The following is a 121,498-nucleotide window of genomic DNA, read 5'->3' on the forward strand; positions in this document are numbered from 1 at the left end:
AAGCGCGCTGGTTTTCTACAAAACTCGTAATAATTGTGGAAGATTTGCTAGAAAACCCTCTGGTTTACCCGTACTGACTTGCAAAAGCTTTGGTATAGAGTTAATCCGAACCTCCCTCTGATAAAAGACAAACCATTGAAAATTAAAATATCCAGAAAATTTCAAAAAATGTTATCTGCTGAGCGGATTCAATCTAAAAACCATAAATCCAGTAGAAGCTGACTGGAAAAGAAAATGAAAACTGCTTGTCGGTGCGATCTTTCAATTATTGAAGATTGTAAAGAAAGGTACAAATTTTTTAATGTTAAGTGCAAGATACATATTTTATAAGATTACAGATTTTATAAGAATCGATGGAAATCCTCCAAGGTTCACAGAGCCCTATGTAATAAATATGTTTGATGTAATAGTAAGATAATAAACATTTAGACGGGTTGGATGTCGGAAATGTGATTGCACAATAAAACACATAACTAGTCTCTGTGAGAAAAGTAGAAAGGTAATACATGCAATCTTTTTTTACCAGTATTATCGTGCATTTACAGTTACACTTCACATAAATGGTAGGTTAGGTAAAGAAAATAGCGTCAATTGCTTAGAGATAAGCAATAATCATTTGACCGTGACTTCATACTTCATTAGCTGTCACTTTAAATTAAAAAACTTTTAATTTTAAAATAACTTTTTTTAAGTTCCTATTCTGGAAAGAAAGAATTTAAAGGACCAAAGATCCAAGATAGGGCCGAAAGGAAGTTGGGGGTTAGGTAATGTGAACCATTTCCTCAAATGAGTTACATCAAGCTATTCAAATCGTAATCAGCTTTCTCTTACTGATCTGCCAAACAATTCTCAATCGGTAGAAAGAGCTGTAAAATTCACATCTGAAGCCTCTAAAAAGATTTATGGAAGTGTGAAGAGACTCATTTTGGCTAAAAACCAGAGCAGAACTGAAAACAAAAGAAATGCGACTAAGTCAGAATATTATATACGTTCTTCAGAGTAATTTTGCAGAACTACAGAATTCATTTGCAGAACTATTTTACAGAACGTTCTTCAGAGTAATTTTGCAAACCTTTATGTTACAAATATTGAAGTTGACAAACATTTCTTGTATAACTTATAGTTAATAAATGTGAGTTCAAAGTAATCTTTCAGGATAAAAGACATTCCTCAATAATTGTGTTAAAAACATCCAGCTTGGTGTTTCTTTCATTATAAGGACTACAAAAAAGTTTTTGTATTCTAGTAAGGAATGTTAGAAATAGCTAAAGATAAAGATATGATTCGGAAGAAAATATGTTTTTAACCAAAAATCCTTAAAGTTGCGGTGTTAAATATCTCACTCCCTGCGTATGGTAAAATGCCCCTGCGTTTGGTAAAATGCCTTAATTACTTTTAAACGCCACCAATTTCAAAGAGCTTTCTGTGAACAATCGAAACTTGAAAATTTTTTTAAGGATTTTACAAAATATTTAATTTATCTAAATATTTGCCAAAACACACAAATAGTTGAATACTTTCAAGTGATTTCCCAAAAAAAAAAAAAGCTAAAATGTTTCCATCTGTCTGGACGCTTGGTCAACCTTTCATCATGAGTACTTGGGCATGTTGGCACACTTCATTTCAGACAAATGAGAGCGGATTAAAATCTGCCAACTATGTTCTAAGTTTGATGAAAAACATACTGCTTTAAACATTTTTCAAAGACTTGAGAATGTTGTGAAAGAGTGGGCCCTAAAAGACAAGATCACAGTCTGTTTAAGAGACAATGCAGCAAATATAAAATCAGCTTTCAAAGAGCCACAGTGTGTTTGCAAATCTGTTGGGTGTCTAAATCATTCTCTTCAACTTTTTTAAAAAATAACTTTTTTCACTCCAGATTGTTGTAAGCTTGATAGAAAAATGACGAAGGCTTTGCACTCAAGCTTCTTATTCAAACTCCTTCTTTTTTAAAGAAATTTAAATGACCAATTTTAACGGGCTCGGGCTCAAAAATGATGTCTCAACACGCTTGAATTCAACTTATTACATGTTTGAAAGAATTTTCTACTTAAAATCTAAGGGTCTGCGTATCGTTTCATTTCCATATCGTTATCATACCGATATGATATCGGAAAAAAAAAGTGTCATCGGAATGCTTACGACGTCATAAAAATTTTAACCGTTGTTATAGAAAGTTTAAGTCTCGGTACATACCGGAACTCTCGTCATTCCGATGATTTTTTTTTCTGATATTATATCGGAATGATAAAGATATGGAAATGAGGCGATACGCAGACCCTTATTAAAATCTACAATTGCTACCACACTGCTAATCCGTACTTCAAGCGGCATTGAGCACACTGTACAGGATTGGAACCTGTATGAAAAGCTGGTAAACATCTTAGCGATTTTCGAAGAAGCCACCAAATTACTCTCTGAAAAGGTACTTGTATCAGTGCATGTATTCAAATTGTGACAACTATTATGAAGCCATTTGAAGTTCCCTCTGATGACGAAGAAGTGATGGGCATGAAAAATGCTTTAGAGAAAGCAATAGAGGTACGTTTTTTTTGACTTAGAAACCATTGATCGTTTTGCAAAAGCAACACTTCTTGATCCCAGATTCAAACAGGCACTTCTTTATATCCCAAGAAACCTTTCAAGCTGCTAAAAAACAAGTTTTCTTTTGAATTAGTTTGAATTTGATACAAAATGAAACTATTCCTGTGATGAAAATTACGTCTATTGAGAACATTGGGTTTTCTTCAATGATTTAAAATATCATTGCACAGTCACAAAGTACAAGGTTCAAAAATCCAACTTCCAAATTGGCAAAGGAAGTTTTAAACGAGTATTTTAGAAAGCCCAACATCTTCATGCTGTTTAGAGTTTTTGAAAGAGTATGAAGAGAAAGCAACATTAAAAGCAAAGTTTGGTTTGGCAAAAGTAGCAAAGAGATTCCTTACATCACCACCAACATCCGCAGAAGTTGAAAGGTTGTTTTCAACTGCTGGAGACATTCTTTCAAATGAAAGAAACAGACTTTTGCCAGAAATTTTAATTCTTTTAAAAGTAGAGAAACTTTTAAAAAAAAATATTTCAATTATTAACTTTAATTATTGAAATGTCTTGACACATAGTTTTTATCAAACTATGTCACATGGTGATTTCTTAGGTGTAAAATAGTTTTCTTTTGCTTTAACTCGGTGATCGTGAAAGTTTCAGGGATTTTTAATATTCTTTTTCAAATTTCGGTTGTTTTTCTTATAAAATATTGGAATGAGCTAATCTGCTTAACTGGGGATTCCGGGAGAAGAGCTTGATTCTGATGAGAAGGAATTTCTACCTTTAAAGGAAACTCTTCGTAGTATCGATTATTGGTACTGTATGTAAAGAACAAATCAGTAGAGTTATCCAAGAAAGATGTAACGAACTGTATAAATCCTTGAAATGTGTATCTTGATCTGGATCCGGATACTTAATTGAGCACCTGGTTCCTCCACCTGATTTTCATTTGTTCGTTGGCTTTGTTTCAACTACTCAAGTTTTTCAACATTTTGTTTGAGTTATTTCTGGCCCATCCAGGGTAGAGGATGGGCCAGAAATAACTCAAACAAAATGTTGAAAAACTTGAGTTGTTTTAAAATAAATGTGTTAGAATCATCTACATTTTTTATTCAAATTGATTCCAAAAGTGTCTCAATATGGAAAAAAAAATGTTGTTTTTCTAGCTTTTTATAATCTGGTTTCAAAGAAACAATAAAGAATCTAAAGAATTTATGTGAGAATGTACTTCGAGATGGAGAGCTTAAGAAAACGTTATTGTAGTTTGGTGAAGTCATTACATAGAAATAAACGATAAGAAAAGGTTGTAGTATATCATCAAATTGATGATGAAGATAAAAGATACGTGAATTGAAATAAAAATAAAACTAATGTAAAACTTATAAACATTGTATTTGTTTATGGCTAAAAAAATCCTAATTTACTAAACTTTCCGCTAATTTTCATGCACAAAAGATGCGAGTAAGTTGTTTTCTAGCTGGAAACGCTACATTAAACGATTTGACTTAACGGGTGATGTGGAAGTTATCGGACAAATCCTAATTTCATTATTTGAGCATAATAATTAGTTTTTGTGGTTTTATGCGTAGGCATAAACGTTCTATAAAATACAAACTTTATTATTTGAAACACAATTATTTAAAATGAGGTTAAATGCAGCTGAACGAGAATCTTTTCGAAAGCGACTAAAAATGTTTTTTGTAAATAAACCTAATATAAAAAAATAATCGTAAATCATTTTGAAAAGGATGGATTTGCTCAAAGTACAATATATGATAACCTAAAAAGACTTGAAACTGTTCAATCGTTTTCTGATAGAAAGCACCCTGGTCGTCCGACATCCTGAACTAGAGAAAAGGAAGCCGAATTAACGAGACTTGTCAACAATCGAAAAGGGGTCAGTCAGAGAAAAATAGATATTAAATTCGGTGTAAATCAATCGACAATTGGTCGTCAGTTAAAAAAAATGAATATTAAATATAGAAAACGTGAAAAGACTCCAAAATACACTATAGAACAACAAATAAAGGCAAAGAAAAGAAGCAGGAAACTAGTTAACCAACTCTATAACACAAAATCGCTTCTAGTCATCGATGACGAAAAATACTTTTGTTTTGCAGGGGACAACATGCCTGGAAATTCTGGATACTACACAAACAACAAAAAGACATGCCCAGAAAGTGTTCGTTTTATAGGAAAAGAGAAATTTCCAAAAAAATTATTAATGTGGATAGCCATATCTGACCGTGGTATGTCCGAGCCATTGTTTTGCACTTCCAAGGCTGTAGCGATCAATTCATCTATCTATATTAATGAATGTTTAGAAAAACGACTTCTTCCATTTATTCACAAGTATTATGGAGACTTTAACTATTTATTTTGGCCAGATTTTGCAAGTTCCGATTATTCTAAAGATTATCTAAATTGGATGGACCAATATGTCTATTACGTTGATAAAGAATCCAATCCCCCAAATGTGCCTCAAGCACGACCAATTGAAAATTTTTGGGGACATTTGGCACAGAAGGTTTACGAGGGAGATTGGCAAGCTTCAACAGAGCAAGTTTTGATTGATCGCATTAAACTAAAACTACAAGAAATTGATTTAAAGTTTTTACAGTCGCATATGAAAGGCGTCAGAGCAAAATTGAGATCAATTGCAGATGGTGGTATTTTTTCATATAAAAAATAATATATTTTTATTAAAAGATAAATGCTTTATTTAAAAAAAATATAATAGTAGTTTGTTTTTTTATTTATAAATAAGTTATTGACGTTTTTATTTTGTCCGATAACATCCGCATCACCCGTTAATTTGCAAATCACTTATAATCACAGACGACAAGCCAAAACTTTCGTTACTTCTCACTTTAATCGGGAAAACACTTAGTAAATTTATGAAAACATTATACCTCAAAATACGCTAACCACATACCAGTAAGTTGTTGAAGCTTTCAATGAACACTTTAAACCTCAAGGTGACTTGAACTATGAAATTTTTACGTTTCGCAAAATGGCTCAACGTACAGATGAAACCACACAACAATTTTTCGTTAAATTACACGAAAAAGCCCTTAAATGCGGGTTTGCTGATAAGGATAAAGGAAATAAATAACAAATTGAGCTTAGTACAAACATTTCAAAACTACAGAAATACAGTTTCCAAACCCCTTAAAAACTTTACAAGGTTTGTTAACTATGGTAAAAGTATTCGAGTTGATGGACAATCAAATAGAAGAATTAGAGAAAGAAACGATAAAACAAAACGAAGTAAATGCAGTAACGAAAACAAAATTTTCACTAACCAGTAAAGCAATGTTCAAAACACCACGAGATAGAAAAGAGACCGAAGAAAAGAATTTCTTACCGATGCGGGGAAGCGAATTTTGCAACAGCCGGTAACGAACAAAATACAACTGCAGCGAGGGAAAAAAAACCAAAGAAACGAACAAATTTATACGAAACCACTAGATATAGTTTACAAAGACATCAATCAACCCGAAAAAACTCATTCAGAGTTAAACCAAGGAAACTTGTCCTCTGCAAACACTAAAAAGATAATTAAGGACGCAGTCGAAAGCTTCGAGTTGACGATTAACATAAAAAGTATACCAATAACCGTTCAAATAGATACCGGAACTTCTCTCAATATCCTAAACTTTAAAATATTTGAAAAGATAAACAATTTTCTTAAAAGACCTACATAAAACTAAAACGCAAATTATTACGAAGGCCCAACTAATTTCACGGCAAAAAAAAAAAAAAAAAAAAACACAAAAACACAAAAAGCCCATTAAAAAATGCCATTCTTATTAAGAGTTCTTAATAAGATAGTGGCTTTTTTTTCTCTTTTGGTTGAGTGCCGCGACGTTGAAATTTGGCGGTTCCATTGGCTCACAGTGCGCCGCTATTTTATTCTTATCAAACAGCAAACTCTCGGGATTGGCCTTTCGTTCGGGTTCACAAACGTGAAAATATAATGAATTCTATTTCTATAAAAATATTATCAAAAGGAATCATAGCCAATATATCAAATATTACTTTATAAAAACTTTTTCTAAAATTCCTTCATATGAAAGGCAAAACATTTTTAACAAGCTTAAAATATTTTAAAAACCATGAGATCATTTTAAGAGCCTTGTGAATTTTAACAAACTTATTGCTAAAAAGTTTTTTTTTTATATTAAAAAATAAAAAGACCTAAATACGATCAAAGACTTTTACCGCTCTCTTTGTTTTATAGCTTGCTGGAAATGAGATGAGCTTTTGAACCAATATCGACACCTTCTACTACCTCCTTCCACCAGTTGGGACGCATTTGTGATTCAGGAGTCACCATCACGTCATACAAATTTTTTAAAGGCTGCAAGAAAAATACCGAATGCTCTCAAAACAATAACATTTAAATATTAGCATTTAAAAAGACCTTTCAAAAAAATAGTAACAAAAAAAATTAAATACGAGCGAGAACAATTAAATACCTGCAAATTGCTATGTCCGATAGGAGAATTCAAAACCCAATCTGGAGGAGCAAGCGCGTCAACCAATGACAGTGCACATGGTTTTATCTGACACAAGAGAGGTACTTAAATGCTTATATTTATGGATAACCAGACATCAACTCATGCATAAACATCGTCACTTTGTTATCGGATCTTTTTTTAAAAACCTTATTTTCTTTATCTTTCGGGAAAAACTTAATGTTTTTTGTTGATTAAATAAAAAAAAAAAAAATGGTACCAATGAGCAGTAGTGCAATACACCTTCCCTGATCAACTCTGCATGCTTAGGATCACTCAAGTAGCCGCCTGAAAAAAGTTTGGAAAATAGTTTTATTACTAGTGTTCCACCGGTACCGGTGGAACGCTAGTAATAAAGCTATTTTCTCCTGGCAAATATCACCGCGGTGATATTTGCCAGGGGAAATCTTAAGGTGGTAGGCCTATGAAAAATAGAGATTTTTGATCAAAAATTGAAAAAATAGGTAATATATTGTATTTATGTAAAAATTTATCCTCTATCTTCTGATATATAACTTGTTTAGGTTTGATCAAACTAAAAGGGTTTAAAATAACTTATATTATCAGCTAGTTTGTTTATTTACCTTAGCAACGCCATAGCAACGAAAGATTAAAACCTTTATTTTACCCAAATTTGATGGTCAAAATGACAAATCTTGTGAAGCTTCTTTTTCCAATTTAATATAGATCTGCGCTGTTTTTGGTCATGCTTTAAAATCACATTTTCTTATAATAATTGTCGTATTGAACTGTATATTGGTTGTGGAATAAAATCATTATTTATGAATTTTTCAACTCTTGATTTAAATCAAACAAGTTGTACTGGTGTATAATTGTAATGTCTTCTGGAAAAAGCAACAAGCAAAATTTTTCACGAAAAAGAAAGAAAAATCCTCCTTTAAACAAATATTCAAGAATAAATCTTTCAAATATTTCATCAGAAAAAGTTTCATCTTGCATAAGTAAAAAGAGGCTAATTTGATTTATCATGAATACCTCGGGGACGGTGATACTTCCTCTTTTAAAGAAGTTGAAGAATCTAACCCATATAAAAGTTATAATATTCAACCAATAAAATTAGAATGCATTGGGCATGTGCAGAAGCGACTTGGTACACGCTTGCGAAAAATTGTACATAAGTATAAAGGAACAAATAAACCCCTACATGGAAAAGGAAATTTGACTAATAGTGCAATTAACTCAATGCAGAATTATTATGGTATTGCAATTAGAAATAACACTAACAGCATTTATGCAATGAAAAAAGCAATAGGAGCAGTTTTGTGGCACAGTACAAATTTTAGTGATAATAGCATTCGTCATTCTATGTGTCCTAGGGATGAATATTCATGGTGCAAGTGGCAACTAGATAAGCTTAAAGGTACAAGTACTCACACAAACAAAATTAACTTGCCTATCTTTATTCATAATATAATAAAACCTATTTTTAAAGATTTATCTGATGACGATTTGCTAAGTAAATGTTTACATGGTCAAACCCAAAATTCAAATGAAGCATTTCATTCAATTTTATGGACTCGATGTCCTAAAAACATTTTTGTAAGTAGAAGAACATTTGAACTTTGTATAAACTCTGCAATAGTTCATTATAATGACGGTGGAGATGGGGTAAAATCTGTTTTAAGTCACTTCGGATTGTTAGGATCATTGACTATTCCAAAACTGATTTTAAAGGACCAAAAGCGAATTGTAAACAAGCGTCGTAAATCAACTTCAATATGCAAAAGGCAAAGAAAAAAACTTAGATCTCTTCATAAAGGATACTTAGATACTGAAAAAACTGATTCATATAGCACTGGTAGCTTTTAAGGAGTGTTTTTAGACGTAATTTTTTGATTTTAAATTTTTGACTCGATTTTTCTCATTTTGAGATTTTTAGTTTTTTTTTAAATTTTAAAACATGATATCTCCAGTTTAAAGTAAGCAATTAAGCTGAAATTTTCAAGATATGTTCTTCATACATGTAGAATTCATTTGTCATAAGATTTTTAAAATTTCTTTTTTTGGGGCGCTACAATGTGGTTTTATCTGCCAGAGCTTTTTTATAAAAATATATATTCAAGTTTAAAAGTCAATATAATCTGAACTAGGAAGGCAAATTTAAAAATCCTATGACAAATGAATTTTATACATATGTAGAACTACCATACCAAATTTGAAGTTTTGATTTATTGTCGTTTTTGAGAAATTGTGTTTTGAAGTTTTCGTTTTTTTCACACTTTTTAATATAATTTCGAGGCAAGCGAGGCACTTTTTTATATATTTTATTGATTTTATGTTTAATTTCATAATTATTGTTAACAACTGATTAGTTTTATTGTAAATATATCTTTAATACTTGAAAAAATTTTTTCATAGGCCTACCACCTTAACACTATCTTAATAAAATCTACCTTGAAAAAGAGTGGGTAGGTTTTTCTCTATAACCCATAGGCCATACAACATATACACATTCTTTAAAGGCTCTCTAAACTCTAGCGGGCAACTCACAGCGAACGCTTTTGCACTTCCAAATATACTTATTGCATATCTCTATAATTAATGCAACATCATGCAATAAATATACAAATAGTACTAGATGCAAAATATTCAAGCATTTAATTAATTTAAATCAATAATAAAGAATAAACATCGAGTATTATACAGTATTGTGAAAAATTTAAGAACCACCAAAAAAACAAAACATAATTTATTTTTATTTTTAAATTTTTATTTAACCGAATATATTTTTCTGGTAAAAAAAATAATAATAATAAATTTTTGAAAATAGACAAACAAGATAAAAAGTAATAATAATGATAAAAATTAAAAAAATGTATTTAAAGTTTTATAGGTAATTTTTATTTAAAAAAAAAATTGTGAAAAAGTTAAGAACCACAGAACAAAAAACGGTAGTTTTTACCTAATACCGTGCAATTCTACCAAGAATTTTTAAGCACTCATTAATACGACTAGGCATACGATTTGGGATTGAGTCTATTAAATTCTCTAAAATATGTTTGGAAACATTTCCAAGTATTGCTGATAAAATGTTGCGCAACTCCTCAAGGCTCCTTGGTGCTTTCTTGGGAATCTCTTTATCAAGCCAACTCCAAAAATATTCAATGCAATTTAAATCTGGGCTATTTGGTGGCCAAGTTAGACGCTCAATATTTTTGCTTTCCAACCATTCAGAGACAATTTTAGCCCTGTGACATGGTGCATTACCTTGCTGAAAATTGAACGGAACGCTTTGCTCAAGTGCATCAATTGACGGTAACAAGTTGTTTCTTTAAAATATCGACGTAATAAATAGAGTTGAGTCGACCATCAAATAATTTAAACACAGGGGAAAGGTGCCTATGATGGCATAGCGCCTATGATGGCATACTGGTCATATTTCCATAAATATTGGTTTTGGTGTATAAGTGATTAGACCAACACGTGTATATTAGTAATTCATTACTTCTGGTGAAAATTCGTCCTTCTGTCGTAAATAATGGTTTTGTAATCAACAAACATAAATTTTCGCATGTGGTGTTGTAGTTTTAATGCTCTCATATATTTAGGATTACGATTTTATTATACATCATACAGAAGTGAAATTTTCATGCATTTCATCTGCAGGATTTGTACATTTATTAGAATACTTATTTTAATGCTATGTGTAGAATAAGGTAGACACAGCTTGTTTTAATAAATACGGTGACTCTATCCTATGATGGCATACCGAGGAGTTACCATCATAGGAAAGTCTTCAAAATGAGTTGAAAAAAATGCCTGAAATAAATCTTAATGCGCATAAAAAGGTGATCAGGCTAAGAACAAAAATGAAATACAAGAGTTTGAGAAACCAACACATTTGGAAATGAGATCTCCCCCATCAGAAGCTTCCATATGCATTGGATCTTTAGCACCCTTCTAAAATTGAATTGAAAACGTGGAAAAAGTGGACCTCTGAACACCGGATATCCAAGAATTAAAAGATAAGGCAAAAGAAAAAGATAACAAAGAAAAAGGAAAAATTTGTTAGAAAATTTTAAAAAGAAAGACAACTGTTGAAGAAAAATACTGCAGTGAGGAGATTAAAAGAAGTAATAAAAAAATGGATTTCGAACCTGATACAGCATTTTTGTATTGTTATGAACTTTATTCGCTGTCTTGCTCTAAAGAACCATGGATTTGTTGTCAAAAATGCAGATCTTGGTGTCATTGTTTATGTGCAAGCATAAAGAGAAGTAGAAAAAAAATTAAATGTGAACTATGCTTATAGACCAAATATTTATTTTTGATTTTGTTTTTTTGATAAGTTGTGTTTCCATTAATAAAAAACAAAAAAAATTTTTGTTTGTCTATTTTCTTTAAAGTGTGCCATCATAGGAGCAGTTAGTTGCCTATGATGGCATACTTGTATTTTTTTTTTTAATGGTATAAACTTATAAAAAAGCAAAATAGTAAAAATTCTGAGGTTCATTATTATTCTGCATGCTAGAGGGAATACACCCATGTCAAAAATTATTTTTTAATCTTTCAGGTAATGACTCAGAGAAACGTTAAAGTTAAGTATGCCATCATAGGCACCTTTCCCCTACCGAAACCATAATATATCATGCACCACCATATTCCAACCAACCCGCTACCTTGTTTTATTCTTTGAACTATACAATCGAGATCATACTTTTCTGAAGGCTGCCTGCGAATCAAAATTCGGTTTTTTCGGTTATCAACCTCAATATTCATCTCATCAATGAACATTATTGTCCTCCATATTTGTTTAGACCATTCTTTGACGCTTTGGCAAAATTCTTTTCGCTTTTTTAAATGTTGTTTGGTAAGTCGCGGTTTTAGAACAGCTTTTTTCTATAGCATATTGTTAGCTAATAATTTCCTACGCACAAGTGATGCCGATGCTTGACGTCCATTTGAAAGCTTCCATTCCCTTCTTAATTCATGAGACGGCATGGTTCGATTTTTCTTTGCCAACCTGATTAAAAGGCGATTATAATTGGGTGTCGTCAAACGCGGTCTTCCAGAACGATGGCGATCAACGTAAGATTTATTCTCTTTGAGTTTTGATGATTGTTAGCACCGAACTATGTGATCACTTTATTATTCTTCCAATTTTACAAGCGGATTTACCTTCCTGGTGAAAATCTACCACTTTTACACGATCTTCATAGGTAATAGCTTTTCTGCTCATTTTTTCAAAAAAAAAGAATTTTTTGTTTGAAATTAAATTTTTTTATTGGTTTTTTTGGTAATGACTTAGGTCATTAATAGAATATTTAAACAAACAAGGTAAAAATAAATTTAAAAAGATAGTTTTAAAAAAATGTTTCTGACGCATTTAGCACAAAAAATTCTTTGTGGTTCTTAGTTTTTTCAAAAAAAAAATATTTAAAAAAAATTAACACATAATATTTAATCCTTATTTTTATAGGTTCTTTAAACTCATTTTCAAAAAAAAAAAAAAAAAATTTTCTTATTTAATGTTTGAAAAAAAAGACTATTTTATTATCTTTAGAATAAAAATTAATTAAATTTATTTGAAAAAAACATTTTTTCTTATTTAGTGGTTCTTAACTTTTTCACAATACTGTATAAAGATGTGCAGAATATAACTATGGCAAAAATTTAAACGTACCTCGATGAATGCTATTGCAAGTGACCTACAGTAATAGACTTGTGAGTTGTTTTTAGCAGTAAACTCGTCCTTTTAACAAAACAAAACAAAAAACATATTTTCTCATAGTTTAAAAAAACGTTCTTCTTAACTTTAATTTTAAAAAAAGTCTCTGTTTTACAACTTGAACAACAAACTCACTTTGCTCACTGAAAGCTGGGCTTCAAGTCTGCAAGCACTCTGCTCCACAAGATAACTAACTAACCAATCAAATGTGTCTTCCACATCTTAATAAAGCAATCATTTTATGAAAACACACAAAATTACATGGCAGGACTAAACTTGAACAAAAATGATTTTGGATTGTAAAAAAAGTTTATTGATTTTGCAAAAACTATTAAGAATATTCTGAAACATGTTTGAACCAAAAATAAATTCTCTATTGTTAACTTAAGAAGTTGGTTTCCATGACGTAAACTTGATTTAAGTTCTATAGCAGTTGATAATTTCAGTGCTTTTGTTCATTCATAGTCAACTTTTGAAAAAAAATATACAAATTGACCTAAAAATTACAAATCAATGTTTGGCTTCAATGTTTGTTACTTGAATGAATAAATGTTACTTTTATCAATTGAAAAAACTTTACGTATATTCTGTTTTCATGACGCATTTTACGAAAAATTTCAAGATTTTTTTCTTTCACTTACTTTTTTACTTTTTACTTTTACTTTTTAAATAAATCCATTTATAGATCTTTGTATCCCAACTTTTCTTAAACTACTGCATGAGGATATTGAGCCATAGCCATACATTGGGTTGAAGTCATAAATTGGGTTTAAAGGTAAACTTGTAAATTTGGTTAAATTTCTTCATTTGAGGTCTTGAAGAAACACATCAAGCCCATGACTTTTTACTGCTTTTATTAGTCCATGAAAGCCAACAGACACTTCACACCATGAAGCCATTGTTTTTATGCTTCTTTATGATTATGGTGGCCAGTTTTTATGATTATGAGGTCTTTACTAACAACTGACAGGGTAAACATTCAAATATGATTTCATGCTGTAGTTGCTAAGTGATCATTAAAACCACCTAAACACTTTTGACGGTTAAATGACAGTAGCTTCAGATTTGCCAAGGTAACCTTGATGCCTGATACAAATTGTATGATTGTGCTAGGATTTTGGTAAGACAATCCTAATGTCCAGTTTGTTACTTTTAACTTCTGACAAGTTGTTTTAAAGTATTTTATTTTGCTTTCAAATAGAAAAAAACTTAGCAAAGTTTTACTTCATGTTGGTATTAACCAAATTTATTGTAAATAAATTCTCTTCCTATAATGCTGAGATAATATCAAAATAAAACAAAAACTACTTCATAGAAGTACAAATTATTAGTAAAACGTTAAACAAATGGTCCTTTGATATCTGCCATAACATGGTTCAATTCAAATAAAAGTTTGTCTTTTTCTATTCAAATATGATTACGATTGGAGAGAGTTTAAGGGCAGGCCTAAAATATGTAGATAATTAATTACTTTATCTAATTTGACTTTTAAGTTGCAGCCTTATTTGGAAAAATACTCTAATTACCTTTAGGAGTGATATCATGTAGAGATTTGAATGAACTTCTGTTTTGAAGTATTTTATGGTGGTTGTTCAAAAAATTTATACTGCCACAAGGTGATTTCACTTCTGAACCTAAATAATGACGGAAGATTTTAAAAACATGTCTACACAGAGGAAATGAAGGAAAATGATAGCTGGCTTATATAGAAGAACATGACACAAGAACATGACAGAAGAACATGACAGAAGAACATAATGAATATCATGAATATTTTATAATAAAAACCAGTAGACTTACCCATTTTTATATCTTTGTAGACATTAAGGAGGTAATTGCTTGTTTGCATTAAAATGCAGTTGTTATCTCCTTCATATGTAGTATTAGGGTCATTTTGATCACGTAAAATACCAAGGCGATTAACTAAAAAAAAGAACTAAAACATGAACAGTAAAAAAGTAATGACTATAATAGTTTTTGCTGAGGTTTCACAAATTAATAATCCACTATAATAGAAGCTGTTGTGGTTTTACTCATTTATTTTTAAATTATCAACATGTGATAACTAAAAATTTGCACAAAGTTTGTGTAAATATAAAAAAACAAAGTAAAAATTTCATGAAATTGCAATCACTTCTATTTTGTTGCAAATTTAATTCTTTAAATGTATTATTAAAAAATAATTTATCTAGGAATAATTGAAAAAATGAAAAAAAAAAGCTTATAATGAAGACTCCCTTAGAAAAAAAGTGTATGCATTTTTGGATTTGCATCCGGATGACAACAAAAACTTTATTGTAAATCATTTTCAAATATAGAACATACCAAAATCTACTACTTATAATATACTTAAAAGAAAGGGGAACAATATAGGACTAGAAAGAAAAGTCAGAAGTGGTCGCAAAGCAATAAAGATGCCTGCAAAAAAGATAAAGCGCCTTAAAAAATGGATTGATCAAAAGGATAATATTTCACAGCGTGGTCTTGCAAAACGATTTCATGTATCACAACTGTACATATGCAAAATTATTCACCAAAAAACTAGCATTTGTTATCGTAAGAAAACTAAAACACCAAAAAGAACACCGGCTCAAAAAGCAGCTGTTTGTTCAAAGTGCTGCAGGTTGGTTTCAATTTTTCGGAAAAAAATTGTTATTATTGACAGTGAATCATATTTTTATTTGAGCAACACTAATATTTCTGGAAATGCTGGATTTTACTCTTTTGACATAAATGCAGCATCAAATGATGTATGGTTAAAAAGAAAAGACAAATTTGAGCCAAAATTACTTGTTTGGATTGCACTCTCTACAAAGGGAATCTCTCAGAAGTATATTGTATATTTCAAAATTTTTTGTTATTATACTTTTTAAATTGTTAAAAAAGATGACTCCATTAAAAAGTTATACCATTTCTAATTTTGTCCAGATTTTTAGTTATCACATGTTATAAGATTTTTATCGAATATTAACTATGATTAGAATTTTTAGTCTTTTTTAAGTATGAATGAAATGGATGAAGGCTTTTGTTGGATGCTGCCTTTAAAGCATCAAGAAGAATGTTCATTCAAGAATATCTACTCTGGACAGCTTCCTGTGAACTTGATTCACAATCTAATTAGAGTTAGTTTCTAAATTAGAGGTGGCAGAGATCTACCTTTTACTAGACAGTGGGGAGGATCAAGTTGCAACTATGGATTTTTGGTCAAGGAGGTCAGAGCAATACAAGTCGTGACAAGGGTGGCCTAGGAAGTTTATTAAATGGTCAGATGTTAGAAACATTTCAGCAGCAGCAAAATTTATTGAGTGCTTTTATGACAATGCAATCACAACATGGTTTGATGCAACAGAGAGGTGGTGGAAGATTTAGTAATCAAAATAATTAAAATAAAACATTAGAGGTCCAAGATCATTGCCCTAGTGATAAAAGAAGAAATGATGGTACTGGTGGTTCATTATTCAATAAGAAATCCAAAAAGCAATATTTTCAAATAAAGAAAGATAATCAACTTGCTAGAGAAGATACTCTAATGGATGCTATTGAAGAATTGCGACAGCATAAAGATAATATAGAGAAATGTGACTGTAAAGATGTGGTAAAGCTCACGGTTTCCTTGTTCACTGGCAAGGGCTACTCTTGCAAAACAAATGGGTCTCTGGTAAGTTATAAGCAGACATTTCAAAGTCATAGTACAGGAAAAGCACTTTTTATGAAAGTAATAGAAGCTTGTACTGCAAAGACATATCAAAAAACCAAATACTTTCTTGCTATTGACCTAGCACCAGATGACTGGTATGAGAAATGTGAAAAAGCTAGAACTATTTTGTTGCTGCAAGCATATTTAATTATGAGAGCTAAAAAGGGTAATGCTAGTTGTACCATTGATGAACTAAATTGATTGATTTTTTTTTAAAAAAAAAATGCAGCATTGTTTCAAAACAGTCAATTTTATCATTTAAATAAATGAAATGACTTAAGTGAAAATCAAATCTGCAATAAACAATCTGATAATTCAAATTATTTTTAGACTTTGCTTGGCTTAATGCAATAAAATATGGAATAAGCAAAAGTGAAGATGTGGCATATATCATACACATACAATGTTGGTTGATATTTGTTGTCCCTAAAGCTACCAAACGAATAAGAAATATGGATGTCTGCAGATTAAACAGAAATACTTCAAGATCAAAGAATACAAACTTATAAAGCATTAGTCAACACTTTGTCATGAACATGACAACAATGCTTAGAAAATAGTAATTATTACATAGCCAAGACATAAAAAAGGTTGGACCACTTTTCATTATTTTCTTTCCTAGTTAACTCCAGCAACTTTGTTTGTACTAAATGGTGTAAGAAGATGGCTGCAACTATCTTCGAAAAAAATATAGCTTTAGCATCAAGATAAATGAAATGTCTGACTTTGCCCCATAATACCCTATAGTTCTGATCTGACTTTCTACTGCTTTAAATAGTTTTCTGCTTTAATGCATTTTTAATATGACTTTGTTTAAAATTCCTTTGCTTGTTATTATTATCTGAACTTGTTATTATTATTTGAACTTGTTATTATTATCTGAACTAATATTGTGCTTTAGAAATTATAAACTTTTATATAATACATAATAATAATATTATAAACAATAACCAGTAATAAGATTTTAAAAAATCCAAACAATAAAAAAAGCAAACAAACCAGCAAGATATCCATGTCCACCACAAGCTTCTCGAGCTTCTTGTATGCCTTGCTGAGCTAACCACGATGTCACAGGTTTAGAAGAGCATGACAACGCATGAATTTCTTTTATAATAGCAACCTTTAAGATTTTGTTGAAGATGAAATGTCAAAAAACTTTTCACAATCATAACAATCTTGTAAAAGGCATAAACTTTAAAAGCAAACAATCTCATGAACATTCAACATATAATTGATCAAACATTTACCTCATAATCAGCATCTGCTTTGATGTTTGATGAATCCCCAAGTAATTTTAGGTTATATTCTGTAAGTAACCATAAGCTAAATGATTTCCAAACAAAAGTTGATGCAAGATATGGGAACAGACGCCATTGCTTAAAAAAACAAAAACAGCTAATAAAATACAACAAGAAAAAAAGATAAATTTCAAACTTGAAATATGAAAAATAATAATTTAAGAATTGTTTATTTTAAAACAGTGTTTTGACATAAATTAATTTATTTAAATAAATTTTCAAGTTGTTATTTTATTTACTGTAAACATTACTTTAAAAGATCAAATACATTTCTGAATATATAACAGAAATTTTGGAAAACAAATGTAGAGAACAATAAGCAGTCATTATAGACTTAACTAAGGCCTCCAATATTGAGGCTCTGCAACTCTATTGAATAATAAAAATTTGAGCTAACTTATTGGTTATACTGTTCACCACCACTTAGCAGGATTTCCACTGCCTGTTTTTTATTTGAATCTAAATAATTTGACTTACATATCATTTTCAACGTAATTTTGGTATGAGCTATATTATTACTACTATTATGTAATTGTACCTTTCAGTTACTATGTACCTAATCTTCTCTTTTTATTGAACCTTCTCTCTCATTTTATTATATTTTCATGATTTTAGTGTGGGGAAAAAAAGATTTCTTCAGTGAATCAGTTTTTTGTCTTATATATATCTATATCTATATCTATATTGACTTTGGGTAACTAATGGTAACTTGGAGTTCAAAAAAACAAAAAGAGAATAAACATCAACTAAAAAAAAACACTCTCTTTACTTCTTTTTATTCTTTTACAATTACAAACTGAAACTTTTTTTTATTTTAAAATTTACAACAAAATTTAATTTTTAGTTAAATTGAATCCCACATTCTTAAAATATTACAATTGTGAACAGGTTGTAATCAAAAAGCATTTTATTTTATTATTTTTACTTACCTATATGTAAATTTTATTATATCATACATAAACTGTAAACTATGTAAATATTTATTGAAATAAACTCTACATGCTGTTCAATGTCCTTACAAAAAAACAATGAATGAATAACTCTAGAAGTCTTGAATAGAAAATTGAATTGTGCTGGCAGAGGAATCTCTACAGCACAAGCAACTTATAGTTTCATAGTTTTTTCATATTTTCATAGAATTGATAAATTTTCTATTTGAAAAGTTGACATATCATGCATTTGGTGGATTTAATTATTCATTTTTATATTTAAACCACGTCATCTATTATTTGGCTTATAGGAAATTGCAAATTTTAATCGTTTATATCAACTTTAAACATATTTACAATGGTGTAAGGATATTGGTCACCTACAAAGTGATGCAAAGCTGTTGCATTATGTGGAGAAGGTTATTCATACATGGAAATTGCCAAAAAGTTGGGAAATGGAGCAACAAAATCTGGAGTGAGGAAGGTGTGAAAAAGGTTTAAGGCAGTCAATACCTTCAAAAATATGCCAAAAAATGGAAAAATTAAGAAGACAACTGCCAACGATGACAGGATGATAATGAGGCTTGCACTTAAGAACTGAAGAGCAACTTCAGCTGAAATTAAAAATGATTTAGAGGCTGCTGGAGTTTCAGTTAGTTCAAGAACAATTCGCCGAAGGCTTTTTTAAAATGGTTTAAAAGCAAGAGAACTCAGAAAAAAACCATATTTAAACAAAAAACAACAAAAGAATTGTTTGATTTGGGCAAAAGAACACAAGGAGTGGACAAAGGAAGACTGGGCAAGAGTTATTTGGAGTGATGAAAGCAAAATTTCCATTTTTGGAAGTGATGGAATCAATTATGTGAGAAGATGGCCCGGTGAAGATCTTTTACCTGAGTGCACATTGGTTACAATGAAGCATCCCATAAGTGTAATGGTGTGGGGATGCATGACCAGAGATGTTGTGGGTCGTATCCACATTATGGATGATATTTTAAACGCCAAAAAATACCAAGAAAACATATTAGAAGCCAAATTACTTCCATCGATTGACGATTTATTTGAGGGCAAAACAGAAACCTGTGTTTTCCAGCAGGACAGTGCTACATGCCACACCGCAAAAACTGTCAAAAACTGTCAGCACTGAAGATTTGGGCAATTTAGTGGACTCAATGCCTCGTAGGTTTGCTGCAGTAATAAAGAATAATGGATATCCAACAAAATATAAGTTTTTTTTTATAAGCCATTTTTTTAATAACATCTTTTGTAAGCTGTAAAACATAAATTTACCATAGTTTGCCCCTTTGTCATTAAATTGTTATATTTTTATATTAAAATTGTGAACTTTAATCAAAATTTTAGTTTTTTTTAATCTAAACACATCAAAAAATAATAATCAATATAGAAAACCACATAAATTTGGTTATTTTCTTTTAAAAAACACTCTAAAGTGAAGTTTTCATATATTTTGAAGGGGTGTCCATTCTATGACCACTAGTGTATTTAAAGAATTTCTGGATGTTATAACTATTATATAATCACCTTTAGTAAATAACAGAAGATGTTTCATGTTAAAAGTAAATCCAACCTAAAATATGTGTTTATAAATGATACTTTTGTAAAACTGATTGTTTAAAAAAGTTATATTTTATAAATATACTATTTTTAAAATTTTTTATAAATATCAAATAAAACTATAAAATATAAAACTTGGTTAAATAATATCAAAACTACAGTGACTCCACTTTAATCAAAGTTGAGAGTTTATACTATTAAACTCACAGTTGATTTCTTTTTACCACATTTAGGTTGAGAGTTTATACCTGTGGTCTTTATTTATATTGGAAAGAAATTAAATGGAAAAATATTTAGATAGATTTAATGTCTATTTTTTTAATTTATTGCCTGTATAAGGTTTACTAGTAATTCCCTATTTCTCTAGTTATTTTTTTTTAATAGTTTTTTTTCAAATAAAAGTAAAAAACTAAACAAATACATTATATTAAAAAATAAAAGAATTGGAACGTTTTGCCATAAAAGTATAAAAAGCAATCTTTTAAATAAAAGCTTTCTGGGTTCAAAACAATGTTTTGCTGCTTTTAACATGGCTTCCTACTGATCTCTTCATTCAAATTCTGTAGTAAAGAGTTAATTCAAAAAAAAAAAAAATTAGAAAAAAGAAAAACTATTGCTATTTTACTTGCATTTGGTATTCAATAACTGGTAATTCCTCACTCTCATCTGTAGGTCCAAACTGTTTGCGACATGCAGAATAACGCACAGCTATTGTCATGGCATTTATTAAATTGCAAATGACAAGTCTTGTAACACCGATTCGGCCACTAGGAAGAGAAGCCAAGACAGCTTTAAAGTGCTTACTTTTATCTTCAAAAGAGCTGATGTATTTTCCTTCAACTGAAACTCCTCCCAGTTTGCTAAACAATGCTGTACTTGGAACTCGTACGTTGTTCAGTAACAAGTAGCTTAAAAAGATAAGAAATCTTTCAACCTATAAATCATAAAATGTAAAACATTTTAACATCATCCTTGTTAAAGTAGTTCTAATAAGAACTAAGAGAGTTTTCTTAGGTGTTTTTGTTGCACTACTTTTACACATCTAACACACTTGTTATTTAGCTTACATTCAACCTAGTAACTTATATTACAATGGTGCTATCATATGGAGAACTTCAAGATATTACCGTAAGACCGAATTATTTTCTTTGCTTCCACAGTTTTCATCATTGATTTTAGATTTTTCATTTTTAAATACTTCATGTTTAATCTTAATTATATTTTCAAACTTTTGCCAAAATTCACAAATCATGGTCAAGAAATTTGTAATAAAATACAGTTATAATATTTGGGCATAATGTTTAACTTGGAAAAAAACTTGCAGAGGCACTTATTTTAATATTTCTGGTTAAGTCCAGTCTTCTTTCTTCTTAGATTCAGTCTTATGTAAAACCCTCCGAGAATGTTTATAATTATACAAAAGCCTTGTAACTAAGCAACTTTGGACAAGAGAAAATCTACTTGTAGTCATGTTAATAATCATGTAAAGTGTTGTAATTGTAACTTACTTAACTAAAAAAACTGAAACTAAATTTAGTCCACTAACTTTTTAGTCTAACTAAATTTAGTCAACTAACTTTTTAATCTAACTAAAATTAGTTGACTAACTTTTTAGTCTAAATAAAATTAGTCGACTAAGAATTTAATCTAACTAAAATTGCTTGACAAACTTTTTAGTCTAACTAAAAGTAGTCGACTACATTTTTAGTATAACTAAAGTTAGTCGACTGACATTTTAGCGTAACTAATATTAGTCAACTAACTTTGTAGTCTAACTGCATTTAGTCAACTAACTTTTTAGTCTAACTAAGTTTAGTTGACTAAATTTTTGTGAAAAAAATATTGTTTCTGTTATCCAAAAAATACCACTTTAACATCTTGTTATGCGTTTGTTGTGAAGTGGTTTGAGCGCCATGTTTTTAATTGCAAATTGCTGTAAGTTACAATTTTTATCTGCAGGCCATCTATTTCAAGGTTTGATTTTCAGAGTTTTTCAGGTTTTTGGAGAAATGTTTGCAACATAGACACTTGGAATTTTTTAATAAAACTTATCTAATTAGTCCCTCGCTTTTATTAAGTATTTGTTTTAAATTTTAATAAAATACATAATTTATTTCATTCTATACTCATAAAAATACAGATATTTACAATGACAACAATAAGATTGAAACAGTTAGGCAACTAATGCTTTTTACTATTTCTATATTGTGTAATTGAATATATATTTTGTTCAACTCTCAATTTTGTTATTCTTTTAAAAATTATTGTTAAAATGCTAATAACTAATCATGTTTTCTGTATAAAATATCAGCTGTTTTTGACAAAGTTGTTCTGCTAGCAAACCAGCTTATATTTAATTCAATAAAAGAAAATTTGGGCCGATATTAGGTATTTTTATTACCTAATTGTCACAAATAATATTAATTATTTTAAATTTCATAAAGCAATAAATTTTGATGAATGTCTTTAAATTGATTTAATTGCCATAATTCATATTATGTTCATATAATTTCATGATACAGGTTATTCAGTTTTTTTTAGCACTAAATCTTGTTTTAGTCAACTAATTTTAGTTAGACTAAAAAGTTAGTTGAATAAATTTAGCTATACTAAAAAGTTAGTCGACTAATTTTAGTTACACTAAACGGTTAGTCAACTATTTTTAGTTACGCTAAAAGTTAGTTGACTAAATTTAGTTGACTATCTAAATTTAGTTAGTCAACTACATTTTAGTTAGACTAAAACAAACCTTTAATTTTAGTTAGACTAAAACTAACCTTAACTCTCACCCTTAGTAATAAGTATGTATATAATGTAAAGTATATAATCATATAAAATAATGTACCCATTACTGAGCCCACTTACTATTACCAACATACCCATTACTGAGTCCATTTAGACCATGTTTTAAGCCCATGTCTCCAACTGTAATCCCAGGTAAAGGTTCCAGGTTGAGATCTCTAACTTGCACTATAAAAGGGTGCAGTCCATGTTTAACTCCATCTGAGGTGCAAAGCTGTGCAAAAACAATGGCATGTGTTGCAATATTCCCAAGGTTGCCAGACCAACATTTTATATCTTGGAATGTTGGTGAGTTTAACACAAATTCCTATTAAAAAAACAGTTCATTAACACTTACATATTGTTACATATTGTGGTGTTCTTTATAGTTGTTTAAAAGCCAGTCAGCTTTGTGGTCAGTAGAACTTTGTTTAATGAAAAACTTTAATAATGCAAATAACAAAAAAATAAACTAATACCATCAATTAGATAGTGTTTTTAATTGAATCTTTTTAAACAGTTATTGTTTTTTTAATTCTTACCTCATAACAAAATTAATAAAAGCAGTTCTGATTGTTAAAACATGCTTTATCTTAAAGAAATTGTCAATTTTCAAAGTTCTAATATATTACTTTACAAACACAAATCAAAAAACAACCTAAAAACCCGCTAAGGAGCAAAACTCATTGTTCACAGTAAATCATTCTAAACTTACTTTTGTACTTGGATCATATGTAGCTGTTAGGCGCATTCCTTTTGTGTTAGTTCCATGAGCTAGTTCAGTCAGCGCAAATGACCCTATTATCTAAAAGAAAATAATCAATTATAATCGCTTTTCTTTTCTGAAAATAAACAATAAACATTGCATATACAAACTATACTTTTAAAGTAGACAAAACTTTTATATTATAAAAACCTGCATTTGTTTAGATTTATTAGCAAGCTCCAAAACATCTGCATTCTCTGATCCATTGCTTATTGTCATAGAAAACAACTAAAAACATAAGTTGTTTTTCTTAACAGTAACCACAATAAGTTGATTAAAATCTTATGAACCTAAACTATTACTAATTTACTCAACTCATACCCTCTTTATTGCATCTATATAAAATACAAATGGCATAGTCAAAAAAAGAAAAAGCTTGGCCAGTTTCGGCTATTTTGCAAAGTTTTTTTCAATATACTGAAAAACATTTGAACAAGACTGTGCAGACAGAATGCAATAAAAACAAAAATTGTCTCATTAAGTTTGCTTCAAAATCTGATACTACATATTCAGAAAAAATATCTAAAGGCTAAGTTGACATGAAAAATCTAAGTAGAGCATTGCATTAATTCAAATGTTTAAAAGATAAAGGAATTTATAGACCAATATTCTGTTTACTTGGCTTTGTTATTTACACATGTTGTATAATCTTTTTAAGAAGACTTGTGGACATGCAAATAACCATTTTTATGCAATTTAAATGTAACAGGGATTTTTGTTGAATATTTGATAATTTTTTAAAAAATATTTAAAAAATGCTAAAAAATGCATTTAGTAAAGATTTTCAATATATTACATAACACTAAACATACCAATTGGTTAATGAAGTAAATTTGTCCAAATGTATAGTCTAAATGAGAACAAGCATCACTGTAGGCTGCATCACAAATGAAAGAATTGCTTAACTTTTTTTCATTCTCAATGAACAGGTATTCTGAAAAAGCATAAGCACGTTTAACAGATAGATGTCGATATTCAGACACAGGCATTCCAAGGTAATCATTCCAGGTTTTGCCTGTGTTAAACAATACATTTTTTTCAAGAGTCTTGTAATACTTCTCCAAGTATGATGCATAATGTTCTCCTGTTATGTATAAGTTCAATTTACAACTGTCAATTGTCAGGCAGTGACTCATCTTATTCTTAAGAACCAACAAAAATTCAGGTATTATACAATTTTAAAATGTTGTAAAAAAATTTCTAGTCATGAAGCTTGCGATTACTTGAATTATGTTTTCATTAATACTTTCAGAGAATATTATAAAATACAGGTCATTGCAAATAGTGATTTACAAGTAAAACTTAATGAACCTAAAATAATAAAGAATCTACAAAAATAAAATTAAAAACTGATAAACTAATTTCATACAATAAAAAGTGACTTTAAAAAGAGTTAAAAATGAGCAAGGCACAATCAATAGATAATGCAAATCACTTTGATTACATTCAAGCTGCTACATGATGTTATAGAGATTGGAACCAATACAGAGGAACAAGTTTATTTCCTGAAAACAGGTTAAAAATTGTATAAGGCAAATCTTTTTGTTTAGAAAAATAGACATCTGTGGTTTAAAGAAAAAATCATAACAATCATTATTTGGTTAAAGTTTTGCGCAATTACGCAAAATTTAGAAATTGTAGCAGATTTCTTTTTATAAGAAACTTTGCATAATTTACTCAAAAATTCTGCGTAACTTTGTTAATAAGATTGCGGATTACAAAATTTTTTTTGCATACCAAAAATCCCGTTTTTTGCCGTAAATTACGCATTTTTCAGGTTTAAAAGATTGGGCCCAGCTTCATATGATTGGGCCTTGGACGGCACTGATCGAATTCTCGTAAAAGATCAAACACTTTCAAAGATTTGAACAGATATCATTATCAGCGTACAATTTTTCGACGGTAATAAGTTTTAAGGCTTCGTTTTACGTTTTGATCCAAGGACTGAAGAACAGATGTGGTGATAGGGAGAGGGAGGAGAAAAGTACTTAGCCCTTCAATGTGTTAAAGGGAAGTAAAGTTATTGACCAAAATTAAAGTTTTCGTGTCCTGAGCACGAAAAAAAGACTGGAGCTTCTTTGCACATTCTTTAAAAAAGTCTCCAGTCATTCAACTTCTTAGCTGATTTCGATATCAGGATGGATGGAAGATGGTACCGAGCAAGGAAGTTATTGATGATATTTAAAACAGGGTTGGAGTTTTAGATTTGCCAATAACAAACATGGGATTCTCCAATTAAAGAATAGAGTTTTAAAAAAAAAAATTTTTTTTCCAAGCTTTTAATTGTGTTGGCTTAGGATAACATGCTTTGCAGCGTATATGAGGGACCTAACTTTTATCCTTGTCACCAAGTTTGATGCCTAAGTATTTTTAATATGCAGCTTTAAATTTCTTGGTGTTGTTTAATGGAGTTCTGCAGCTCAAAGAAACTAAATCAACTAAGGCTAATGAAGGTCGATTGACTAATTTACTAATGATATAATTAGTTTCTCGAATCTAAACTCATGGGAGTATTTTTTTTTAAATTTTCAAAATAACTCGGAATAAATGAAAGGTAATTTTTTTTCGCAAATTCATTAAAAAACATTCTCTTTTTTCAATTTGTTTAAAATTTCTGAGGATATAACGATATAGTTGTATTGATTTCTCGATATTTTATCTCTGAAGATAGCTTATAAATTATATTGACCATTTCTCGTATTCTCTGAGATGCATCGCTTTTCTTTCAGATATTCTTTCATCTATAAAAATCTTTTTTTAGGCAGTAAAATATATGCTCTTGTCTAACGCTGGGTCTTATGTTAATAACCTTATTAAAGAACAAAACGAGTCTATATTTGAACAACATTACTTGATATCATGATAAAGCGTTTAAAAAATTTTGAACAAAACATATCAGGAATATAATCAACTGCTCTGATAACAACATATTGCAAAATAAATTGCACAAAACATTGCAAAATTTATTGCAGAACATATTGCATCAAGTTTTTACATTTTTACCACCACTTTCTTAGTTCATCTGTGACTCTTCAAACTTCTTTTTTTAATTATTTTCATTTCGTCGCTATTTCCAAACAAGTCATTTTTAGAAATTATAAACGAATCTGAATAAGTTTTAAACGTATCGTTGCTATCATCGGAATTCATTGAAATCTAAAGTCAAAGAACATAATCATGTAGTGTGCGTTATAAATTGAAAAATGATCAGAATCATGGAAGCTTCATAAATATTTCATTTTAGAATCATAGAAATTACTAAAACTATATTAATTGGGTTATACAAGATGAACAACACTGCAATTATGCTGAAAAAAACCCTCATTTTTCAGGTATGTTTGTAGGAATTAGTGAAATAGATTCATCAGTGATCCGAAATTGATTTATCAGTGATTCAAAATTATTCATCAGTGATGCGGATAGAGATTTTAGAAAAGATTGTACTATTTAAAACCGGAATAATGCATTCTTTCTATCTCATGTCATGCTACCTATTCTATAGTTGCATCTATAATTTTAATCTTATTCAAAAATTGATTTCATCCTGGTGATGAGTAATGTAAAATCATTAGAATCGGATTTTTTATGTCATAAAGATGTTTATATAAAATTATATAAAATTATATAAAATTATATAAAATTATTTAAAATTATATAAAATTATATAAAATTACATAAAATTATATAAAATTGTATAAAATTATATAAAATTATATAAAATTATATAAAATTATAAATTACATAAATTTATATATATTTATATAAAATACTTTACATATTTATAACTATTTGTAGGGGAGAGGGGAACAGCTTTGAACATTTTTTAAACTTTTTTTTTTATAAATCAATATTTTATTTATTCTAATCATTTTTTTTCTACTAAATACTCAAAACAATGATTAAGGAATAAAACTGCAGTGTTTAAATAAATTTTGAGCTAAAAATTAAGTCAGAATTCTTATTTCTATAGCATTCGTGAAAATGTTCAAAACTGCCCCAACCAGAAGCAGCTTTGAATGCAGCTGGGACAGTTTTGAATTTTCTCTGGCAAATCGAAATAACGAGTCGTTAAACAATTTTTTTCATAAACAGAGCATTGATTTATTTTTAAATTTCATTAAGTTTAAGTTTCTAATAGTAAAAATCAGTTTCTAATAGTAAAAATCTTATAATCAGTCAAAAGAGTTTGCAATCTGGAAAACAGCGTTATTAACATCTTCCTATATGACTTCTGTCACTCTCTTTTTTTTTATATAATTTCAAACCATTTTTACTATTAAACAATCAAAATTCAGGCCGTAATAACTAAACAATAAAGTGTGAAAAGTTTGAACAAAGATTCAAAGGTGTCCCTTTTATTTTATTTAAAACTGCCCCAACAGAAGTTTATATAAAATAAACGATGATTTTGCCTACCAAAATTATCTCAATTATTGACATTTTCTGCTTAATTCTTAATGTTATCCTATCTTATAAATGATATTAAGCATCTCACTAGTTAGAAACGTTGTCAGGAAAATTTTAAAACTTAAATCGAAAATGTTTACGATTTGTCCTCAAAAACAAAAAAATCATTTATTTTTTCCAGTTTATGCCAAATGCCAGGATATGTAGGTGACAGCTACGAGGGTAAATATATCTCCACAAAATATTTAGTTTTATTAAATTTAAATACAAAAACGCTTCAAAAATGCATGTTTTCAAAGCTGCCGTCGTTCAAAGCTGCCCCCATCTCTCCTAACATTTATTTGATACTTGTAAAGTTGGAAATCGTCGCGTTAAAATTCATCCCACCATTTTGAATGTTAGTAAATGCTTTCAAATTGTGAACCAAATTATTTACCAATATCTATAACTCCCTCTCTCTCACAATACTATTTTGATTTTTAGAAGTTGCAACATTAATTTTGGGCAACATTAATTTTCCTAATATTCGGGTATATTTTTAATGATTCATGTAAATTTACTAAAACTTTCATAAATATTGCATCCAAATATTTTTCATTTGTGAAAGTTTTAGTTTTAATGTGCAAAAGAAAATAATAAGAGATAATCCGGGACTTAAAATGGAAATCGTAACAGAATTTTGGGACATATGGAGTTTATAGCTTTAATCCAAAATAAGTTTTAATCCATTACTTTTAACAAGAGAGAGGTTTAAAATAAAAAGTATCTTTATTTGTATAATGGATGTAAGATGAAGTGTATAATAATAAAAATACAGTAGCGCTTACAATTAGGAAATATCCCACAAGATAAATACATAGAACAATTCCGATCACCATGACAATAGTTTCCTCACTGAATCTGGTTGCTTTAAAGTTCTTCAATTCCACTAATCGTATCTATCATTGGATGGACAAAGTTTATCATTAGTTATAATAATTAGAATGACCGGAGAGATTCGCACATGCGCTTTTTAGTTGCAAGGAGATATAACTAATTATTATAATAATTATTATTCGGAGCGTCTTAAAAGAAAGTAACGTTAGAAAAATTATTTATTTATGTTCACCTTAAATTCTCCAATAGATTTTATATCTTTTAAGCTATTGTATAACTTTTTTGTAGCTTGCGAATCAACATTGTCCTCTTGAAGTTTAAATTTGATGTACACATAAAGATTCGCCGTCTCGTTTTTTAAATTCGAGATAGAATTACATGTGCTCTCAACGTTGTCAAAGACTATATATGAAAATTCAATTGAAGTCAAGTTTGCAAATTGAGTTTTGAATAATTCTTTGTCAGGACAGAATTTCAACCAAGTACTTTCTAACGTAATGGATACGTGCACTTTATCTGAATTGATTGCCGTTACTAAAGAAATTAATAATCTTCATCGTCGATACGAAACCAATCTAATAATTAAATATTCATAAAATGAACTGCTGTACAGGAAATACTAACCAAACTTGATTAGAACAAATGTGCTAACAAAAGATGCCCAAATCATGGCAGAATATTATGAAAGTTGTTAATAAAATGTCCATCATTCGAATAACATTTTAAAAATCTAAATAGAAAACTTTCCTGTTGAATATTTGCTCAATACGGGAATATAAGCTAATGGTGGTTTCTATCTGCTAAGGTTTGAAAGACAGGAGACATTTTTAAGTTTTAATCATTAACATAAAAAATATTTATATTTATTTGCAACGTCATCATCAGTAATAAATTCAAATTTAAATCACTTTATTTTATATAAACAATATTTCTGAAACTAAACTCTGGAGCAAGATTTTTTTATTAAATTCTGATAATTCGTACGGCTAAGAGCAAACTGTGATAATTCGACTTCAGCTTAAATCTATTTCAATATAAACACTACATCTGATTTATTATTTGCTAAACTTTTCTTCGGATAAAAAACAGGAGAAATTCATGTTTTTTTGCAATCAACAAATATGTATTTTCGAATAAGAACTCTTTCTTTAATAACTATTTCGGATAAAGATGGGCAATAGCCAGTGGTATGTTTGCTCACTTAAAATTGAAAATTAACAAATAATCTACTTCAATAACCCGAGTGAGTGATGGTGCCAAAATATAAATATTTAGCGTAATTCAGTTTTGAACATTTTTTAAGCTTTGCTTTAATTGACAATCGCTGAACGAAATTCTAATAGAGAAATAGTTTTGAATATTTGTGGTAATGTATAAAACGTTTCCTACACATCGATTGACATGTATCCTGATGCCATATTTTGCCATTCATTTAATTTGTTCAATTAAGTAACCTTCATTTGTATGACCCCTCCCACCGATTTTTCTGTGTCCTCAAAAATCCATAGCCTGTTTGTCAATAAAAGTATTGTTTCGATAAGAATTTTTAGAACTTCCCTATTCTTGTGAACTTTTAAAGGATTTTTTTTTGTAGTAAGTATTAGTGATCAATCCGGTCTAGTGATCTTAGTTGGTGCAAGAATCAAAATGATGTTATGATCATCAGTTTTTTTATACCATCGTTCTTACTTGTGTCAGTCCAATTGATCAGAACAAAATTTTTCGAAGCGATTATATTCAATTTTATTCTAATATATATATATATATATTTTTTTTCGTTTCTAAATTAAAAAAAAAATTGAACTTCGAAGTTTAATTCAATTTCTTTACTTTTTTTGATTTGATTTTTTGACGTTGTAATATGGCGATTATAAAATTCATTCGACGCAGTTTATTTAAAACATACTGCAGATAAGTTTATAACTTCGCTGATTTTTCAAACCAAAAAAAAAAAAACTATAGGAAACTCCTTCCCTACGCCAGAAAGGATAAAAATCCTTTTTGTATAGTTCCAAATGTAAATATATACCAGTTCCAAATTTATCACGCTAGCTCTCACACAAGCTATATCATTTAAAAGAACGAAAATTCCCAGCAGGCACACGAAGTTATTTCAATGTCGATATATGGTAGATTTTAGGGTTTCGAAGTGGTTTTAACGTTATTGTAACGTAAAATTGCACATGCGCAATGATAATTACAAGCTTTTTTATGTTATGAAAGATGTCTAAGAGATAAAGAAAAATTGACATCTGGAATATATTTTGCAAGCACATCTTGTAAAGTATGAGTCTGAGCTTACAAAATATGTTGCTATCACAGACTGCATAAACACTAGTTTAGCATCTTCAGCTTCTTTGGGTATAACACCAAAGGGTGCATCAATAAAGCATAGAATCAATTCAAACAGTTAGACTGTGACTAGTGTATATAAAGTAGTTTCAAAAAGCAGTGGCAGTTTTTTTTTATTGCTTTATTTTTATCTTTTTTAAAACCTCTTTCTCGAGAGAATTTTTCTTGCAAAGGCTGTGTTCATAGCACGATGTCAAATATTGTTTAAAATTGTTTTTTGAAGATGACTTCCTTGACTTCCCCATCTCTTTAAAATATTAAAAAAACATTTATTACAAATAGGATAAAGAAAAAAAAAGAATTATTCAAACCGAAGGAAATTCCAAAAAATACTCAAAAAAGTAGCAATTTTTAACAAATCACAATGTTTCTTTTAATGCATAGTTGTTGTCATACCAACTATTAGAATACTAAACTACGTCAAATTCTAGCGCCAGAAATCGAAAAATCGAAATAAAGTTTGTCTTCTTGAATTAAACTTTGATTCTCATGGCTCATTCCATTGTGAAGAGAAGAATGTGGAAATATGTTGAAATAAATGCGGGTAGAGCGAAAAGCTCTACTAAAAAAAAGCTGTGCAAATTAGCTAGCAACAGGGTTGAACCTTCAGCATCTGAACTTAATGCTACTCAGTTTTCTGAGGATAAAGTGTCCTGTCTTTCTTTTGCAGCCTTTTCTACGCGAGTTGCGAGTGAGCAACCTAGTTGCTCCACTCAAATCGTAGACATTTTGGGGGTAAATACCAAGATGAAGATGTGTAATACGGACGTCGTCGTGAAAAAACAACAAGTCAAAGAACCTAAGTGAGTTGAATCTATAAAACTAGTTCATTTCAATTTTTCATTACTGAGCTCATATAAATGTAACAAATCTGCAGATTCTGAATACTTTTAAACGCTTTTTCTCTTGCCTTACTAATGAGCAACGAAGGTATTTTTGGTAAATTTTCTACTTTAACAAATGTTTCTGAACACTCAGATGCACTTGGAAGGTAAAAGTTTGTAAATTAAAGAAATACTTGACGAGTGTGAAGAATCGTCACAAAGTAACTGACGTAAACATCTTGGGACTGCCCAAAGACCGTTGAGTGTCTTTTAGCTTGACTCTCAAGACCAAACTCTTTTGTTCAAGGTGAAAATACTTTTTTTTATCTACATACCAAACTCTTAGTTAATTCTGTGCTGATTATTCTTTTGAGAATGCAGTAGCTCCATATTTCCGTATAGCATGTCTGTGAAAATGTTGTCATAGCAAACAACGATAGTACAATGCTGACCCCATGTGATTTGACACAAATAATAAATCAACGATACATCGTGCTAATAAAATTTATAAGCATATCGCTATTTTTTAATGTTAGTGAGTTTCAACTCCTCAACGAAGCTGCAAAAAAAAAAAAAGAAAAAGAAAAATGAGACAGCAAAAAGATGTCAATCGATATAAAGGGAAAACGTTCGAAAGCACACAGAAATGTCAACCAACTAATTTGAACAACTTTTAGTTGATTTCTTTTATCTCTCTTTTGTAACCGTCTGAGCTTGTATATTAGAACCTGTAATTTACAATCTTTTCTTTCGTAGGATCGATGGCAAAATTCTTATAAAATACTAGAAGTGAACAGTAGAACGTGACTTTCTTTTATGAAGTTTATCATCATCGCGTATTAAACACTCTTTTGTAACCGTCTGAGTTTGTATATAAGACCAGTAATTTTTATCTTTTTTTTCGTAGGATGGCAAAAAAAAACTCTTATTAAAGATATTGGACGAGGAGCATCAACTTCTGAAAACGGCCGATAAAAATTAGTTAAAATCAAAAATTTTTTGACATTTTTGCAAAGGTAAGCTTGGTCACCTGTAGAAATAATTTTGATGTAATTGAAATCCTTTGCTGCTTTAAAATCAACTTTTGCCAGTGTATAAACGTAGTCTTATTTTACACAGCGCAATACAATCTAATTCGATGAATGCCTTTTAAAATAGGAACTGCAGAATGTTCAGTTGGTAAGTTAGAACAGAAGTTAAAAAGAAAAATGGAAATGTGTAAATGTAAGATGTGCAAAGCATCTAGATAAGTTATTAATTTTTCTGTAGAAAAGAAATCTATTACGCACGGAATAAAGGCCGCAATGCACAAAGCTTCAACCCACTGAACTCAAAATATAGCTGGATAGCGTATTCTATTGCTTTTTTTTTTTCAAAAAATGTTGAAGCCAAATTCGCCTCCCAAGATAGCGGCGATCGGAGCTCTTAGCGGTGACCAATACATTCTAAAGGCTTTACAGAAATATGGAAGAAAATAGTTGAGCAGAGTTTTAAAAGAAAAACTAGACTTTGAAATAAATTTTTAAAAAGTGTAAAGAAATGAAATGATTTTAAACAAAGTTAGACAATTAAAGAAATTATTAACTTAGATATTAAAATTTAAAATATTTGATATACTTTTTAAGTGCAATTTATAATTAAATTAATATTTATGTATAATTAATGTACTCTTTATTTCTTATTTACCCAATTCAGTGTGCTAAAAGGTTGATAACATAAATGCATGGTAAGCGGCAGTGATGTCTACTTACAATTATGACAAATTTTATATTTTTAGTTTTTGTAACAAGATACCAGATATGTACATGCTGCATGAACTATTAGTTGAGTACTGTGAGTACACACAACTCAGGGGTTCCTTCTAGGATTGCAAAAATATGTCTATCACCTGGGTAAAGAACAAACTGCCAAACTAACTGGAGATATGTTTAGGAAGCAATTACCGTAACTTATCCTTTTTAAAAAGCAATGAAAAATATTTCTATTATATGATATGATATACAACAAGCATCTATATATAAAAACTCTATACAACAAAATAACTCTAGTAGGAGCCTCTTAGTTGTGTGTACTCACAGCGCTCAGCTAATAGTTCATTCAGCATTTATAACTTTAAAAAATATCTTATCTTAAAAAGAAACTCGCCTCCCTATCATGCAGTTGTGTTATAAAACTTCTAGCACGCAGCATTGGGTAGTTACTGAATTGTACATAATTTATATAACAAATACTAATTATTTGAAATTTGAGATTTCTGCACAAACAAAACAAATACTTTTTCTTCACCGCTATTACTTCTTCACTACTTAGTTTTACTGGGAATTTTATAAAAATTGTTTTTTTATTTGAAACTTCAGATATAAAACTTGATTATCATCAGTTTTTTAATTTTCGTATAACCGTTTGTTAATTACGCCGCTATCTTGGGAGGCCAAAATTGGTTTATAAAGTTTCCCGTATAACGCTATCCAGTTATATTTTGAGATCAGTGGCTTTAACGTTATGTAAAGTTTTATTCTAAAACTCACGGCCAAGGTATGTAAACAAAACGAATGCTTCGAAAATGCATTTTATGCTGAAAATTAATGCTTGAGTATGATATTATAGCTGCTTCAGGGAATTTGCAAAACTTTTTATATAAATAAAGGCTATAATATGGGCGTTGAAAAGTCTCTGGTAAGAAATTTGATTGCTCCTTCATTGAAGTTAGCCTGATAACAATCTTCAACAATTATGAATTAGATAGTGAACTTCAATGAGGATTATAAATTAAATAAATTATTTGTAATAAAAGAGTCAAACATCTTTTGAAATTTTCAGTGATATTTGAGTGCATCTAGACAAAATGAGACTGAAGTTTTAGCTAAGTAGCTTTTAAAGCCATTTGTGTGTGTGTGTGTATATATATATATATATATATATATATATATATATATATATATATATATATATATATATATATATATATATATATAAACAAAGTTTGAGTTTGGAAATTAAAGCTTACTTATTTTAAACTTTACAAAATTTTTACAAATTGTTTTTTTCTAACTAAAAATGTGTCATTGGCAATTTTTAAAAATGATGCCTTCAGATACTTAAACAAAATTATAATATTGATTATTTTCAATTTTTAAAATAAATTTAGGTGTTTTAATTTTATTTTAGACTGCAAAGGATCCATGTTATACTGCAAAGCCACTCTATGATGTAGCTACTCTGTTTATTGCAAATCAACTACCTTTTTATAGTGGTTTTATTGAAAATATCCCAGGATCACTTATTGTAGATATATATGAAAAGGTATAAAATGATGTTGCATTGAAAATCAAATTGATTGGCCTTGTTATTTGCCATGTATTAACTTTTGTTTATATGCAAACATGCATAGTTTAAAAGTAAATTTAGAGTTTATTGCAATAAATTTAAGAATACAATTTTCACATACCTATTTAATAAATTTGAACCTATAGTATAGCCTTTGTTGTAAAAGTGTTATAAACTGTGCTTTTATCATTAAACTTGTCATTTTATGTAGCAAAATTCTGCATAGTTTTTTCTCCATTACCATTTCAGTTAGTCACTTAGTTTAATACCAAAAAAAAAGTAATTTCTGGCTGTATACCTATATACAGCTAGTTGTAGAGATAACAAAGGGGCAAACGGAGCCATCACCCTTGCTGGCTCACAGCAGTTATAAAGTGTGACCTTTGCTAAAAGCAGAATATAACTTTAATCCACTTTGACCTAACTGAAATTTTCCACTCTGTCCCTAGTCTAATTTTTTTTTTCACATTCTATAAATTATGAACTTTTTTTATTTCACATAAATTAAACTTGTGATATTATGTGGAAGTTGAGTGAACTATATTGATTAAGTAACCAACAGAGAATTCAAATTCTTAAACAAAATACTTGTTTTTCTTACTTTAGAAAGTCCAAAAGAAAACAGATTTTTGATCACAAAACAAAAAATGAATAGAATCACAATAATGAGTCTAATGGAAAATCTGGCAATCATAAACATACAAGTGTTTTTACATATCTCTATTCAAATTTTTAATTGCTAATATTTTCTACTTTGCCTCACAGTTCCACATTGCTCCACTCTCCTCTATTTTGTGTTTAAGTATATTTCTCTGTATATCACAAGTTTAAATATAAACTGTGTATCTAAATAAACTTTTATTGTATTTACTAATATAAATATGGAAATTTTAATGTTAATTGTTTTTACTGATGTTACTTAATCAGCAACTTATCTATCGATTTTTATGAAGATTTTTTGTGAACCTCATTTAATTAGGTTTAGTATATAAGTGAATTTATTAGTAAACACTGAACTTTTTTATTACAGGCTTACGATTTATGCTTGACAGAAAATTTACATGTGCAATTTTCTGACTTGCGACGTTTTGAAAAGATTATTAAAGATACAGAGAACTGGTATTTATTTTAGTTTAATATATTTTTAGTAATTTAAACAATTCCATCAGGATTTCCTTAGCTTAAAGAAAAATCTATTTTTTTTAACTTTAAAAGTTTGCTTTTTCTTTGTTAATTTTTTCATGCTTTTCAAATCATTTCTTGTTTGCTAAGTTAGTTTTTAAATTATTTTTTTTATCAATGTGTTAAGGAAAACAGTCCATAAGTGTTTGCAAGTGGTGTTAATTAAAGATAGAGATTTTGGAATATTTCTTGCTACACAAAAAGCTGCTGAGTTTGGTTGTGCAAGAGAATCTTTACAAGTTCTTGAGTTTACTTACAAGGCTTTACAGTTAGGTTAGTTATTTCCTAATAATGATTTCTCAACCACTTTACAATTAAAAGAATAATTTTTTTTCAATCAAATATTACAATCTTTAGAGATACTTTAACCTTTTACATATGAGCTTTAACTTTAAAAATTACTCTCTTTCAAATTATTTTTAAAACCTAATATTCTGAGAAATATAATTTTAAAAAAAAATTTTTTTTTTTTTTTGAAATATAAATGACATATTGGTATCAGCAAATTATTAATCTTGTAAATTATATAATTTGAATTTAGTATTTTTTGTAGATCCAAAAATAACTTTTAAACAAATGGATAACTCTAAACATTTTATTTTTTAATAATTTATCTTTTTATTTTTTATTTTTACTACCAAATAGAGATTATTGATAACCAGATGTTGCAGTAAAATTTGTACAACTATAAAAAACATGAAAATAACATTAGGTATAAAAGAAAAATGAAAGATTATGAATAAACATATATTATATTGGTATTACATAACCAATATGATGCTCAACAAATTATTAATGATGCAATGTTTTATACAATGCAGCAAGCATTAAATTTGTGCATATTTTGCTGAAACACTTGTTATCATTAATCTTTTTACTAAAAGTTTGTCTTATTTTCTACAGGTTTTTTAAAGGAATAAGCTCTTCTGTGTTAAATTAAAAAATTAAACATGATCTGCGATTAACATTTATTAGGAATTATCCTATTTAAAAACCAATGAAAAATATTTTTATTTTATATATATATATTTTTATTGTATATATATATAATAGAATTGTATATTTTTATTGTATATATATATTTATTGTATATATATTTATTGTGTGTACATATATATATATTGTGTGTGTATATATATATATATATATATATATATATATATATATATATATATATATATATATATATATATATATATATATATATATATATATATATATATATATATATATATATATATATAACAAGCATCTATATATAAGAACTCTATACAACCAAATAACTCTAGAAGGAACCTCTGAGTTGTGTATACTACAGACACATTTAATAGCAGTAAAAAAAATTTTTTTTTTATGCTTGCTAGTCCATTTATTATTATTTTTTTTTTCATTTTTAACAGGATCATTTTTCTTGGAGCATGGTTTATATGACTGCTCAAAGATTGTGTATCAGAGCATTGATATTGTTGATTTAAATGGAAATATTGATCATAATGTTCTTTCTATTGCATTTGAAGTTGCTTTACGGTACAATTTTAAATTTAATTTTTGTATTGTAAACAAAATTCTGAAAATCACAAATTCATTTATTTTGATAGTTTATGCTCTATTGTTAGTTATAAAACTTCACACTTAAGTACTCTGGGTTAAGAATTCGTTTTTAATTGTACTTTTTTACTAATTATATGCTGTTAAATTGCACTTTATAGTCACATAAGATGGGATGGGCTGACTTTGGTCCATATTGTTTCTTTGATTTAGCTTCATAGATATCAGAATATCTTTTATGCTTCTGGTGTTTTTCAGATGGTAATGAAATGTTTTAAAGCCAAACATTGAAACAACTATTGTCCATGTAGGCCTAGTGTGTTCTACCTTTTAAAGCATAAAAGCATGTACAATGTTGAAAGTAATTTTATAGAGGCAATTCTTATTGGCTCCTCGATTTTTAGGTGAATTCAATTTTTTAGTTTATGATATTTTAAGGTGAAATATTAACACTTGGTTTAAGGTGAAATATTAACACTTGGTTTAAGGTGAAATATTAACACTTGGTTTAAGGTGAAATATTAACACTTGGTTGCAAACAAAAAAAATTTTGTTCCATAATATCTCAGATAGTAATAGTTCTTTTTCACAAAGAGGGGATTTATTATTTAAGCATCTAGAAATAATTCTCAATTTTTAGATCATATCTTTGTGGTTTTTGTGTAAGTCTAAATTTCAGCTTCATTATTCAGCACAAATTCCAACACTGCAGGCTTAGTATCATCATTGTTATTCTCTTCATGCTCATTGTCATTCAGTTCTTCCACTGGATCATTTTCCATTTCTTTTCTTGTAATGAACATCACGGGCTGCCATATGATAGATATGTGCGAAAATAGTTATGCAAGCAGGTCACATCACCACCCAATTTTTTCATGACTGCACCTTATGTAGTTGAAGTGTAACAATTTTAATATTAGGGCCATCTTTGTTTAGCCTTTTTCTTAATAGCTTTGTCAGAGGGAATTGACCCTTTGATGGTAATCATTCCAAGGTTAATGATCTTTTTTACCCATGCAAATTCAAATTGAGAAATTTTAAAGTTTTTGATGAAGTGTATTCATGTCATGTCAAAGATAATGAGATTTTTGATGTCATTTTTTTGTCTTGAAATACCTCTTTAAATTGTTTCATAACCATATCTTGAATATCTTATGGTCTTTTGGAATTTCTTATCTTTATGTGGGAAATCCATCACGTATTCAATCACTTTATAACAAAATGTAAAATGTTATTCCATCACAAGCAACAAGTTTAGCAATAACCTCCCCTAAAGTTGCTTTTTTAGCTTGGAGAAAGTCCAATTTTAGTTGTTTCTCATTGGGGTTTTGTAAATACAACAACTTTGTTTACTTTTATTTTCTACTGTTTTTTATTCAATTCTTTTACAACTTTTATACAGAAACAAAAAATTCTCGAGGGCGTAATTATGTACAAAAATAGCGTACGACTTGACTAAGTTATTAGTCAAGTCATAAAATGTAAATACGACAACTACAAAAATAGCGTATGACTTGACTCATAACTTACAATTAACAACAATTAACTTTAATGACAAGAATTTTATAAACGTAATAATAAAGTTTCATAACGATCAGCTATTATCACAGGTTTTAAGCGCAATTTAGCAAACAGAACACTAAGCTTTATGTATTTCCTTTAAAAGGTATTTGAAGGAAACACAAGAAGCCTAGTGTTCAATAGTAGCAATATTGAATTGATTGTGGCTCAAAAATGTTTCATGAATGAAATTGTGAACTACATTGTGAAACACAGTCATGTACTCAATATACAGTCAAATTTCCATATTGAAAAAATTAGAGTTTTAGCAAAATTATGAATTTGGTTTTGGTAATTCATTTTTAGTCTTGTTTACCAGAGGGTCAACCCATAGTCTGAAATTACATTAGGTCTCAGCTTTAATGAAAATCATATTTCATCAGGAGGTTTTCACTATATCACAGTAAATATTCTGTGCACTTTAAATATATGCTAAATAATTACTTTTCTCATTAGAATTGGTCATGTTTTGACATTGAATTGTAATTACAACGATGCAAATTCTGCCATTTTGAATGCTTCAATTTTATTGTCTTATATGCAAAATTCCAATATGAAGCCTAATTGTGCCTTCTACTACACCTTGTGTAGCATGTACATGTTTTCATTGTCACAGTATGATAAGGTAACATTTTACTTTAGGCATTGCTTTTGGAAAATATTTTGTGTAAATGCATTTTTAAAAAAACTATTTTATTAGCTCAAATAATCAGTTGTTCATAAGCTTTAATAGATTTTCATATTGTGTTTAATATCATATTTATTTCTACTTAGGCATACAATTTAGCTCTTCAAGCAGTCCAAGAATTAAATGACAGTTTGGCACCTAAAGTAAGTATTTTGTTTAGTAGTGTCTTGTCTTGCAGCATGAAACAAGAAAAAACAAGGCGAAAATAATTTTTGAACAAATATTGCAAGGCATACTGAGATGAGATAGACCTTTACTTTAGTATTTAAATTACAAAGTTTTTTTTTTTTTTTTAAAAACAAATTTTAGCAAGACAAAACAAGACAATGTATAACAAGACAATCTATTGCTGTTTCTACTCTTATTTTATGCATTCTAGCAATTCTAATGAGTTACAATCATTTGTTTAAAACAAATTTTAAAAGATTTATTTGGTTTTTTTATAGATAATCATTGACACATTAAGACAGGCATGCAAAGCTTGCATTATTAAAAGGTTATTCTGTGAAGCAAGAGTGTATACCTTAGAAGCTTTGAAACTGGCAAGGTTCATATAGTTAATCATTTTTCTTATGAATGTGTCTCAGGATATGCACAAAAACATCTGACTGGTGGTTTGGTATTGATTCCAATAGACATTTGTTTTGATTATTGTCAATTTTAGACCGTGATTTAACAATGGCTTTTTTAAAATCTTCTTTATTTGTAAATGATCTATCACCTATTTTTTTTTTATCTAATAAAGTCAATAAATGCTTTATTGGATTTAAATCAGGGCTTTGCATTGGCCATTCTAAAAGATTTTTGTCATTTTCATCAAAAAAGTTTGAGTTTTTTTTAGCAATATGTTTTGGATTAATGTCCTGTTGGAACACAAAAATGTTTCCTAATCTAAGTTTTTTAACTCGAAGTTTAAAATTTTGGTCCAATATATCAATATACAAATTAGCATTTAAGTTTTCATCAATAAATTCTAATTTGCCAACACCATGCCATGCCATGCAACCCTAAACCATATTTCTACTACCATGTTTAACTGTTCCTCTCATGCAACTCAAATGAAAAGCTTCTCTCTTTCACAGAACTCTTTGTGCTCCATTTGATTTTTTTAAGTTAAACTTGGATTCATCTGATCTTTCAAAAGAACTTTCAAATATATACTGTACATTTAAATGCATATATGTATATATAAGTTAATACATATACATGTATGCAGATTTTTTTACTTCCTAAAACTGTCTTTAATGTTGTAGGTATTGGTTTGGATTACGCCACTTAAAATATGCTGATTGTCTTTCCGATTTTGCTTTTTATTTACTTAGCATTGATTATGTAGGATTATCAGTAAAATATTATGAGGTGAGTTGACCAAAGTAATGGTGCTCCTCAAACAAATAGATTCTGCCTATTTAAACAACATATTATTCAATTATTAAGATAATCACAGATTATACTTATTATTAGTTACTTTATACTATTTTCTTAATCTTTAGTAAAGCTATAGTTGTCTTTATTTAGCAATTAAATTATTATATATTAACATTTATGTATAGTAATCTATAATGTAATAATTAATGTAATTTAGTTAAATCACTTACTAATTTATATACAATTATGCTTATTAAGTTTTCTAAAAAAAAGATTTTCATTTTCTTTAGATGGCTCTGGATATTCGTAAGGAGCTCTTAGGTGAAAAAAATATAATTACTGCAATAACGCATGAGGATCTGGCCTATGCTTTATATGTTAGAGACTACAGTAAAGGAGACTTTGAAACTGCAAGGTACTCAGAGTCAATAAAATAAATTTTCATTACTTTTTTTATAAATATGCTTTTAAGATTTAAAATGAAATAAAAATAGAATAAAAAGAAAAAAACAGTATTATAAATGTCTTACCATATAATTGTATATATCTATACCATGGCTTTCTGTAAATATTGGACTTGACAAAGTTAGTTTTTCAACTGATGCCCAGTTTTTTATAATCACCTTACACAAATAAATTCTACTAATCAAAATGTAGTTTTCCTTTTGATAGGTAGAATTTAAGCATCTTGTCATTGCAATGCATCTTACAGATAATAAATTCATTAAAGGTAACATGTCCACAATAGAATATGTAATTTTTAAAACATTTTTTTTTAATCTATTTTTAATTACAGTTCCTATTGGTCAAACTATAAACCAGTACTTTCTGTTCAGGTTATTTATGGAAAGTTAAGAAAAGCATCAAATTAATTAAAACACAACAGTTTACATTAAGTCCTGCAGGTCTTCAGTTGAAAAGCAAACCAGAATAGTTTTTTATTAATAGACCTTAGCTTAAAACTGGCAAATAGAGTATACTTATACTCCATTTGCAAGCCATTATAAGATTACTTAATGACAATATTGTAGAAAAGTGTTGCAATTTTAACTTTACAAATTAAGCCTGTAATTACTGTATGGGTGTATTTGTAATATTAGCATATAAATAAATTAGTTAGTGAAAAAAATAATAAGTTGACCAAGGTCTTTTGTTTTTGAAGGATTCATGCTGAGCAAGCTTTGATGGTTTTACTAGAAAATCTTCCCATTGATCATTTGTTGTTGTCATCCTCAAAAAGAGTAGAAGGTTTGTTGTTTAACTTTTATTTCATTTTAAGTACAGTAACCTTCTTTTAAATCTTTTTTCAATTGCTTATTGTACTGGACCTTTTTCTCAGTTTTACCTTTGATTGCTCCAAGTGTTTCTTCGCAAGAGTAACTTCATAGTGAAGTCATGTAAATAAAGCTGGCTGTAATTTGGGCAAAATTAACAATTATTCTGACAAATTACTGTATTTTAACTGAAAACTATTTAAACAAACAATAGGGAGAACCCATGTAATATCAAAGATTCTTTTTGGTTAAATGTTTGATAATAAAATAAGATTCTTTAAAAGTTAGAAAAATTATAATATAAAAAATTTGCACAATATATCTAGGGAAAAATTTAGTATCAATTATGATAAATGTGGATTTTTAAAAGGCAATTCACATATAATTTGTTTTTAAATATTTCATTTTTCTACTTTAAAACTAGGAGAAAGAAAAATCACACAGAAAGTGTCACATTTTGTTATTAAATCCATATAAGAATAGCTTGAAAACAGAAACAATTTAAAATGAAACAAGCCACATTTTCTCTTCTAGGTGACATCTTACAGATGAAACAATTTCAAACAGAAAATCTATTTAAATCAGTCCCTTAGTTGTTAAAATTTCTAAAAGGAAATATAGAAATGTTCACAAAATAAGTAAGCTTATAAGTTGTAACAGATTCCACTGTTAATTTTTAGTTATAAAAAGTTCAAATAATTTTTTTTGTAGCTTTAATTCTGGAAGAAGTAGCTATTGACAGTAACAATATTGTAGAAGAAAGCAAGTTGTTAAAATGTGCAGAAGATCTCCATATGGATTCATTGCGCTTAGCAAAGTAATTTTTGACCAAATTGTTTTATGTTTATAGATGTTGTTTTTTCTGGTTACTTAATCATTGATATTAAACAATATAAATTTTTGGACTACATTTTCCTTTTAAAGTTAAACTTTAAAAGGAAAATGTAGTCCAAAAAACATGTATATTTATTTAGAAATACATTTGGAGAGTATAATGTTCAAACAGCAAAGCATTATGGGAACCTTGGAAGATTGTATCAATCTATGAAAAAGTTTAAGGTTTTTTTTGTTTTTTTTAAATCAAATTTTGAATTTGTTTGCTATCAATTATTAGGTGTAGCAAGACCTTTTTTTGAGTAACAGTACTGTGCAAAAGTTTGGGAATGATTTTTTTTTTTTTTTTAGTTTTTCTTTGATAAACAAACAAACTTCAGTATGATTCATTTCAATTCTAATTTCTTGTTGAAATTAGAATTACAAAGTTTTTCATCTTAAAGGGATCTTACTTATTTGATGGTCTTCTTCTTACTAAGTTGGTGATCCAAATTCTTGCATAACTTTTCTATTGGATTTTATTGAGAAATGTGATGTTGAATAATGACTTTGAAAGAATGGAATCAGTTGATTCTTTGGATGACAGTTTTAGTGATACCTCTTTTGTATTCTGAAAAAAGTTCTCATCTGGAAGATGATTATTGTGGAGAACAATTACTACAAAAATTCCTCCATAAAGTTTTATTTACACAGTCAGTAAGCAAGTTTCCTAGGGTAGGAAGAGATAGTAGAGTACTTAGAACTTTTGACTCTAATCATTGTAGAGGAGTTAGAATCGCAGAAGTTAATAATTGCATTTCACCAACTGCAAGACTAGCATCTGATGTTACGTATGATGCACCAGCAGACCAAAGTTCATATTTTTAAAGAAGTTTCTCTGATTAAGAAAAAAGTGAGAAAAAAAATAAGACTGCACTTATGTTCAAAACATTTCCTTTTAATCTTGAAATTAATTATTCCAAACAATACAAACCTGATGTTCTTCTTTCTATTGATATTTACAGGCAAATAGGTAGAGGTTGAAAAAAAAAAAAAAAAAAAAAAATGACTATGCAGAAAATTTTTTGAATTCATTTTACAATTCTTTAACTTATGTCATAAACCTTTGTTTAAAAAAGAATGTTGAGGCAAGCTTTTTCTGGTTTTTGAATATTTATACAGTATTTTGGGTCAGCTTTGAACAAATTGTTTATCATCTCTTTTAATGGCATATCATGGCCATCCTGATCATTTTGTATATTAATCCCTCAAATTCTTTACCTTTCAACACTAAACTGAGATGTTTCTTTTCTAAAAGAATTTATTTTGACAAAAAATAGCTAAAACAATATTTTTTGAAAGAGATGTTGAAATTAGCAGGAAATCTTTATTACAAAATTAAGAAATTAATTCCTTTTCACACTGTTCTCAAACATTTTCACATTTTTTGTGTGAAGCATGCACACAAACACACAATTATTGTTAAAAGGAGAAAATGTGTTTTTTAAGTAAAAACTGAAATAAATCAAACTTTTGCATGTTGCTGCATCTGCAGCAGTTCCTTTATAGCACCTATATTAACGTTATCGCACTATCTACAGAATGTTAATTCCTCAATGTTATTTAATAGTTTATGATGAAGCTACTCTTTGATTGTTGCTAATGCTTTAATGAGGCTTTACATAAGTTTTTATATAGGAAGCAGAGACAAATCATTTAAGAGCAATCGATATTAAAGAAAAGTTGCTTGGCTGCTCTGTGAGTTCTTTGACTTGTTTTTAAAATCCTTCAGTTTATGAGTTAATTGTTATGAAAAATATCCAGACAGTTTTAAAACTTATGGTGTCAGACGCAACTAAATATTTAAAAAATATTTAATATTTATATTACTGTTGTAACCCCATTTCCATTGTAAGTATTACTATGATTTACAGGACTATGAAGTGGCACTATCCATCGGTCACTTGGCTTCATTGTACAATTATGACATGCTACGATATGACCAAGCTGAGCAGTTATATAAAAGGTCAATAGAAATAGGTGAGTTCGAAGATAACAGAAACTGAGAAGAATCATCTATGACTTGCTTATTTGTTTAATTTGATTTTCTCCTTATCTTTTACATTTTGCATTCGAATGATTTAACAGCAATTGAATACAGCAGTTCTTACTATTATTTCCAGGACGAAATTTGTTCGGTGATTGGTACAGTGGTTTAGAATACGATTATCGGGGGTTGATACATTTATACGATGAAACTGGTAACACTAATTTTAATATAAAAAATTATTTTGATTCGTTTTTCATAAGGGAAAATCAATTTTTATGCTCTTTTCAAAATCCAAATAGGTCGTCACGCTGATGCTGCTCAATACCGTTCTTATTTAGCAGACTGGAAACATGAAAGAGACAATAAATTTTCAAGGTCAATTTATACTGAACCTCAAGAAGGATACATAGATCAAGTGTGCGTGACATCTATAATACAAAATATCAAAGATAGATCTATAAAAACTGGCTCTTGATTATATTTTCTTATGTAAATTTTAAAAATTTTTTGTAATTCCTTTGTTAATAATGTAAGGTGTTTTTTTTAATAGCTTTATTTAATTACAATTTTTATTGAGCGGTAAGGATAACGATAGCAAAACTTAAAGTGCATTGTATCGAGTTTGAACAAATAAGACAGAAATGAGGCAAGCTTTGCAAGAAAACATTTTTGTTGTAGTTAATTTCACCTATTTTTATTTCCGTTTTATTATTATTTTTTTCTTAAATCGTATTTCAATTTTTAATAAGTTTGCTCATAGTTTATTTTGCTACCAATTTTATTTGATTTGTATATATTTTTAAGTTTATTAAATAGTTATGCATAAACACTATAAATATAAATATGTATAAATAGTTATGAATATAAAAAATTTTCAATTTTGTAACAATCGTTTAATAACTCTTACTTTACAAATTTTTACTAAAATGTTAACAAATTTCCTCTATCATTTGAGTAGTGATTTCAATTCATTTTTGGGCACAAATTGCGAAAAAATTGCCGTGGTTTTGTTTTTTTTTTCCAGTAATTTTAAATAAAATCAATTATTTTCATCAGTATTTATCAATTATTTAAAATCAGTAACTTTGAATAAAAATGGTTTATTGAAGTTAATTACATAATTAATACCATTATATAGAGATTTAATTATAAATAACTGCAAGATTGTAATTTTATCCACAAAGCACCAGATGACTCCCATTTTTATTTAGAATTTCTGGTGTTTTTTCATCCGTTATGTTTTTTTGTGAAATAATAATTTGGTTATGAAAATACCACGAAAATGTAAAGAATCGCATGGCGTGATTTTTTAAATTCTAGCGGCGCATAAAGCATATACTCTATTTTCAACTTATTTTCAGTTCAGTAAAAGTGTTAAACTTGGTGTGAACTACCAGAGTTTTTTTTATTATATTAATCTATTTTATAATGAAAAGTGTAAAACTAAAACTGTTTACACACACACACACACACACACACACACACACACACACACACACACACACACACACACACACACACACACACACACACACACACAGACACACACACACACACACACACACGAGTATGCGATAAAATTATTTATACCCCTAGCATATTACTAAACTTTGTTTTCATACTCTAACGTGTTTATTCTTTATATTATTTATTGGTATATTTCTTCACTATGGATACGAACGTTACAACATTTGTTATAATATTTTTATGTTGATTTTTTAATGTTTTTTTACATAATTTTGGTATGCTGATTTAAGTGGTACCAATAGTTTTGCTTTATTAAAAAGCTTGAAGTACATTTCGAAGTTTTCGTACATGCGTAATGCATTTATTATATATATATATATATATATATATATATATATATATATATATATATATATATATATATATATATATATATATATATATATATATATGCTGATTTTAATTATATTTGTGTGTTTATTTTCAGTTTAACTAATTACAATTATTATATGAAGCGGTCTAATAGATCCTGCAAGCTTTCTCCTGACTCATTCTGTTATGTTTGTGGTTACTAAATCAGTCCAACACAAACTAAACATAAGATTGCCAGTGGTACAAAATTCTTTACGAAGGATGGCTACGTGGAATCCGAAGTCAATGCTCTTTGCGATTCCAAGAATATGGAGAGAACCAACGAACTATCATTTAGACTGCTATTTCTACATGGTTGATATTTCAAAGTATAAAAAGGCGAAGGATGGGCTGACTCTAGTTTATCCAAGAATACCATCTTCTATTGGATCAGTTCCACACAGTGATGAATTGCCTGTTTCTACTCCACCTTAATCTGAAGAAGCGGCTGCATATCATTCTGAAGAAGACACACCAGATGAATATAGTGATGAATGTGATTTCAGGGAACTGAATGATTCACCTCATTTTTCTAACCAATAAGAACTTGATGAATCAGTATGAAATTTAGGTCTCACTTAATCAAATGCAGAACTTTTGATGTCACGTTTGAAAGAATGGAATTTATTAGATCCTCGTAAATACCGAAAAAAACACAAAACATTTTCATGCTTTTATATAGTATCAGAATCACTGTGCCACTGTCATGACGTTCGTGATCTTTTCGATGACATTGGCATTGCTCACAATCCTAAAGAGTTGAGGTTATTCATTGACAGCTCAAAAAGAGGTTTGAAGGCAGTTTTGCTCCAGAATGGAAATTAACTTCCTTCGATTCTAGTAGCTCATTCCGTTCATCTAAAGGAAGACTTCAAGAACGTGAAGTTGTTGCTTCAAAAAATTAACTGCGATAGTTACAAGTGGGATATATGTGGAGACTTTAAGATGCTAGCATTTCTTCTCGGTCTACAAGGAGGATACACAAAGTATTCATGTTTTCTCTTTTTATGGGATAGCAGGGCTGATGACCAGCACTTTATAAGAGTGGCCTGTAAGAGAACATTTACAGCCTGGTTTGCACAGTGTTAAAAATCAATCCCTGATACCTTTTGAGAAGATCTTTCTACCAGTCCTGTTTCCGAAGGTATCAGATGCAAAAATTTCAGCAGGTATATTCGTTGGTCCACAGGTTAAAGTTATGTTGGCATGTAATGAGCTGGAGGTCAAAATGTCTGCTGTTGAAAAAGAAGTATGGATTGGGTTTAGACATGTTGTTCATAGTCTTTAGGCAACAAAAAGAGTGATAACTACAAAAACTAGCGCAAAACTTAATTGAACGATATGCAAATATGAAAAGTAGAATGTCAATAAAGCTGCGTTACCTGCATACACACTTGGAATTTTTCAGACCAAATTTGGGTGATGTAATTGAAGAGCACGGAGAACATTTTCATAAGGATATTCTTGCAATGGAGAAAAGATACCACGGCAAATGGGATGCAGCTATGATGGGTGACTATATGTGGTGTTTGATACGCGATGACGACAAACTTCATAAAAGAAAATCACGTTCTACTGTTCACTTCTAGTGTTTTATAAGAATTTTGCAATCGATCCTACAAAAGAAAAGATAAAAATTACAGGTCTAAATTACAGCTTAGACGGTTACCAAAGAAAGATAAAAGAAATCAACCAAAAGTTGTTCAAATTAGTTGACGTTTCTGTGTGCTTTCGAACGTTTTCCCTTAACATCGATTGACATCTTTTTGCTGTCTTTTTTTTTTTTTTTTGTAACTTCGTTGAGGAGTTGAAACTCACTAACATTAAAAAACAGTGATATGCTTAAAAGTTTCTGCTTGGTACTTTTTCTCTTAACATTAATGAAAAAGCTGGTCATTTGTTGTGGTATTTTTTTTGGCACGATGTATCGTTGATTTATCATTAGTGTCAAAGCATGTGAGGTCAGCATTTTATTATCGTTATTTCCTATGACAAGATTTTCATCGACACGCAATACGGAAATATGGAGCTACTGTATTCTCAAAAGAATAATCAGCACAGAATTAACTAAGAGTTTGGTATGTAGATAAAAAAAAGTATTTTCACCTTGAACAAAAGAGTTTGGTCTTGAGAGTCAAGCTAAAAGACACTCAACGGTCTTTGGGCAGTCCCAAGATGTTTACGTCAGTTACTTTGTGACGATTCTTCACACTCGCCAACTATTTCTTTAATTTACAAACTTTTACTTTCCAAGTGCATCTGAGTGTTCAGAAACATTTGTTAAAGTAGAAAATTTACCAAAAATACCTTCGTTGCTCAAGTATTCAGAATCTGCAGATTTGTTACATTTATATGAGCTCAGTAATGAAAAATTGAAATGAACTAGTTTTATAGATTCAACTCACTTAGGTTCTTTGACTTGTTGTTTTTTCACGACGACGTCCGTATTACACATCTTCATCTTGGTATTTACCCCCAAAGTGTCTACGATTTGAGTGGAGCAACTAGGTTGCTCACTCGCAACTTGCGTAGAAAAGGTTGCAAAAGAAAGATAGGACACTTTATCCTCCGAAAACTGAAAATCATTAGTTTCCGATGCTGAAGGTTCAACCCTGTTGATAGCTAATTTGCACAGCTTTTCTTGATGACGTCTGGACTACACATCTTCATCTTGGTATTTACCCCCAAAGTGTCTATGATTTGAGTTGAGCAACTAGGTTGCTCACTCCCAACTCGGGTAGAAAAGGCTTCAAAAGATAAATAGGACACTTTATCCTCCGAAAACTGAGAAGCATTAGTTTCCGATGCTGAAGGTTCAACCCTGTTGCTAGCTAATTTGCACAGCTTTTTTTGACGACGTCTGGACTACACATCTTCATCTTGGTATTTACCCCCAAAGTGTCTATGATTTGAGTTGAGCAACTAGGTTGCTCACTCCCAACTCGGGTAGAAAAGGCTTCAAAAGATAAATAGGACACTTTATCCTCCGAAAACTGAGAAGCATTAGTTTCCGATGCTGAAGGTTCAACCCTGTTGTTAGCCATTTTGCACAGCTTTTTTTTTTAACATATTTCAACATTTTTCTCTTCACAAATGGAATGAGTCATGAGAATTTAAGTTTAATTCAAGAACACTAACTTTATTTCGATTTTTCGATTTCTGGTGTTAGAATTTGATGTAGTTTAGTATTATATTAATTGCTATGACAACAACTATGCATCAATAGCAGCAGTCTCTCATTGTGATTTGTTAAAAATTGTCCCTTTTTTGAGACGATATTTTGATTGTTAATTTTTTCGAATTTCCTTCAATTTGAATTTTTTTTTTTTTTTTTTTTTTTTTTCTTGTCATAAAAATCTTACACTGCTGTTTTTTTTAAATCCTTTATGTAAAAAATCTTTTTTGAATGGTTAAAAGAGGTCGGGAAGTCAGGAAAGTCATCTTCAAAAAACAACTCTCTCTCTCGAAAGAGGTTTAGGAGAAAATTCGTTGTTAGTGATTTATCCACATTGAAACGACTTTTTCTTTAAAAAATCTAAATAAAGAAAAGAGTAAGTGGCGCTCTTTGTCTTTCAGTGTACCCTTTGTCAAACTATACTACAGTGATGCGTATAACTAAGAGTCGTTAACTTCGAAGTGGTCGTGAATAAATTTTTGAGGTCGTCAAACTCAAAGAAATATATTTGAGAATAAAGTATACAAGGCCATAGTCTCTATGGCCTTGAATTAGGCGACCCCCAGTTTGCGCCTTATTGTTATACTACATGTACTAATTTGACCAAGTTTAGGTCTTTTTTACCTCTAAGGCGTTGGGCTAAGTTTCGAAGACGAGTAAAGCGTGTAAACAAAAAAATGTGAAAGTAGAAAACTTCCTAAAAAAAGTAATCCTCAATTTTTATTTGAAACTATATAATAATCCCTATGCATCAACATCGAAGATAAAATGTTTCAAAGGAATTAATTTAATTAACTGCGAACATCTAATAAAGTTTTAATCCTATGTTTTGGTGGTCCTCATAGGCTTGCGCACAGCATTATAATCATAACTATTTGATGTTTTTTTCCAAGAAATTTTCAAATCGTTGATGTTACTGCAAAGTGTTTTTCATTTTTTTTCATTTTTCGTTTTATGATTATCCACATGGTTAATCATTATCCAAAAAGCCCAAAAATCCTCCAAACTGCCCAGAAGTAAGAGTTATTGAAAAGTACTGACTTTTTCAATGACTCTCATTTCTGGGCAGTTTGGAGAATGAATTGTTTTAGGCACAATTTATGATCCGTTAAAAACATTCAACATCTTTTTTCAATTTAGTTTTACATAACGTTAAACAATCATTAAACATAAAAGATCATTTTGATTTCAAAATGTCGGAAATGAAGATCTAGAAAAAATGCAGCAGGTTTAGAAATTATTCTGACAGATTCTCAGATTACACCGATTTATACATCTCTTAATATTGTGAAGCAGAAACCAGGCTTGTGGAGCCGAGCCGGAGCCGGGGAACCGTGGTGCCGTTGTTTTTTGGTGGAGCCGGAGCCGAACCCGGAGCCGAAAAAATCTCGCGGCTCACGGCTCTCTTGTATTTTTAATGGAATTTTAAGACAAATATTATTCACTCATTGTTGAACGAACTTGTTGAATATTATAAATGTTAAATTATTATAATATCGATAACTTATTTTAAAACCTAATAAAGCAACATATTTTAAATTATTATAATATGTTGCTTTATTAGGTTTTAAAATAAGTTATCTTAACTCACCAGAAATGAGGATTATTTAAACAAAATATCGTTGATATTTTGTTTAAAAATGCTCGTTGGTATACTCTTTCTTATGTATGCACGTTCTATAAGTAATTTAAAAAAACAGCAACCAATTAAAAAAGTTGAAACTCGTAAAAAAAAAAAAACTAGCGCGAAACCTTTACACTGTTATTATTAAAATACATGTAAACATAAATTTATATATTGCAATTTAAATGAAGAATTAATAAATTAAAAGTTTTAATCAGATTATGTTCCGCGATATTTTGTTTAAATAATCCTCATTTCTGGTGAGTTAAGGTAACTTATTTTAAAACCTAATAAAGCAACATTAATTAAAAACTTTTTATTTAGAAGGTTCAATTAGTTTAATTACAGATTTATCTTGTTGTTGGTCTGAATAAATCCTAATTAGGAATATATTTTTCAAGTTTAATTTTTCCATTTTAGCATTTTGTTTAAAAAGTTGTTGATATACATTTAACATGACTGATGTGACTAAAAACACCGCGGTTGTAAACGAAGATATGTTCGAGGATGAATTGAAATGCTTTTCCTTCAGTGAAAAGGAAAAAACATATATTTGCCAGATTCTTGTTGAGGAGAATCAAACTAAAAAAATTTGTGGCGCGCAAGTTAAAATGTTAATGGATGGAAAACGAGTAAAAAAACCAACCTCAAATATGAAACGTCACATTAAGAAGAGCCACGGAAAACTTCATCATAAAATTGTTCAGGAGCAAGAAAAGAAAAAAGCTGCACAAAAAAGGAATATAAATGTATCCGAAGTTACTTTGTCAAGAAATGGAGATTCTCTATCTTTTGGTGGACAAAAAAAACAAAAGATACTTGACAATTTTTTTAACAAAGTTAATATAACAATATCGAAAGAAGATTTCAAAAAAGCTTTAAATATGTGAGTTCTTCAAAATGGAGCTTCGTTTAACATTTTTAGCGGAGATGGAATAGAAATTTTGAGCCGAGATTTGGCAAAAAAATTTGGCATACAGATCAGTCGTGAAAATATGCGTCAGGAAATTCAGACTTAAGCTGAAAAAAAGCGTTCTGATTTGAGAAGCGATTTGAATGGAAAACTAATTTTCCTAAAAGTTGATGGAGCATCAAGACATCGGCGAAGCTTTCTTGGAGTTAATACTCAATTTTTCTCTAGCGGCAAAATATTAATCAAAACATTAGCAGTCATCGACATACATGTCAGACACAAAGCTGAAGATATTCAAAATGCACTTGAAAACGTACTTGATAAGTTTGGCATCCGAAAAGAACAAATCCTTGGAATTAGTACTGACGATGGGTCTAACATGATTAAAATGGTGAATGATTTTGGCAAGACAATTGAGATAAACAAGATTATAGAAACACTACCTAGTGAAGATCATGATGAAGGCGGAGATGATATTACAGAAGAATAGACTATTGAAGATGCAAGTAGTGAAACTGAGGGTTCTGAATTCTGTGAATAGCAGCATGATGGTTACTTTGACGAAACCTCCAAAAATATGAACACTGTTTATCTTCAACGTTGTGGTGCACACACCCTTCAACTTGCTGTCACCGATGCAATGAAAGAATCGGAAATCAAAGTAATACTTGAGCGTACTCGTTAAGTTGCAAAAGCTTGTCGCGCTCCAATTGCTATGGAATTTTGCAAAAATACAAATCCTTTTAAAGTAATTTTATAAATTTTTTATACAAACTAATAAATATGTTTATTTGTTATATTTCAAGAATAAAATATGTTCTATAATATAGGTGGCAGTTATAGACAATGTAGTTAGATGGTCGAGTACATTTAAAATGCTTAAGCGTCTCTTAGAATTACGTGATGTTGTTGAAGAGCTAGAAGGAAAATATCCAAAAGGGAGTTTTGTAGTGCAGCCATATCAGTGGAAACAAATAAAGGAATTACAAAGTATTCTTGAAAAACCTGCTATTGCTACTCAAACCTTTCAGTTTGAGGATCTCACGCCAGGACACTTTGTCTATGTTTTTTTACAATTTTTTTGAGCGGTAAAACTTAAAAGTTTTTCTACTTTTACTTATATGAATCTTTTAACTTTTTATTACTTATAAAAAATCTTAGCACTCAAGCTCAAGCACAAAATCTTAGCAAATCAAAAGCGCCCGAGCTTATTTGACCCACCCCAGCCTAAAGGTTATTGGTGCCTAAAATAGTATGAGCATATTTTCTTTTTGCGGGGGATGATGGAGCTTCTCTTTGCACCTGCAATAAACCAGGATTGTATGAGCAAAAGAAAAGCTATAGAAAAAGCTTTGAAGATAAACAGAAAAAGTTTTGTATTGGTTTCTAACATGTTTATATATTTGTAAAAATTAAAGTGTGTACAAAAAAAATATTTTTTTAAAACTATTTTTTAATTGTTTTTTAACTCCCATTCTGAAAAACCCTGACATGATGGAAAAAACTGAGTTTATACAGAGAAAATTACACCTTTTAAGTTAATAAGACTAATTAAATATTTAAATTTCGGTACAAAGAATTCTTCAAACAACAATAACAATAATAATAATAATAATAATAATAATAATAATAATAATAATAATAATAATAATAATAATAATAATAATAATAATAATAATAATAATAATAATAATAATAATAATAATAATAATAATAATAATAATAATAATAATAATAATAACAATAATGTTAATAATAATAATAATATTAATAATAATAATAATAATAATAACAATAATAATAATAATAATAATAATAATAATAATAATAATAATAACAATAATGTTAATAATAATAATAATATTAATAATAATAATAATAACAATAATAAAAATAATAATAATAATAATAATAATAATAATAATAATAATAATAATAATAATAATAATAATAATAATAATAATAATAATAATAATAATAATAATAACAATAATAACAATTCAACCCAATTTATCTTAATCATGCAGTGGACATGTGGAGCATGTAAGGCATAAAATGTCTCATCGTCTTCAGTTCATTCGTTGAATTACAACATCAAAAGTAGCAATAAATAGCAAGATCATAGTAAGATCAAGCAAATGTTGAAGTTTGTTTCAAAGAGAAATGTAACGGTCTAAGCTTATTGAGGCTATTTTATTTATAATATAATATAATATATTTACAGGTAGTATAAAGAGTTTAAGTGTTGTTTTGATTTGCATTTCAACTTTTTTACATCATTTTAATGAGACATTTTGTGTGAAATGATTCAGAATGTAAATCAGGTCTAAGTAATATTTCATTTATCACCCACCAATCGGATGGTTTCTACTATTATTGTTTCAAGTTCGAACACATTTAATCGTTATTTGCATTTAAAGGGTTATTGTTGATTCTTGTTTGCAGCAGACGTCGGCCCAAATGTAAAAACAAACATTGTTAAGCTAGTTGTAGAAAACTTTTCATTGACAATTGCAATATAAATAAATAAATTTTAAAAACAATTGCATGTAAACTCGTATTTCGCTTTCTTATCTGTCTTCAATTTAAGTTTCATTAACATATTTTACTGCACTATTTATTCTTACAATTATCAATCGCATTCAAACAAAAAGGAACCTTTTCCAGTTTTTTTTCTAACGAGGTATCATCATTTTTCTAACTGTAGCTAATTATCTTAAGATAAATTTTATAACACTTTATTACCTAATTTGCTTTAAAGTTAGGTTATTAAAAACCACTATGTGTAAAAATGCGAAATGAACAGAATTCTATTTATAAATAATTGTCAAAATGTTTGTGTAGATATTTATGATATGTTCCAACTTGATTTAAAATATTATGTTCAAGTATGGAAAAAGTAGAGCTACTGGAAAATGTAAAGAGGGAGGTAATATCCATTTTTTTGATATTACTTAACAAAAATATTTAAAATCCTTTTAAGTTGAACAAAAATCTCTTAAAGAAAAAGTGTACTGAATGATGGTTTTTTAAGATCTGACTATTGGCATTAAGTACTAACCATGTTGCTTAACCCATAATACTTTATAATTTTTTTAATTCAATTGTGGGCTATTTTTTAATATATTGGACTTAAAGAGAAAAGAATATAAATTTTAGTAACTTGGATTATTAAATTTTTTTTAGGCTAAGAAGTTAATTGGTGAAGCTGTATCTAAAAAGTTTATACATACAGATAGCAGTCTAGTTACATCACTATGTGGTATGTGAAATTGAAAAAATTTAAAAGTTTTGTTAATTTTGAGTATTGTTGTTAACTTTTTTAAATGACTGGTCTATTTTTATGTAACTAACAACAACAACAAAACAAAAACACACAGGTTTTACTTCTTGAAAAAATTAGCTTTTTGAAGATTAACTAGTAAGTCTTTCTTAAAATGTTTGTCATAAAAAAAATGTTTCTGACTTGTTCTCAGTGTATATCATATTTTTAAGTGTCCCTTATATGCCCCATTTTTAAGTGTCCCTAAATATAACTCATGAACTTCCTGATAATTGTTAAACTATTCAAATTAGCAATTGTAAACTTGCACTTGCTTAAATCAGATTAAATATGTTTCTGAATCTAGTATGATTGAGTAAAGCTTTTTTTTTCAAATATAAATGTTTTTAAAGCTATTTTATCTTAAAATGTGTAAAAAATATTCTTTTTTTTTTAAGTTAGAGTTGAGTTTTATTAGCCATGGGAGTTTTTGTTAAATTTTATTTATCTAGAAAGCTTTTAATTGATGAATTTTTGTAGGTGCTGTAGATTGTTGTATCACTCATAAATTAAAAAAACGTGTGGGTGGCCTTTTTCCTGCAACAAATGACAGTTTTGATGTTTTAGTCAAACTTGCAAAACTATGCTCTACTGCTGCAAGTGTTTTACGAATGTCAACACATATGTCACATATTCATCAATCTAAAGGAAGATTTTCTCCAGGTATTTAAAAAAAAATTACTTTGACTTTTACTGCAATATATATACTCACGTATGAAAAAATTTAAAAGTTACAGGGTAATTATAGTGGGATTATGGGGTTGTTGTGTGTCAAATCATACAGTTGAAGATCTTTGTGCTGTCCCTAGTATCCCTAAGCATTAAAATATACAATGTCTTTAAAGTTTAACTTTCTTCTAATTAAATCTGACATTATGGATCTTTCTTTTTTAAACCCTCAATCTTTTCTTTTTTTATTTCAATCTTTCTTTCTTAAACCCTCAAAAGTTGGTAAAAATTGATGAAATAATTATGAGTAGATTTTAATTAATCACATGATTGATGGATAAGTAAATCTCATGGCTAGACAAATGGAGTAGGTAAACATTATTGGTCAATCATCCCAAATCATGTTAACAAATGAGTACTGTGTTAAATCTCTTATTGAAAACTGAGTTAATGCATTCATTTACAATATTATTAAGAAAAAAAGTAACAGGTAATTTTACAGCATGTTACTACCTGGTAGGATACAAACATCTAAATAAAGATTCATTGCACAATTTGAATATACATTAAATTGGCCCATGTTGTAAGTTGATTTCTGCTCAAAGCTTTTTCAACCAACCTAGAATGATAACATTTTAATCGATTATTATTAATTTTTTTCCACAAAATTGTCAATGCTGATAAGTTTAACCAAATTAAAATCTTTATAGAATTCAAAAGAAAAAGACACTAGTGCAGGCAGAAGAAAATAAAATAAATGTAATGCCCTACTCTGCTTAATCATCAGTTTTAAATCTAAAATGTAGAAATAGTCAAAATCATCCTAATTTGGATGCATAGTTGTAAAGTTGATCAATTGTATGTATATATATATATATGTATTGTTACAATTTTACTCAGGTAGCTTAAAGGATTTAGCAGCAAATAGAAATCTAATGTGCATTATGTTGTATTATTAAGTGTTGTCATGTTATACTATTATGTTACACTATTTAAAAAAAGACTGTCTAGTCTTTTTTTTTTACTTCATAAACAAAGTTCTTTTATGATATTCAAAACTCAATACTCATCCAAAATTACAATTTATTTTAAATCCATCTTTAAAAAGCGTTTTTTTTATAACAGTTTAAATGCTGCTTACATAAATTTCATTAATCATTTAAGTAATTGTGAAACAGGATTTTTAATACTAAGGTGAAGGCAGTTATAAAGTTTTGCAACTCCTTGAAAATTTTGAAAATTCTTACCAATAGCATTAAGTATGGGTTAGTAAAAAAAAAAAGTTGAAATTAATATCTGCATTCTAATCAAGCTTTTCCCTTTACTTTCAATTGATTTTATAAATAACCAAGCAGTAACTATTGCTTGATACCAGCCATTTTTTGTTTCCTGTTTACACTATTTGAAGATTATCTTGCCAAACAATTTTAGTTTTGCTTTTTTCCACTTTTGACCAAGAAATATCAAATTTAGGCTTTTATAAAAAAGTTGTCAACAACATTACATGTATGTTGTACATTTGACAAAGTGGTGTTGTTTCTTTGACCATAATTAAAGTTAGCTGCTTTCTAATTTTTATGACTTTAACTGCTGAACAGGCTCTTAAAGTTTAAAAATATATTCATATTTTTTAGTTTTTTTGTAAAACTTGGGGTAAACTTGAGTCTAACAGTTTTGAGGCAAAAGCTCAGGTTTTAGGGTTTTTAATGTTTTTGTGCCACTTAAATCTGGAACAAGATAAATTTATATGGACTGCTTGCATTATATGATTTGACAAAGAATAAACCTATGACCTTTGATCAGATGATAAACAATTAAAGATAGTTTTCTTTGTAAACTAATGGTCTGCTAAAAAAGTTTTTGTTTTTTTTTCCTCTTTAGTTCCTTCTAATATGGTTGCTTCTTTATTATAGAAGTGGAGCTTAACACCCCTGAAAAACGAAGACTTAATGGTTACTCTGGTTTTTGTACTAAATATTTATGGATAAGATTAGCTCTTCTTGAAAGACTTTTGACCACCATTTTGGGCTCATTAGTTGAGAATGCAAAGTATATAAATATTCTATGAATTTTTTTTGCTAAAACGTTTCTACAATACTCAACTTTCTTTGTTTTTTTTTTTTTTTTTTTTAATACTGCTATGTAATTATTTCAATGGTGTCATTTAATTCAGTAATGATAGATTAGTAACTCATTTATCTTGGTTGCTAATAATAAGTTGTATAAGCATTTAAAAATTACTCTTTTTTTTAGTGAGTTTTATGAATCAGATGCTCTACTTGCTGATCCTGTCCATGGCCCCTTATTAGTTTGGCTACTTGGTAACAACTTTTAATACAGTATAAAATGCAAGCAGAAAAGAGTACAATGTTTAACATTTTCTTGTTTTATTTTGTTTAAAAGTCTACTTGATATGTAGCTTACCTGAAACTTTGTAATGATAGCCTGTTACAGTATCTACAAAAACTCCATCAAGTCTTAGCAGCACAGCCTAATTGACCAAAAGTTATTGAGATTTGCTCAACACTTTGAGATTAGGAAAATAAAAAAGAAATTTTTTCAAAAATAATCTGCAGAACTTTGTAGAAGTATAAAGATCTGTAGTTTAATGATTAGTTGAAGTTTCAGCTCTTTTTTCTATTGATATTTTGTTGGTTTAACTATTATCTGTGAGAGATTCTCTTTTCTAGGTAAGGAGCTTGATCTAGAGCAGTTAGATTTTAGTGGAGTTAATTCATTTTAATAGCTAGCAAAACTGTGATTTATAATTATTTTATAAAAATTTTTATCAAATAAATCTTATTTTAAGCAAGTTATATCAAATATATTTGAAGACTATGCAACCACAACATGTTTTACAACAGCAACACATTTAAGTCACCTCTAGAATAGCTGTAAGACAGAAAAGGAAATAAAATCCAAAATATCTGTCAATAATTCCACCTTTTTCCTCTTTTTAAAATAAATTAGCAAATATGTGTTCAATCTTAGTGAAAGTTATATTTCAGGGTTTTCAATTTGATGAGAAATAAGTTTTTGAGGGAAAACCAACCTATTTCTTTTACTTTACTAAAATTTTAGTTTTAATTGAATTAATTGAAAATAGTAAAATGTTTAATTTCAGCATGCATTTTTTAGATGGCCCATGCTCTCTAGATTTCTCAAGAATGAGAACCCCTGATATGACTTGGAATGATCCTACTGCTCATGAGCTAGTTCAGAGGCATCGCATTTACAGTTCTCCTACTATGAGTAACTCTTTTAAGATTCCAGGTTCAAAAAAGCGCTGTTTGTTTGTAAATTCCATAGATAGAAGTCCAGCAATGGCAGGCACCCCCATTCTAGCACGAGAGCATGTTGAGTCTTTGCACCAAAATGCAGACACAACATTATTGTATGGGAAGAATAATGTTATTGTTGCTACGGTACTAATTTATGTTTATCTGAAATATTTTCATGATTGGCAAATAGTAACTTTTAGCTCTATGGTTTGTTAAAGCAAATATGTAAAACTGTAACAGAAATTTCTTGATATATTTTTTGTACAATCCAAACATTATGATGTTCAATTAATATTAAGATTAGAAAAAAAAAACAAATTTCCAGCCATGTTGTTTGAGCTCATAAAAAAAGAGCAGTAACTAGTAACAATGCTTTTATTTTTGGTTTTAAAGTTTGTTGTTGAATTTTTTTTTTATTCAATATTTTTAATGGAGTTGTCTTTTTTTTCTTTTTTTTTTTTCTTTTTTTTTTTCTTTTTTTTTTTTCTTTTAAAAGCATCCAAATATTATTTTCTTAAATGTTTAGAATTTGTATCAATTGACATCTTAATTATAAGAATTGTTTTTCAATATTTAACAAGTAGAAATCAATATTTGATTTGTAATAAAAGTTTTAAAATGATAAGGAATAAACTTAATTTTTCTTTTTTTTTTCTTCTTTTTCTTTTTTGAAATTGTTTTTCAAAAAAACATTAATTATTTATTTTTCTTTTTTGCTAAAAATCGAAGTAAAAACACTTTGTTGTTGTTTCTTACTCATGAAAATCATTGTTTTGCTTTTCTTTCATTTTAATTAATTTTTGTATCACAACTGCATTTTAATTACTAATAAAAGCAATAGTAAAAATAAATACAAATTTATCTTTGAATGTTTTTTGCTCAGAGCTATAGGGTAAGATAGTTTTCCATTTCCTAGTTTTTCAATAGTTTATATTAAAACTAAATGTTACTTACTGGCTCTGTAACTTCATTAAATATGCTGAAAAATCAGTTAATATTCAGCTACTTGGAAATTCTTTTAAAAAAAATTATGATTTGAATGTATTAAAGGATGTAATTACAAGATTTTATTTTTCTGATAATTTACTGAAATTGATTCTTTTAAGTTAAAGGCTGCATTACTTTTAAAAATTATAGCATATGTATAAGTTATGGTAACAAGAGTAGTTGAAACTTTTTTTCTGCTTTTAGACTGATGCAGAAAGTCCACTGCATGGATACCTTTCATTGCACAGATCTATTGATGATCTTTTATTAAAATGGACACCAAATCCTATGTTACACACAAGTAACTTCCCATCCATTGATGAAAAATGCAAATATTGGGACCATGCTGTAACAATAGATTTATCTGATATTGTATACTTACATTGTCACAGTTCAAGTATGATTATGTAGAATAAGTTTTTTAGTTTTAAAGTTTCTAATTTACTTACTAACATATCTTTCTATAAATAAAACATATTTCATATGATTTTTTTATTAAAATATTAGTAATTCATGCATATTTCCATGACAGTTATAATCAAATTTTTACAAAAAAAATTTTAACAAGAAAAAGTGGTGTTTTAGAAGCCTTCAGTGTTAACATGTTCAAACTGAAGCTACCAAATAATTTTTTGAAAATATTTTATTTTATTTAGGCAACAGTAGTGAGAAAATTGTTTTGATTAGTCAAGATGGCACCCAACTTCCTCCTTTAACTTTTCAATCTGGTGCATCACTTATTTCCTTTCTGTCTTGTCTTGAACAAGGACTTTATCCACATGGGCGGCTAGATCCTCCCCTTTTTAAACAAGATAATAGTTTTAGCTGGCCTAAGCTAAAAAAGCTTCTTCCAAATAAATTGACCAGTAGCATTCATGGTCCTTTAGCAGGAAATGACTATGTTTTTCGAGTGGTTTTTAATTCTTCTACAAATATAGGTACTTTCTTGTTTGATACAGCTCAATTAAAAAAAAAATTTTTTCTGTTCTAATGTATGATGAATCTTTTTTTAATATATGTTGTCATCTAACGTAACATTATTTCAGATTCCAGTTTAATTCAAATAGCTTTAAATAACACTTTCTCTAGATGAATCTGACTTAAAACAGCTATTATTGAAGTCTTCCCCTTCCACAGGCATTTTTTCAAACCCTTGGCGCAAGAATTCTCAGGAAAAAAAATTACTATTGCCAAAAGTTCATTACAGTACAAGACTGGGAGGTGGGTGTGCAATACTACCCAGGTATTTAAAACTCATAATTTAACTTAATTTTACAGTTTATCAAAAATGAAAGAAAAATCGCATTTGCACCAGCATCTTATCTATTGTCTAAATTCAGCTCATAGTTATTACAAAATTATAATCTTTGTCATTTGTGCTCAAGTGTAATTGAAAGTTTACTTTAATTCATTATTCTTTTGTAAAATTATTTCTGATCTTTGCAACAAAATTTTGATCTGTTTTTAAATGCAAAAATTAATGTTTTTAGAGTTGTTTTGAACTTGGCATGTGAAAAAATGAAGCATCAAATATTAGCTAGAGCTTTTAATGGATGTGAGAATTTTTGATACTTTGTTCTGTACTGTAATTCTTCTTGTAAATGTAAGCTAGAGATAGCCCACCTAGATATTTTGGCATAAATATTGTTTTGTAATGGCTAGTTTCTATAAAGACAAAGAACTTAGTATTCTTCTCTTTTAACAGGGCTTGCAAGTTACAGACATTTAAAAACAGTTCGTACACATTTGGCATCTTTAGTGTTACCATGGTCTGGTGACTTTAATGAAAATAAAGAACAAGGGCTTACAAAGGAAATATGGGAGAGTATGAAAAAAAAGGGGCTGGTAATTAATGAGTCTTGATTAATATTCCTTATTGTTAATGCTTAATATATTTATTTAATGCTAATCAAGTTAAGCCATATCCATAAATGTTGTTCAATTACTCTTCCAGGTTACTCTTTCAAGATTTGATTAAAAATTTACTCAAAACATTTATGCTAAGAAATATATAAAAAATACACAAAATATACACAAAATATGCTTGCATAAATTACACATGCAATGAACTCATGTAAATAAACTTGCATAGATATTTTTGATGTTTTATGAAATCTATTCAAAATCATAAAAATGTAAATAGCTGCACCTATAACTTAGAAGAAAAAATTTCTGTTTTTTGAAAGTAAAATTTTTTGTGGTGTAATTGCAAGATAATTAACGCAGTTAAACTTTTTTTTTATTGCGACATTTGTCTTCTAAAATCCCAGTGAGATATTGCAGCAACTCAATAAATATTTGTCTTCAAAATACCAGTAAGTTATTGCACCAGCTCAATAAATGTTTGTTTTTAAAATACCAGCAAGGTATTACAGCAGTTCTATAAATATTTATCTTCTAAATACCAGTGAGATATTGCAGCAGTTCTATAAATATTTATCTTCTAAATACCAGTGAGATATTGCAGCAGTTCTATAAATATTTATTTTCTTAAACACCTTCTAATAAAATATCTTCTAATTATAAATGAAAAAAAATGTTATTCAAGGTTTTTTTTTTAATCTAAAAAATGTTTCTGAAATATTGTCTTTAGATAATCAGTTTTAGTAGATATTTTGCCAAATTATAAAATATTTTAAGCTTTGGTAATATTTTTCATTATTAAATTGTTTTAGCATAATATTCCCTAAAAGAATCTGGTTTAATATTTTGTTAAGATGTGTTAATTTTTTTTCTGAAAAATGATTTCTCCTAATATTGTACTATTTTTTCTTAAAATTATTCTCTTTCTATCTTTTTATTTGTAGACATTGTGTAAAGCAGAGTTGAGACAGTATGTTTATTTTGGTGGTATTGAAAATGTTATCAGAAAAGAGGTAAAGTTTTTTGAAATACATTAAAACCTTTTGAAGTAATAGGTTTTTTACATTTACTTAAGATCTTCCATCTCATTGTAAAGGTATAATTTTTCATTTACTTTTCATAGCTCAAAAATTGGTTCTAAGGTAATGCTTCTAGAATCTTAGTATTATCATCATCACAATCATCATTATTGGTGTATGATTAACTTTTGAACCAAAAGTTTTCTTTTATATCTCCAGGTTTGGCCATACATATTAGGACATTATGCCTTTACATTACAAGGCAACCTAATTGAAGTTTATGATAAAATGGTCAATGAGAATTATATGGCACTGTTGAAAGAGTGCAAAGTAATTGAAAAGCACTTACAAGAACAAGAGAGAGATCTTCTTGCTCTTAATGGATTTGCAAATGGAGAAACGTTTTTTCATCATGAGATCCATAATGATACAAAATCTAGTTTAGATGATACTTTATCATCAGATGTTATCTCAACTGATATCCCAGATTCAGTTTTAAATGACATTAATCCTCCAGAAAAGATAAATAAAAACACAGATTTTTCTGTTATAGCTAGCATACTTGAAACAAAACATAACTTAAGAGAAATGGTACAAAAAGCATCAAAAAAAGGTGTTTTAGCTTGGAAAAATATTACTAAAAAAAAAGAAAAACCAAAAGTTCCTTTAGATCAGTTTGAAGGTTTACATAAAAAGTTTGTTCCCAAGATCGAAAGTTTCAATATTGAACACACTTGCTGTAAATGTGGTAAAGAGATGGATGAAGATGAAAATAGCTCTTCTGAAAATTTTGACAAGTTCCATGAAGGCATGATGTGTCTATCTTGTTTACAGCTTGTAGATGAGATTGATTTCACAGCAGCCTCATCCGAAGTACTTTATGATCAATCAAAAAGCAATAGACATGATGTTGTCATTATTAATGGGGAAGATGCATCTTTAACAAAGAAAGATTCAACTTCATCTTTAGCAAGTAGCTATACGGTATGTAGTAACTATATACAGTTATTTCTATCTAAACATGTATGTGTATACACAGCTATTCACGAAAGTTTAAACGACTACAGAATTTTAAGATCTAATCTTCAGTTTTTCTTGAATAAAAATCTAACGGAAATAGATTTCAAAATAGTTTTTTTTCTAATTTGGTATACAGGTCATTTTTTAATAAAATTAAAAAAAGTAGGTTTCGACTCATCACTGTTTACTCAGAAATTTCATGAAAAGGTAGGTGATACAAATTAAGAGGTGTCACAAAAGTTTAAACGATTTTATTTAGGATCAATTATTTGGTAATTAATTGATAAATCCGGGGCGAAAATTTTTTTTATTTTTAAATAAAGTCAAAATGAGTCAATTACAATCAAAAAATTTAGCGCAACATCATCAGGCAGCTTTTAAATTTTAAAAAATCAACTTGAAATATTGTAAATTTCAAATTATTTTCAATTGCGTGCAAATGGGTTGCAAAGCAGTTTCTAGTGAGATCAAGTGGCAAGTTATTGGTATGGCGAGGACAAAAAATCACACAAACATTCAAATAGGCAAAATGCTTCACATTTCTAAATCTTGCGTTCGAAAAACCATCAAAAGCTGGGAACTTACCAAGGGCATCTCCATCATGCAGCATACTGGGAGACCATCCAAACTTAGCAACTGTGACAAAAGTGGTATATTCAGAATGAGCAGAGAAAACCCCAGACTCAGCTACAAAAAGCTTGCACAAACCTTCAACAACTCAAAAAATAATCCAAAAGTTAGCAGAGAGCTTGTAAGACGAACATTGTTGGACAAAGGTAATGGAACATAAACAGCTGCTAGAAAACCTATTCTTTCAATCACGGATAAACGTAAACGACGAGTGTGGTCCAAAGAAAGGCTGGACTGGTCTGTAGAACAGTGGGCAAATGTTATTTGGAGTGATGAAGCTAATTTTCAAGTCATAAACTGCAAGGGAAGAATGTGAAAAGATTTGCAACTGAGAAATATTCAGACATGTTTTTGCAACATCGTCGACAAGGTGGTGGAGGTTCGGTCGGCATCTGGGGATGTTTTTCTCACAAAGGTATAGGCTTCTGTGAGCTGTACCAAGGGCGAATTAATCAATACAACTACAAGAACATATTGGAAACATGTTTAAATCCATCAATCAGACACTTGTATGGCAAAAGCAAGCAATTCATCTTTCAACAAGACGGGGCTTTAGCTCTCACAGCTCACTCAATCAAAGAATATTTTTGAAAAAAAAGTTCAATGTGATGCCTTGGTGCCTTAGATCAACAGATCTCAACCCAATTGAAAATATTTGGTCTTGGATCAACAATCAACTGACATACTATGAAGTTCAATCAACTCAGCATTTGAAACAACTTTTGAATGAGTACTGGCTGAAGGTACCTTGCGTGATGTGCATGAAATTAGTTGAATCAATTCATAAACGAGTTTATCTTTGCTATAAAAACAAAGGAGGACACTTTAAATATTAATTTTGCTTTTTTTTAAATTTTTTGTTCAAATGTTGCAATTCGTTTAAACTTTTGTGCTTCTTATTTTTCCTATATGATTTTTTGTAATTGTTTTTTTCTAACTAAATATTAAAATTTTTATAATATGTTGATACTCATTTTAAAGCTAATTACTTTTTCTTTAATAAATAAAAAAAATTAAGTCGATATCATTTTACAGTTTTTTTTTATTAAACAAAAACCAAACATACTTGACAAAAGTTCTGCAATCGTTTAAACTTTCGTGAATAGCTGTATATAGGGTGCATAAAAAGTTCTGACAATTTTTTCAACACTTTCAACAGCACGAAAATGCTGTATAAATAACAAAATAGTTCAAATCAAGAAATAAAAAAGTTTATTAGAGCGATAACAATAACAATAAACAAAAAAAATCAAACTACAAATGCTCAAATTGCCTTCATCAGCCTCAACACATTTTTTACACGCTTTGGAAAATTTTCAATGATGGTCGCGTATTGTTCAACCGTTATCTCGTCCCAGGCATGGCTCAGAGCTGTTTTGAGTGTTCCTGAGATTTTTTCCTCCAGGATGGACCAGACGGAGTAGTCCATTGTGTTAAGATCTGGCGAATCTTATCTACATACTATGTTGCAGAGGACTTGCTGCTGGTAGCTGGCAGCATTAATCTTGATGTTTCTCTTGATGAAAACCAGCAGCGTCTTCCAGGTGGTGCAGATCTTGGTCCACACCATCACTGAGGATGGAAAATAACTATGTGAAAATAACTATTGATATGCAAGATGGCTAAAGATCTGTGTCCTATTCGACACAGATCTTTAGCCATCTTGCACATCAATTTCTTAGAATTCCGATGAATTTGATATTGCACCTTGTGTTGTCTGGAGTGGTCACAGTGGTTAATGCAACTTTGAGGACAGTCCTCAGTCTCTCCTGTGACCTTGTAATGTTTCACGATATTTTAGATGGTTCGCTGCTTGAACCCGGTCATTCAAACAATGTAAGCTGTCTGCATCCCCGCCTTGTGCAACTCTACAATTGTAACACGTTGATTTTCATGATCCATAACATAATCACAACTGAAAAATAAACAAATCTATAATATTTTTTGGATCACAATTTCACATAGAATCCAACGAAATTAAAATGAGTGACTAAAAAATATTATACCAAAATATACTTTTTCTGCATCCTTTGTGTGTGTGTGTGTGAGTGAGTGAGTGTGTGTGTGTGTGTGTGTGTGTGTGTGTGTGTGTGTGTGTGTGTGTGTGTGTGTGTGTGTGTGTGTATATATATACACATACATACATATATATATATATATAATCCTTCATATAAAAGTATTATATTTCTATCTAAACATATTATGGTCTAAGTTGAGTAAAGCATGGGTTATATATATATATATATATATATATATATATATATATATATATATATATATATATATATATATATATATATAACCCAATTATAATTAATATACATGGCTTATATATATATATAAGCCATGTATATTAATTATAATTTATAATTTTATACTTTCATATGTAGGATGATTATCTAAAAGACTTTGCACTCAATATTCATCGGATTGATAAGGATGTTCTTAGATGTGATCGTACTAATCCATTCTTTTCCACAGAAAAAAACTTGGAGAAGCTACGCAATGTAATGATGTGGTAAACATCTTTGTTTTTTTCACTATATTCAAGTAACTACAATTTTTTTTTATATCTTTTCAATACTCAGCTATTGTAAAATTTAAGTGATAGAATCAAACCATTAGAATATACGTTTAAGCTGGTGAGAAATTTGATACAAGAAAACAGTTATTCAAAAATAATAGCAAAAATGACAAAAAATCCCTTTTTGAATGTTATTATATAGAATTTGATTAATGGTTGATATCTCAAATGAATATTACGATTTTGAGATAGTAAAGTGTGAAATTTTAAGATTGAAATTTTTTTGTTATTTTTTTAATAAAATGATTACCAAATGATCTAAACAAATGTCTTAGAAAACATAAATAATGTTATTAAAATTAAGTAAATTAAATAATGTACTTTGTAACAACATTCCCACTAATGTTGAAAATACATTCTGCTTCTACTGATGTTGATGTAATAGTGTTAAAGTAGTGTTAAATACATTAGACCCTGGATCTAGTAGTGCTCCTTTAGCCAAATCATTAATATGTACATATCATTTATACATGCGTATTGATTTTTTGTATTCAAATCATCTTCTGGTTTTAATAAGCAACATTGTTCTTACTTTTTATTTCATTAGCATTTTATTTTCAATTTTGCAGCAAATGAGAGTTCTTGTTAATGTAATGTTTTTTTTGCTTGTATAGATAGATTTTTTACTACCATATTTTTTACTACCATGTTGATTACCTGTAACCATTTTAACAGATCTAATGTAGTTAATCTAATAACAGACACAAAACCTTTTTACCATAGGACAGATAATTTAATGTCATAGTTACATTTGACATTGAATTACCTGTCCTGTGGTAAAAAGTGTTCATCTAATCTTCTAAGAAAGTTTCTTTTAATTCATAAGCTAGAGAATTTTTTTTTTTTTCTTTGCCAATTTTTTCTAGTTCTTCAATTACTAGTTCAAATGCTTTAGCTGCAGTCAGTAGAGTGGCTTCTCTACTGTAAATTGATACCACTACTAATTGGATAGGTTTTAATGGATTAAAATTTGGTAAAACTACAATTTGGTAAAACAACCTTCAATGCCTTTTTTAATAACCAATTGGTCATCAATTCAATAGTGTCATCATCTTCATCATCAATTTCTATTTTAGTGAGTTTTTTTTTTGAATAATCAGATGTAGTATTTACATGTGATGACTCAGATTTTTTTTTTTTTTTTTTTGAGTAAAGCGCATTAAAAACTGCATCATGTGTAAAACATCTTTGTTTTTTAATGAAACATTGAAAAAAAAACATTCTTTTATTTAGAGTTTTAATTAGAATTTCAATATAATTGCTTTCTTAAGGAAGCAGCTTTTGAAGCAGATTTGCATACTATATTTATCTTTATCTACTCTAACACATCTTTAAACATTCTGCATGTTATGAAGATATAAATACTTAGGTCGTTAGGAAAGTTCGTAGAACTTCATCTATAAAGATACAATGAGACAAATAATTAAATTTATATATATCATTTTAAACTGTGTTTAATTATGAACATTTTAAGTACTTGTTGAAATATTTTGAATGTTTATTTAAAAAGTTATTTAAATTTTATTATAAACGTTTAAAAGAAAAAAATTTAAAAATGGAAAAATTTGAATATCAAGCATATATTAAAACCCATGCTCTACTTGGAGTTTCAGCACAAGCCATAACCGATGAGTTGGTTTTAGTTCATGGTTTTAGCCGAAAAACATGTTCTACATCTTCTTCAATACAACAGGTGTTGTTCATTTGGGTTATGTTGAAAAGGGAGACACCATTACTAGCAAATATTATATAAAAAAATGGTTTAGACAATTTTTGACTGAAACCTTCAAAAATTGTCTAAACCAAACTGGAATTACAATAATTCGCCACCCACCATACTCACCAGACTTAGCTCCATTTGATTATTGGCTATTCGACTTGATTAAAAAAAATCTTGATGACGATACTGACGTTGAAAGTCAAAAAACTCGCATAATGAAGCTACTTCAAAGTATATCCAAAGTATAGTATTAAAAAACGTTTGACAAATCGCTTGAAAGGATGCAACTTTGTATAGATAACGATGGACATTATTTTGAACATTTGATAAAATAAAATTAAAAAAAACTCTTTTTTTTTTATAGGGGAGTTCTACGAACTTTCCTAACAACCTAAGTACTTTTTGGTATCATAAAAAGTTATCAACTTTAAACTAATTCTTGTTAACTCTAACTTAAGTCTGTCTGTTCGTAATATGAGCAGAATTCTGTCTTTAAATTCTTTTTAACAGTTTAGCATGAAAAGTAATGTTTTAGTATGAAAAATAATATTTTCAGTTTCATAAAGGTTAAAATGGCTAGAGTACACTGTTGTTTACACTTTAATGACATGACATACTGATTTTTAGTGGGAAATTATGATGCTTCAACATAAGTTTAGTTACAAGATAGTCCGATGCAATTTAGTATACAAGTACAGTTTATACAAGTGCAGTATACAATTCAACCAGGAAATTTGTTTTAAGATTTGAATGATCAAACTTTTTAATTAAAATAAGAAAAAATATGATACAACATTTAGAACAATCTTTGGAACAATAGTTGGAAGGAATATATTTAGTTTTGAGAACTGACTTTTAAAGAAACACATTTTTTTTTACAAATCCGTTTTCTCAAGACTGGACAACAATGTTTTAAAACACAATATTAGTTATCTTTTATATTAATCTGCTATTTACCTAAAATGTTTAGTTTTTATGCATTTATGCTCCTATTTTTGATTTCTTTCACAATCCATTACTTGCCAACCACTTAAAGAATTACTTGTCAACCACTTAAAGAACTACTTGCAAACCGCTCAAAAAAATTTTAAGTCAATCATGTTTTGCCAGATTTCATGCCTATAAATTAGAAGTTTAAAATTTAGTCTTAAGGTGATTAAGCTCTTTTATGGTTCAACTGAAACTATATTACTTTAAAAATTTTCTTTAGTTATGTTTGGGAGCGTCTAAACATTGGCTATATTCAAGGGATGTGTGACCTTTGTGCACCTCTGCTTGTCATCATGGATGACGGTATGTTTTGTTTTTGAAAAGAGAATCGTCTATAGCTATTATTTAGAGTTAACTATATATATATATATATATATATATATATATATATATATATATATATATATATATATATATATATATATATATACACATATACATATATTATAAGCAAAGATAACTTGTATCTGGGAAATGTTTTTGCTGATTGTTCTTGGTTTAATATTTACCAATTAGTCCTTAAAAGCTTTTGTCTCAATTTTGAATGGGTGGCTACCTATAGATTTTAAAACAATTAAAAGAATTTAATGATAAGTCAATATGTTTTTTAATATGCACCTCATCTCACCACTCTGCTGCTAATGTTTTCATAGTAAATGACATAAAAAAAGTCATTAAAAGCATACCTCTTGCAATAAAAGCTATGGTTTTGACATCAAATAGTTGTCTTGGGTTATTTGATCTCCACTTTGAAAATTTTGAAATTGGTTGATCACGGCTGGAGATTGTTAATTTTTGTCTCTTGGCTGCAACCAATGACTTTCCCTTAATGCTCCCAGTCATTTCACCCTCAAACAACCCTCATCATCATTAGTAACAGTCTCAATTGGATGCTTCAAGTTTAGATTCTTTCCTTCCTATGCTTTTAACTACTGAAAATGATCTCTCTTGAGGTCCTCATTGATGTATTTCCATCATTTATCTTGTAATGCCTGTGACTACATCTGGACAACAGCTTATTCTTACTATCAACCAGTGTCTTCTTAACTTCCTCACAGTGTTCCCAAATAGGGCTTTGCTTCTTGCCATTTTGGTTTTTTCTGTGAAATATGTTTTATTGAACGTAATCAACAGAATGGTAAGGAATTGGTTACTTTAAAAATTGAATAAAAGTATCCTAAAAAAAAATCAGAAAGTTTTGGAAAACTCCAAGAAAATAAGAGTTATGAGAGAAAAATTAGGGTTTCGAAAATAAAGATTTGAAGAAAAATCTTCTCAGAATTTTTTGAATTAATCATAGCAAGCTTTTTCAACACAAGTTGCCGACCCTTAATACTCTAAATACTATTACAGATATCAAAGATTACTTTGTGTGAATGTCATAGATTAACTAATGTTCAAGTTAATTACCTCAATTTACATAGTAATGCTAAAATTATTCATAAAAAAAGTTCAAATCTCTATAAAATTATCTACTTATTTTCATTAGAAGCAAAAGTATACAGTTGCTTTGTAAAATTAATGGATAGAATCGGAGGAAATTTTCCACACGGCGAGAAAATGGACACTCATTTATCAAACCTTGCATCATTAATTCAGGTATGTATTTAAATGTTTATTCTGAATTAAGAGCCTGTGGTTTAGATAGCCTACAAATTTAATCAAAGTTTAATTCCTTTAATTGAGCATCAATTAGTTTAAATTTTGTTGATATTTATTCAAAGAGAAAAGTTTGTTTTGTAGATCCTTGATCCAGAGCTTCATGAAGTATTTGATGTACATGAAGATGACAATATATTTTATTTTGCCTATCGCTGGCTTCTGCTGGACTTCAAAAGAGGTAATGAACTTTAAAGAATTTTTTTAGACACCAAAATATTTTTCTCTTAAGAAATGCAAATCTGTGTCAAGCAATAGAGACTTATGCATTTTATGGGTGAAAACCCACTTAGTAAAAAAAAAAAAAACAACTTGTTTTACTACTTTTAATGGCAACAAATTTTGGTTCAAAAAACCAGAGTCACAAAAACCAGTACACAGAACAAACAACCACAAATCTAGTGTACAGATGACTGTCTGTTTTGGTATAGAGAAAAGTTTTTACTGTGAGAACCGCCTACAAAAAACATTAAGAGAAATTATTTAGTGAAAAACATCACTAAAGATGTTCTTTTTTAGATCAGTGGTCTAATGTTTTATTTGAGGCTCATAAAAATATTACTGGACATTTGAATAAGCAAGGGATTGCAGATTGAAAATATAGCAATAAGCAAGACATTGTGGATTGAAGATATAGCAATAAGCAAGGCATTGTAGATTGAAGATACAGCAATAAGCAAGGCATTGTGGGTACAAGATATAGTGGGGGTGGGGTGGGGATTAGGAAGCCGATAGGATGATTTTAAATATTTGTTTAACCATCCCCCTTTCATTTGAACTACGCCATCACATTGTGTATATAAAGCTCATAGTGGAAAGTAATGAAAAATAAAAATGTCAAATGTACAAATTCATCTGTTTATAAATTGGACATTTCAAGCTCATTTGGACTCTTAAAATATCTTCCGAAATGTTTGATTTTCATTAATTGACTTTGATGTAGAACCAGCCTCTCAATTTACAAAGTTTGCATCACAATGTTCTTTTCTAAACCACTGCATGAGAGAATTTTTTGGACTAAAGTTGTTTATATGTGTGCCTAACAGTTATATAAACATTAATCTAGATATAACTTTCATCATTAGCGAGTTTTAAATGGATGAGATAATATTCATTGCAAAAAATGACCGCTCACATTCAGCTGTCAAGACAATTAAGATATTTATAGCAGCATTCAAATACTGGAGATCTTTTTGAACTTTATTCCAGTCCCCATTGGTATTGTATTCTCAAAATCCATGCACTAAACAGATTTTAAATCTGGATGTCTGCAAAGCGTGGACCACTTTCTGAAATCCATTTTGATTTATCAAAAGTTTCTAAATTGTTTATGAGATTTTTGTATTTTTCTCTGTTTGAATCATTTTCTTGTTCTCCTAAAGATTTATGAGCAAATCTAGTTGTAAACATTTGAGAATCTATATTTTCTATACTTTACTAAAAAAATCTTTTTGATTAATTTTGCAAATTAAATCCAAGTTTTTCTACTGCATTGTGATTGAGCATAATATTCAACAGGAATTTCTTTATTGAAATACATGATATTTTTTAAATAATCATATTTTAACTAAAACATATTTTGACATGTTTTTTCTTACAGAACTTCTTTATGACGATATTTTCTTGGTTTGGGAAACAATTTGGTCTGCAGCAAGTGTTTCTTCTGAGAATTTTAGTTTATTTTTTGCGCTGGCATTGATAGAGCTTTATAGGTATTTAGAAGTTATATTTTTTCTTCATTAGAAATAAGCACATGTTCTAATTGACAAATTCATTTTATAAGTTTGTTAATGATCTTTATTACTTTACAAAACTGTAAAATATGTAATATATACTGTAGTATATTTAACATGTACATAATCCAGTATAATCAAACTTTAATAACAGTAGCTGCAAGTAATTGAAAATAACTGTTGGTGATTATTGATGGAGTAATTTTATACTTCAATTGCTTTTATGAATTTATATGTTCTTTAAGAAAAAAATATCTTTACTCGCAAGGTTTAACAGCTTATCCATATATTTTTAGGGAAATCATAATTGATAACAAAATGGATTTTACTGACATTATTAAGTTCTTCAATGGTAAGGTTACATTCTCTTCGAAAAGAATTACAGGTTTCATAGCTACTGTTTTACTTATAGAATATTAAATTAAAAGGGGAAAAAAATTAAAGACTTCTGGCTTAGATATATCAAAAAATACGTGTATGCAACATTTCCTGTTCTCTTTAGTCATTTGAGGCAGATAATATTTTAAAAAAAGTTTTTTTTTTTTGCATAAAGAAAAAGTCACTGAGCGTATTCAAAAATATTGTAAAAAATATCGATTATTTTAAACCCATCACAAAATTTTTGTCCCCTAGGATTTTGTGATGGGTTTAAAATAATCGATATTTTTTACAATATTTTTGAGGAGATGAAGTAAAAACCTGATGTTGGTTTAAAAAGAAACCAGACAAAGCAGCAGCTTATAAGTTCCTAATTTTTTAATGTGTGTGTTACATTGTGAATAAAGTATATCAAATCTTTCAATAATGGTGTACTCTAAACGCTGTTTATTAACTTAGAAATGGCAGAGCAACATGACGCGCATGCTGCTCTTAATTTGGCACGCAACATTGTCCGGAAACTGCAAGAGTTGATGCAACCTGGCGAAAGTGATTTGAATTCTGTCGAAAGCGTCACGCAATTAAATGAATATTAGGATTGTTGCAAGTAGTGTATATATATATATATATATATATATATATATATATATATATATATATATATATATATATATATATATATATATATATATATATATATATACACATATATACATATATACATATATATATATAAATTTTCAGTCCATTTTTATAAGTTATTTATTTAAAAAACTCCTAATGAAAGGAATTTTTATTTTACGTTCTCATTACTGAAGCTTTCTCTTTTTCTCTGATGAAATGCGTTGTTGAGCTTTTTTGAATCTCTTCAGATGCAATATTTGTTGAACTACAGCTTATCTCACTTAAAACTATTTAATCCAAAGGTAACAGTGGCATATGTTATTGAATTGACTTAAAATAATATGCTTAAATGTATTTAAAGTAATTGTCTAGATTAGAAAATACTGTATATTAATTATGTATTTACCTGAATTTATAAACAGAAAAATTAAACTGAATAAGATGTTGTCTTTGTTGTTCCCAAAGATGTTAAAACTGTGTGTCCATGTGGTTTCAATAGGCGCATGAGGAAATTTATTTTTTAGTAGGACAAACAATCGAATGAAAAAAAACTTTTAAATTAAGGTTTACCATTCCCAAAAAAAAGACTCCTATGAATAGGAACTGATGAAAAAAAACAACTGATGAAATCAAATTAATAGATTCTATGTGTAAAGAATGAATAATTAGTCTTGAAACCTAACGGCCATGACTCAACTCTTTTTCGTTGCGAAATCACAAACTCACTCTATGGATCGGATTTCAATATAGAGAGGCGTTTAGTTTTTCTTCAAATACAAAATACACCTTTTATTTCTTTAAACTCCCATAACAATTATGTCAAATGGTTTAATTTTGAGGCCATTTTAATTATTCATAACTTAATTTACATAAATAGCAGTAAATAACATTTTAGTTGAGCCCCTGTACCTAACTCCCAGGTGGGGCTCAAACCCCAGCGCACTCTTTACTTATGGATGAAAGCATATTTTAAACATATCAGGGTATTAAAAAATTTTTTTTTTAAATAAATGTCTTAACACGACACACTCTACCCATACGCCCATACTTACAATCATTCAGTTTATACCAGTTGAAGGTGGTTTGACTCACAGATTTAAGATGATTCCAGATAATAAGTAGACAGGCAAAATAGCAAAACAAGGAGGTGATAAATAACTTGTTAGAACAAATAGATTTTCAAGGTGAAAAACACCAAAGGATTTGTGAGTATTTGAACAACTAGATTGACCGTCGTGGTCAATTCTCATTGCACCTTTTCAGTGGTGGAAAAAAATTTTTAAAAAACCAGTTGTATCTAATTTAAAATCTTTAATCATAAAATATATTCAATGTGACAAAATCAATGCATTTATTACAAGTTTACCATCAAAAAGGTGTGTAAAATGCCATTCGACATAGCAATTCTATTTAACCGGCTCACCGAACATTCGGCGAATGTTTCAAAACAACATTCAAAACATTGACTTTTTTATAGATTCTATGAATCACTGTAAAACACTATGAAATAATATTGAATTGAAAACCCTAAATAAGTTGTTAGAGTGGTAGTATCATGAATAAAAGTGGTAATATTATGAATACCATGGTTTATGTTAGTAAACACTTATCATAGGTTTATCATGTAAATGTAATTTACCTACATTCTAAGAGTGAATCTTATGTGCACTTTTGAATATGAAGTCATACGTACATAGATACATAGATACATACATACATAGATACATAGATACATAGATACATACATACATACATACATACATACATACATACATACATACATACATACATACATACATACATACATACATACATACATACATACATACATACATACATACATACATACATACATACATAAATATATACTTTTTATTTCTTTAAGTATTTGTTTACATTTTTTAAGGAAAACTGTTTAAGACTTAATATAAATGTGCATACTTCAAGGTTCTTATATCACTTATTTTAAACAAACTATCAAATTTTTTTTACTAAAATTTTCAACTTCAATTCTAAAAAGTCTAAAAATTCACAATTCTGTGAAAAGTACACAAATACAAAGTGAAAGTTTTTATCAACTTAGTAAATAGTTAACCTTTGATATCCCCATCTGAATTGTGGGTGATGCTGTGAACTAAAATTTTTAAATTTTTATTTGATGTAATGAAACAAAAAAAAACATTAAAATTGTTTGTTTACTTTTGATTGTAGTATAGTAATCAACAACAGAGTTAAGAAATGGAAATTCCTGGGCCATCAATTAAAAGAAGTGCCTCAGTAAGCTTTTTTTCTGATCTTTGTGTGATTAAGTCTTTCCCACCTTGAAATGTTGTTAAGTTTAATCCTAATATGCATGTTTATAGATATGTCTGTGGAATACCTTGTTTAGAAGTCATTATCAATCTTGTGTTATTGTCTAAAATTAATCAGCTACATTCATTTCAATACAAGTTTATTTGCATAAAATGTTTGCATACTTTTGATGCTATATTGAAATGCAAAAGCAGTTGTCAATTCAATGATTTTTTTTGTAAATAATCTATTTTTTATATTAAAAACAACTTTATACATTTTTTAAAATTAGCCTACCCTAGAACCTGTTCATAAAAAAAGTGCTTTGAGCAGTAGTCCTGATTCACAACAGTCAGCAAATTCAGAGTACAAAGGTTTTGAAGAAAACCTAATATGCATTATTTGTCAGGTGCTTGTTGTTTTTTTTTTACTAACTTTACTAATTTAATTTAAGTTTTTAAGTCAAATAAATTTTACAAATGTTGTCATGAAATTGGATCAGCCATGAGTTATTCATTCTCTCTAAATGATAAAGTGTTTAAGAAAATGTTTGTTCAAAGTTTTTTACTCTTTTACTGTATAACTGTGCACTCTATTGAAGATTTGTAATTTATTGAGTGTAGTAATCTATATTTTCTTTAGGAGATTTTCCATGATTGCTATAGGTATAGTTGTTAAGTTTATATCTGTATATATATATATATAAATATGTGTATTTGTGTCTACATGTATGTGTGTCTATATGTATGTATGTATGTATGTATGTATGTATGTATGTATGTATGTATGTATGTATGTATGTATGTATGTATGTATGTATGTATGTATGTATGTATGTATACATGTATGTATTATACTATTATTGTATTAGTTGTAACTTTTATAAATTACTTTTTTTATTATGCATTTTGTTGTTTTTATTAACCACATACACTTTTTTTACTAAACATGCACACTTGGATAAACTTGAGCAAGCTTAGTTTGCAGAAATGTGCACACTCAAGTTAATTCAAGAATTAGTACTTTTTGTAATATTATAAGATTTACAATTGAAAAAAGAGTAGTAACAAAATAGTTATATAACAAATATTGCACAAAAATATAGTTTAGTAAATGATACATTCTATAAGAAAGGAATAACCTTTCTTATAGAATGTATCATTTTTGGAATTTTTTTTTTTTCAAAAAGAGTGTTTGTTGAGAGGTTAAATATACAGTTATGTTTTTTTGTTGTTATTTTTCTTTTAGTTGTCAACCATGCATGCATTCATTTTGTGCTGGATGCTATTCTGATTGGAAGTTGGAGTCATCCCAATGTCCTACTGTATGTGCCTACTGCATGGCCTCTCATTTCCTTCAAAATGAATTAATCTAATAATGCTTTAACTATAATTTAAGAATCATGCAATGTTCCATAATTTCATAAGTGACCATTTCAAATTTCTTGGTTATTTATTTTATTATATCTACAGCATAGATAACAAAAAAAAAAAAAAAAAAAAGATTAGGCATTTGATTATCTGTTAAGGACCAATAATTTCCGTCATGGTAAATTAATTTACATGTAGTTTTTTTCTATTATAAAGTTCTCATATTAGATATTAGCATTAAAGTTTGTTAAAAATTTTACAAATATTAACAGAACTTATCTAGAAAAACCACGTTTACCAAGAAAAAATTTATGTTCTCTGCAAATAATATACTAAACATTTAATATACTTAACAGGGGAAACATTTTTGAGAATTGTTATTTTTGAACTCAGCAAAGAGAGCTATTAAGAATAACGATTCTCATAAATGTTTAACTTATCTTAAAATGATATTTCAAGCTGGAAGTTAATCAATTGACAGGCTTGTACACCATCCAGAACTTTTTGCTAGTTGAAAAATTTACCATACTTCCGTACTAATCACTGTATAGTGAAGGTACTTCACAAAATGGTTATCTAGATTGAGTTGATAGTTTTCTGCTGTGGGTTTATCTTTTAATAATTATGACCAAATCTTTATAATTGGGATCAAATTAATGAGTGTAGGGTTCCTTTAAAAAAGAATTTGTATAGTGTCCTAGCTTAACTTAGAATAACTACTAATAAATTTTCCAAATGTAAAAGGTAAAGTTCAATTCCTTTTTGTTAATTTCTTACAGCAAACACAAAATTGCAATTAAAAGCACTGAAATTAATACAAGGAAACTATGTACTATAAATTTCTTCTATCACTTTACACAATTGCATCTGTGCAGTGCAATTACACTTTTAAATTTAAAACTTTTAGTTAAAGAAAGCTATCTATCTAGGCATAGAATATTGTTTTTACCTGATTTAACTTGATATATTGACAATTCTGTATGGAATGATTTTTTAAAATCATTCTTTAAAGAAGAACTGCTTATATAACTGATTTGATTTTGTTACTGATTTGATCATTACTAGTTTCATTGTTAATTATTTGTATCTTTTAACAACATCCTTAATGTGTGCGTATAACTAATATATAACTAATATAATAATTTAATATACTCATTAGTGTAACTATTGAACCATAAGTATAAGTATTGAACCATTTACAAATTTTAATGAATGAAACAATATTTGTAAAAAGATAAACCAATTATAAAATATTTAGCTTACAATGAAAAACCTCAGATCACCTGAAATCTGAGAAAAGATTGATGCAATGTTTATAAGAAATTATTAAATTTGGAACAATAATTAGCTAAGATGCCATTTTCTTTTCTAAAAGAATTTCTCAATGAAGGACTATTAAATAAAAAAATCTAAATTTCTAAAAGAATTCAATGAAGGACTAAAAAAAATCAAAAAATTAAAAATACTCATTACAAAAACACATTTTTTAACACCGACCAAAAGCATGATAAAATAAGGAGGTAAATGGAGCATCTTAAATCATAGTGTACTAACTCACTTTTGCAATATCTGAATTAGAATTGGAAATGAGAGTACCAAATCATAATCAAAGTCAGCCAGAGGAAACAATGTTGCCAATCATATTTTTTTTTGCACCGTGAATCATTTTGGTTGTTCTAATTACACAATAAAACCGCCACACCATTGGTTTCTCAAATATAAGCCCTTTTTACTTAGCTCTATATTGTTTTAAATAAAATTGAAAAATCTCTAATAAATAGTTTTTTTTTATTTACTTAAACAGTCTTCTTGTATGAATAGTTTTATTTTTAAATTTTTCCAATAAATGAGTTTAAAAATTAAATATTGGAAATATTTATTTGTTAAAAAATAAAATTTGTCAATATTGGAGAGTGGGCTTCAGTTAAATTGGCATTAAATTTCAAAGCTTGTTTTTCACTAAGGAAGAAACTTCTAAAATCCAAGCTTATAGGACATTCCTAAACCACTATCAAATTGTTACACTTTTGATTTATTGATTTATGAAAATCAATAAATCAAAGACTTAAGTGAATAATTACATGAAATTAAAATGACGCTAATGTGCCATCAAATGCCCTTATAATATATAAAGCTTACCACTTCTTTTTACCACTTATTTTATTTACACCTAAAATTAAAATGTAACTTAAAATGAATTTCCTCTTTTTCTCCCGTTGCACAGTGACCCAGATTAATCTGAGATAAATCAAATGACCCACTATTTTCTAACTCTTTTGTTAAAAAAGAAGTGGTAAGCTTTATATCTTATAAGGGCATTTGATGGAACATTAGCTTAATTTTAATTTCATGTAATTATTCACTAAAGTCTTTGATTTATTGATTTTCATAAATCAATAAATCAAAGGTTTAACAATTTGATAATGGTTTAGGAATGTCCTTTAAGCATGGATTTTAAAAGTTTCTTCCTTGGTGAAAAATAAGCTTTGAAATTTACATTGTATTAAGTTTAAAAGATCAAATTAAATATTAAAAAAAAAAGTTTTAAAATTTAAAAGCATGTGAGGTTGTAATAATTTCCAAATAATTTGTGCAACAACTCATATACAAAAACTTTTTTAAATTTGATATTTAAAAAAATTTTAAATTAACTTGGCCTCCAAAATTATTTGAATAACAGCTTGATATAGAGAATATGATAATATGCATAGGCATATTATGATTAAAGAAAAATGCTATAAAATATCTCTTTAAAGATATTATCATAAAATGCAATACTTCATAAAAATCTTTTAGTCTTAATAGATCCTTAACATTGTCCGAAATGCTTTAAATTTTTGTTTAGTTGGCACACTCTGGATCACAATGGTCATTACCACAATATGTTTTGTCTACTAGAGAAGTTTTTGTGATATTTCTATATGTAACTATAGAACAAAAACAATGGGGAAGTATTTGAATAGCTTCCAAATAAAATCTTTTTTTGTAAATATGGACCCTAGTACAACATTTAGGAACTGCTTATATGATGATATAAATTATTATTCTTTTACAATGGCAGAAATAAGTGTTTGTACATTCAAAAAGTTCTTTTGAAATTGTTGCATACAGCAACAATTTCAAGCATGTTGCATACAGCAATATGCTTGCAAAAATAAATTTTAAATTATAAAAATGAAAAGAAAGTAATGAGTTGTTTTTACATTAATTTTTATATACAAAAGTAATATGTATACAGTGATAAATGAACAGATTTTCAAAATATAATTCTATAGAGGTATAGAAAAAGAGTGTTCTTACAGTTCACATTTGGGGGGTTTACATCAGGGAAGTATCGTTGTGGAATTACCTCTTGTTTTAATCTAATTATTGTTTTAAGAAATTTGTAATGCAAAATTGAACAAAATTTAGAAAAACGGCAGTGAAATGTAAAAGAATGAATTTTGAAATATAAAAAACGGACAGCAAGGTTCTTAAGTTTAAAAAATACTTTAATAAGTGTAAATAACTCTATTAATTCACTGTTACTGAGTTGTGTGAAAATGATTGCGACTTTGTTTATGTATTACTTTTTAAGATTTATTTTAATTAAGAAAATGAAGGTGATAGATTGATATTTTAGTGATCCATATTTATTTTTATGTTTTCAATATTCTTTTTATTAATTTTTTTATTTTTCAGTGTCGAAAAGAAGTAAAGTCTGTGCATAAGAACCATACACTAAACAATTTATGTTCAGCATATTTAAACATCAACCCAAGTATTTATTTTTATATTGATACTTTGATTTTTTAAAATGTAATCCTAAATTTAACTTTAAAAAAAAGCTTTTAAAACTGTTTCAGTATCCATTACCTACAGATATCTACTGTTCAAATTTTCCCTCTTTCTTGCATGGTGTATGATGAATATTTTGCTAGACATTTAAATCTTCATTTTGATGGCTTGCAGATATTTGTGGGTTGTTAAATTATTTGAGATTTGGTACTGAAGTACCATGTTCTAAAGTAACCAAAACTTTAAGAAACATAAGTTGTGTTCTGTAAAAACCGAGACTTTTTAAAAGTTATTTTTACAATCTGTATTAATAAAAAAGAATTCTGAAAGTACCAAATAAAATTGCAGCATAAACTTTCGGCATCAAAAGTAGTCTTTTAGGTATAAATTTTTCTAGTAGTGTTTTGAAATAATTCCCTGTAAATATGGTGTGAAATGCTATAGTAAATAACGTTTTCAAATATCTTGAAATATTTTGAAATAGTGCCCTGTAAATATGGTATGAATTGAAGCTTTTATTTAAAATGTATTTTGTGTAGTAAAAAAAAAATCAAACCAAAAATAGTACCCTGTTATTTATGTTTAACTAGAACAGTTCAAATTGGTCTAAAATAACCATAAAAGTACTGAAATTACAGAATATCTATGCATTTTATCTTAATGAGCAAAAAATAACCAATATCCGAGAGAAATATGTGTTTTTTTTTAAAGCATTTGAAAAATTTAAGAGCTTTAAAAAGCTTTTAAATTAGTTTAACATTATGATTAGATTAAGATTATGATTTATTTTTCTGGTTGTAAAAAAGTTCTACAATCAACTTTACAATTAACTTTATATCATAGGGAAGTTCTACACACCAATCAACTTTATGTCAGGGAAGAGAGAGATTAGTTAATTAAGACATTTAACTTAGATTAAAGGTTTAGCACAACTAATGAGTTGAAGGAAAAGAAGTTGAAGATTGTAGTACATGTTACTCCCAAAAAAGTCCCAGATTTCAGCAGTTTATAAGTTCTTAACAAGGCACACTAGTGACAATGTGTAATACATAAATGCTAGTGGTACATCAATTCCTACATTTTACATCTTTCCAGAGTACATTTTAAGGATACTTTTTTGAAAAATGGATTGCCAGGTTGTTCTGATTTAATGCATCTTTCCCTAAGCATTTTTTAGAATCAGCAAAAAAAACTCTTGAATTAGTTAAAAGTATAAGAACTTCTCTGCATGAGCTACACCAGCTACGACAGTATTACAATATGGCAGCTATGACAATTAGACTTTACCATATGAGCAAGGAAAAAAAAAAAAAAATACAGGGATTTGTCATCATGAACTGCAACACGTTCCAGTCATGACAGTAATTGGCTAGTAAATACCATTCTGTCGTAGAGCGATGAACATATTTGCAAATTCTAAAAAGGGTGTACATGTTTTACTTTTTATGGTTTAGGACAAAGCTGTGCTTATGGCCTAGTCATGAGTATTGTAAATGTATAATTGTCTTCATTGGAAAACTGAGAAAAATGACACTGAAAAAATAGTAATGATAATTATAATAATATGAACAATTTGACACTTGTACAAGGAAGATCTTTCACTGAGTTTGATATAGAGGCATTAATACCAAGTGCATCACAAAAAATTTCAAAAAATAATTTTTTTTTTTTAATTTTTAAAATCATCCATCAAATCAAATCTTTTAAAGAAAAACTAAATATAAAAGGGTTTTACATTACTACTAAATCAAGCCTTGAGGCTGCAAATTTAGGATGCTGATGATTACATACTCTGGGCTCAATGTATGCTCACTATGAGAAATTGAGAGGCTAAGAGCATGGCTATATGTGCTGTGACCTAAAGTTCATGGTTTCAGACAGCCAGGTTTTTGGTGTGTGACAGGATTACCTTCTAATGAAAGATATGACCCTTTAAAACTAAAGAATCAATGAATCCAAAAAACCAATACCTCTACAAGATGCTTAGACTTTTGGACTAATCTAATGGTATCAAAGACTTCCTGAAACAATCAGAGCTGTTGCTGGCTGGGTTAGCTGTGAAATATTTTTTTGTCTGAAACAATAAAATTGGCTTTTTTTTTCTTCAACATATGAAGGAGCTTTTTGAAAAAATTGACTCTGTACTTGTTTAGATTTTTTTCAATTTAAGCAAAAACGTTTTTTCACTTCATAGAAGAATTGCTATGTAGAACAATTCAATATGGATGCTTTCTCTGGATTTACTAATGCTTTCTCTGGATTTACTAATGATTTCTCTGGATTTACTAATGATTTCTCTGGATTTACTAATAATTTCTCTGGATTTACTAATGATCTTGTTACTTTATCAATTTGTTTGTGATTGAACAGTAAACGTTTTCTCATTGGATGAGACTATTGGGATGCTGTGGTCAATTATGAAGTTGAGAAACACTCTTGCTGTTTGTTTTCTTTTCTGCTTTACAGCTTTATTCATTAACTATCTCTAGCTCTTTAAATAAGTCTTCAAACTTAAGTCTGTATCAGTCTGCCTTCTCAGTGTTTGTCTGGATGCTCTGGTATGAACTTACTATCTTTGATGGAACAAGAGGTTCTTAGTTTTCAGTGAAAGAGAATGTTAAATGAGTGAGAAATCAGAAGGGATACGCCAGGCATTGGACTTTTTTCCATGAAATGCAAACTTTAAATAACTTTTCTTATAAATTAACTAGTTTTCGATAAAATAAAATTTTGGTGAAATGTTCCACCACAGAAAAAAAGAAATTAAAAATTTAAAAGAACACAGATTGTATAATTGTTTTACAATTTTAGAAAAAAGGCGCAGTGAAGAAGAATTATTGAAACTAGACAAACGAAATAAATTGGTTACTCAAACGGTATACCTTTTAGATTCTCATTTATTTAAATTTCATTGCATACTTGTTCTTTTATTTATTTTATCATTTTATATATTACATATTAACTCAATAATATTTTTGTGGAAAATTTAAATAGTTTTGTTATTTGAAAATGAAAGAAAAATTCACCATGTCTACAAATTCAGCTTACTTTTCTAATTCAGACCATTCTTTAGTCAACTCTCACCTTAGATGTGATTAATGGCCCTTTTAAACATCTCTTGCTTTAGAACTGTTTTGAATTTGTTATTGTCTGAACATAAAGAATTCCTTTAAGACACTCCTGCCATATTTAAAAAAAAGACCTTTAGATTGTCATTTCTTTTAAATGAAAAAAACTTCAAAGTTTCAAAAAGTATCTTGGAATCATAACTATTAGCTAGTGTGTACAAGAGTGCAGTGAAGCATTGATTATGTCGCATAAATTATATTAGAAGCCTACTACTATTGTACATAATCTAGTTTAATTGTATTTCTTTGATTTGTGTTGTTTTTATATACAGAATCAAGCAATAAAAAAGGTTTTTGATGCTGACGAAGGCTCTAGTGATGAGTCTTCAGAAATCATTGAAGAAAGGGAAGATGAGTTCTCAAGAATATTTAATTTGAGGTAACTTTTACATTTTTATTGATGAGAACTGATCATTTATAAAGAATTTTATTTTAGAATTGAATGTTGTTACTTTTATTAAAACATTTTTTGTTGGTTTGAAATTTGTTTTTCATTCTTCTATATTTTACATGTTGTACAATTCAAACATAATTATAGAAGAGTCAAACAATAATTTAAAAAAATTAAATAGTAGTTTAATATAGTTTAACTCTATGTACAAAAATTAAATATTTTATAATTTCATTACTTTTTGCATGAAGTTTATTTAAAATCTTTCTATTGCACCACAGATTGAATTCAAACTACAACCTGTTCTTTAAAAAATCCATCTTCCAAATCTCACTTTCGCCCATAATTTTAATTTAAAATAAATTTTTTGTAATATTTTTAAACACCATTTCTTATTATACTTTTTGATTTAATAACATTGATCAAATCTTTTAATGCAGGAATCCCTTCAAATGTAGGGAATGTATTGGATTTAGTCCCCCTGATTCCAATAATCAATTTGGGAGATCTAATACAGGTTAAAATTTTGACAATTTATTTGTTTTTAAATTAACGCAACATTCAGAAAAGATAAAAAATTATTTTATTATTTTTTAAAACCTTTTTTTTTTTTGATATTTTTCTGATTGTTGAATTTATTAAAAAAATGTTTTTTCAATTATTTATATTACAGGAAACATTTGTCAAGAAGGTGCTATACACTTGATCTGCTCTTGCTGTTATAAACTTGTGCCATCTGTTCCACCACTTACTGATAGAAAATGTAGTTATTGTTTTTGTTTGTTTGTTTTTTTGTTTTATATGTTTGGGCATCTATGTGTAATAATACATTTTATAATACACTTACTGGGAAGTATTATGTTATCTAGACAAAAAAAGGTTTTAATAAAAATTGTACTTAAAAATAACACAATTTAATGAGTGTAAGTGGCTCTTACTTTAAAACCATTTGCTCTGTATGTTTCAGTTCAAACCAATGGCAGTATAAACCAATCAGTTTTTAAAAAATGCATTAAAATACAAAATTCAAATTCTTTGAAAAATATGAATTTTTCAACTTACCATTTAAACATAAATATGAAGCTTTTATCATCAAAAATAACTTTTATCATTTACACAATTTTTTTTTAAGTTAGTCTCTTTGTTTAGGTGTTTGCTGTGGAAGTTTCTTTTGCCATATGTACTGGAAGTGCTCCAAACCAGGATGTCGTGGATGCTTAGCAAAGTTTAAAGGTATATTAGTTTTTAAAAACAGGAAACAAATCAATTAGAGCAACATTTTTTAATTGCAAAGAGTGGACTGTTAACAATCAATAAGTTGATTAACTAAATCGATGAAATTTATTGCTATGATTTTTAGTGTAAAACTCTAATAGTGTTTACTTATCTATTGTCATTTTTCTATGTAGCTGCTTGAAATATTCTTTAAACCTTTCAAGCAGCTAAACTCTTGGTGATTTGTTCAGACTGCAGGTAGCATGAGATGTTGCTTTTATGAAGAACTCTTGAATATGATGCCTACATTCTATTTGGAAGAAAGAATGACCAATTTGCTTCTCAGTTAGAATTGCAACTCTACTACATGCTCCACAGTTTGCTGCTGTTGTAATATAAACAAGTGCAACAATGTATGCTTTTAATTGCCACTTGTTAACTAGGTTCATCACTGAACAGAATTGCATTTGACCACCTTCATCAGCAATTTTAGGACACCAAGCAATTTAAAAGGAGGCTCTGCATAAACAGCAAGTTCCTCTTTTTATTTTTTTCAGTAGCTCGCTTAAAAGTTTTTCTATCCCAATTAATTGATTTTGCTTCTTCCACTCTTGTTTGCTGATCTTGCTCTATGAACTGATGTTTTAGAAAATGTAACGTCATTGTTGTTGCTTTTTTTCAGCAAGAATTTTGTCTACTCCAGCCATTGAGCCCACTGAAGGAAACTGTCATTGGCTTTGTAGGAATTCCCAGTTAATAAGCCACTCATTGTTATCAAAATGTTTCAGCAATGTGTAGCTGTCTGTGTGGGATATATTGAACAGAATGTCTTTCTTGTCTTCTTGTTATTATCAGGTATTTTTTTCAGTGACTCATTCAGCTACCAAATGAGCAGTATGATCAGCACAGTCTTTCCTGCTTGGCATAGTTGGAATATAAAAAGGTAACCAAAAGTTTTCAAGGATATCATCAACTAGGTGATTTGCAATTAGTCTTGTTTCTTTTCTTGGATCTTTTTCTCTCTCAAAAAAAAAGTTTTTTCAATACAGCTTTATCTAATGGTTTTTCTACCTCTTTTAATTTTATCTGTGTAAAAACCAACAATCCAAAGATTTAGACAAGAAGAAAAACAACAACAAGAAATATCTCATTCATTTAGCTGGAATATTTTTCTTTATAGCAATGACTAAAATATGCATTGGATCCTATAACCATTTTTTCCTGATCTAAGTACTGACTCTGTCTCTTCTGTTTTAGTAGAAACATCTTTATTGAGACTTTTACTAGGTCTACCAACCTTACTAATTATGGGGGCCTCTGCCATTGCTTAAAACAAGACTGAATCCTATAATGCAAACAGGGTTAGTAACTATACATTAATATGTAAAGTTTGTTACCTTGCAACCAAATTGCATAGAAAAACATTAAAAACTTGATAAATTAAACTGTTGCAACTTATACTTATTAACATTGTGGTATGTATTGTCTCAAGATAATTAAGAGAAAGAATTAATGACTTCATTAAATGCAGTTTTTTAGTATCAGCTTTATTGGAATGAAAGAATATTTTAAAAAGTATTTTGGTTGAGAGTACTTAAAATGATTTATGTTATACATATAGTGTTAGTTGTATAGTGTTTAAAAACAAATCTTTTGCAAGATATGAACACATAGTTGTAAATTAATTGATTTTTATATGATTATTTCTTAGTCATTGCTAAAGACATTGTATGGATCCTGTTAAGAAACAAAACAATTCATTCCTAAATAATGTTTGTGTATTTTGTTACTTTATTTTCCAATGTCTTGTGGGAGATATAAATTCATAATTTTCGGCATGGACCACTCTTATGTACTGCAATACTGTAGGTAATAGTGAGGGTGATACCAAAGCTAAAACAAAGAGAAAGTTGTATACTAAACATTTATTGTAGCAGGCAATTGCGCAGGATGGTCAAGTTTGTGAACCTTGCATCATGCTCAGGATGATAAACAAGCAAGTCTACCTCAATAAATGTGACAAGAAACCAGGTCCAGTTCCATTATTTTTTGACCTGATAGAGTTAGTACATTATGCATGAATTGTGTGTGATTAACTAGATAATAAAAAAAATTGAATATGTGACCAAGGAGAGAAATGCACCAGCTGTACCTAACCAAAGACAAATAAAATGTATCTGCAAGAGAAATTACATAGCTGTTGTGCAGTTGAACAAGAAATGTGACACAATTCCTAAATTTAAAACTACATACGTTTTAAGGATAAAAGTTTTGAAAGAAGCTGAAAAAAGTGGCACTGTTTTGCTCATTTCAAGCATAACCTGTATAATGGTGGCCATAACAGTCTGTACTTTGAGATAAACCTAAAAAAAGTTTTTTTATTCTGGAAAAAACAGTTTTTAACTTCTTATAGTTCCGATTTTGGAACCTTTAAAAATGTTGCAATTTAAAATTTGACCATGCAGATTTCTTATTATCACTGTCTCGTATTCTCAATAGATATAACATGACCTATCTGCATAACTAAAATAATTATTGACCATAAGCTAAAATATCTGTGTTTTACGTGAATGATTAAAATTATTAAGTTTGGAGAAAATGAAAGATGTAAGTTTCTATATATGGTGCTAGTTGCTTTTATTGTTGTTTTTTTTAACTTACAGTTTGTGATTGAAGTAAACATGTTTCAGCTCTTAAAACTATTTTAAAATTTTTCTTATGTAATTGCAATATGTTTTTATAGGAATCATTTAATTTTCTAAGTTTATTTATAAAATTGTTTCTATTATTTTTTAATAAATTAAATTTTTTTTAAAAAAAAAAATTTTGATGAAAGATTACTTTTGTTACAACAGGAAATTATAGCAATTATTATTATTATTATTATTATTATTATTATTATTATTATTATTATTTTCTTTTAATTGATTTTAGATATGGATTTAGATGAAAAGCATTTGGGAGAGTTGATATCTAAAAACACTTTTGAGTCTCAGATCTTAAAAGTATGTAGTTCAAGTTTAACACTCAAGTTGCATTTTGAAATCTTTAATACCACAAGAATTTTTGTTGTTCCACCTGGAGGTGCTTTTGTGTGCACTCTGGGTCATTGTTCCTTTTCTTTTGCTTGAAGCTCATTTTAGGAATTTTAATGGATTATGCTGATAATTGCTGATGATGCTGATGTTGATGCTGATGATGCTGATGATGCTGCTGCTGCTGATGATGATGATGATGATGATGATGATGATGATGATGATGATGATGATGATGATGATGATGATGATGATGATGATGATGATGATGATGATGATGATGATGATGATGATGATGATGATGATGATGATGATGATGATGATGATGATGATGATGATGATGATGATGATGATGATGGTGATGGTGATGGTGATGGTGATGGTGATGGTGATGGTGATGGTGATAGTGATAGTGATGATGATGATGATGATGATGAGGATGATGATGAGGATGAGGATGAGGATGATGATGAGGATGATGTAACATTTTTATTTTTTACTAGGATTATCTTTTTGGTAAACACATCAAAATAAAAGACCTGCTGACTCACTGCCTACAAAAGTTAGATTCATCAGAGTTTACCAGTACTAGTAAGAGGCTATTATTTCTATTTCTATTATATTTTGTTGAATTATGTATATATATACTGGTGTATTATGTTATATATATATATATATATATATATATATATATATATATATATATATATATATATATATATATATATATATATATATATATACTGGCTTTTGGTGACTTACATGTTAGTCAAAATCTTAACTTGATTAAAAGATGTTAAAAAGTGGCCTCCATTTATATACCAAGTCAAGGTTTTTTCTTTTATACTTTTTAAAAACAAAACTAAAGTAAAATATTTATATGATTAAATTACTTTAATTTAGGACAATAGTATTTCTTGGGAAAACAACCATTTTAAATCATTTTAAATCATTTGACAAAAATAAAAGAGCTTTGGAAATTGTAGTTTGTTGTCAAAATTTACTAAAGAAGTAGTTATGAAGTTTTCTTGACTAAGTTTCTCCCAAAATCACCTTTTTAAAAATCACCTTTTTAAAAATCACCTTTTTAGTTTCAAAAGTAATTATTTTTCCAAAAACCATTCTTATTTAGTGAAAAAGTTGATACAAGGTAAACAACTATCTGACTTTTTATATTGCCTTGTTAGGCAAGATGTGACCAACATTTACATAGTATTAGAAACTTTTCCAAATTCTTAAAATTCTACATCTCTAAAACATTAGAGATACTGTAACCAAATGCTATAACCAAAAATTGTACCATAAATTGTTAAAAAATGTAAAAGAAAAAGTCTTTTTATAATTTTATAAAAAGTTCTTTAAAAGTGGGTACAATGGCTGGAGAAGACAAAATTCTTGCTGAAAAAGAGCAACAATAATGGCTTTACACTTTCTAAAACATCAAGATCAGCAAATAGAATAAAAGAAGAAATATAAGAAGCAAAAATAATTACTTGGTTTAAAGAACAAGGATAAAAGGTGATTTTTAAAATGCAATCCACAAAAACAGTGAATACAAAACATAAAAATTGGTTTATAAATGAAAAATATGGCAGAAGAGAAAATGTGTTTAAACAGCATCATAGATCAAGCTATAGATTTAAATTGGTGTAGGTTTGTTATGGGCTGATAGCAAAAGTCTGCTAGTATAGGATTTTTTAATGCTTGTTTGACTTTGCCTATAAATTAATGTCAATAAGATAATTCAATCACCAATATAGCATTAATACTAAGGATTTTATCAGAACTGTTCAACCACTTGATACTTATTTGAACAAACTGTTAATTTACAAATATGCTTGATGACAACCCTATTTCAGAATGAAAATCCTTCTACATCTGAAAAATGTAAACTTGATATGATTATTATCAATTTTTTCATTCAATATGATGTATTTTTTATTGACTAGAGAAATTTTAAAGTTCAATCTTTAGCCAAAATGGAAAAAACTGTTTCAGTTTAAAATGTTAAAGAAGAAGAGAAAAATTAATTGAACTGCACTTAACAACACTTTTTCAATGTTCTAATTCTTATTGACAAATGAGTATAAACTCATTCAGATATCTGCACTTGTTAATTTACTGTTTTTTTTTGTTCAATAAATTACTTTTTCATACAAGCATCGGGAGCTTCTTATTTTGGTTAGTTGGTAAAGCAAGCATTTTCTAGGTTATGCACCATCTAATTGCTGGTTTTCAGTTCTTCTGTAACTTGAATAGTGGCTCACATGTAAATTTATAAAATTGAGCCATGCCATGCAAGTATATTTTGTTTACATAGCAAGTAAGATCATAATTTGTTTTTATTAAATTTATTATTTAAATTTTTATTGTGCTATTACAGAATGTCCATGTGTTCGCTCAGAAGACATGTAAACAAAATATACTTGGATAATTTATTTTTATTCATAATTTGTTTTTATTAAATTTATTATTTAAATTTTTATTGTGCTATTACAGAATGTCCATGTGTTCGCTCAGAAGACATGTAAACATGTAGCATGTAAACAAAATATACTTGCATAATTTATTTTTATTCATAATTTATTTTAATTTATTAAATTTATTATTTAAATTTTTATTGTGCTATTACAGAATGTCCAAGTGTTCGCTCAGAAGACATTGTATGCTATTGCTGTGCTTTATCTTTGCTTAAAGAGCTTGCCTATAATTATCGGGCTAATATACCAAATTCAGAATTACCTGCAGATGTTACCAGCAGGCCTAACTGTTACTGGGGTGCAAACTGCAAGACTCAGGTTCATTCCCCTCATCATGCAAGGTAATAAGAAAACTAATCTAATTTTTTTAACTATAACATATTGATCAATATTTCCAAAATATTTAAATTTTGTTTTAATTTTTTTTAAATGATTTTGTTGTTTTATTATGTTTTGTTTTTTTTTTTTTTTTGTAGAAAATTTAACCACATTTGTGCACAAACTCGATTTACTTGATGTACAACAATTCCAAAATTTTTTTTACTTTTTTGTAAAAAATGAAATTTCTTTTTTACGCTTTATGTTAATATTTAACTACATGTTTTATATTATAGCAGGTTATATATATATATAAATATATATACATATATATATATATATATATATATATATATATATATATATATATATATATATATATATATATATATATATATATATATATATATATATATATATATATATATATATATATATATATATATATAGCATGCATGTATTTCCAGTATGTACCATGCATATATACTTAATATATAACTACTATATGTATCTAAGTTTACAATTTATATTGAAATAGATTCTATACCATAATGTTTTACCAAGTTCAATTTAGTTTTTCTTTTTCATATATTTTCACAATTAGGGGGTAAAGCCTTAAATCTAGAATTTTATAGCTTTGCATTACTTCAAGTTTTTTTTTAAGTTTTACTACAGAACATGAATTGGATCAGTGAGTTCAAAAAAATGTCAATTGTGTTTATTTTTGTTATGCAAAAGTTTTGCCCAATTTATGTACTTTTATCATCAATAAGCATACAATGGCATCTGTAAGATCAAAATAAACATTTTTCTCAGTGATGCTGATTTTCCAAAGTTTTTTTGCATTTTTATTTAGTGATCTGACAAGTAAAATTGCTTTTTGTCTTATTGTTTTAATTTAATTTTTTTTGTAGTTTAAAGTTTTTGTTATTTTGTAGTCAATGGAAAAAAAGATTTCATGAAATGTGATATTGTGATAAAAAAGGATAAACATATTGTGATAAGAAAGGATAAATATGATATTGTGATAAGAAAGAATAAACATGATATTGTGATAAGAAAGGATAAAAATGATATTGTTATAGAATATTTGTAAAAAGCCTAAAAATAGAACTCATTTGACTCCTTTACTACATGTACTTCTCCCAATTCTTTGTTTTCTTTTTCTTTTTCTTCTTTTTTTACTGAATTTTTTGTTTCTGTTGTTGAAGATGTAGAGAACTAAATTTAAAATGGTGGAACCATTAAAGTTAACCAATGAACAACTAACTGGGCTAATTTTTTCAGAAGAGGTGGAAGAATCTTTGAAAGAGGTATACCCTTATTAACAAGATCATTGATGTGAAATTGTCTTGCTTGTTAATTTATTAGTAAAAATGTGTAAAATCATCTTGTTTATTACCAATAAACTAATCTACAAATAGCAACCTGCATTTTTTGTGAAAGGAAATTTACAACTAATCAACTTTAAACTCTTTTAATAAAATTAACTGTTATGTAAAAGTTTTATTGATATGTAGTTAACAAAAGTGTCTTATTAACTCTTCAACAAACTGATAAGGTTAAATAAATTGACTGGAGCTAGAAAGTTAACTGATGAAAAACCATAAGCATTCAAATTAAAGTTTAAATAATGTTAAGACATGTTTCTAGTTTTTTTCTTTGTTTGTCTTTTTTTTTTTTTCTTTTTTTTTAAAAAAACAGGGAATGAAATATTAGAATATATTTATTATCTATTTCCAGGTCATAGCTAGCACAGATTCTTTAGATGGAAAAGACTTTAATCCAGTAGAATATATTAATACATTGTTTCCAACAGAACAAGTATTCAATTTTTTTCAGTTAATTTTTTTTCTTTACATAATTTTTAGTTGTTATACACACACACACACACACACACACACACACACACACACACACACACACACACACACACACACACACACACACACACACACACACACACACACACACAAATATATATTTGGTTTCAGAAACAATCTATAACATTGTTATTTAACATATGACAAAAAAAGTCTGGCAAAAAAAAAAACTTTGAAAAGGTCTTGAAAAGGCTTTTGAAAAAGTCTGACAAAAGAAAAGTTTTGTCAGTCTAATATTAAATAACAATTTTATAGTTTATGCTGTGGTTTTTTATAGTAAATTGTTATTGCATCACTAGTAGAAAATTGCCGTTCCAAACCACCTTGTAGTTTTCTATATGCACATTTTTAATAATAATGATTATTGTTGTTGTTGTTGTTGTTGTTGTTGTTGTTGTTGTTGTTGTTGTTATTATTATTATTATTATTATTATTATTATTATTATTATTATTACTATTATTATTTCTGTTGTTGCTGTTGTTGTTGTTGTTGTTGTTGTTGTTGTTGTTATTATTGTTAAATGCATAGTTGTTATTTTTTTCTATCATTACCATTAAAATGAAACAGATTTTGATTGGTTTTATCCTCAAGGTTGTTTTCAAAAATCTTTGAAAGCTTCCTACTAACAGAACAAATACATTTTAGTCATTAGCAAATATAGATGAGGTAGTTGCTCGTGTACGACTTCGTATACGCAAACTTGATAATGAAATACATGCATCAATTAGGAGTCAAACAGATGTTGCAAACAATGGAAAACAGGTTTCTATTGTTTTAAATACAACTTTATTATTAATAATAGCTTAATAACTGTATTTACCTATTTAATTCTTATGTTATTTTGGTATAAAATGATTTTTATTTTTGTTTATATATACTTTCATTAAAACATTTTAGGCATTAGAGGAAGCAAAAGAGGCAATTCGTGAAGTTTTTTCAAAAATTAAAGACATAAAAGAAAAGGCAGATAAATCTGAAGAAATGGTAAAAAAATATTAATCATGCAACAATAACATACTCATCAATCAATGAAATTTTAAAATTCTTCTTGCTGATAATCTAGTTTTTTAAAATATCTTTGTTACAAATTTACAAATTATGTTTGCCTTTCGTTTTCCATGAACTCAAACTTTTATGTTATCAAAGTTTGCAAAATGTGTTTTTACTGTTGTTTTGTGTGCTGCTCTTTGTAGGTCAAAGAAATAACAAGAGACATAAAGCAGCTTGATCATGGCAAAAAACACTTGACTACATCTATAACCACACTGAATCATTTGCATATGTTGGTTGGTGGAGTAGACTCATTAGTGTATGTGTAACATTTTTTGAGCGATAAAAAAAATATTCTTATGTCTGTGGTTTATTTATTACTATTTTTGTTGTTATAAAAAGGGTGTTAACAAGAAATCGACAATACGGAGAAATAGCAAATCTACTGCAAGGTGTTTTGAATGTTTTGGACCATTTTAAGAAATATATTAACATACCTCAAATAAAGCAACTTTCGGACAGGTGCTTTTACTTTGTTGTTTATTTTTGCAACTGTTGTTTGTTTGCTTTCTATAAATTTTTTACTTTTTTTTTATTGTCTTACTATTTTCTCCAAAAGAGTGCGAGTAATTCAAGAGAACCTGGGAACACAAATACTGGCAGATTTTAGAGAGAGTTTATCTCATCCTGATTTAAAGGTGAATAATGTATATGTTAAAAATTTTATAATTGTAGTGTTAGTTCATTCAAACCTCAGTTAAATTTAAATACTTGTATAAAAGAAAGTGAACTTCTGTAACCATATTAAGCAACGTTACTAAACAGCTTTCAAAGAATTAAAAGTAGATCTTAGTAGCATTTTTAAATTTTCATTGATGGTATTAGAAGTTATAACTCTAAAAGAGCATTTTTATTGCATTTTTAACACAATTACCAATTTTGTTCTTGCTTAAACCTGCTTATGTTAAAATCCCTGTTTTTATTTTGTCACAAAAGACTTTCTGAAAAAAATTTCTTTGACAGATAAATTAAACCATTCAGATACTGTCAAAATAATCATACTAGAGCAAAGTGGTTCTGAATCTCTGTATTTTGATGCATCTTTATATTCAAAACTTCTACTTACAAAAACCTAATATTTATATTATTATACAAAAAACTTTGTGCCTTAATAAAAAATGTTGCTGATAATATTATAGCTTTTAAACTTTAGATAAATTTTCTTTTAGCCTTCAACTGGGCCAAATTCACTACTAGCAGATTCTTGCAAAGTTGTCAGTGTACTTGACCCAAGAATAAAGTAGAAATTGTTTTGATTTAAAATTTTGTCTTCAAATAAAAGCTTTGTATTATTCTATTGTTTTTTTTTATATAGAAATGTTTTAAAAGAACTTATTTAGACGCTATCTATAATTATATAGATTTTATATAGAAATGTTTTAAAAGAACTTATTTAGGCGCTATCTATAATTATATAAATTTTCAGTGATGGATTAAGTTTTGAGATTTTGATTTTTTTTTTTTCTTTACAGAGAAGAGCTTTTGACATGGTTTATAAAACTTCAGCTCTCTGATTATTTGAATGTATTTAATGAAAATTTTGATGTAAGATTTTTATGATTTTAAGTTGTTACTATTAACTTAAGAATTTTCTTTTTTGACAAAGCAAACACACTTTTGTCATATTACATTATATTATTAATTTTATATTTATTAATTTTATATTATTAAATATTTGTCACTTTTAAGATAATTCTTAACTTCTTCTCCTCTTATTAGATAGCTTGGATTGATAAAATTGATAGGCGTTATTCTTGGATGAAGCGCGTGTTAATTCAATTTGAAGAGAACTTTCATGGAATGTTCCCAACAGACTGGGGTGTTGATGAAAGGCTATGCGTTGAGTTTTGCAATGTTACAAGGTAAAAAAAAAAGATTTTATGTATAATACATAAACATTAGTAGTTTTTACCTTTAAACTTTAAAAGGTTTAATAGATTTAAACATATTATCTGGTTTAAAATTGCCTAGAAACGAACTTGGAAAGGTTATGGATCGTCGTGCAGTTGACATTGATGTTAAGCTACTTTTGTTTGCAATTCAGCGTACTACAGCCTTTGAAGGATTTCTCTCTAAGAGATTCACTTATAGTCATCTTAGAGCAGAAAAGGTTTTTCTTTTTTTTTTTTTTCAATAAATGTTATAATAGGTTTTAAATCCTTCAAATTGTATCCTTTTGTGAAAAATGTGGATTTGTAAAAAATGTATAATTACTTTGACAATCTCTTAGGAAATCATTTAGTTGCACATTAATAACCTGTGAAATCTTTTTATTTACTGTTTTATTTTTCTTGTATAAAAAACTCAAGTATATTTTCTTTATTGTCTAGCATTCTTTGGAATGCAACAGCAGTTATAAATATTTGATAAAAATTTAATAGCATTTTTTTACCACTTTCTAAATAAATATACTTTTATCAACTTTTAACAAAAAACCATTAAAATGTATAATGACCCTTTGCAGGTGTCTAGTGATTCATATTTTAGTGGGTCAATTAGCAAAGTATTTGAAGTCCATCTTCATATCTATATTGAAGCACAAGACAGGTACAAGTAGTTTATATTTCATTTTGCTGAATATTAAGGAAATGTGACTTCTCATAACATTTTTTGTTGGACATGGAAATTTTTTTTTGTGTAGAAATCTTAGTGAATTAATGGAGAAATTCCACTCTGACTTAAAATTGCAAGGTGTACCACCATTAGGTGAAGATACTGAAGGTGCAATTTTGCCTAGTGCAGGAGAGTTGTTTGTGTTTTACAAGAAATGTATGGTACAATGTATACAACTTAGTACCGGTAAAGCTCTCCAATCTTTAACTATGACATTTAAAAAGTATTTGTTGGAATATGCCAATAAACTGTTGATGGCAAATTTACCCAAGTTAGTTAAATTTTCTTGTAGCCATAGTTGTGTGATTTTACTTTTCACTATTATTTCTCTTTTATTTTTCATGCTTGGATTATGTAGAACCCTGTTTGAACTTATTTTACTAAACTTGTATTTATTGTTTTTTTTCACCTTTGCTCTTTCTAATTTTGCCTCGCTTGTTGAACATTGAAATTATTTTTATTTTTCATTTTACTTTTTTGAAGTTAACAAAATTTTTATGGTTATCAAAATCTGCTTTGTGAAGCCTTTCCACTATGATTTTTTACTAGAGTTGAAGCTAGTAGTCTTGCAAGCCTTTTAAAAGATACAGAAGTCAAGTTTAACGAAGATGAGAAACGGCTGATATGCTGTGCATTAACAACAGCTGAATATTGCCAAGAAACTACAGCACAGGTGCATGTTTTTAGTTAAAGAGAGCTATGTAGGATAAGTTATAAATTTTTGTTGTAAAATTTTTGTTTTTATTCTCAGTTTTTTTTATTACAATGATCTTGACTTAGGGATGTTTTTGAGTTAGAGATGTTTTTGTTGTTTAGCTGCAAGAAAAATTGAAAGAAAAAGTTGACAGTGAACTTGTTGAGAAGATTGATTTGAATGTTGAACAAGATGCTTTCCATAAGTAAAAATGTTTATGTCCAACTTTTTATAAAATGCAATCATCAAAAGAAATTTATGCTTGATAATTTTCTTTTAGCGTGATATCTTGCGCTATTCAACTACTTGTTCAAGATCTGGAAAATGCCTGTGACCCAGCATTGCTTGCCATGACAAAAGTACTTTTTTTTTATTTGTATATTATTTCAATATGAATTTAAATAAGTGTTGCAGCAAAAATTGTTCATATGTAGAGGGAGCTCAAGTGCTTTTTATTTAGATAATATTTATTATTTTTTATTTATTATTTTTCTTTTTTTTTTTTGTTACATCACAGTAAAAACTTGTTACATAAAAAAAATGTAGCAAATTTTTTTGATACAAGGTGTGAACTTTACTATTAGCAAACAATAGCTATTGATTCTAAATGTTCTGTTCTTAATTACTAACTAACAATGGCTATTTCTATTTTTTTTTTTTTTTTTGAAATGGTTAAGTTCATCCCATAATTTAGGATGTTATCTTAAAATTTGTTCCAACATTAAAAAATCTATCTTGTAATTACATCGTTGATAAAAATATTCCATATCCAACTTGTATGATGGATGGGTCTGGGGCAAGAAAGTCTGCAAGAAAGAGGAGCTACTATTGCATTTTAAAACAAAAATCTTCAATAAGCTCAGCCTCAGATAGAACTCCCTGGAGTTCTATCTAAGATGAATTTATTGAAGATTTTTGTTTTAAAATGCAATAGTGTAATTGCATTATTTCCCATTCTAGTTTGGTATCTATTGGTGTTCATTAGTCCCCTTTCTCTTAAAATCTCTTAAAGAAAAAAACATCTCATTATGATGTTAGAATGCAAATTTCAGAAACTTTTTGGGAAGCATTTACTCTAAAGGAACACACACCAGAAATTCTACATGTGTATGAACTTGTGGTGTATGTTTCACTCACTTGCTATTGGGTTTTTTCCAAGCTCCAAAGAAAAACACAAACTTTTAGCTGTTTAAGTAACAGGAAATACAGTTGTGTGGTCATATAATTTGATTTTATTTAGACCAGCTCCCAAACCTAGTGCACCAACAGCTTTTGTACCCCACTTTCTTTTTACTGGAATACAAAATGTGGTGCCTCTAGCTGCTTCAGTGGGACTATCATCTTCATTTTTCCCATTTGAACTTTATTCTTTTTTAGCAAATTTAAATTTTTTAAAATTTTATCAATAAAAAAATTTTATTAAAATTTTTATGTTAATTTTGATGTTCACTTAATGGAATATGAATTTTCTGCCAAAACTTAGCATCTCGTTAACTGTAACAGATAATGGTTGTTTTGTGTATTACTCGTTAACTGTAACAGATAATGGTTGTTCTGTGCATTACTCGTTAACTGTAACAGATAATGGTTGTTCTGTGTATTACTTGGCACTATGTAGGTATGCATTTATGTATGATAAGCTTCTTTGATTAGATACATTGGCAGAGTATTGAATCTGTGGGTGACCAGAGTGCTTACGTAACAGCAATCATTTCGCATTTACGCAAGTCAATCCCGACCATAAGAGATAATTTGTATTCTTCAAGGAAATATTTTACACAGTTTTGCATCAAGTTTGTGAAGTACGATTTTTTTTTTTCTTAGTTTTAATTTTTTTAATTTTTCTTTAATAATATTCGAAATGTTTAACTTGATTGTCTTCAGCTCGTTTATTCCTCGCTTCATCAATAATATCTACAAATGCAAACCTATTGGTACGGTCGGTGCTGAACAAGTATGTCGTTTTTTTTATCCTGGTGATAGTGGTTCCGATCTGGTGTTGTTTTAATTTCCTGTATTTCTGGTGAACAAATATTCTTTTAGCTTCTTCTTGACACTCACTCGATAAAAACGGTTCTTTTGGATCTGCCAACACTTTCCTCGGCTATTCAACGAAAGCCACCTGCCAGGTGAATAACCTTTATTCCATATCTACCATTTTAATAGTTATTATTTCATATTATTCTTATTATTATTGGTATTTATTTTTGTTGTTTTTGTGATTTTTATTGTTCATTTTTTAAATATTATTATTACTGTTGTTTTTATAGTTGCTATTTATCTTTTAATTTGACTTTTTTTTCCTAAATATTTAAATTATATTGACAAATATTTATATAAATATTTGTCAAAGGTGTTACGAGTATTTGTATTCCTTCGTAAAAAGCGAAGAAACTATCTGAATTTAAAAGACTTTTTATTTTTTAACGTACCGTCTGAATTTTAGAACTAAATATAAAAGTATTAAATGATCTTTTTTTTATTCTTTTTTTTTTTTTTGGTTTTTTTTTTTGTTTTTTTGTTTGTTTTCTGAACGCCTTATGAACATGGATATACGATGAATTTTTTTTCCCTGTTAGTTTCGTTGTTAACAAAAAGAAGAATTGAGTGCACCATCGTAGCATCATGTTTTTCATCGACAAAATGTTTTAAATTTATGAGATTTTTCTGCGAATTTTTCTTTTTCGATTGTCTTATTAAAAATATTGGTAATAAAAAAAAAAAAAAAATTTTGAATTTCAAAAGCATAAAACAGGAATAACGCTGTGATTGACTTACTATTTTGCGCAACATGTTTTAGTAAAGGACGGTATGAAAGTTAAGTTTGAAAGAGATTATGGTTTTAGAGAAAAATTTAAATCCGTTCTAAAAAAGGATATAAAAAGATATTTATGGGGCGTATTTAAAGCGATAATTGTTTCATATCACACTTAAAAATCAATTTTATCCTTTCAAAAAAATTATTTTCGTACTTTTTCTCAAACCCTTTTTGTACATTATTGTTTTTTTTTAGTTTCACAAAAGTTGTCAACAAAGGCATGACGAAAGCCGAAATGATTTTAAAGGTAGTTAACTATTATAATTATTATAATAATGAAATAATTATTTTAAAGGTAGGTGACTATAAATAACTTCGAGATAAATAAATAGCTATAAATATTAAGATAGATTGTTAGATAATAGATTGCTTTTTTTTAAAAAAAAAAAAACTTTGATAACTTGATTCAAAATTCCCAACTCTACGGTGTACTGTGAAGTAGGTGTGTTTTTCATGACTTTTCGTATTATGTGTAATTTGGGTATTACCAAAAACAAAAGAAAGAAATTTTTCTTGCAAACCACTGAAGTGAAATTTTGAAAACACGCTGTTCTTATTAAAAAAATTCCGTACCCACAGCTTATTGACAAAGAAAGGAGAAAAGTCTGTTGACTCCTCCGATTTTATGAGGGAGGTGTTTGACTTAAAAAAAAAAAAACCAGGAATGACAATCCTGCGTGTTAGATGTTTCTATTAAATGAGTTTTAACGAGAAGAAAGAATTTGATCAATTTTTTTTTTTTTTTAATCTTTCAATCGCGTCTTTAGGCAATTTCGCTATCAAAATGTCCGACACCGTCCTCCCCCAACCCACTACCCTCTCTAATCTGGTTATATTTACCATATTTAACGGTGGAACCAAAAACTTTTGTTTTGCTTTCTAGGTAGTAATGTCGTCTCATACAACTCAAGTCAACTTCGTAGAGAGTTATATAAAGCTTTTAGCCGATGCCGATTCCTCTAATTTTCAGAAACTTTTAGAAATGAAAGTGAGTTTATGTTCATGTCTGACCAAATTGAAATTGAACCTACTTTTTTTTTACTTTTGTCTTTTATTTATTTATAGGGTCTTAAGAGGAGCGAGCAAAATGCTCTCTTAGATATTTTTAAAACTCAAATGACCTCCAACCCCAACAGCAATGAGCTTTTAAAGGAAGCATCTGTGAGCGACTCGAGCCGAATCAAACGACTAGAAAAACTTATCAAGAAGCAGTTTTGAATTTTATTTATCCATCTGTAAATGTATTATCATTTTTTTAACATCCACGATTCGCAGAAATATGATCATGTAAAACAACGGCAGGATTAAATGAAAGCTGTAAACTCAAATAAGTGAGAAATCAGCCTTTTCTCTCTTTTTTTTTTTCATCTTCTCGCCGGACGTTGATGAGACAAAAAAGTTCTTATAAGTTCACTTATGATTTGTGCTCTGACGTAACTCTTCAGATTTATGATCAAATGCAGTGATCGCAATGATCTACATTGTCATCAGACCTTTTGACAAAATAACGACAACCTATAAAATTATACCGTCATTAATGCTATTAAGTTAATTGAATGACGTTTGTATTTTCTCTAATAATCGAGGCGATTAATTTGTGATCGGGACAGTTTATAAAATAAACGTTGATTTAACAAATAAAAAAAAATAAAAGTATTAAAAATAGTATTTAGGTTACACAACAACATTGGTAAGTCACAAAGTCAATTTTATCCGTGGAATATTTACTAAATAAATTCAGTTGAAAAAAAATTTCAATGTTGAAGTTTAATAGATGCTGGTTGCATTTCAGTTAAAGCGTCTATCAGTTAGGGAAGCGTTGGGTTTTGGAAGTTAAATCAGTAAATTTTTACACAAAGTTAATCAATGGGTTTTATATACAAAGAGTTGATACAAAAAAAAATCATTTGATGACGTCAGTTACGTACTAGTGTTAAGCGTTAAAATTTTTTTTTTCTGCGTTGCACAAGCTGCAAGTTTGTTGCACACGTTGGTAAGTTGTGGTCACACATTGATAAGTTGTTGCACACGTTGTAAGTTGTGGTCACACATTGATAAGGTGTAGTCAAAAACATTAGCCAAAAAGAAAACGCTAAAAATTGAAAAAAACAATAGCCAAAGGTAAAAATAACTTTTGTCTGCTGAATATATCCGTTTACATCACGCTTCTTAATCCCCCCATCGAATATAATAAAATGAATATTTTGTCGAGGAGACAATATTTGAATACAGAAAATCACGATAACATATTTCATTCAATGGAGGTGTTATTAGGTGCTTAATGCGGATTATCATGGATGTGTATATATGTATGCAAACATCATGATTGAGTATTCCGAATTCCGATGTTTAGCGTGCATTCAAAGCGTGTAAATAAGTTTCATGGATTACTACATTTGACACATTAAAGATGGTAGACATATTGTAACCAAAATACAGGTGAGGGTCATGCAAAACGTTTTTTGATGTTGTTAGTTTTAACTCATTGTTCAGAATAATATAAGATATAATATAATATAATAATAAGATTGAAGTTTCAAGGGTTTTACTTATCTTTTGCAGTTTCTTTTAGTTTCTATCATCATACTTTGATGCTTGCATTTTTTATTTTTTTTAATATACATGTATATATATATCTATTTTTTGTCGTTAAATATAAATGTTCTAGTGCATGGTGGTTCATAGATCTTGTCTTTTTCGGTCCTTGATGGTCTGTAAAAAGTCTTTGTTATTTGCTATTAAAGCGTGTGTAATGTGTTTATGTTGTTTAGGGAATCCAATATTTGTTGGTGGAAGCTTAGCACGTTTTCTTTTTAATTAAGTAATATCTTTTACTAACTCAAGTGGTTTTGCCCACGTTTTTAAAAAAGTTACATCTTATATTTAAAAGAAAAAAAAATTTTTTTTTTAAAAAAGAATTCCGAAATCTGAAAATTATCTTTTAAAAAAGAAGAAAAATATGGAGAAAAAAAAAAAAAATCTCAAAAAATAAAAACAAAAAGATACCGCGATAACAGCAAATAAACAAAACATCTGATTGGTCATTTTTGAGCAAAGATAAGTTAGAGCGATTAGGGATTAGCCATATATGTACAAGATATTCCTTTCAAGCTTGGCTGTACTTCAAATCTTTAATTACTAAAAGACTAGAGAAAGATAATATTCTCAAGCTGGGTTTTGATTTAAAAATTCTAGTAGACTTAAACTCTGAAAACTGTGTCCTGTTTGTTATTGTGAGCAATAACAATAATTTTATAATTGAATCTGCCTTTCGAATAATAAAAGGTTGGAACTGCCAACCTCCCACTGTAATCCGTTTATATATTTGACAAATATTGTTTAATATATATCAATGGTCATACACGAGGAAATCATCGGTTTTAGAAATACCATTGCCCACATTATTCTCTGTGGAGTGGAGAAAATGCTGTCTAGTTAATTACAGATGTACACTTTTTTTTTTTTTTTTTTTTTTTTTTTTTTTTTTTTTAACTGCTTTTTTAAAAGTACCACTTCCAACTTTCTTTTAAAAGTTGGAAGTGGTGCTTTTTTAGAAATGCAATGGTTTTAAACATGTTGGTGAAAGACTTTTGAGAAGGTTGCTTAAAAAAATTTTGCGGTTGTTGACTTCAGTTTTTTTTAAAAAAAAACACAAAACGAAAATACTTCTTATTCGATAACCATCGAATAGAGAAAGATTTTCGAATTGCCATCGAGTTTTGAAAAAAGCGAACAACGGGTTAAAACCATTAAACATTGTTAGCATTCCATAAATTCTTGAAACGTCACGAGTTGAATTCCAGATTTGAATTAAAGATGATAGTTTTTATTGTGAATTATTTGCGTATACGTCAGTGTCGTCTGAAATGGGTTTCTTAAAAGGAGAAAATGCTCAGACTATTACAGAATTGTCCGTCCATTCCTAAACTATTTTGTCAGATAATTTTGCTGACTGTTTCAAAATCAGTCATTTCACAAAAGTTGAACTTTTTGTTTATAGAAATGTAGAGAAGTGGTTCTTTAAAATCACTAGAAGAGGTTCTTTCAGTGTTTTGCAATTGACGAAAGCGCTTTTTTTATTTTTACTTTTTTTGGTGAAACAAGCTTTTAATTTTTAAAACTTTTTTTGTTTTTTTATACAGAGATGTTGATTGGTCATTAAAAACATCTCTATATATGTATATATTGCTTTAACGGTGCTTGTTCAAGAAGAAAAGGGTTAATTTTTTTTTTTAGATGCTAATTATTATAAAACACTTATTTGTTATAAAAATTCTGTTTAAATTTGAGGGATAATAATATTGTACAAAAAGAAACAAAAAAAAATGACTCTCATGAGGCTTTTTATCGTTTTCACATTCTTTGTCTGTACGTCAATGATAAATGGTTGGAGCACGTTGGAAAAGTCTGCTTTCAACAATAAGTTCAATCAAGAAGCAGGTAATTTGTTTTCCATAAGCTATTAAAATTCAGTAGAACGTTTTTGATTAATCTATATTTCTTCGCGTAATCTTGTATTTTAAAACGGAATTATGACATTAACATTTTACTGTATGCGTGTGTGTATGTATGTATGTATGTATGTATGTATGTATGTATGTATGTATGTATGTATGTATGTATGTATGTATGTATGTATGTATGTATGTATGTATGTATGTATGTATGTATGTATGTATGTATGTATGTATGTATGTATGTATGTATGTATGTATGTATGTATGTGTGTGTGTGTGTGTGTATGTATGTATGTATGTATGTATGTGTGTGTGTATGACAATATTGTAATAGATTTTTTTTTCTTTTTTCTTTATTAAATTTAGCGGAAGTATTAGGAGGTAACGTACCTTCTTTTATTTTTCAAATTCAAAAGCAGAATATCTGAAATAACGAGTTGCTTATCAAATACGCGCAAGAATTTCCTTTCTTTTTTTAATTATTCTTAGCGTGTCATGACACGTTTGAATCGTGCCATTTATTCGAAGAAGAATGCGGGAGAAAGGGTATGAAATCTCGATGTCCAAAAACCTGTGGATTATGCCGTAAGTTATCGCTTTAGTATTATTTTTGCTTAGTAAAATTTACAGTAAATTACAGATAATTTTAGTAAATTATCGCTAAGTAAAATTTACAAGAATGTTTGGGTTGCTGGACAACTATTTGCGTTGCTTTGATTGTGAAAGGATCTGTTGTTTTCAAATTATTTAGGAAGCTACTATTGCCAAAATCTCATACTCTTTCGAAAGGCATAACAAAAGCAAAATCTTAAAAATCATAACGAGTAAACGATATTATTGAAAAGCTTTCATAAATATTTCATATTTCTAAAAGTTTTCGTGAAGATATGTGAAGATAACAATCGTCTACTCTTTCAAATTTGAATTTTTTTATCGTGTGGCTGCTTTAGAAATAAGTGCGAACGCAAAAATTGAAGTTTTTTTTGTTTTTTTGAAAAGTTTAAAATTTATAAAGTCTGTAACTAAACGTCTAAAAATTCAATTATTTGCAAGTGAAATGATTGGGTGTGAGCCTTTGTTAAATAAATTAACAGCACCGTTAAATTGACCTGGTGGGGAACCATGTTGGTGACCTGGCAGGGAACCACGTTGTCAAAATGGTGAGGGTAATTAAGTTAAAAAGTTGACTTTTAACACCAAAACTTATTTAAGAACGAAAAAATTTAATGTATAAAATAGTATGTATACTTGAAATAAACTTGAACAATTCGCCCCCGTTACTTTTGAACGGCTTTGCTTTCATTTCGGAGAAAAAGTTGAGAAGAAAGGTAGAATTTTTAGAATTCAGAGAATTTTTAGAATTTTCTGTCGGATACTAATTTTAATATAATATTATATACTATTATTAGTTTTTGTCAAAAATATGTAAATATTATCCAATTATTTCAAACTTTTCTGCTTTACAGGTGCCGTTTTCCCCATGTCCTGTCATGCTAGTGAATGGGGTTGTTGCTGGGATGGCGTAACTGTATCAGGACCTAATGGAGAAGGTTGTCCAGGTAAAAATATTTCTGATTTTTAAAGTATTTTTATTTGGGTCTAAATTTTTAATATAGCTTAATGTACTTTTTTATTTTTTTTAATAGTCAAACAGATATAAATATAAAAAAGAAAAATAATAAAAAGAAGGGGTAAAATATTATAATTTTAAGTAATATTATGTTAAAGTTGGCATTATAATGTTATAGTTTGCGAAGACAGGTTCAGTATGTGCTCAAAGTTTAAAGAAAAATGTTATAGTGAAGCCGTAAAACAAGTTTGTCCATCCACGTGTAATGTTGAAAATTGCTTTCGGACTTCAAGTAAGTTTTTATTTATGAGCGCTGATGACAATGCAATCACAATTACTGTCATTTATTTTTAGCCGAGAAAAATTTGCTCTTAGAATTAAAAACCAAACATAACATGACACGTGCACTTCGTCAAATATATCTTGTCAAACCAGACTATTTAGTTCCAAGGCCCACTGATTTTAATATCAAGAGGAGCAAAGCAGAGAAAAAGGACGCTAGTTCAATCTGTTGTCCCCTCTTTGGGTCTGCTACTAACTTAGGCCGTGATATGTATTATAAAATATTTACTGCTTCGATATTTTACTATTTGTATTGTTATTTTTATACTTTACTTTTTTATTTCTATTTATATATTTATGTTTTACATACTATTTAGATATTTTACTATTTAGATTATTTACTATTTAGATATGATAACAGAAACACTATATCAAAATTGTAAACTATTTTGTAATAGAAATACTATTTAAAATAATTTCATGTTAAATATTAAATAAAGTCCATTTAGAATAAAATTTCATACAAATCACATTTTTTTCCCTTCTTTTTTTTTTGGTTTATGTTCAAATATGAACTCAAACAGTTCGAATACTTCTCAAGTACCGTGGTGTGACCTAACAAAGTCCTATGCTTTATGAAAGTCCTAATTTAAGAAATGACAAATTTCATATACATAAAATAAACATTTAGAGAAAAAAATTTAGTTATTTTATCTAACTAGATATCTAGTTAAAACAACAAAGTTATTTTCCGCAAATGTGTCTTTTATATATACGAAATTTGTCATTTCTTAAATTAGGACTTTCTAAAAGCATAAGACTTTGTTGAGTCACACCACGGTATATTGAGTTCGAGTTATTTTTATTTTTGATTGTTAAATCAATTCTTTTTTTAAATCATTTACGAAGGTCTTTGTGAAGATGATCCCCAGCAAGCTCATTTCTGTGAGTTATTTAAAAGCAGTGGATTCTGTCAAAATGACATCTCTCTAATGGTGAAAGTATGTAAGAAGACATGCGACCTGTGCGCTCATGGTAAATATGACAGATCTTAATATTGTCAATAATTATCTACTGTTATCTACAATAAGATTATTGTAGATAAGAGTAGATAATTATTGACATGAAGCAATTTTTTTTAAACTCGTACGAATACGAGTTTTAAATATTTTGAAAAATTATTTGTTTTATAAATTCAAATGAACTCTTTTCAGTTCTTTTCCCGATTTATTTATATAAATATATATATTTATATATTTATTTATTTATTTATTTACTCATTTATTTATTTATTTATTTACTTATTTATTTACAGAAACGAGCTCCAGTGAATTCCCTATTGCTAAAAGATCGGAAGAAGACGAGTTAATAGACAAACTTCAAAAGCAGGTCGATGAAGCATTGGCAAAGAAAGAATCTCGCTTTGAAGCTCTCGAATCAAAAGAAATTACAAACGCAAAATCGAAACTCGATACTAAAACCTCGCTGCAGGAATTTCTTGAAGAGAAAATTCGACAAGAGAAGTTAGAACACGATAAAAGCAAGAGAGAAGACTTATTAAAAAAATCTGAAAACACAAATAAACAGTCCGATAATGTCAGTAAAAAATCCGATATTACAAGTAACCAAGTTGACAATGGTGATAAAAAATCCGATATCTCCAATAAACTATTCGACACTACCAATAAACAATCTGATAGTTCAAACAAAATATCCGAAAATGTTTCAGTTAAAATTTTATCCGTTGTAGACAATGAAAAAACAGATAAAAAAGAAAAAAACCAAGTTGACCTTCAAACAAATGAAGGTAACTTATTAGAAAACTCCAACGTCACAAACATCGTTTTTAACACGGAAAAAGAAACTGATGAATCATTACTTCAATTGATAAAAAGTGAACAAAAGAAACACGAAAATGAAATCGGAGAGAGCAATGCTGAAGATACAAAGCATCTCAATAAAGTTGTAGAAGATACAACAAACAGCAAAAAAATCAGCAAAGACCCGCTTGTGATAAAAAACTCGGACACTGATGCTCTTTTAAAAATGCTTGAAGAATTACCTGCGTCCAATGTACGAGAGGCAGGGAAAAGATCTCAAAAGGAAACCGATGAATTAATCGAGATCTTTAAAGAGAAAATGAATAGCGAAAAACTGAGAGCATACAAAAACGCAAAGATGGAAGAAGATGAAGCTCTGTTGCAGCTACTCGAGAAAGATGAAGCAGCCAAAACGGCGGCACAAGTGGCACTAAATTCACTAACGGGAGGCCTGTAGTACTGAAGATCACGAAAAATCATGTAAATAAATTACCAGCTAAAAATAAAAGGATACAAATCTGTAAGGCTTTGTCATTCATCTGCCTACAGTATCCTGGCTAAAACAAAGCAATATCACTCTTAGATGGAACCATTTTTCTAACGATTAAAAAAAAATTTACTTTATTTCTTGTATTTTCACTAAGAAATTTAATTATTTATGACTTTTTTTTATAAATTAAGTTTTTCATTTTATTTGATAAAAACGTTTAAAAGCAGAACAGAGAGCTAGTCTTCATTGTAAATTGAATTATTTTTAATTAAGCTAATAAAAGATTATTCAATAGGGTATTAACCAACGTAACCATCGAAACCTCAATAATTATTGCTTTAAAAATAATGAATTATTTGTGAAAAAAACATCATTTGAATATTTTTTTTAAATCAATTTCGAAAAGAATATAAAATGTTCGAAAAGAACTTAAGACGTTCGATGAACGCGATTCCGTTAACACCCCTTTCTTTTCTTTTTTTGACATCTTCACTCGTGAATATGAAAATACCTTGTTTTTCAGACGAAATCAAAAATTATTTAGCTGATATTGAACATTTTGAGAGCATTTCTCTACCGAACTTAAATTTAAGAAGTGCAAGAACAAATTATAATCACTAAAATATACTCTTAGAAGAACGCAATTTTGCGTTCTTCTAAGAGTATATTTTGATGATGCGTTTATTGAACCCACTCAACATCGCACTTTGACGCCATACAATTACAACGAAACTCTAAAAGAATAGACGGTGGCGTGGAAATTACATGAAAATTATGACAAGGATTTAAGATTTTTTTTTTTTTTTTTGAATTCATTAAAAACAATTAATGATATATCCCGCTGTTATAAACCGCCAAATCTTAAAACAGAAATACTCACGCACTTACATTGTTTACAAATGAATCGGCAAAAAATTATTTTGTTATGATGTAGTTCCTTTAATAAACAGACCAACTCATGTTTTAGAACCAACACGCGACCACTAATAGATAATATACTAACAAGTTCTTTATTTAAAATCTTACTAATAAAAAATTTAAACACCGGATTCAGATTACTCTCTAATATTTACTTCAAATTAACCAATCAAATAAATTGATCAGCCACCAGAAAAAAAGCAACAACGAACCGAAACCTTTCCTTGGCAATCAAAAGTAAGGGTCTGCGTCTTGTTATTTTTTTTAATCGAGACGAGACGATCCTAAAAGCTTTGTCCCGATTAGCGATAAATATCGAGACAATTTTCAATTTTCACTCGAAATCCGGGACGATAGCGAGACGAGACGAGATGTTCCGGACAAAATAGGAGCTTTACAATTTCCCGGAATTTATATCTTTTTAACGGGACGTAACGAGACATAATGAGACATACCAGTTAATCCTTAATGTGAAAAATTGAAATAATGAATTTCTGGCACAATTACCATTATCTATTTCAGATGCTATTATTTATATTGTTATACCATCTATATAAAAACAGCTTTATAAAAATTAATGGTAGCAACTGAAATCAGGGGGTAAAAAATATTTTTGGGATAGTATTTAACTCTTTCCACTAAAATATATTGGAAGAAGGGGATAAATATGTGTCCAAGGGCTGAGTTTCTGATAATATTGTTTACCGTTGAGGTCAGTATTCACTTCTAATGCAAGAGTTTTTTTTACACTCATATTTAAAGGGAAAGATTATCCAAGTGTCTTTAAGTTTTTTGATCCATAAAATATTTGACTTTTTTTAAAAAGTGTAATTCTTGCAGAGACTAACAATAGAGCATGATGTTCAATACCTAGTTCTTTTATTTTTTCTCTTTTCGTTTGCTCTCCAAGGACCACCCATTTTTTATGGGGTTTTCCAGAACCAAAATGGCTACTTTTATTGGTCATAAGATTTTCTTGAAGCCATTGGTATTCTTTTTCTATAAAAGAATCATAATTTCTACCATATTGTTTTAGTTTTTTTCCTTAATTTATGTTTAAGCATTAATTTATGTTCTATTTGCTAATTTCTTCAGTTTTATTTGATTTCGTTAAGTAAATCCTTCCAAAATCGTAGTTTATTCACTACTAATTCAAGTATATTTGGAATAAGATCTAATCTTTTGGTTGTTGTTGTTTTTAAAACCATTAATATTTATCAGAAACATTTTTAAGTACTTTATATCATTTTTCACTTTACACTGTTTAACATTTTATGTTGTAACTTCTTTGACAATTATCACATTACGTTCCCTATAATGTTTAAGTAAATAATGTTACTTGTATATTACAGGAAATACTGAAGTTGTGAAGTAATGCTATTTCAAATATCCAGCACTTCTTGAATAGTAAATCATTATTCAAATAAAAACATTTTAACAAATTTCTAAGTAGCATATGATGACAAAAATATGTTTCTTGAAACAATATTTGATGTTGAAACAAGTCATACAAGTAAAAAACTCAAATTCAAAAAATATAAATGTCAATGAGTCCATAAAAACCTTGTTTTCCGCCATTTTCATTTATTTTGATATAATAAACCAGTTAAAAATTGACATTTGTATTTCTTCAAAAAATATATAAAGTTAAAAGATTATCTTCAAAGTAAATATAGACTTTAATTTAGATTAAAAGTTCTCCATTTTTATTAAATAAAAATCTCTCATTTTTTAGATTTCTTTGAAAATAATATTAAAATTATTTTAACTTCTTTTAACCATAAAATGTAAAATATAAGTTTTATGAAAAAACTGTTTTTACTTTTTAAATAAATGATCATTCTAATTTAATATTACTTAAAAAAGGGCACTATATTTACCAAAAAATTGTGAGGGGTTTGGTGCCATTTTTGTTGTTGTTTTGAGCAAAACAAACTTTTTTTGTTCTGGCAAAACAAACTTGGTTGATAAAAAATTTTCTTCACTGCAAAAGCGCAAGTTAGAGACTTAGTTAATATAATTTATCTGTCTCGTAATTATCCGGGACACAGTTTTTAAATTCCGAGACAAAATTTATGTCTCGATTTATAACTTTATTCCGGGATAATCGTTTCCTTTGTCTCGTTATTTTTTTCCGGGAAATTTCTCGTCTCGTTACGCTTTTTCCGGTTCATTTCGAGAAAACGATTCCGAGACGCGGACCCTTAATCAAAATGAGTTAGGTATTGTAGACTAGTCTACACTAGAGACCTCTAGCTTTACAACTTGAATGTATAAAGTGTGTCCACGGGATTATCCTTTCCTTTTAACCCTCCGCACTTCCCAAGAGAAAAGCTTGTTATACCTATATTTACATCAGGTGATGAAACAGAAGTAGATTTTCTCAAAAATATTGTAACAAATAGTGTACGATAGATTATATATAATAGCATAAGTAAAACTTTATTATACTCATAGTAATTCGGATTTTAAAAAAACTATTCTATTGAATACTCAATCCTTCACTTATTAAGGATCTTTTGTAAAAGGAGAATTTACTTTGAGAATATTTGTCTATCATTCCAAACCACTCGACACATTTGACCACAAACTCTTATTATAAAAGTTTGATATAAATGGGATTGGAGGCGTAGCTAACAAGTGGCTGGAGCATTTTTTAAAAAAGATTTATGCAACTTTTATATTATGGAAATGGTAACCTTTTTAATTCTTTTCGGAGTGCTTTCAATGGTCAATACTTGAACTTCTGTTTTTTCTTCTTCAATCAATAATTTTTGGGTGTTTTGAAACACTCTCAGCTACATTTACTAACGATAGCAACCTATTCAGATTATACACCAGCTATTTTATAAAACTTTGAGTCCATTTCTAAAATAATTGGTAAAGATGCAGTTCAAGGCAAACAAACTCACTTTTAACGCAAACAAAACAAAAGTTCCCTTTTTTTATCCATCGAAAAAAAGACGGCAAGTTCCTAAAATTTCCCCAAACTAAATATTGAAAATACTAAGACCAGTCGTGATGTGATCAAATTTGAAGAAAGACATAAATGAAAGCATGAGTATATTTGTGGTTAAATGTTTCAAAATTACAGTAATTTATATCAAGAGGCAATGGTTGTTTTTTTCTTTTTATTTCACATATTTATAGTGATCTGCTTACGATATTTTGCTTACGATATTTTGCAGGTACCCAGCAAAATATCGTAAGCCACAGATCACTATAAATATGTGAGATCAAAAGAAAAAAAAATTATATTACGTCATCACCTTGACTAGTTATTAAGTTTGTTTTATAGAATCACGCACTCCGTAATTATAAACAGGTTTAACAGGTTGAACCTGTTTAAGGACATGAAACTTAAATTATTTTCAAATTGTTATATATCTCAACTTTATTATTTATTTACTACTTATTTTTCTGTTATTTAAAGTAAAAATTATATCCTTACGATTGCAACAGTGCTGGTTGGGAGCACCAAAAATCAAACAATTTGTAACCAAATGCTCTAAACAATATTTCATTCAGAGCAGATCTGAGAATTCAATTTTATGTGAACGGAATTAAAGTTTTATAAACTAACGGATTTCTCAGGTTGAGAATGTGTTTGAGTTCTTAAATTAAGAGAATGAGTAAAATTCTTATTCAAAATCAAAATATTTTGTGCATGTACTTATTTTATTTTATTACATACTTAATTTACCTACTTTTTATTTGTTTTGATGTCGATAAACAAAATCGATTAGTCGATTCGAAAATGAATCCATGAAACATACTTAATCTATAAAAATTACTCAGTTGCAAACTGCAAAAGCTTATTTACACGATAAAAAGAAACTGAAAAAGTCAGCGGTTTTAGCAAACAAGCCAATTTGAATAAAACAACTAACAATTGAATTTTTTTAATACTAAAATAAGAAGGTTGATCGAGAAATTCCAGTATGAACGACATTCCAATATGAACGAGATAAAATATTAACTAGTTTAAAAAAAAAAAAAAAAGAAATAAAAAAAAAAATACAATTCAATTTGAATTATTCGCCTTTTTCGTTTTTAAGGGCCTGAATAGGAATTCTTTTTGCTTCATCTATTCTTTTCGCCATTGACTGGGCCATCGAGTTAACAATGGATATTAAGAAATAAATAATCATAAATGTCACTAACTTTTCGAAGATAAAACCAAGAATGTTGGTACCCTAAAAAAAATGTCTTATAAGTTTATAGAAATATCCTATTTTTTTTTTAAAGCTTCTACTAGAAAAAAAAGATCTTCACTTTGCACATTAGTACATTCATTTGCAAATTTTTTTTTAAAGCTTCTACTAGAAAAAAAAGATCTTCACTTTGCACATTAGTAAATACCTGAACAGCTTGGGCACATTAGTAAATTACCTGAACAGCTTGGGCAGCTTTCGATTGATGCAATTTGCTAATTTGTGCTTGAACAGCCCTTTGAAATGGCGCTTGAACGTATATGCCGATGTATGGAATATTACTAAATACATAGTAATTATCTAGTATCAGATATCAATTGAAATCCAAAAAAAGAAGAGTTACATTCCTATAGTTAAGTCGAATCTTCTAAATATTTTGTAATTATATGGTAGTTTTCGGGGTAACTCTGGGTAAAAATAGTGGTCCACAAGCATTGTAGGTGTTTGATTAAATAATGATTTTGTAAAAATTATGCAATGATTATGTAATGTTTATGTTATAATCACACTATAAACTAGGGTATCCTTTTATGAAAATGCTAAGAATTTAAATAAAAACGAAAAAGAAAAAGGCACAAAACAACCAACTCACCCCAATAAATTTAACGTCGCCTCTACGTACGATTTACTGAAACAAAGTATCACGAAAGCTTGCTGTATATGCATTTTAATAATAGCTTTTCCTATTAATGTTGCCCCGAAGAATGTCCAAAATGGGACCAAGCAGTGACCGCATGTAATTCCGGCTAAGTCAAACAACGGGTTAGGAATCTAAATACAAAAAATTTTTCAAAAAAAACAAAAAACTCCTTCGTTTGGGAGAGACGTAAGGACTTCGTGTAGGTGTAGCAGTTATGCTGTTTCCAACCTCACAATAAAGTATAAGTAAAAGAGTTTACTTACTGAAGCAAAGGCAAGTATTCCGAAAAATCCAACCCTTTCAACTATTTTAGGAACAGCTTTTTTTAACCGTGTAAACAAGCCCTAAAGAAAAATTATTTGGAACTAGAACATTTTGTATTAAAATCATGGTTTTCTTATCGGCATGTAAACATTATATTAAGTTTAAAAAGCAAAAAAAAACCGCATAGTTACAAAGGATATAAGATTTTTTTATTTCATTATGCAAAACTTAAAATAAAAACAGTAAAGATTTTCTTGAAAATTTTTTCTAATACTTATTACTATCTTATGTGAGAATTTAAAGTTCATAGAAAAGCCTAAAATGTGTGCTAATTCATAATGGATATTTGTTTGGTTTATATCCTATTGGTCACTCTATGCATCACAAAAAAGAATATGGACACATAAAAGGATTGATAGATTCACTCAGATATGTAAAACACAAATGGATCATTTGTGTGAATCTTAAAATGGCTTACAAAAATTTTTGGTGTTTAAACTACATCAGCCTAAACAAAATAAAAAAATTAGCATTGATAAATATTGTTTAAAAAGTCCAAAATTATGGAAGGATAAACAAAATAGTTTAATAGTAATGATTGGACTACCATCTCAAAATGAAACATAATGAAATGAATTAATTTAGTTTTTAAAGTTAGACTTTTCTTCATAATAAATTCATTTACAGTTTAAGGAATTTATTATCTTTATTAAATTTATTATTAGTAATGATATTTTTCGAGAAGAGTTACCCTCAATAACTCCATTTATAGCCATCAAATAATCCAAATAATTATCTTCACTCTATACCAACATTACCAAAGATATAATCTAGCTGCTGAATTGAAGCATATTTTTGTAAACAAAGTTTTCCAATCTCTTGATGGATCCAATTCTCAGCCATAGTTATAAAGCAATGCATAACATTTTTATTCAGTTGTTGGTTTATGACATTCTCTTCTCTAACAATTAAACTTATTTGGTCAGATTTTGTGCTCACAATCCTTGTCCTCAGTTTAACCATCCCATAAATTAAGGAAACAAATATTTTGTATATCTTCTTTGTTAACCAATTAGGAAGTTAACATCTTAAGATTCACACAAATGATCCAAAAGTATGGAAGGATAAATTGAATAGTTTAATAGTAATGGTTGGGTCAAAAATGAACTACTATGAAATGAATTTTAATTTAGTTCTTAATCTTACACCATTCTTGGAACTTGGAACAACTGCCCCCCTCAGCAATCCCCTTGGATTCCTAATGGCACAACAACATTTGCTATAAATTTGATTAAATAAAAACCTCACCGTATCTTCACTACTAATTAACTCCTCAAGTTCCTCCAAGTCCTCATTGTCTGGATCTTCTTCGCCTGATAATCGAGCTATTTAACAGAAAAACAAATGAATTATAAAAATAAAAAGCAATCAAAAAATAGTAAAACAAACTTTTTTGGTCAAAACCATGGCTTCAAAAACATACTTGTAAACAAAACTTATCCTCCTCTTACCAGCACGTGCCATAAAAAATGGTGGAAGCTCTCCTATAGCTGTTCCAGCACCCTGAACAAATCACAATCAATTAATTAATCTATTTAAAGGTTTATTTCTGCACAGATTTTCTATCAAAACTTGATGTGCCTAAAAAAACAAGCATACCCACATAACTGATTCCAATCTGACTTTGGTCATAATTGTAAAGATGTTGACTTCAGAAGAAGTACTAACGTTTGGGCAGATCACACTAAAAAATAACACACTTTTTCATTACAACAAAAAAAATTCAATTGTACTTTCTAGAGCTGTGGACAACTTTCAACCAATACGAATTAGACTAAAATACATCTTGAAGCTAATGATGTATCAACTTTCTCTCACTCTTGTTTTCATCAGAACAATAAAACTTCTATTTTGAGATTTTTGAAGGTTTTGAAAATCATCCAATGTTTTTTATGAAACTATGAAAACTTGATGATTATTATACATTAGGAGGGAACTATCAAAATATTAATAATGAATACAATCTTCATGCTTGTTCAATTTATTATGACTAAATACAGGCTAAATCCCTCATGGTTAGATAGCTAAATCACCCAGGCTAAATCACTAAATCAGGCTAAATCACCCATGGTTACAATACATAGGTGATTTAGCCCGTCTCTTACAACTGAATTTTAAAAACAATTCAGTTAAAAAATATTTAATATAAAGTTACTCGTTAGGATATGGTGGCTCAGGGAAGTCTAACGTATTGCATTCCCAAGCAGCCAATGTTACTTTTGCAATATGAGGCCCCTAAAATAAAAGACATGTAATCAGTTATTTGAGTTAATTACATGAGATTGTTGCAATACCAATAACTTAAAAGTATAATAACTATTTATCATAAAAACTATTACCAAAAAAATTTTAAAATTTCATGAAATATGTGTTTTGAAAAACAAAGCTACTATCAGAATGTAACTGATTGACCTATAAGACTTCTTTTACTTCTTCACAAAGCTTACCAAATAAAGAAGAAATGTGTGCAGCCCAGTACCCAGTCCTACTGATGATAGCACTCCTAAGCCAACCCAGTAGCTGCACCAAAGAATATGTTTTTCAAACTTTCCAACAAGCAATTGGTGTGGACCATCCAGAAAATATGCCATTATAAGAAGAAAAGACCCAAGGAAAATAGTAGAACAACTTTTCTTGTGTTTTAAAATGCTGCAATATTCAAATAATTAGCATAACTAGCATGATGTATAATTATAACAATGTTTCTTGTTCTCAGGAATTGAAAATTTAAAATATGCAAAAAACCTGTCGAAGAACTTAAGCCAGTAGACAACACAAAAGATTTATGAAATTTTTTAACTTAACAAAACTAAAAAAACACCTTTGTTTTTCTTTCCGAAGAAGTTCAATAAGCTCCATCAAGAAATATTGCAATGTGATGAATGGGTGTCTCCAAATTACAATTTTATGCCTTCTTTCTCTCTCCCGATGACGGATGACTTTTAGTTCCTCAGAACTTAGCTGATGCTGCATTTTATGATCAACAGCTAGAAAAAAGTTTTTTTTGAAAGGACAGGTAACTTAAGATACCAGAAAAAATTAAAATGGTGTCCTTTCAGCCCTGTTTTTATCCTTTACATCCTCAGCAGAACATTTTATCAATTGCTATACAATTTGGGATTTCTCAGTTAACTTTATCTTTTTTTATCTAAAACTTTACTTCTTTTTTGTATAGAACTCTATCAATAACAATCCTTTTTTTTTTTTTTTTTACTGATGATTTTTAATTGGCCATCTGATTAAAAAGAAAAAATATTTCAAAACTTTTTTAAAAACAATTCATAAGTATTTTTTTGAAATGAAAAACTCAACAAAATTTAACAATAGAAAAAAAAAACTACAGCTTAGAATGAACAATAATATTTAACAACTATTTATATAAGGTGGCAGGTGCTAAAGTGTTAGCCAGAGAAAATCAAGTCCTTTTACTTCCTGTATTGAAAATTCATTTGATAAAACTTATCTCAATTGATTGTTTTTCTTATGGCATTAAAAAATGTTTTAATGACATTAAACAATTAATTGAGAAATTAGTTTTAAATACATCAACTCATCATTTTAAATACATCAACTTATCA

General features: G+C 28.5%; 9 protein-coding genes and 2 long non-coding RNA genes across 27 annotated transcripts in view; 7 read left to right on the plus strand and 4 right to left on the minus strand.

Annotated features, from left to right (window-relative positions):
* The first annotated feature begins 4,513 nt into the window (after positions 1–4,513).
* On the plus strand, positions 4,514–5,239 carry LOC149881348 (uncharacterized). The gene has a single exon (XM_090067978.1). The coding sequence runs from the start codon at positions 4,514–4,516 to the stop codon at positions 5,237–5,239; it is 726 nt and encodes a 241-aa protein (XP_089924104.1).
* Positions 5,240–5,666: 427 nt separating this feature from the next.
* On the minus strand, positions 5,667–25,451 carry LOC145194014 (peroxisomal acyl-coenzyme A oxidase 3-like). The gene is made up of 16 exons (XM_090069307.1): positions 24,615–25,451; positions 23,953–24,030; positions 23,752–23,841; positions 23,135–23,364; positions 20,881–21,163; positions 17,701–17,829; positions 17,453–17,573; positions 14,557–14,679; positions 14,283–14,390; positions 12,892–12,977; positions 12,712–12,780; positions 9,482–9,620; positions 7,288–7,355; positions 7,029–7,115; positions 6,772–6,910; positions 5,667–6,539 (listed from the first exon to the last, which is right to left on the minus strand). The coding sequence occupies exons 1-15, from the start codon at positions 24,936–24,938 to the stop codon at positions 6,785–6,787; spliced, it is 2,061 nt and encodes a 686-aa protein (XP_089925433.1). The 5' UTR covers positions 24,939–25,451; the 3' UTR covers positions 5,667–6,539; positions 6,772–6,784.
* LOC149881349 (uncharacterized) lies at positions 9,991–12,259 on the minus strand. Its single transcript, XR_016445783.1, has 3 exons — positions 11,660–12,259; positions 11,186–11,233; positions 9,991–10,988 (listed from the first exon to the last, which is right to left on the minus strand). It is a non-coding gene; the product is annotated as an uncharacterized LOC149881349 (long non-coding RNA).
* A 1,191-nt stretch (positions 25,452–26,642) lies between the features above and the next one.
* On the minus strand, positions 26,643–29,858 carry LOC149881350 (uncharacterized). Its single transcript, XM_090069020.1, has 4 exons — positions 29,710–29,858; positions 29,318–29,619; positions 29,037–29,147; positions 26,643–26,958 (listed from the first exon to the last, which is right to left on the minus strand). The coding sequence occupies exons 1-4, from the start codon at positions 29,753–29,755 to the stop codon at positions 26,821–26,823; spliced, it is 597 nt and encodes a 198-aa protein (XP_089925146.1). The 5' UTR covers positions 29,756–29,858; the 3' UTR covers positions 26,643–26,820.
* Positions 29,859–31,844: 1,986 nt separating this feature from the next.
* On the plus strand, positions 31,845–46,618 carry LOC145193699 (amyloid protein-binding protein 2-like). Of its 8 annotated transcripts, XR_016445937.1 has the most exons (22): positions 31,857–32,240; positions 32,416–32,568; positions 32,798–33,064; positions 33,169–33,277; positions 35,430–35,564; positions 36,195–36,292; positions 36,619–36,707; positions 36,898–37,043; positions 38,171–38,297; positions 40,335–40,503; positions 40,653–40,709; positions 41,013–41,113; positions 41,820–41,925; positions 42,225–42,349; positions 42,607–42,664; positions 43,097–43,182; positions 43,920–44,025; positions 44,183–44,267; positions 45,720–45,779; positions 45,956–46,061; positions 46,205–46,282; positions 46,371–46,618. XR_016445937.1 is itself a non-coding variant. In XM_090069684.1 (21 exons), exons 6-21 carry the CDS (start codon positions 36,236–36,238, stop codon positions 46,544–46,546), a joined length of 1,674 nt encoding a protein of 557 aa, XP_089925810.1. In that variant the 5' UTR covers positions 31,870–32,240; positions 32,416–32,568; positions 32,798–33,064; positions 33,169–33,277; positions 35,430–35,564; positions 36,195–36,235; the 3' UTR covers positions 46,547–46,618. The 8 variants fall into 8 exon arrangements, 6 of the variants coding, with proteins under 6 accessions (XP_089925808.1, XP_089925810.1, XP_089925812.1 ...); XM_090069684.1 differs by lacking the exon at positions 42,607–42,664 and having other exon boundaries at positions 31,870–32,240; XM_090069682.1 differs by lacking the exon at positions 42,607–42,664 and having other exon boundaries at positions 31,845–32,240; positions 32,798–33,277.
* Positions 46,619–52,894: 6,276 nt separating this feature from the next.
* On the plus strand, positions 52,895–55,108 carry LOC149881351 (uncharacterized). Its single transcript, XR_016445843.1, has 3 exons — positions 52,895–53,008; positions 53,169–54,409; positions 54,492–55,108. It is a non-coding gene; the product is annotated as an uncharacterized LOC149881351 (long non-coding RNA).
* A 986-nt stretch (positions 55,109–56,094) lies between these two features.
* Positions 56,095–76,147, plus strand: LOC145193691 (small G protein signaling modulator 1-like). 5 transcript variants are annotated; one of them, XM_090069688.1, is made up of 21 exons: positions 56,095–56,344; positions 56,506–56,590; positions 56,848–56,923; positions 57,464–57,646; positions 59,566–59,701; positions 59,906–59,973; positions 60,791–61,077; positions 62,125–62,317; positions 62,577–62,858; positions 63,010–63,163; positions 63,411–63,475; positions 63,626–63,765; positions 64,728–64,796; positions 65,022–65,786; positions 68,843–68,970; positions 71,967–72,049; positions 73,236–73,345; positions 73,490–73,586; positions 75,006–75,117; positions 75,435–75,490; positions 75,976–76,147. In XM_090069688.1, exons 2-21 carry the CDS (start codon positions 56,552–56,554, stop codon positions 76,110–76,112), a joined length of 3,180 nt encoding a protein of 1,059 aa, XP_089925814.1. In that variant the 5' UTR covers positions 56,095–56,344; positions 56,506–56,551; the 3' UTR covers positions 76,113–76,147. The 5 variants fall into 5 exon arrangements, 4 of the variants coding, with proteins under 4 accessions (XP_089925814.1, XP_089925813.1, XP_089925816.1 ...); XM_090069687.1 differs by lacking the exon at positions 56,095–56,344 and having other exon boundaries at positions 56,425–56,590; XM_090069690.1 differs by lacking the exons at positions 56,095–56,344; positions 68,843–68,970; positions 71,967–72,049; ... (3 more) ...; positions 75,435–75,490; positions 75,976–76,147 and adding an exon at positions 64,907–64,925 and having other exon boundaries at positions 56,430–56,590; positions 65,022–65,456.
* Positions 76,148–77,585: 1,438 nt separating this feature from the next.
* Positions 77,586–94,465, plus strand: LOC149881352 (E3 ubiquitin-protein ligase CHFR-like). Of its 4 annotated transcripts, none has more exons than XM_090069327.1 (15): positions 77,586–77,708; positions 78,352–78,417; positions 78,725–78,841; positions 79,075–79,097; positions 79,681–79,756; positions 83,484–83,562; positions 86,391–86,455; positions 86,980–87,086; positions 87,539–87,615; positions 87,772–87,861; positions 88,248–88,331; positions 91,248–91,318; positions 91,852–91,939; positions 93,983–94,169; positions 94,305–94,465. In XM_090069327.1, exons 2-15 carry the CDS (start codon positions 78,379–78,381, stop codon positions 94,342–94,344), a joined length of 1,143 nt encoding a protein of 380 aa, XP_089925453.1. In that variant the 5' UTR covers positions 77,586–77,708; positions 78,352–78,378; the 3' UTR covers positions 94,345–94,465. The 4 variants fall into 4 exon arrangements, with proteins under 4 accessions (XP_089925453.1, XP_089925456.1, XP_089925454.1 ...); XM_090069328.1 differs by lacking the exon at positions 77,586–77,708 and adding an exon at positions 77,711–77,734; XM_090069330.1 differs by lacking the exons at positions 91,248–91,318; positions 91,852–91,939; positions 93,983–94,169; positions 94,305–94,465 and adding an exon at positions 88,565–89,251.
* Positions 94,466–95,317: 852 nt separating this feature from the next.
* LOC145193695 (vacuolar protein sorting-associated protein 53 homolog) lies at positions 95,318–104,544 on the plus strand. 2 transcript variants are annotated; one of them, XM_090069312.1, is made up of 22 exons: positions 95,318–95,459; positions 95,890–95,970; positions 96,676–96,792; positions 96,928–97,014; positions 97,224–97,339; positions 97,423–97,542; positions 97,640–97,718; positions 98,250–98,320; positions 98,553–98,625; positions 98,800–98,942; positions 99,052–99,190; positions 99,545–99,627; positions 99,722–99,964; positions 100,243–100,366; positions 100,510–100,592; positions 100,668–100,746; positions 102,041–102,189; positions 102,272–102,341; positions 102,431–102,516; positions 103,401–103,452; positions 104,089–104,193; positions 104,271–104,544. In XM_090069312.1, the coding sequence occupies exons 1-22, from the start codon at positions 95,379–95,381 to the stop codon at positions 104,421–104,423; spliced, it is 2,334 nt and encodes a 777-aa protein (XP_089925438.1). In that variant the 5' UTR covers positions 95,318–95,378; the 3' UTR covers positions 104,424–104,544. The 2 variants fall into 2 exon arrangements, with proteins under 2 accessions (XP_089925438.1, XP_089925439.1); XM_090069313.1 differs by lacking the exons at positions 95,318–95,459; positions 95,890–95,970; positions 96,676–96,792; positions 96,928–97,014 and having other exon boundaries at positions 97,309–97,339; positions 99,568–99,627.
* Positions 104,545–105,537: 993 nt separating this feature from the next.
* On the plus strand, positions 105,538–112,050 carry LOC145193753 (uncharacterized). Of its 2 annotated transcripts, XM_090069314.1 has the most exons (8): positions 105,538–105,644; positions 107,496–107,645; positions 108,029–108,043; positions 108,152–108,247; positions 109,129–109,221; positions 109,411–109,524; positions 110,424–110,549; positions 110,830–112,050. In XM_090069314.1, the coding sequence occupies exons 2-8, from the start codon at positions 107,531–107,533 to the stop codon at positions 111,789–111,791; spliced, it is 1,521 nt and encodes a 506-aa protein (XP_089925440.1). In that variant the 5' UTR covers positions 105,538–105,644; positions 107,496–107,530; the 3' UTR covers positions 111,792–112,050. The 2 variants fall into 2 exon arrangements, with proteins under 2 accessions (XP_089925440.1, XP_089925441.1); XM_090069315.1 differs by lacking the exon at positions 108,029–108,043.
* A 4,545-nt stretch (positions 112,051–116,595) lies between these two features.
* The window catches only part of LOC145193923 (vacuole membrane protein 1-like), an 8,034-nt gene continuing 3,131 nt past the window's right edge, over positions 116,596–121,498 (minus strand). Inside the window, exons 4-13 of the mRNA XM_090068512.1 lie at positions 120,742–120,907; positions 120,368–120,569; positions 120,076–120,155; positions 119,520–119,604; positions 119,372–119,423; positions 119,169–119,245; positions 117,860–117,940; positions 117,549–117,727; positions 117,135–117,237; positions 116,596–116,938 (exon numbers count right to left, since the gene is read on the minus strand). Coding sequence (XP_089924638.1) covers positions 116,777–116,938; positions 117,135–117,237; positions 117,549–117,727; positions 117,860–117,940; positions 119,169–119,245; positions 119,372–119,423; positions 119,520–119,604; positions 120,076–120,155; positions 120,368–120,569; positions 120,742–120,907 — 1,187 coding nt within the window. The 3' untranslated portion in view covers positions 116,596–116,776. The remainder of the gene's footprint in view (positions 116,939–117,134; positions 117,238–117,548; positions 117,728–117,859; positions 117,941–119,168; positions 119,246–119,371; positions 119,424–119,519; positions 119,605–120,075; positions 120,156–120,367; positions 120,570–120,741; positions 120,908–121,498) is intronic.

This window comes from Hydra viridissima, unplaced genomic scaffold (genome assembly GCF_058129835.1).
Source record: "Hydra viridissima isolate aposymbiotic clone 2 unplaced genomic scaffold, HvirCarnegie_v1 scaffold_12, whole genome shotgun sequence".
NCBI lineage: Eukaryota > Metazoa > Cnidaria > Hydrozoa > Anthoathecata > Hydridae > Hydra > Hydra viridissima.

What these genes read in the sequence shown, in the direction of transcription:
- LOC149881348 (XM_090067978.1), top strand. Translation starts at nt 4,514, where the DNA reads ATGAATATTAAATATAGAAAACGTGAAAAGACTCCAAAATACACTATA.
- LOC145194014 (XM_090069307.1), bottom strand. Translation starts at nt 24,938, where the DNA reads ATGAGTCACTGCCTGACAATTGACAGTTGTAAATTGAACTTATACATA. An exon ending in ATAAATCTAAACAAATGCAG is followed by an intron (nt 23,842 to 23,952) that starts GTTTTTATAATA and finishes ATTTTCTTTTAG; the next exon opens with ATAATAGGGTCATTTGCGCT. An exon ending in CCCAGCTTTCAGTGAGCAAA is followed by an intron (nt 12,781 to 12,891) that starts GTGAGTTTGTTG and finishes TTTTGTTAAAAG; the next exon opens with GACGAGTTTACTGCTAAAAA.
- LOC149881350 (XM_090069020.1), bottom strand. Translation starts at nt 29,755, where the DNA reads ATGATTTGGGCATCTTTTGTTAGCACATTTGTTCTAATCAAGTTTG. An exon ending in ATTTGTTCTAATCAAGTTTG is followed by an intron (nt 29,620 to 29,709) that starts GTTAGTATTTCC and finishes TAATTTCTTTAG; the next exon opens with TAACGGCAATCAATTCAGAT. An exon ending in AATCTATTGGAGAATTTAAG is followed by an intron (nt 29,148 to 29,317) that starts GTGAACATAAAT and finishes ATCCAATGATAG; the next exon opens with ATACGATTAGTGGAATTGAA.
- LOC145193699 (XM_090069681.1), top strand. Translation starts at nt 34,917, where the DNA reads ATGGGCGTTGAAAAGTCTCTG. An exon ending in GAAGCTTTGAAACTGGCAAG is followed by an intron (nt 41,114 to 41,819) that starts GTTCATATAGTT and finishes TTAATGTTGTAG; the next exon opens with GTATTGGTTTGGATTACGCC. An exon ending in GATTCATTGCGCTTAGCAAA is followed by an intron (nt 44,026 to 44,182) that starts GTAATTTTTGAC and finishes ATATTTATTTAG; the next exon opens with AAATACATTTGGAGAGTATA.
- LOC145193691 (XM_090069688.1), top strand. Translation starts at nt 56,552, where the DNA reads ATGGAAAAAGTAGAGCTACTGGAAAATGTAAAGAGGGAG. An exon ending in AAAATGTTATCAGAAAAGAG is followed by an intron (nt 64,797 to 65,021) that starts GTAAAGTTTTTT and finishes TTATATCTCCAG; the next exon opens with GTTTGGCCATACATATTAGG. An exon ending in CATTATTAAGTTCTTCAATG is followed by an intron (nt 75,491 to 75,975) that starts GTAAGGTTACAT and finishes TTATTAACTTAG; the next exon opens with AAATGGCAGAGCAACATGAC.
- LOC149881352 (XM_090069327.1), top strand. Translation starts at nt 78,379, where the DNA reads ATGGAAATTCCTGGGCCATCAATTAAAAGAAGTGCCTCA. An exon ending in AGTCATCCCAATGTCCTACT is followed by an intron (nt 79,757 to 83,483) that starts GTATGTGCCTAC and finishes TTTATTTTTCAG; the next exon opens with TGTCGAAAAGAAGTAAAGTC. An exon ending in CATTCCCCTCATCATGCAAG is followed by an intron (nt 94,170 to 94,304) that starts GTAATAAGAAAA and finishes TTTTTTTTGTAG; the next exon opens with AAAATTTAACCACATTTGTG.
- LOC145193695 (XM_090069312.1), top strand. Translation starts at nt 95,379, where the DNA reads ATGGTGGAACCATTAAAGTTAACCAATGAACAACTAACTGGGCTAATT. An exon ending in CATTGTTTCCAACAGAACAA is followed by an intron (nt 95,971 to 96,675) that starts GTATTCAATTTT and finishes AATACATTTTAG; the next exon opens with TCATTAGCAAATATAGATGA. An exon ending in TATTTAATGAAAATTTTGAT is followed by an intron (nt 98,626 to 98,799) that starts GTAAGATTTTTA and finishes TCCTCTTATTAG; the next exon opens with ATAGCTTGGATTGATAAAAT.
- LOC145193753 (XM_090069314.1), top strand. Translation starts at nt 107,531, where the DNA reads ATGACTCTCATGAGGCTTTTTATCGTTTTCACATTCTTTGTCTGTACG. An exon ending in TAATGGAGAAGGTTGTCCAG is followed by an intron (nt 109,222 to 109,410) that starts GTAAAAATATTT and finishes ATAATGTTATAG; the next exon opens with TTTGCGAAGACAGGTTCAGT. An exon ending in ATGCGACCTGTGCGCTCATG is followed by an intron (nt 110,550 to 110,829) that starts GTAAATATGACA and finishes ATTTATTTACAG; the next exon opens with AAACGAGCTCCAGTGAATTC.